The sequence below is a fragment of the Phaethon aethereus genome, assembly GCF_964289735.1.
Source record: "Phaethon aethereus genome assembly, chromosome: 10".
NCBI lineage: Eukaryota > Metazoa > Chordata > Aves > Phaethontiformes > Phaethontidae > Phaethon > Phaethon aethereus.
In genome coordinates this window covers 14092128-14233754 of record NC_138586.1, presented here as the reverse complement: position 1 = coordinate 14233754, position 141627 = coordinate 14092128, and the positions used below count along the sequence as shown (strand labels likewise).

Genomic DNA, 141627 nt, shown 5'->3' with positions numbered 1-141627 from the left:
TTTTAAGTTTATTGGGCAGATCTGTACAAATCTCAGAATGCTTAACTTGTTCACTGGCATCAGCTGTTCTGACCAAACTTGTCTTGCTCTTCAGTGGATTAATCTGTCCTATAGCCAGAAAATTGCTTCCCTAGAGAAATTAGAATAAGTAAACTAAATCCAAACGTAACAGCCTTCCTAACCCCAAAATTGGTCAAAATAATTAGCCATATTCATACTTCTCAGTCTTGAGTTTTCTACCACTACCACATATAGCTACTATCAGTCCAGATGCACACAAGCCCTTGGCATCCAACGAGGAGTATTAAAATTCTCAGCACTGTTCACTTTTGTTCTTCTAGAGTCCAAATCAAAGTACATCCAGCATTCCCACCTGTACATCATCAACTTTGCCGCCTTCTGCTATTATCAATATAGCACTAGCACAGCAACTGGGGTACTTAACCCCACAAAGAAAGATTACAGAAGCAATCGGTAGGTTTGGAACAGATTTATCCTCTGGGAAATGTCCATGTCTTTGACGTAACTGAGCCCTAACCCTTCAAAGATACAGCATATTCCTCAGAACACACAGTGACATCATTTTGTGTGCCTTGTCGCAAAACCCCAGAGACACAAGGAGAATCAACCTCTGCCTTAGGTCCCTTGGTCATCTGTTTTGCCCCCTATAAATGCACGAAACCCTGTCTCAGACTAGCAATGACATAGCACAGCAGGACTGAAGGGCAGCAGAGAGGAACATACGGAGAATCACTCATGTCACAAACCATACTCTGCAGCAGCCTCCATAAAACACACAAAGCTTGGATCCCAGTTTCTCATACAAAATGCAGAGATCATTTTGGGGTAGCGCATTAACTTAAGATACAGTTTAAAAGTTACATCAGCATGACTGAAAGCAGCATGCATTTAAAGTCTATGATACTATTGTTTGAGAGCAATTCCTCTTCCAGGAATGACTTCAAAAGACTAAATTGAAAAATATCACAGGAAGTTATTAGTATGCTAATAGTCATTCAAAATGCAATGTGATTCTTTCCACACAAGGGAATTGGTTTGATTTCCCTCTCTAGATGCAAAAGTAATATATTGCTATAAACACAGATAAGCCTAATCTTAGAACATATGGAGTCTGCCATGTGGCTGTTTACTTAGATGGCGTGCTTTAATTTGTCTTGGCACTTTCTGGTGTTTAGGGTGTCTTTCAGGATAAGGAAGAGATGTATGGACACATTGCGGCCTAAGATAGAATATAATTAGAAAGCAAAAGCTTTACAAGATCCTTCTTTATTATATCCACAACACTGAACACATTATCTAGCACTGTACCCTATAATAGAACACTCAACGTATACTAAAAGACAAACCAAGAATTAAAATAGCATCATGAGCAGTCCTCCATATGTGTTTCCAGTGAGAAGCACCAAAGGCAAGTCAGCTACAAAGAAATCAAATGAGTGCATATTTTTCATATATAAATTCTGTCATATCTGTTTAGAAAAAAAACATCAGACAGATCCCTTAGGAGCTCCCAACAGCATCTTACTCATAAAAATAAACAAATATATGCTAAATATAGAATTTATAAAACTTTATTCACTAAATATAGGTATATATAGACTATTTTACTTGAAGACTCCCCTAAAAAATGGCTTAAGACTTAGCCATAATTGAGCCAAACCAGTCAGGATGAAGGCCTGCAGAATGCAGATCACCTCTATATGGGACCATGATAGCTGTGGAGGAGGAAAGGCAGGACAAATACCTGAAAGAAAATATCCAGGTTTGACATTAGCAGATGCGCTGCAGAAAATTTAAAAAAGGTTTTCTAAACAAACCCACTGCCTTTGCTATGCCAAGACTGAAGGGCACATCCATACACTTGTATTAAAGGCATGTATGTAACTTTTTACCCACTTTGGGAAGCTGGAGAAAGCACACCAACACTCAAGCCACCGTTGCAACTTGTGCAGCAGCAGCAGGAATTGCTGAAGTTCACGGATATGCAGCCTCAGGGGCCATTTGAGAAGCATCATCTCTCAGCTCATTTTATGACAGCTTTTCAGCTCTTCAGGCTTGCAGACTTCCACAGACAAACTCAAATCACTGTCAGTGCCCGGCACTTCTCTGCTGCACCAGTGTTGGCCTCAGCCAGCAGTTTCTGGCTCCAGTGCGAAACATGGAAGTTTATGTTTAACTGGCTTTGCCTTAAATGAGTGCTGAACGGGAGACTCAAGTAAGAGCACCTCACGGGCAGTGTGAAAACCTGTGTCCCTATTAGCTGTGTCTATCACCAGAACAGTGCAGCAGAGCACAGTTCAAGGTACAAGAAATACAAGAGACTTGAAAAAAGGAAGGAGACATTCTTGTAACAGCAGGCTCATGGACATTGTGTCAAAAATGGCACAGCAGTATTTTAATGAATGAAAAGATAGCTGCCATTAGGAAGAAAATCTGCCAAACTGATTCAGCAGAATTTCAGTTAAAATCAGTGCAGATGAAACCTATATATGATGTCTTCAAGTACTGTTTCCTGGGGTCATAATAAAAATTCAGATCAGGATTCCAGTAAGCCTGTAAATAAAAGCATGAGCTACACACAAGCATGAGGACAGAAGAAATAAAAGTACTCTGAACTTAATGCCATGGATTGTGGTATGCTCCCTTGGAGCTCCAGAAAGCTGCGTAAAAAAATAACTGTCCAGACAGCCAGCAAAGCACAGGAGAGATGTCCCTCAGAGGTATAAACCTGAAAAAAATTGTTGCATACTGAGTTTTTCCTCACATTTCTAGTTTATTAATTTAATACTTCATTACTGTTTCGGAACATTTTAGCACAATGTAGAACATAGTTACTTATCTCAAAGGTGTCCAAGAAATAATATTACTATAAGCAAAGACTACGTAGTATCATTCATCAGTTATCTTCTCAGTTACATAAATATACTCTGGGTTAAGAAGAATCCAGGACCACATCGGTCATCTGTTTTATTAATATAAATCATAGACAGACTTAGAGAAAATAAGATAACTTCCTGATTTTGCTAGACTAACAGGAATATTGTTTCGATAACTGCTACAACATGGAATTTGTATACAATTATGAAACATGAGCAATGGAAGTTGCATCTTCAGTGTAAGGAGGAATCAGATGGAATTGTAATCCAACTGCCTTCCCAAAGAGGAAGGTAATCATGGTAATGAAAATCAGCATATCAAAGTGTGTTTGCATATCAAAAGATAACTCAGCCCCAGAAAAACAATGTTTCATTTGCATTCTTACAAATTCCCAGAATTAATCAAGGCACAATACAAAATTTCTCTAACTTAATTAGCATGAACAAAAGGGAAGTGGAAGTCCCTACATACTGCTTTGAAGACTCATTAGTGCTCAACAGCATCCTGATAACGTTCAAGTGCAATTAGAGAGGGGTACCAGAGCTGAATACATTTTGAAAGAGAGCCACAGAAGCAGAGGACTGAGATACTGCCAAAAGACGCTGCAGAGAAACGCAATGTGACGTAACAGCTTAATAACAGGTATACTGTCTGCAGAACTGCTGCTTTTATTTGATGCTTTTTTTTTCCTGTAAATTTATTCCAGTTTTGTAACCAATTCACTAGAATAAAATTTACCGCTCTGATTTTTAAATTGCCAGCAAGAGAAACTCCTACATACTTTTACTTCTTTGAAATTAATCCTAATCATATGGAGATGCAAGGATATCCTGTAGCTGTCAAACTTGAGACAAGTTTAGAAAGCTGACGAGCTGAAGTGCATCTCCCATTAAGCTGAAAGTGTCAGTTCGAGAACTGGTATCACCCAGTGACAGCTCTAAGGCTTCACTATGAGTTATCTCATAGCAGAAGACAGTAGATAAATAGTCTGTGACAACAGTGAAAGCCGCATCATCAAAAATAGGACAAATGTTTAAGCAAGAAAAACATTCATCTGTAAAAAGTTTTCAAAAATCCATGATGGAGCAACTGTGAAAGGAAAAACAGCATCACTGATTCAAAACCCTTTCCTCAGGAAGATTCTCCCTTCCGTAAAAGGTGCAGGAAGTACCAGCACAGTAAGAAACCTGACTTAAAAGTACACAACAGTCAAGTTATTGGACATTTTTAGGAAAGAAGAACCTGCCCTGTTATTTATATTGGATAAAGGACTTTGGATTATTCATATTTGGGTTAGGATTATATGATGCAATTAATTTAAAACATTTGCAAATCATTGAGAATGTTGATAGGTTCAGCCTCCAATTCTTCAACAAAATATTCTATATCTATTCCATCACTTCCACCAACGAAGAAGCAGAAATATCTCTTGGATTAAACAAAAAAATTGTTAGAGCCTTACCAGTAGGAGTCCTTACTTTATTACCTTTGTTTTCACTCCTGGTTTTGCAATCATTGGGAATGAGTATTTCAACAACTTGCTGAGCATCCTATCCAACATAATCACAAAGATTTGCACTATACACCTATTTTTATTTAAATAGGTAGCAACTGATCTTAGTTTTTACTATTTAAATCCATGTTATAATTTAGTAGAGCTGTCTTCTCCCTGTCCTAATTTTGCTGTCACTGACCTCAACTGTTTCTTTTGCATTTCTCTTTCAACATTTTTTTTTTGCCTTATGAATTTGCAACATAGTTATGTTGGTCAGGGTACACCAACTGCGTATTTGTTTAGTTCTTAAAAAGTAAGCTTGTTTGGGATGACTATAGCAATGCGCTGATTATATTTTTTAATACTGAAGATACAACACAATATCTGAAAATTAGGATGCTGGCAGAGATATTGAATTTAGTCTTCTCTGGCAAAGGATGTTTTCTATTCTCCCTATAAAATCCAATTGGAATTTAAAACTATCTGTGGCACAATCCAACTTCAAAACAAACTGCAGTAAACTAAGGTTCATTTAATTTTATTTTTTATTAAACCTCCTTCAAAAAAAAAAAAAAAAGACATATCAATTCCTGATGTAACATTTTGACAAAGCTGACACTCCTACAGAAACTAAACTGACTCTTAAAAGTTAGTCAAGTGGGATAATTCTATCAGCACTTGCATTCCATAAATATTTCCTTGTTAAGCAGTTTCCTAGTCAGCCGGGGTAGTTTTACATCTTAAAGAAATTAAAGAGGGAAGGGACTAGACCTCATCTCCCATCAAAGTACAGATAACTTTAATTATCACTAAAGCTAATTCTATTATAACTTGCCTGCTATATTTTTACTTAACACAATGACCTAGGTGCATAAGCCCCATTAAAGAGAAATATTTCAGAAACAAAGCATCCTATTACAGAGATCCTAATATTGAAACCCAGACACATTTGGGGCAAAAATGGGTATTTAACACCCCAGTAACACTGCACAATAACTTTAGAAGAAAGTTAAGCAATTGTCACATCCAGCTGAAACTGAAAGCTGGGGAATTAGGTAGGCAGGAAATGAATATTCAGGATGGACTTTGTACTAATGCTACCAGGTTCTTTTGAAAAAGAGTCACAAGCACATTATTTCCAAAAATCTGGCACTTCACAGAAAAAAAAAACAAACAAAAACAAAAACACCAAAACAACAACACTTAGTACCATGCCAAAATATTAACTTAAAAGAGAGACTGCACCTACTAAACCAAACCCTCCCTTCTGCAGTGTGTTAGTGACCAGGAATTCCCAGACTGGACAAAAGCTGCTTTCCTTTTGAGCATTGAGGGACAACATCAGAAGTAAGCATAACTAATCCTCAGCCGATTAAAAATAAATTAAATACAAATTAGTATTCTTCTAATTCACTCATAAGATTTAGGAATTCACAAACCAAGCCTTTCGAGGAGTCTGGAGAGAGAGAAACGTGGCCTCATTTGAGGACTATTTGTATGTAGATTTAGGCAGGTCCATACGGGCATGTTATTGGGGAGGGAAGGGTTCAAGCACTGTGTTAAAAATAAACCAAAAAGCACAGAAAGTTTAGTCAGCCCTGAGGATATATGTGATTAGAAAGGCAAACCCTGCATCAACAGAAATGCAAGATGCTCTTTTCCTCAAGGGGTTTCTCCAACGACCACAGATATTTCTCATCTGTACTGGGTTTACGTAGCAAGGCTTTGGTAGCAGGGGGGTGCAGAGGTCTCTGTGAGTAGAGACCAGGGGCTGCCCTCATTTGGGGCACAGTTCCAGCTGGCTTCAAGACGGACCCACTGCTGGCAAAAGCTGAGCTCACCAGCAAAGCTGGTGGCACCTTTGTGATGATGTATTTAGAAAGGGTAAAAAACGCCATGCAGCAGCTCTGAGAGAAAGGAGTGAGGGGGAAAAAATGTGAGAGAGAGCTCCGCAGACAGCAAGGTCGGTGAAAAAGGAGGGGAGGAGGTGTTCCAGGCACCAGAGCAAATATTCCCCTGCAGCCCATGGAGGACCACATTGGAGCAGATATCCACCTACCGCCACACTGTGCTGGAGCAGGTAGATGAGCCCTGAAGGAATCTGCAGCCATGGAGAGCCCACACTGCAGCAGGCTCCTGGCAGGACCTGGGGCCCATGCGTGACCCACGCTGGAGCAGTCTGTTCCTGAAGGACGGCACTCTACGGCAGGGACCCAGGCTGGAGCAGTTCTTAAAGAATTGCGGCCTGTGGGAAAGGACCCACATTGGAGAAGTTTGTGGACTGTATCCCATGGGAGGGATCCCACGCTGGAGCAGGGAAACAGCATGTGGAGAAAGAAGCAGCAGAGATGAAGCGTTATGAACTGACTACAACCCTCTTTCCCATCCCACTGCGCCACTTGGTTTGGGAGGAAGTAGAAGAGTCAGGAATGAAGGAGTGAAGTTGAGCCTGGGAGGATGTGGGGAGTCGGGGGAAGGTGTTTTTCATTTTGTATTTGTTTCTCATTATCCTACTCTATTTTTAAGTGGCAATAGCTTAAATTAATTTTTCTCAAGTCAAGTTCATTTTGCCTGTGGGGGTGATTGGCGAGTGTCCTCCCTGTCCTTACCTCAACCCACGAGCTGCTTCATCTTATTCCCCCCCACCCTGCCGAGGAAAGTGAGTGAGTGAGCAGCTGGGTGGGTGTCAGCCAAGGTTAATCCACCACACGATCAAAACCCAGGTCTCATGGTATGTTTATAGCAGGATGGCAGTTCTGACGATGAAGCATAGGGCTGAGCCAGTCTCAAACTGAGGCCTCTGTTATTCTCCAATTTATTGCACAGTTACCATTGCCTGCATCTTGCAGCTCTCCCACATTCTTGAAGGCAAGGACTCATTTACCATGGCAAAGGAAACAAGTAACATTTGTGTAAAGGATACATCACATCCTCAGTTACGTACTTACACAATTATTCTTAGTGTGCATGGCTGCAGCTAAGGTATACTATAAAAGGAGAACGTTAGGTATGATGCCCTGTAGGAGTAGGACTGAGAATAATATATATACAAGGTATCTATGAAGCAAATATTTTTTTAAGCAGATTAGTTGTCATGGGTTTTAAACAGTATTATAAGCTGCAGGAACTTCACCAAACGCCCAAATACTTATTTTCCTGCAATTTGGTTTTATGAACTCAAAGAATAACAACTAAATACAAACGCAAATTTAACTTGGCCTTGGCAGAAAAACCTTCAGAGCAGTCTCAATGCTGCACTGTAATTGCCACACAGGGGTACTAGAGATACCTATTATATCCTGAGAAATTACTCCCAGAATGATTACTCCCAGTAATCATTCACACTGCAGCAGTGCCAAGGAACTTCACCGAGCATACCTTTGTGCTTCGTTTGACTCAGGAGTGCACTTTTGAACTGAACCTCACACATATCCCCACACAGTGTGCTCTGATGCACTGTGGCATCTCAGAGCATGTGAACCGACTCTCTTTCAGCTGAACATAGCCTAGAAATTCACTGCAGCTGCAGCACAAGCCCAGGCTCGAGCTAATTGGAAGTTAAAAAAAAAACCCAACCTGAAATGCATATAGCATGGACTTCAAGGCCTGAGCAGCAATTGTTTCACACTGCATATCCATTCCCACCAGCCTGCAAATGCAGACTAGCCGCTATGCCCAGTGCTCCCACAGGACTCTCGCGCCCGTTCCATACCACGCCAACTAGCTACATACCCGGGATTCCACAGGAGTCATCCCCACAGCTCACACAGACCTTTCCAAGCCGGTGCCAGGCATGTTTCTGATGGCCTGCACTGCCATGATTTTGCACGCTGCCTGGTAGCACCGCACAGCCCACCCAGGGAAACCCACAGCTGCCACTGCACAGCCGTGGTGGAATCCCGCCGTGCTCACGGAGCTGTGTGTATTCATGGATACAGCAAGCCCTGCAGATGGTGAATGCCCAGCACCTTGCTACAGTTAAGTGCAAGAGCCTAAAAGAGTCAAATGAGTTAGCCATTTCACAGAGGAAAAGCTGCTCTGCGGTGGAATGACTGGCAAGCAGCTGGAGCAGAGGGCATTCCTGAGCAGCCAGCGTGAAGGAGGAAATAGCAACAGAAATTTGAGCTTGCCAAGGCAGAATCAGCCTGGGAACAGAGCAAAAGGTTCACTAGAAAACTTATATTTAGTTCAGTAATTATTCAAAGTACCCTGTATTGAGCCACAGGGCTATGGGATGACCAGTGTATCACAGAGAAGACAGTGTTTTGTAGCATATTAAATATCATACAAATGGTGCCAGTATTCAGTCATAACTTGATGAAGCCACTATCTGGCTTTTCAGCAATAACGGCTCCAAGTTATTTAGCTAGATTTGCTAACAAAAACACAGTCAAGACAAACCCTATGAAATAATTTAGTCTCCTTCTTTATCAAGTTTATCCTTACTGATTGCAACAAATCCTAATTACTTCAGCTAAGCCATTTTAATGGAAAGCACAATCCTAGCCTGCTGGGTGAGTAAAATAAATCATGCATCTGTGTGTAAGAAATTTTTTTTTTTAGGACAGCTGAGCAGTTTTGTTGTGGATATTCCATATTTTTCTGCAGTGCCTTAGTAGTCGTTTATTTGCCTTAAAAGGACACCCAAAAATAGAAGATGGGTCCGAAAGCCATGAACACTCCAACGTAAAAAGAGAGAAACTGGCAACTCAATTTTTCTGTTGACAGAGGATGTTAAAAAGGAAAAAAAAAAAACATAAAAACCCATTAAGTATGGTGGAACAGGAAAGCTAACAGTGCCAAATAAAAGTTATGAGATTAAACATATGTAACCAACACAGGAAATAAAAGCAAACCAATAACATATCAATAGCCAATATGGTTAGACAAAATGAAACTGGTGCAGTTTGGTGGGAAATAAAGCATTTTAAAATACAGTTAAAACAAAAGGAATCTCAAGTCAGACACAGCTTATTGCTAAATGCAGTTGATAAAACCCTAAACAGGGATATAGACTAAGGAAGTACGGCAGATACTTGTGAACTGTTTATTTTTTAAACAGATATGTGTATCCTGCCTATCACGCACGCAATACAAAGATTACTGTCTGTAACAGAAGGAAGAACCCACATAGACTATGCATTTTCAAATCAGCGCATCCGAAAGGTTTGCATCTATAAATCTGTAATGCACCACTTAGATGAACAGAGAAGCCTTCTAAACTCCTTTGTTTAATAAATCCTATAAACTGATGAATTTCACAAGTCTTGAAGGACTCCCTGGGTAGTTTCAAGATGTAAAAATGGCAAGATGGACACCCAGGGAGTTACAGTCTTGATAACACGATATTACTCCCACAGAACAGTTACTGTGAGTCTCAAAAAAGAACTAGAAGCTAAAATGCAATTAATGACAATCAGTATAGTTTCATAGTCTTTCTATGCCTAAGTCTTCTCAAACTAATCTGTTACAGCTGACAAGATTACTCATCTGGTAGATCAAGGTAACTATTTTGACATACTATATTTTAATTTCTTCAAGCTGTTAGATTTAATTCCATATAATGCAAGTTTTTCAGTTTGTTTTTTGTTGTGTTTTTTTTTCCCAAAGATACCAAGTAGTACTAAAAGGATACATAAAATAGATTAAAAATTGACTTAGTATCAGTATCTTTAATTGAGTTGCTAATGGGGAAACTTCAGTTAATGTGAATATCACTGGTGATTGTTCGAGAGATCAGTGCTCAATCAAGTGCAGTTCAATATTGTTACAAGTGATATAAAATCCTTGCTGATGCAGTTTGCAGTTAACACAAAGTTCAGTAGGGTAATAAATGAAGACAGGTCACTGACACAGGACTATCCGAATTTCCTACTGAATAGTCACAATCCAACCAAATCTGTTTTAACACAGCTGAGCACCAGGTAATGGTGGTAGGATGACAGCACACAGACACAGTAACTGGTTCAGCCTGATCTCAGAGTATGCCTGGAGCACCCTTCATAAAATGGAAAAACAACCATTAGAAGCTGGGTAATGACAGTGATTATGTATACAACACTAGTAAAATGTTGCTAGAAAACCACATCCATTGAAAAAATGAGTTACACAAAAGGACAGAGGAACACAGGAATATGTTCAAAGGACAGATATAAAAGTTACACGGAAAAGCAAATTTCATGGTGATGGGGAAAAAAGCTTAAGGAGGTGTAAAAAGGATATGTGATTACCCTATGATAACTTCACAATGAAGTAAATATAATGGTGAGGAATTTTTCCTTCTGATGCAAATAATAATAAAATCCAATGGCTTAAAGCTTAAGCTTGCAAAACTCAGCCTTGAATTTAAGATTTAATTTGCTAATGTAGAAGGTGAACAGTGGCATAGACAAATGGGAAATGCAGTGGAGGAAACTGTATCAGTTCAGATCTATGAGGCGGTCGGTTCATTTGAATTCATCTTCACAGATGCATGTAAATGAAGCAAACTGGTGTTTGAGTTGGGGACTCCTGAATACAGACTGTGAATGTAAGGGAAGATACCAAATGCCAGGAGACAGAGGATAAAGACTAGACAAGTCTCTGCATTACAGTTTTATAAACTCCTGCTCATTTTGTAAAATCTTGCCCCTACTGATATTTGCAGTAGCATTGTTAGGACTCACTATTAAAGACATGTAACAAAGAGATTTGGTGAGTTTTATGTTGCTCTAGAAAGGATAATCACAACTGAGAGAAACAAGCACGTTAACATCTGATCCCTCAAAAAAAAAAAAAGAAAATCTTTGAGCAATTAACTTACCATACACAGGAATTGCTGCAGAAATGCTGCCACCCAGCTGTAGAAAAAGCATAGGAAGAGCCTCAGCTCCCAACACAACTTGGCTAAGTGGAAGTGCCATTCCCAGCTCGCTGGAGCACTTTCCCTTTCCCTGGCCCATTTTGGTTTCCAGATTTGGGCTATTCTTTGCTACGATCTCCATCTTATCTCCTTGTGCTTCAGTGGATACTAAAAGAAGTACTGTAAAGCCAAATTTGGAGGCAAAGATAACACAGAACTGTGAGCAGATAGCCAAGTCTTATAACATAGGACAAGGTCTGTATCCCAACTGAAGGAGTGACCAAAACCAGGCTTTCCTGCCGTGTTCTATCATCAGACAGTACCAGGTTACATCTCAGGTTAGCAGGAAGACCTCCACATCCACTCTGGCCCTACTGAGGCCAGTTCTCCACGGCAGTGAGGAGTGGTGGTAGTTATCTTGTAAGCATGTTAATTCATCCCTAAATCCTCTCCTAGTGAATGTGCTTGTAGTTGTTGTAACATCTGTGTGATCTTTCAGACAACTCAGATGAACCGCAGTGGAGTGGCACCCAGGTCTGTCACCTGCACAAAAACAAAGGAGCATGAAGATGACATGACATACATTTCTTCATCAAGCTCATTTCCTAATTTTCCTCCAGGGTGACAAAGTACAGTAGATGATGTATCACTCAGCTACACACCAAATTCTGCTTAAGGAATCTAGGTTTAAGATTTGCCACTAGGTTAAAATAGTTAAATGCATTTCTTTTGGAGGTTTTTTAAAACAAGTTGAAAAAAAATTTTTGAAGTTTTTAATTAGATAAGGTTACCATTACATTTTTCAATGTTGAGTTTTCTCTCATATCACCATTAACTGGAACTTTCTAAGTTAGATGGCAGTTTTCTTCTCTTTACGATGCATTTAGCAGACTTTTTCACTAACTAAAGTTCACTGACTTTTCAATTATTTGAGCCTTTGCTAAGAATAGCAGTAAAGATCCATAAAAGTTGGGTTAAAATCAATTCCACCCAAAAGGTGATCTTATGTATTTACTTACAATATACAAACTATGTAATCTTACAGACTCTGTGAAAACTTCCAAGCACACTTATAATGTACATCTGATATATTTCATGATTATTTATTATATGCAGTAAAACATCATCTTCATCCAGCCACTATATTAAAAAATAATTAAGAGCCAATGTAATTTGGATGGTGGCAATGTACCTCATTTGAGAGAGATTAAAATGTCCTTTGTAATGGGGAAAAAAAAAAAAAGAAAGTTCAGACCCAAGCTTCAAATCTCTATTCATATTTAGCACACAGCAAAAACAATTTCATTAGCATTACTTAAAAAACTCTATTGAGGAGGCAATTTCCAGTTATTAATTTCCAAATAATAACTCAGAGGTGACTGTGAATAGTGATTGGAGAGTCAGATGTCTTAATTCCATGTTGTTCCTAGATAATTGAGAGAACAAAGTCTTTATCTAACACATTTAAATACTAAATCTGAATTATTGTAATCAAACCTGGCATTTAAGACTAGGAAGGATTTTTTTTGTTCCATTGACTGATTTAAAATAAAGATCAGAAGTCAACAATGAACAGTGAACCCAGAATTTTAAGTTACTTCACACTGCTGAGTAAATCCATAAGATGCAATTATCAGATCTTCCACAAATTCAGTGCTGAAAGTAGACAGACAATAACAAATAGCTTGTGAGCCAAGGAAAACCGGTATAATGCTAATGCAAATATATGGAAAAGCTAGAGTAATAATTTCAAGATTAATAATAACTTTTCACTTTCCATATGCAGTGCATACATAATTTTTAAAAATAAGAGATACAATAACAACATAGATTTTCAATATAAAAAATTGCAAAATAAAAAAAAAACTGGAAAGGCACAGTGGAAATGTATTTGATCTTTAAGAACAAAGGCTGATTTTTTTGCTAATTGTTCGGTTAAAATCCCAGAACTGCAAAAGGCGCCAGAGCCGTTATCACCAAAAAAATCATCGTCACATCTTGATAATACGTGTGCACACATGCAAACACCTGGCATTATGTCCTGTCCTATTTTCAGTAGAGGACAATAGACACACACAAGGGAAAAGGCTACAGACAAATGCTGATGGGAGAACAACTGCATCCATCAAGTTAGCAGAGCTCAAAATCCTACAAAGCTCAGCACTGGGACCAGATCATCTCTGCACCGCAACTCCAAAGGCAAAGGCAAAGTACAGAAGTATTAAAATCTCATGCTACTGGATCTGAACAGTGGGCCCACCTACAGGTACAATGATGATTTGGGAGAAATGATAGGGGCGCTAGTCCAGCCGCAGTAACGTTCTAAATTTTAGGAGAAATAACGAAATGGAAGAAATTAAGATGATGGAAGAGGGATTAAAGGCAACCTTTGTACAGATCCCCCAAAAGACCTCTTCTGGAACAGCGCACACCGATCTGTTCAGTCTAGCAAAAGCTTGCCATGTAAACCCACTCTAAATTTATTAGGAGATAAGCACAAAGGAAAGGAAATGTAGTGGCTAAGCAGTGTTCTGCTAATGAACAGCACAGCAGACAACTATGCAAATACAAACTAACCAGATTTACCCTAGAAGTTGCAGAGTTCCCCAGACACCTGCAGCAGAGGTGCCAGAGGACCAAAATGCTTCACGACAGCAACACACACATTCTACAAAGCAGCTTGGCAGCACAGGTGCTAACCGCTGCAGGAGCTTTAACGAACAAGTGTTTGCTCCTCTTTGGGCTCCTCAGTAGACTGCGGGCACCGAGTGGAAAGTGCTGCAGCTTCATGACATCCAGCCTGCTCCAAGAATCTGTGCTCCCACAGAGGCAATTACAATTACAACCACAGGACCAGGAACATGTGGTAGTTCCTTCCTCACCATCCACAAAGGCCTTCAAAAATTCTTCACTAGCACAGAAAAACGTGCGATTACTAATAAAAAAGTAGAGTTGTATAAACCAGCAGCTTAATATCTTACTACTTTATTCTAAAAGAAAGCAAGAAGAATAATAAGCAATTCCAGGATTCATTAACACAGTAATTCAAAAGGGTCAGGTTTCAGCTACAGTTCCCTCCCTGCCATGCCCATCTCAGGAAATTCTTATTTTGCATGCTCACTGCAATTGTATATTGTATATAATGAAGCTATGCTCCCTTCTGCTAGAAGTCTTCTAAATCCAATGTTCATTAACCGGTAAACAATTAAATAAGTTTCATAGCTTCCTACCAAGTGGAAATGATTAGCAATAGGATAATAGGCTGGAACATAAAAGGCTACAAATCTAAGTGGAGATGATTACCCACTGTAACACAGGATTATTATTAGAGCTGTGAGTGCACCTACTCAATTGCTGGCTTTCGCAGGAGAGTTTAGGCACATGGCTGTATCCAGGCAGACGGGTTCACAGATGCACAGAATGGCTGAGGCACCTCTGGATCCTCTGCACAGAGCAGGGTCAACCAGAGCAGATGGCTAATGACTTTGTCCAGGCGGGTTTTGAATATCTCCAAGGTTGAAGACTCCACAGCCTCTTTGGGCAACCAGCTCCAGTGTTCAGTTACCCTCACAGGAAAATAAAAAATTTTAAAAAAAAATCTTACGCTTAAACATAATTTCCAGTGTTTTAATTTGTGTTTATTGCCTCTTGTCCTTTCACTGGGCACCACTGAGAAGAGTCTGCCTCCATCATCTTTACTTCCCCCCCATCAGGCATTCATTATGCACATGGGTAAGATCCCTCTGAGCCTTCCCTTTTCCAGGATGAATAGTCCCAGCTCTCTCAGCCTGTCCCTGTATGTCCGATGTTTCAATCCCTTCATCATCTTCATGGACCTTCACTGGACTCGGTCCAGTACATCCATGTCTCTCTCGTACTGGGGAGCCCAGGCCTGGACACAATGCTCCAGATGTGGCCTCACCAGGGCTGAGTAAAGGGGAAGTGTCGCCTCCCTTGGTCTGCTGGCAATGTTCTTCCCAGTGTGGCCCAGGAGGCTGTTGGCCTTCTTGCCCGCGAAGTCACATTGCTTCCTCATGGTCAACTTGGCGACCACCAGGAACTGTGAGTCTTTTATCTGCAAAGCTGCTTTTCAGCTGGTACTGGGGTTATTCCTGCCCAGGTGCAGGACTTTGCATTTCCCTTTGTTGAATTTCATGAGATCCCTGTCAGCCCATTTCTCCAGCCTGTCCCGGTCCCTCTGAATGGCAGTGGAACCATCTGGTATACCAGCCACTTCACTCAATTTTGTATTCTTTGCAAACTTGCTGAGGGTGCACTCTGTCATATTACCCAGGTCACTAACGAAGATACTCTACTGGTCCCATTATTGACCCCTGGGGCACATCACTAGTAACTGGCCTCCAGCTGGACTTTCTGCTGCTCATCACAACTCTTTCAGACCAGCAGTTTGGCCTGTGTTGCAAACCACTTTGTTTACCTTTTGAAAGGCACTAAGTTTTCAGCAAGGCAGATGACAAATAAGCTTCACCTTGTACGCTAGCCTCACAAATGCTGGCTCAATGCAGCACTAGTAACTACAGTTCTGTTGACATTTCAGTTGCTTCCTGGCAGTTAAGAAGCAACCCATAAGCATCAGACACAGCTTTAAGCTGTTCTTGCATAAGAAGCTGCGTTCTTTTGCAAGATTTCTGTTTCTATTTCCCCAAAACACCAGGTATTAATGACTCGTGACAGCTTCTGTCCCATGAATATTACCCTGACACACCAGTTCAGTGCAGAATCAGTGGGATGCTAACAACAGGTAATGCCACTCATGCACGGCATGTAAGAGATGGATTCAGCCTCCCAGAACCTGTGCAAGTCCTCTGCACTCAACAGTGCTCCAAGGAACAGTGAGAAATCCCACAGCAGCTTCATACAAATATGCAGGAAAGAGCGCATTTGGAGGCAATGCAGTCTCTGTGGGCACATCTGTGGAATTTCACCATTTCATCTATTACAGTACTTTCCCTGACTGAAAACCACAAGATTTCTCTTCTGGGGAAGACTTTCTCCTACTAGGCAAAACTGATTAGGACTTATCTGCCCTAGTTAGGAGCTCAGAATTATGCAGTCTCTTTTGGGAGACCTAAATTGTATTAACACAGCATCAGGTTTTCTTACGACAAGCATTGCCTTGATAGCAAAGTGGAATGAAGCAGAGTTAAAAAACATACAGACAGAAAACAAGCATTTCAGTTAAAGGAAAAAAAAAAAAAGCAACAGCAAAACCCAGGAAAGTTTGCCTATTTTTATGCTATTCTTACAATTCGGGAGGTAAGCCACAGCTCCATCACATTTCACACTCGTCGCTTTGGGCAGTCAGCAGCTTAGGTATTCAGTTAAGGAACTGTTGGGAGCACCACCAAATGATCCCCACACAGAAGCACTAAGAGCAGAACACGCATCAGGGCACACCCCAGCCGAGCTGTCACACAGTTCATTATCCGTAGGCAAAATTCTCAGGGGCGCACTAGGAATTTTGCATGATTTTCAGTGAGCTCTCACAAGCCACATCACAGACTACACATTTTAAGCAACATTTCCATAAAAGATGAGCTTTTCCCCAGTTCCAGGACTACATGTTTGAACCATAAAATCCCATAACAGAAATATCTTTAATAATCTAAGTACTAAATATATGAATTCTAACCATGGAGTGCTGTTCAGCCACTTTGTCCACACGAAACCCAAGTTCTTAACCAAGTAGCCCAATATGCACCTATAACCTTAAATTTCTACGTATGTGAACCAGAAAGATGTAGCCATAGAAGAGAAGGTATTGCAAAAAAGCACAACTATTTTTTTTTGCAATTGCAAATGCAAAATTGCAAATTGCAATTGCAGTGCAAAATTGCCAGAACATTTCAGAGAATAACCAAAGTTTGTTGCTTTTTCTAACCAAAGCTGTGTTGCAATCTGGTCCATTTTCTGAACTTGTTTTCATCACAACTGAACCTATTTAGCCAAAGGAAATAAAGGTCAAATGACATATGGTCCCACATGGCACAATCCAGATGAGCTAGAAGTCAAGTTCTTGTTCACAATTCTGTTTACAAATGACATATTTTTCACTTTATTTGTTGATCCTGTTTCCTTTGACACATGCAATGGTTTTTACTACTACCAGCTACGTTGAAATAGAGTTTCAGCTGTGTTCCCATGAAGCTAGAGGACTAAATAGAGATCTCCAATATATGCACACTTAGAGTTAAGAACTGCTGGTTTTAGGACCCCTGTAGTACTGTATCTTAATCTATTTAAGCAATAACAACCCTCCAGTACACTGATCAAAAAGCACCACATTATGCAGCTACTGGAGCTGTTTTACTAAATCAAAAGATATCTAGTAAGAGTTGGAAAAAGAGCCATCCACTGCCCAGGGGCAGTATCATTACTAGGAGCCATGACAGAGTGCCGTATCACAGCAAGATCTTCTACAGCACTTACCTGGCAGCTCAAAGCATTAGGATCTATTCAACCAAATGAATCCAGCGCTTCGTACAATGGCTTAAAGCTTCTAACACAGCCTACCTCATACAAACCCCATGAAAATGTTCTTTCCACTTACATTTGAGCAGCTAGCTCCCCTATTATACTTAGCATATCACGGCTTTCAGGCTAATAATCACAGTTCTCTTGTTGACAGGTTTTTCAGATTTTCATTTACGTGAGTGGCAACAAACTAAAAGAATCCATCAGTTTCTACCTACTGTTCTCTTCACAAATTCCGCAATTGTAGAGCATAATTTTGATTCCTTGCTATTTCACTAATTGTTTCTACCATATATGTACAAAGTTATTTTGCACAACAGCTGGACAATTATAATGTTAGACTCCCACTGCTGATTACTAATTATTTTCTGCTATTCTCAGTGAGAAAGCTAAAGTTGTTAGAATGCACAAAAATACACTGTAGCTTTCAAACTGTGATTTCTTTAGCACAAAATTCAACATGAACACACCTCTATTAGAAAAACGTTAACCACATTTGAAAACAAAAACTGGATGAAGAAAAAATGAAAGCTCACGTCCTTGGCATTGTACACAAATCCTGGCAAAGCATTTTGAAGTGTTCTCAACACAAGTCGTGTACCTGCCAAGAAAGGAGTATGTAAGCCCAAATAGTTTCAGGAGTGAAACAACATTCCTATTACATGAAGAATCTTTACTGAATCTGCCGTAGTATGAGAAGCAAAAGCCACAAACAGTAAATATATCTCTTTTTATTCAATGGAATAGAAGAGTCCTCACTACTGGGCAGCTTGCCAGATCCTGGGAGCTTGGAGGCCTTTGGAAGTACCTGCAAAAAACTGCTGTGAGAAAAAAAAGCAACAATCCTTCAGGAAGAAGCACACTGTTGTATGGGATAAGCACAGATATCACGCATGAAGAAATTATTTTATGTGGATGAATCTGAAACTTTAGGTTAGCAAAATTTTATTTATCAATGTATTATTGTTATTCCCTCTGTGTTTGTTTGAACAAACATGATGGTGGTCTGACTGTGAAATGAGGGAGGTATATGAATGTATGTATATTCAATTTATATCTTTTTTTAAACAGCAGCAGCAGCTTCTAGTCTTGAAGACAAGACTGATCATTGTAATCAGAAAACCTGCATGTTTGCAGACAGCAAAAACATTTCACTAGTAAAGTAGGATCTGCAGTCTTTAAATATTTAAATGCAGTTTTAATGCAATTAACGGCTAAGATGCAACTGAGCTATAAAACCCAGAAATTTCATGTCACACATGCCCTTGAAGGACAGGTACAACTTCATGTTATCTCTAATTCTGTAGAATTAAGTCACTGAATCAAAAATAAGCCTGTAAACAGATTTAAAACATGATAAAGTCCTTCAATAACAAATAATTAATTCAGCTCCTAAAGTCAGCAGGACCAAAAGTAGCTGAAAGATGAACATTCTCTAAGAAGATGCAGTACATTCAGCATAGCCATGTTTTTAGTATCCACTCTGTGCAGAAGTCACTGCTCGGACCATGGGAATGCTTTTTAGCTTTTTTAATTGATTATATCTCTTCCCACTGTAAAACTCTCACTTTTGAATTGGGAACCCAAGCTAACCAAAGTCTTCGTATTTGTCTTTTTGTCATAGAGTAACTGGGAAGTGCATTAAGCAGTGGCACCCCCAAGCCAACTCTGAATAATCATGGTCCTGTGCTGCACACCACAGCAATCTTCCAACAATCCTGCCTTCCTGTCAGTGGTGCACATGTCAGTACAGCTACAGTCTTTAAACTGAACTCAAGCACAGCAAGACACTTTAGGATGAAGCTGCTTCTCCACTTAAGACCGTGGGATCAGGCCAAATGGTTTTTGTCATTAGCAAGAACCTGGATCCTATAGAAGGTTTGCTAGGTTGTAGATCAATACTTTCCTTTCACTTTAAAATTACTCCCTGCTTGATGTCTTCAGTCACCTCCACCCCAGCTTGATTTTTGTTACGTAAGGAAATTCAGAGATCTGGGCTAGGAGTGAGAATCTTTGTCTTCTGAGCAATGAGTGAGTTAGTGGCAAACACAGCCAAAAGGTGATTGCTGTGGAGTCAACCAGGAAATCCACAGTGAAGGACACTCTCCATCAGTGCTTACTTGTCTAAAAGCCACACATAAATAAGTGGGTACAGAGCACCCAAAACCACTTTTAAGGAAGTGTAGTTTCCTCATCCTGGCTGACAAACAGATAAAATTTTCAAAATTTCAGCTTTCCGTGCAGGAAGCCATGTCCTCGGACAGAACAACTATGTGGTCAGAAGCTACTGGAGCTTTCATACTTAACACACTGCTCTGAGAAAACATTACTAGCCATAGCGAATCCAGAATAAGCCATTTCCAACCCAGAGCTGTCGGCACTTGGGCCATTTGCCTCTGTGCGTGTTAAACCAATTTCTAACCCCAATATACATGAAGCTTGTGAATACTTCTTCCCTCAGACTCCTGGCCTTCCTTTGCTGCATACACTAGGGTCAATGCTTTTCTTGTGATCATTTCAAGATCTGACCATGAAATTTTGGAGGCAACCTTTCACTCATAGGCCATCTTCAACATCACAGCCTCTGAACAATCAATGACAGAATGGTTGACCCAAGGCTGCAGTAAGAACGCTCAGCCAAGTCACCATGTTCCCCTTCGTCCTCACAGCCCACATGGTGCTGGCGTCAGACGCTCAGAGAGCATGTGTGAGCCTGGGGAGCAGGAGAATCTCTATCTCTTCTGCCAAAACTTCAGAAAGGGCCATCACACAACAAGCCTTATTGGCTCCAAAGCAACTCTTCAGCTGGTTCCAGCTGCGCTTAATGAGGGAGGAATAATGCAGCTCCAAATAGTGTTATTATGCATCGGTATTTCAAAAAATACTGGGATGAGAAAGATATTAGCATCTCTCACAGTTGCTGTGGCCAGATGTGGTTAACAATAATCTTTTACTGCCTCTTTTGCTTTTAATATTAACTGAAGCATTTGCAAGGCACTTAAATCTTCACATTTTTCTCCCAGCCCCCAGCCAAAGAGCTTACTTTAGCTCTGATCCAAAGATCAAGAAGTAAGAGAAAGCATTTTAGCTTACAGATCCCCAACAGACACTGGCTGTCACAGTAAAGAGCTGCAGAATTTCCCAGACCTTGAGAATCAGACCCCACTATTGCAGGCACTGTAACATACCCTCCTTTTCACAAACTATCCAAATACCATATCAAAAGCAGTTAAAATTTGTGTCCCCATCGACTTTAGTAGAAGTCTTTTCCAGACCTTCTTGGGCTAATCTATTTTTAGGCTGATTATTAGGGGAAGAAGATTTAATTACACCTTATTTATTTGTACCCACCTGTGGAAACACTATCTTTTAATTTGACTTTTTTCTTTCTCGGATACTTAACTCCTTGATGTACTAGAGAAAGCAACTACATTCCTTACCTTTCTTTTTGCTAAGTTGTACAGGCCAAGCTTTTCCAGTCACTTATGAAACAGGTAATCCATTCACTTGGTCATCTTCCTCTGTGCTCGTTAAAAGTTTAGAGTTTATCATCCTTATGTACAGTGTAGTGAAAATACCTCACTTGATCGACTGCAGCTGCTTACTTGCAGAGATGGCCACTTCATGCTAAGAAACTTTGTTCTTGAGAAATGCACCCAAACTCACTAACCTGTTCAGCACATCACTTGGGGAATTTCCATGGGCATAAGGGGCCATTAAGCAGCCTATGCTTTCTGCTTTTGAAATGTCTCCCTCAGGCACATATCACACTAAATAAAAATGGAGTTACACACATGGCTGGTGCAAAGCACACGCTCAAGTGCTTTGAGGAATAAGTGCTTTAATCCATATGTCCCTAATTTTACAACAGGTTTGAAGTAAGCAAAAGATCTGCCCATGAAGCCCTCGCTGTCAGGTCACAGCCAACATGATTGCTGCTATTAAGCACTGAGTAAGCATGTTCACAACCATGTTTTAATTACAAATGAAAATTGACACCAGCTCTGTCCTTGACTATAGCCTAATATGTTTGGTGAATGTTTAACTAGTAAGTTTGCTAGCTGCAATGTTGCTCCACTGTATTTGGTGTTACAGTGAGTCACAAAATGCTATATTCATACCTAACTATATGAAATCATGGGGGAATCAATTTCTGATTGAAATGTCAATGTTCATGTTCATGTAGTCATGCAGTCTGAAGACAGACTACAAAGGGGTTTTAACAGAGAGGTATGCAAGTATCCAGGTAGAGTGCAGGTTGCACTTACTGTGCTATGAGTTTCTTCACTGACATCAGTAAGGGCAAGGTTTTCACTTTTACAGGGAACTTGTCCACATTCCTGGACAACAAAAACTATTTGCATGAACTGTAGGAAAATATAATACTGAGAATTCACTATGAGAAATGAAAAAAAAAATCATACTTCAAAATGATAGGAAAGCAGCAACATTGATCCGATGGACACAGATAAGAAAGGTCTCTTAAATCTTCTCAATCATATAATATCAGGTGGCTTCTGTCTGAAGTTTTGGGTATCCTACCGTTTATATAAGAGACCTGAAAAGCCTTCCACACAAATTCCTCTCTTCTCTGTATTCTCAGTATGAAATTCTAGGCCCAAAGTAGTAAAATTTTCCCTCATAGGGACAAAATACGTACCCAAGCCTTTGTTCAGCCCTTAGTTCAATCACATATGCAGGACAACTAAGGAATTAAACAACCTATAAAGCAATTAAATGTAACTGAAAGGAAAAACCACTCATGCACACATCAGTCAACACAAACTTCGTTGCTTGGAATTATGATAAGTAGCAGGATTATTAAAAAACCCACACTGTTATTCACTAGAGTGAGTTTGAACATCTATCTGGACCTCCTCTCTAAGTTCTGTAATAGATACTTTCTGCAGATTATAGGATTTGCATTTTATATTCAGTCATAAATCAGATTCTCGTTTGGTGATATGGGAGGTTTTGTTTGTGACCTAGCCATGTTACCCAGTTCACTACACATTGTGATTTCATGTTTTTAAAAATGCAAGTTCTAAAATACACTTTGAGAGGTGTTAGTCACAAAGCTTTTCTAAGTAGAAGATGTATGACCAAACCAAAGCAGAGCTGCAGATTCACCGCACGTTTCAGGATCAGAAAGAGCCAACGTGAATAAACACTTCTAAGAGGAACTACATTTAGCTTCACCTGAACAATTAACCTCAAAGTGGCACAGAAAGTCAAGAGGGAAGAATCCAGGAGACGGGAAGAGGAAGAAAATTTAGAATGAACCTAAAAAATTGGGACACACACACGTTTTGAAAAGAAAGGAAAAAAGGAAGATGAAAAGAGGCACTAACCAGCCCTAGCAAGAGTACCACAACAAAGAAGAAACGGCAAAGTGATATCAAGATATTTCCTATCTGTGCAAAGCCAGCTCTCCTCTACCATTCTCACAAATAGGGATGTATGTTGATTACTGGCACCTTAACATCCTTCAAGTTGCAACCTTAGTGCAAACATAAGCTGAGCTGGGACACGCACTAGCATATGGCCCACTGGATCATAGCATTTTCCCTAGAGATTGATGTGGGTCATTTGTGTTTTTTTTTTTTAATTTCCTGATTGGGCTCTGCATTTATTTTCCTCTTGCTAGTGCAATTTACAAGCTTTGCGTGAAAAATCCTAAAAGAATTAATCTTTCAGGTGATATGCAGTACAAAAAGTTTCATAGAGAGAATTGGGTCCCCAAAGAGAAAAAGTGTTCTAAGCTGTAATTGGCAAAACTGCCAATTAAACAAGATAGATATAGTATCTGTTGTGAGAGATGTCTTCTGCTGAAACATACATTAGCTTTAGCTACAGAAAGAGAACATTTGTTCGTCTCCACTGACTCTACCTGGAACAACGCCCAAACTGTAAGTTTTCCCTTAACTTCCCACTGAAGCCACAGATTAGCTAGCTGCTTTCCTCCCTGGCCTTAGCCATTTTTTGCAGACCCCAGTTAATGTGGGTTAGAAATTGCACACTTTTGAACACAAACTAATCAACAGAAAGCTGTCATCACATGTAGATAAAGACACACCTGGACTGACTTAACTTTCTCACTTTCCCCCCACATGGTACTGTGCTGGTTTTGGCTGGGATGGAGTTATTTTTCTTCAGAGTAGCTAGTATGGGGCTATGTTTTGGATTTGTGCTGGAAACAGTGTTGGTAACACAGGGATGTTTTCGTTATTGCTGAGCAGGGCTTACACAGAGTCAAGGCCTTTTCTACTTCTCACACCACCCCACCAGCGAGTGGGCTGGGGTGCACAACAGGTTGGGAGGGGACACAGCCAGGACAGCTGACCCCAACTGACCTAAGGGATATTCCATACCATATGATGCAATGCTCAGCATATAAAGCTGGGGGAAGGAAAAGAAATAGGGAGGACATTCAGAGAGATGGCATTTGTCTTCCCAAGTAACCATTATGTATGCTGGAGCCCAGCTTTCCTGAGGATGGCTGAACACCTGCCTGCCAATGGGAAGTGGTGAATGAATTCCTCGTTTTGCTTGTGCACACAGCTTTTGCTTTACCTATTAAACTGTCTTTATCTCAACCCATGAGTTTTCTCACTTTTACCCTTCTGATTCTCTCCCTATCCCACCAGGAGGGAGTGAGCAAGCAGCAACTAAGCCATTAGTTGCCAGCTGGGGTTAAACCACAACATGTGCATGACAGCAGGGTGCCTGAACAGGCTCCTGGAGAGGGCACTGCATCTTTCACACTGAGTCTTTCACTGTGTCTACCAGGATAACCCAACACAGTATTACTACTCTCCAACTTGAGTAATATTAGGTTCCTTAGGAGTCTATTCTGTTCCTCACCCCATTCTGGGTTCCCCAGGTGTGTAGAGGGGCTTAGGGACCCTCACATGAGCTGAGAGAGAATCTGCCCTGCTCTGTAATATAGCAGTGCAGAGGGGCGAGGGACCAGACAGGGGTCCAACTCCTAGCCCACTCCAGCAGCCGAGAGGACAAAGAGCAGTAAGGAAATGTCACAAGGATGGCTACAGACAGATTGCTGTTGGGCAATGGAGACTACCCCCAGGGTGACCTAAGGGCACTTATGCCTTAAAAGACAGCAGAGGATTTTTGTTGTTCATTGGGATTTAGTTATTTCTTCCTTTTGGGTTTGGAAGAAGGATTTTTCTAACCTGGTTATAGAACTTGCTGCCTTAGGTTGGCAGGAGAGAAAGACATTGTGCACCAAATAGAGTAACTGAAAGATCTCAGTCCCAAGAATTCTGATCCTTTTTCAGTACCAAGGCTTTGCTCAAAGTTCATAGTTTCCCATAATTCTGTTCAACTTCCTCAACCCTCTGCAAAAACTGTGAGAATTACCTATTTTATAAGAAAAGTCTGTAAACAAGTATCTGCTCCATTTCTCTAGGAAGGGAACTAAGCAGGCATATACAGCAAGAAGCCACCGCTTCTCAGAGAGAAGATCCTCTGAGACAAAAAGTCTCTGCTGAGTTCACATCCAGATGGAGCTGCAAGCCAGAGGCAGGATATTGCTTAATAGTTGATTGCTGGTATTTTACCTTGTAAGCAGCAGAGCTTGTTCAGCAGTGCCCGCAAGGATTCAAGGGACAGCAGCTCTAGCCTACAGTCATGACTATCTGTAGGGCATGATGTGGCATACCAGATCTCAGGTGTCCTGCTACAGCCCACGCACCTGAAACATTGCTTACAGGTTAGAGCAAAGCAGCTGGAAGAAGCATAGTGTAGACTAATTGCTTGCAGAGGTTGCTAGACAGGCCACAGCTGCCCTTGCTTTGACTTCCTCTTACAACAACCAACTCCAGCCTTTTCATTAAATAGAATTTATACAAGTGAAAAAGCTAGAATAAACAAGTATAAGAATGGCCATATCCCCTGCACTCTTCAGGAAGTGCCATTTCTCTGCTGTATCAGCCACTCTCTCAGCCACTCCCTCAAGAATCCACCCACTGGCAGCATGAGAACATGATATGCTACACACTATGCTATGACCAGCTTCTAGACGCTGACTTCAGAAGCTTCATCTTGTGCACGTGACAATGAGGTGGAGGAAGTTTTCATTAACAAGAATTTATTTAGAGGAAAAAAAGATTAATAGGACAGAATTTGTTTATCCTGAGGGGTATCTTGAACCTCTGGAAGACGCCTCCTAGTAACAGCAAACTCTGAAGAGCAACATTCCAAATACAAATAAAATGCACACTTGAAATCCCTCCTTATCCAATCTAATGGCATGTAGTAGCATCTCTTTCAGGGTATGCACATTCTTTACCAGCTGTTAAGACTTCTTGATGCAGAGCTCTGATCAATCATGGTAGTCCACCACTAGGTTCTCAGGTTCACTACTTGAAGTTATATATCAACCTAGGACTAAAATAAAAACCTATGCAATCTTCCAAAATTCCCTGACAACAAACTGTTAATTTTACATACTACTCACCATGCGAAGATGGAGTCTGAAATAAAAACAACAGCTGGCCTGATGCTCAAAACCGTCATACAGCTCAGTACCACGGGGGACCACCCAGTCAGTGATAAAATGTTTTATTATAGCAGCTAGACCTGAGAAATGTAAAAGCAGTTCTGTAAATTTAATCACTGGTTGTTGGAAGAGCTGAAGAAAACCTCTCCATTTGTTATCATATGCTTCAAGAGGAAAAAAGTCTGTCTTGTAAATTACAGTGTTACAAGCACTGTGTAACTAGTTCTGTAAATTCAACACCTTTCATCAAATTTCCATTATCATTTCATGACTTGGAGCCACTCACCATCCCAGGTGGGAGCAGTCCAGTACCTAACGCAATGACTCTTCTAGCAAAAGTAGTATATTTTTTTTACCTACTTCAGGATTTTTTCATTAGCACAGTATGGTGCAGTACAAACATACAATAAAGTACAAAGAAGGACAAATAAGTAAATGCTCCCAAATCTCCTGCTAATCCTAATAAAAATATCAGAGTAACACATAGTTATGCTTTTTTCATTCAATAGTCCAATAGCACAGTGTAAGAATGCAATTTATTCAACAATTTACTCAAGAGACTCCTGTGACAATATATTCAGAAACTGCTGAAACAGTCTCACCAGTGGTGTTTGAAGATTGTCTATCTATGATATTTTACAATAGTTTACCAGAACAGAGGTTAAAATCCCTGGCTATGTCTTTCCCTGCCTTACAAACAGCAAAAAACATATCAATATTGCCCTGCATCTGGCTCCCCATTGGAAGCCAGAGAGCAGCTTGCACCACTGAAAAGCTAAGAAACACCACAATGTTTTTGCTGAACAATTTCAATATAATTCAAAACATTTTGCAGAAAATGAGGTAAACTGAACAGCAGTTTAGCAACAGTACATAATAGCAGGTGTAATGTGTAAGGTTAAGACGCAAGTCAAGTAAATGCCAAAAGAAAGGAAAATAAAACAGTGGGGAATCTCAGATGGGCCTGATGCCTCTGGCAAAACAGTAAGTACCAGCCCTGGTGCTTCATCACAACCCTGACAGCAAATCCACGGTGAGCAACAAGCAAGGCCTGCTTCTTCTCCTGTTTATCACCTTTCCTCTGCTGCCTCTTTATGAGTACCTTGCAGGTACTTTTAGCCTCTATGTTGCCATCACATTAATAGGTAGTGTATTTCACAGAATCATTAAGGTTGGAAAAGATCTTTAAGATCATCAAGTCCAACCATCAACCCACCACCACCATCCCCATTAAACCATGTCCCAAAGTGCCACTTCCACACATTTTTTTAAATCCTTCCAGTGATGGTGACTCCACCACCTCCCTGAGCAGCCTGTTCCAAAGCTTGACCACTCTCTCCGTAAAGAAATTTTTCCTAATATCCAATCTAAACCTCCCCTGTCACAACTTGAGGCTATTTCCTCTCATCCTATCACTAGTTACTTGGGAGAAGAGACCCACACCCACCTCACCACAACCCCCTTTCAGGTAGTTGTAGAGAGCAATAAGGTCTCCCCTCAGCCTCCTCTTCTCCAGACTAAACAAACCCAGTTCCCTCAGCTGCTCCTCATAAGACTTGTTCTCCAGACCCCTCACCAGCTTCGTTGCCCTTCTTTGGGCACGCTCAAGCACCTCAACATCCTTCTTGTAGTGAGGGGCCCAAAATGGAACACTGTATTCAAAGTGCAGCCTCACCAGTGACGAGTATAGGGCTACAGTCACTTCCCTACTCCTGCTGGCCACACTATTTTTGATACAAGCCAGGATGCTGTTGGCCGCCTTGGCCACCTGGGCACACTGCTGGCTCATATTCAGCCGGCTGTCAACCAGCACCCCCAGGTCCTTTTTCCCTGGGCAGCTCTCCAGCCACTCCTCCTCAAGCCTGTAGTGTTGCATGGTGTTGTTGTGGCTGAAGTGCAGAATCTGGCACTTGGCCTTGTTAAACCTCATATAATTGACCTCAGCCCATCAATCCAGCCTGCCCAGATCCCTCTGCAGAGCCCTCCTACCCCCCAGCAGATCAACACTCGCACCCAACTTGGTGTCATCTGCAAACTTACTGAAGAAGCACTCGATCCCCTCATCCAGGTCATCAATAAAGATACTGAACAAGACCGGCCCCAGAACTGAGCCCTGAGGAACACCGCTTGTGACCGGCCGCCAGCTGGATTTAACGCCATTCACCACAACTCTCTGAGCTCGGCCATCCAGCCAGTTCTTTACCCAACAAAGAGTACATCTGTCTAAGCCACAAGCTGCCAGTTTCTCTAGCAGAACACTGTGGAAGACGCTGTCAAAGGCTTTCCTAAAGTCCAGGTAGACAACATGAACAGCCTTTCCCTCATCCACTAGGCGGGTCACCTGGTCATAGAAGGTTGGTTAAGCAGGACCTGCCTTTCATGAACCCATGCTGGCTGGGCCTGATCCCTTGGTTGTCCTGCACAGGCCCTGTGAGCACCCTCAAGATGAACTGCTCCATAATCTTCCCCAGTACCGAGGTCAGGCTGACAGGCCTGTAGTTCCCAGGATCCTCCTTCCAGCCCTTCTTGTAGATGGGCGTCACATTGGCAAGCCTCCAGTCTTCTGGGACCTCCCCTGTTAGCCAGGACTGCTGATAAATGGTGGAGAGTGGCTTGGCAAGCTCCTCCACCAGCTCCCTCAGTACTCTTGGGTGGATCCCATCAGGCCCCATAGACTTGTGGGTATCCAGGTGGCTTAGCAGGTCCTTAACTGTTTCCTGCTGGATTATGAGGAGTTTATTGTGCTGTCCATCCCTGTCTTCCAGCTCAGGGGGCTGAATACCCTGCAGATACCTGGTCTGGCTATTAAAGACTGAGGCAAAGAAGGCATTAAGTACCTCAGCCTTATCCTCATCCTTGGTGACAATGTTCTCCCCCATATCCAGTAAGAGATTCTCCTTGCCTCTCTTTTTGTTGTTAATATATTTGTAAAAGCATTTTTTGTTATCCTTTATGACCATGGCCAGATTGAGTTCTAGCTGGGCTTTTGCCTTTCTAATTTTCTCTCTGCATGACCTAATCAGATCCTTGTACTCTTCTTGAGTTGCCTTCCCCTTCTTCCAAGGGTGATAAACTCTCCTCTTTTCCCTAAGTCCCAGCAAAATCTCCCTGTTCAGCCAGGCTGGTCATCTTCCCCACCAGCTCTTCTTATGGCACATGGGGACCACCTGCTCCTACTCCTTTAAGATTTCCTTCTTGAAAACTGTCTAGCCTTCCTGGACCCTTTTGCCCTTCAGGACAGCCTCCCAAGGGACTCTCTCAACCAGTGACCTAAACAAGCTGAAGTCTGCCCTCCAGAAGTCCATGGTAGCAGTTTTGCTGACCCCCCACTCCTTACTTCACTCAGAATCGAGAATTCTATCATGTCATGGTTGCTAAGCCCAAGACAGCCTCCAAACATCACATCTCCCACCAGTCCTTCTCTGTGTGTATGTACACCACTATGTTCTGACCCCAGCATGGTCCTTAGAAGCACGTCCCTAGGAACAGGGTAGCAGCTGGGTTCTTTCCGTTTGGGTGAGTAAAGGTCCTTAAGATCATCCATATCATCCACTAGAGTGGAGACAGCTGCCAGCACTATGTAGTTGCTTTCATACTAAAAGAGCACCTTTCAATACATGTGTATCGCATACACCAAATAGCATTGCTTTCTGCATTGCTATGACAGTGTTGACGGTAAGAATATGTCTCATCTCCTTAAGTTCCCTGTATAACCTTATTCCCTGAGTGTACATAGTGGGCAAATCACCTATACAGTTTTCCTGCAACATTCCTGAAGTATGTGGTCCACCTGTCATTAAAAGAATGATGTAAGTAAGTGGATTATTAATGACATAAACTACTTTGAAACTAGCTGAGCCCTGAACCCAGTGCAACAGTTGCTATATTACACTGGGGTCAGGTGAGGGAAACTTTTCCATGCATATGGAAGAGTTCTGATGCAAGAGCCCAGCCAAGCATGATCATTCTAGGGCTTTGGCTGTCACAGCACATGCAGAAGAGGAGGATGCACACTGTTGAGCCGCCCTAGTACTTTCAGAGATACTGTAATACTAGCTAACTAGATTAGATTGGCACTGGTGCAACATCCAGCTGGTATCCTCATTCTGGCTCACTCTAGGTTTCCACACACCATTCTGGTGGGAGAAAAGAATGACAGCCCGACAGGAACAGTATCAAGAAGCACCACTTTGTTTCAGAGTGATCAGAAGGAAGTAGCACAGTACTGTGCTAAAAGCACAGCCTAGTGACTAGACTAAGATACCACAATAAACCAGTGGTCTCATTGCTTTCAATGCCTTTCAGCAACTAAGAAATTCACACTGTTCTTAAGTGCTTTTTTAAAATCCCATTAGAGAGACTTGATCTTTAGATATTTAAACAGATTTGAAGACCAGATGCTTGGTCATTTGCTGGCACATAAATCCCAGATAATGCCTGCATCCCCAATGGTTACTTTGAGCTGTGAAGTGAATCACCACCATCTGCTCACTGCAGCAGGAGAATTGGCTGCACCTGCTAGTAGTATCCTTCCCAAAAGCCACCGCCTGGCACTGCAGTTCCCATATAGACATACTATCCACAGTAGCTTCTACTCCCAAGCAGGTCTCTGCTGTCCAGGATCCTCTAGTTTGCCTGCATGCTTCTTTAATTACATGTTGCTAGGGCTTATCTCACCTGAGGTCTTTATGCATAGATACTTGCTTATCACAGGAAAAAGGTAGCTATCGACTTTCAGTGAAGAGCATACACTGAATTGGTGTTAAGACACCAGATGATGGAATAGAAAAATTGCTTGATGAGGTCTCCAACACAGCCCTACCACAAAATTCTATTTCCAGTTTGGGGGTCCTTCCATTTAAATTATTCACATTTAAGGGTCACTTACAGCTGAGAATATTTTCAGGAATTATGACATTTAGCATCATCCCTGATGATGATGCTCCATAAGTCAGAAGAGGTTGCATCTCACAAAGCTGCTAAGAAGTGCTCAGAGTATACGGGTGTATCAAGACCCACCAGAGGCTGACTGAAGAATCCATCTGAGCCTACAGCAAGTGCTCTCCCCACTCAGAGTCCGGCTCAGAGCTCCTACTCCTGCCTCCCTGGCCCTGGGGTGTCAGGCAAACCATCTCATCCTTACACTTTTTCCCCAGGAGCCTGCTCTTTCCTGCATGAAGGCCACTCCAGCTTTTTGGAGAACAGTTTAAGTCTCACCCAACTTCTGCTTCTCCAGCAGCATTGGCTGGGACAGACCTGTATCTCTGTACAGGGCTGCTTTCCACTAGGCCCAACCTGCCAACTCCAATGGTGCAAAACTTCCATAGGCAGGGATGGGGCAGGAAGGTGTAGGAAGATTTTAACTTGCATGAGGAGACTACCAAACACCTCTGCAATTACTCATACTTATTTCTTTCAAAAAAGCCACACCAATACACAATTGAATTCACCAGCCTATCACACACACTGTGTGAAAAAACACTAATTTGATATAGGATTATTTAATATAAAATAACCTATTACTTCACAGATTAATAACTGAGCTGAGCCAGTATCCTCCTTAGTATGTATAATCTAAATGGTTTCATCCTGTTCATTTCCAGGCAAGTGCAGTTAAGTGATAATGTAAGCTATAATGTAAGCAATAATGCATGTGGCTCCTTGAAGTACAGAATCTTTGAATAAAAAAAAAAATTCACTTCATTAAGAACAAATGTTTTCTCAAAGTCAGAAGAATCAATACAATCTGCCTTTTGATGTTGCACAGATGCCTAGGGAATAAGTATTTCATCAGTCTTAGTTCTTTAATTTCTTTAATTTAAGGCCCTGGCAGCTTTCCAAAATTACTTATACTTCTTTCTAGTTAGGCATGTCTGAAATTTTCTATCCATGTTTGTTTTGAGGGCTTCTATTCAAGTAGAGCAGACTGGAGTTACAGCTTCCTTCAAATAAGGGCTTCAGTTATTATTCTTATTGCTTAATGAGGAACTGAAAAATTAGATAACCAAGGACAAAAGTTTTGTCAAGACTTGAGATGTTGGCACCTCCCTCTGGCAGTGATAGATTAGCCTAGAATCTATTATTTGTTTATGAATATTCTATTACTTTAAAAGAATGCATTATAAGTATTTCTGCTTGTTGTTGACTTTCACTGCAAGAAAAGTAATTTATTTTACTAGGATCTGTGTAAGTTTGTCTCGTGCCATCTGGCAACCTCATTTGCACGTACCACATTGTATACAGAAGTACCACTAAGTATCTGTTTAAGTTTCCTCAACATGATGCTTTATTTCTATTATCAGAAATTGCTTTCATTCTGATCATGAGCAGTAAATCCATGTATTTCCCAGCTAAACATTGTTTCATATTCCATTTAGTCTCAGGTGAGTTTCTTCCAATATGCTCAAACAGATTGAAATTTAGTATGTGGATGTCATTGCTTTTTAGGGCGCTGGCCTTCAAGCACACACACTACTTTATACACACAGAGGTGAAAACCAACTGCCTAACAGAACTGAGGTGCCTGGTGCACAAGCAGGATCCATACTACACACTTCAAGAAGCAGCAAGTGAAGATTAATGCATTCACTGCCAACACAGGCTGGCAAAAACACTCCCTTGACTTCAACACCACCAGGAATGGCCTACGCTCTTGTACAAAAAAGCACCTCTGTTCTCGACAATCCCATTTGCACTCCTCAGAGGATGCCCTTCAAGGTCTGTAAGAGGGATAGCAAGGCCGTCCTCCAAAGGGAACAGAAAGGGACAACTCTGGTACTTCATTAACAAAAGACACTGGGGTAGGACATTAACAAAGGGCCAGAAAGACCCACCTGGGTTACCAGGCCCCTGCCATTTAGGCAGCTACTTCAAATGCTTCATCCTCTGTGACTGAATACAACTATGATCTTGAAATGGAAGGGAAAAAAAAAAAAAAAAAAAAAAAAAATCGCCTGATGTAGCATTTGCAGTCAGGTTGTCACCTGCCACTTCTGCTTAAGTCACAACAGTTTTAGAGCAAGACCCTATGGTAGGAATATTCAAGTTTTCACTTTTTTTCTATTGTCTTTCCCACATACATATATAGACACAATATGCTCACAGAAGTCTTGCTCTTCCTGCAAGAAAAATGGATTGCTGAGTATAAATGGTTTCATGTGAATGAAAGGCTATGACCTCAGCTTATTGATTAAATGTACTAATATTACAGCCAGTCAGCAATATAAATCAACATTACCAATCTTTCATTGGCAGTGATGCTATAACAGATTAAACAAAAGCGCAACATGTGTTTTGAAATAACTCTGGTTATACCTTATTACTTCACAATGCATATCTCCCATCTGCTTATCTCAAAAGCATAGGTATAAGAATACTGAAATATAAGATATACTCATTCCTATGAACAACATCCATCCAGAGATTTTTTTGTTTTTTTAACAGGAAGTGTAACACAACTACCTAGGCCTCACACAAAGGAAAAAAACTTCATAAACAAGTCATTACAATATTTCACAGAATTAAAGGTCATGTTAACTTTAACCAGATCTGTTAACTAAGTGACTAATATCCTGGGAGGCTCATTCAGAATTTAAAGTAATACATAACACCAACATAATGCACACAAAGCAGTTAAATGTACATTATTACTTAAACCCCCTCAAACAGCTAAAAGTATGTGTAGTAGCCAAGAGTCTTGATCTGAGAAGTTAAAGCATTCCTTGACAAACACTCCCAACACTAAAACACAACTTTTTGCTCGATTCAGCAGGCTCCTTTGTATATTTGCAATTAGCTCTTCCAGTTCAGAAATGGAAGAAGGAACTCCAAAAGCACAATGGAGAGGGAAGGAGAGATGGGGTTTTTTTATTATTATTTATCAGTCCTTGCATTCTCAGAGGTATTCTAGAGTAGGCAAAGAGACAGGAACAGATCTACTCCTTCAACTGGGGGCAACTGTATTCAAGACTATCCCAGCATATCTTCTTTTCTAAGCATCAAGAGGTACTTGGCTGGCAATAATCAACACAGAGCTGAATTTCCAACAGTTTGCCTCAGCTGGAATCCTAATCCATTATTTCAAATCTGGGTAAATTAAGTGAACTTTCAAAGCACTTTATGTAAGGCATACCATAAAGAGTACATATTAAAAATACATAGCATTGCCCATAAGTCACAGTACTTAACTATTTATGATCTTTAACTCCTTGAACATGCCAAACTACAGAACGTTATGGATGACCAAAGCTCCATGGCCTGACTCAAAGGTCAAGTATGAACTGTAATCTCTGGTCTCCGGAATTAAGAGGGCCCTTCCATATCTTCACCTTTTACTTGGTGTCTCCTACCCTTAAAGGAGTCAAGGCAGAAACAGCCTCTTTGATCATTTTATACATGTCCCTTCAATTAGTGTAATTTACTGACTACAGTAATTGCTGAACACTGACATTTGCATGTACTTGAAATCCTGTAACTGATCAGCTAAATAGATTCATGTTGAGTGTTACCTTTACTCCAGGAACATTGGAAATGCAAAGTAATTCCATAGTGTATGTACTTACCTCCTAGCATCCAAGAACCACCATATTCTCTATAGCCACATCAAGAACTGCTTTTCCTGTGAGATACAGCCATGTGGCCTAGATCATGCACAGCATTAACGCACTGGCTCTGGCAGAGGTGTTTCAATCAAATGTTTACCAGATTGCCTCAAATGAAAACACTAATATACAGAGAAAAATTTTTTTTCCAAATATTTAAGTTTGTAAGAAGCTAAACACACCACACACTTTTACAAGAATTTCAGTTCTGAAGCTCCTCCTCTGTCTTCAATCAACTATCTCCATCATTTGAATTAATCCACTCAATCACAAATGACACAAGGCATTGAATCATTCACAGGTCTTAATTTCAATTTTCTTTAACATTGCATAAGCAAATATGTATAGAATATTTTTCTATGTCCACTGTTCCAATGTTACCCTTAATACTGAAGTCCTAGTTTCATGTTAGTCACTTTACCAGTTATGTCAACATCAGCTAATTTGAACTTCACATCAGGGATTAGAACAAAAGAAGGGAAGAGAAGGAAAGAATAAGAAGTCACATCAGTACGCAGAGCCTGAATGGCCAAACTGATACTACTGCTGTGTTTGAGTTAATGCATGACTACCTTCCCCAGCCATGGGACAGAAACTTCTCTCTCTGCTCAGGTAGCTACATTTATCAGTGCCAGATGTGCCTCTGTACCACTGGATTCAGACTGTTCAACAGATTGTCCATTTCTGAAGGATTTTATTACAACACTGAAAGTCAGGAAAGTCCACTAAATATGAGGTTAACCTAAAAACTTGCTGCATCTCTGCCTGCCTAAACGGGCCACGTCACTTAATTGTTCCACAACCTTTGTCATCAGGAAAGAGAAAGTAAAGAATGGACAGAGTCCTATTTAGCATATGGCTATTAACTGTTTAGATTAACATGCACTGTATTTTATTTAGCTCAAACAGAAAACAATTTATCCAACTGCATGGCCATCCACCATTTCTAGCCACAAAGCTTTCACACTGTAATGCCTGCTGAGTACAAGCCAACTGGCAACACTAAAACAAAGTGGGATTTCACCTTGTTGATAGTAGGTTCTGGGAGAATTTGAATGTTGGACTCTTTCCTGCTCTAAATATAGACACTTTCAAATCAAGGCAATAACTAGTTTGTTCTCTAGATGAAACATACTTTAGCATTAGAGAGACACTATAGTTTTTTTCCACACAGTTTGGAAAAACATGTTGGACTCTTTTACTGTAAATATTACCTTTTTTTAATTAGGCATGTGATACTATTCCCCACTAAATGTTTCAGGCTTCCACCATGATGTGGGAAGGTAAACAATACATCAACAAGATATATAGTATTCATCAACATAGTACAATCAAAGCTATTTAGAGAATTCTGGCACATTGTTGCTTCTTGGGCATAAAAGCTACATTAATAGATAATTTTAGTCAGCATCATAGACCTCTTCATAGGGATAGCAAGTGTCATCTATAGTAAGAACAACCCTATGAAAGAAGTCTGTCAAGACTACTCCTTCCATAAAATGATGCACAGAAATTTTCAGCTGTAGCAAGATAGTAGAATATTTTAATGCAAAACGTCTTGCAGCTTAGACTTCAAAAGTGCAGGGCTGGATTCACACACTGCAGGCACTTCTGCTGAGAATGACGTATTTTTAGTTTGATGGAGTCTATGAGATGAAAAGCAACACTTTTTTAGCTTTGTTCCTTATCCAGTCAAAACCACTTTCCAAGTGGCCTGGCCATGTTTGAAGGTGAGTACTTAGGCCATGTAAAATCCATTTCCCACAGAGGTCCCTGAGAAACTAAACTAGATGTCCCCTGACAGATGTAGAGCAGAGCAAGGAAAAGAACCCAAGAATGCTGGCTTGCAGTCCTCTATTTTGTACCTTAGGAGCAGGAGCAAAACCTAGTGGCATCATCTCTGTGCATGAGCAGCTTTGTAGGGTGAGGAAATCCTCAGGTTATTTAAAGTCTGTGCACATTCACTTTCACTACCATCTCCTGCATTAGTTAATATCAGCCTAAAAGAGTAGGGTATCAACAGTTTTTGGACACTCTACAGATGCTCTCAGCTGGGAGCTACTCAGTCTAACTCAATTTCATACTCAACATGCACTCCCAAAGCACAAGAGAGGTACAAGGAAACCTGCAGTGAAAATCAATGCATCATGCCAGATGGGATGGGACTGACATTTTTTGCTTGATTCAAGCAAATGTTCCAAATAATCTTAAAATGAAGAATGTGATATGCAAAAAACATCACATTTCTGCACAGTTCATTGTTCTGCAGCCCCTCAAGATAAACTCTCTCCCAGGTAAATCAAATATTTTCTGCAGAAAGGGCTTTATTTCAAACAGTTTCCTTCTTCCCTAATATGTGTGTGTGTACACTCACAGAGAGGATGAGATATCTGGCATTCTTAATGGAATGGGTTTTTTTAAATTTTTTTTTTAATTACCACTTAAATTTATTAGAGAAACAAGAAAGATGCAGCTGGCACAATTTTTATGCAGTAAACCTTAGTACAGCCTAGCAGTTGTTAGAGCACTTACAGTTATTTATTTCTAATAATAGCAACAGGCCTGGTCTCTTCTTCAGAACTCTTCACTTACACCTTTGGCAATTTCAGTGACAGCAAAGTTAAGAGAGGCAAGTTACACAGATTGGCATTAAAACCAAAATTGATTCATTGGTCTAGAACATATGAAAATCTTCACTTGGAAACATTACAAATCGGAACAGATAACTTAGAGAAAATCTTTATATAGTTTTCTAAGTACACAGGAGCCTTGCTATGTCCCACCAGGAGTTTAGACACAATGCTTTCAGCTGGAATAGACCTGAGTATCAGCTATCTGTCAAAGCAAATAACTAAATAAAACAAGCATGGGATTAGGACAACCAAGATCAGTTACTCAAATCAGCCTATTGACAAACATCCCCCAGTCATCCAAGAATGGATTACCCACTGGATCATGGACATTGAGGTTCCTTTCTTACAGCAGCTCAGACAAGTCCAATGCTCTTATCCCTGCTTCTTTAGTATAGCCTTCATTGGTTTCGTCACTGCCTTTTCTGTTTACAAGTTAGCATCATAAATTGTGGTGCTCTTACTTATAAAGTGACTTCTAGCCTCACTGCATGTGTGGATCAGTGGACAGCCTTTACACACTTCCTGATCTGCTGACCTTGCTTGTTTAACCTGCTGGATCTGCTGCTGTGTACAGCTAGCCATAATCTAACCAAAGAACCCAAATGCCTTCTTCCAAGAATTCTACAGTTCTCATTTCACATTGTCATGCATAGCTAATATCTACATCATTTATCCCTCCTAAGTGCAGAGTCCTAAGATTTTTTTTTTCCCCCTTTGGACAGCATTTATGCCAGTTAAATCAAGGTTAAGACTTACATCCTCCATAATGATACTCCAAGGCTCCATAATCAGATAAAAAGTAGCTTTCCCCACCACCAGCCAGGACATGACAGTACTGCTTCCCAAAGAAGTGACACCTGCAGTCTGAGCAATGAGATGTTCATCACTTCCACTCACTCCTCTGACCTTCTTGTTCCAGTGAATTGACTGTTCCTGTGCCAGGCAGTGCTCTTTTGAAGAGCCTCTTCTGTCCCTCATTTTTTATCATTAAATACTTTGACTTGTGCTTTTGCAGCAAAATCCATTCTCTCAAAAATGCTGTTGATTTTTGGTCGAATTTCTTACCTGCTACTGTTCTTGCAAAGTCTGTGTTTCTCAATATTTAGAGTAGGACTGATGTGATAACATGCTTGTCATTAGGAAAAAAGGCTTCATTAACAGCATTTAGCAGTCCAGTTGTGGATGTCATTAGAATAGAGTTATTGAATAACTCAAAGAAATACACTCCTGATAGAAATAAGTAGTATTTCTAGTCTCAAGAAAAAATTTCTCAATAAAAAAACCTCAAGAAAGCATTTCTAGTCAGGATATTTGCAATATTTAATTTGGCACCTGAAAAAGTAGTTTATATGTTGCAGTGACTACCAAAACAGTGCAAATTAGCACAAGTATTTGCACTGCAAAAGAGCACAACAGGAATAAGTCAAAGCTTGCAATTAGCACTGTTTAAGTAATTCTTAGGCTAATCTCTCTAAGACTCCCCGAAAGTGTATTCAGCTGTCCAGTTCAAAAATAGCAATTCATGGTAACAAAAGTGAACAAAGACGATAAGGAGAACTTAGCAAGCACCCCTGTAACACCATAAAGCATGGGAGGGACAGTTTGGACTACACTGTAGTGAGAACCACACAGTAGCCTCTGCTACACAGACTGGATGATCGTTGCATCTAATTCTGGGTTTCCAAAAGTCCCCAAGAATACTATAATTACCCTAAAAGCTTTCTGCAAGCTTTTCACTATTTTTTTCAAACCACTGATTACCAACAGCATTCAGGACCAGAATGCGACTGCCACACACACTCAGTCTGGACACAAGGCCCTACAAATATGCATCTACATTTTACAGTTTTTTGCCTAACGTTCAGACAACTAGAACTCTCAGCTTAAGCTTCAGTCACTGCAGCATCCTCATTTTGGGCTTGTTCCATTCATATTTACCCCAAATGCATTCTCCTATACTCTCCTCACCATTTCTTTTGTTTTGTAAACAAACATGTTTTGTTTCTTCTCATGCTAGCCTTCACATGTGGGAACTGCCTCAAATACATGCAGTACTTGCTCAGCTTCTGCGTAATTCTGCACAACCTAGAAACAAAGCTTGGCAGTGACAAAACAGCTAGAGTGCCAAGACAAGTGCCCTTCATGCTGAGCTATGCATATTCTTAGTTCCTTATAACCATCTGTCTGTATCTGACAAGGCAAGCAAGTGCAAGTACCTGAGGCAACACACACCTTCATCCTATAGCTTGTACAATACCTAATGCAGTAAGGTACAATCTGTGATGGTAGCTCCAAGTATGACAGCTGCAAACTTAGAGAGTGGCATTTTTCAGCTCAATATCCATTTCAACCATTGAACGTACTCTCAGGACTTGCACTTAAGACTTTTTTCCAGGTGTCCTTCTTTTCTTCTCAGTGCTGGAGATAAGGACTTTAGGCAACAAATCCTCCCACATCAGCTTCACCCTGCAGTGATCAAGGAGGCAGAGCACACTCTTCATGAACTTCACAAATTCTAAACCCACTGTACACATTTAAGTCATGGACCAGCCCAGTTCTGCCAAACAAGAACAGAACCTCTTCTGAGCACTCACCTTCTTAAAACAAAGGTAAGTTCTGCAAATAGATGTTAGATCTCTGTGTAAGTATCTTATCTAGTGAGCACTTCACAGGGATGCCTAGAATATTAGCGCATGTCTGCTGCAACACATGGGACAAGAATTACAAGTCTGTTTTCATTTCCTAATGCAAATTACATTCTGTTCTGGACACAGGATCAAAAACTTCCTTTAACAGCAAAACCCAAGAATAACTTAGCAAAAGGTATAAAAGTGAATTAAGGTTTTATCATAAGCTACATTGTGGGGGAAGCAATTGGCATGTCCATTAACAGCGCAAGCTAGTTAACTGCATGAGCTTTACATTTGAGTGAAATATAAGCAAGCTGGGGAAAAAGGACCAGACAAAGTAACAACCATCATTCAAGAGGTACAAGTGTAGAACAATGAGTAGTTGTTTGGAAGTCACCCAGAAGTTCTTCAAATCCATGCCTGCATGCAGGCTGATCCATGGTAATACATCAATTAATGCTAACAGAAGAAAGCAAAACCAATTAGACAAATGACCACCTAATAAACAGACAACTAGCCAATGCACAACTAAAAGTTAGTCATACTTCAGAAAGCTCAAATAACACCTTGGAGAGATATGCAAATGTTAAATTAATTGCTTCTAATATTCCAATCTGTTGAAGTAGTTAAGGAAAAAAAAAATTGCTTTTTTTTTGTTCATTATAAGTAGGCATTAATGTCATACTCCTGCCTATATATCCTACGCACCTGAATCCACTGGGTCCCAAAGATATACACATGTTGTTTTAAGTACCATTATCTCCAAAGTTGCCATTTATCTGGTCTTTGTAACATTTGAATCTGTGATGAAGAACAACCTAAAAGTATGACTTTTTTTTATGCTAGCATTATTGCCAATCATCAGTTAAAACTTAGCAAGGACAAGCTGGTGGGCTTCCAGATAAGCTGAAAGCTAATAAGCTTAAAAGAAAGGATCACATACATGCCTACTTGAAAAATCATTTCCCAAGAGCTAAGAATGCACTTCCAACAGAGATAGCCCATATGTACACAAATTCAAGATACTACACTACAAGTCATTTAAGCTGTTAATACACTCCCACAGTACATTTCCTTTGCTCAGTTGGAAAGGGTATTTAGCCGTTTTAAAGGTTCAAACAGGCACAGCCACTTCAAGCTGACAGCAGACAAACACTGATTCTGGACAGCGTTCACCTGCACAAGCTACTAGACCTAGCCCTGATTTGCCAGAACTAGTAATTTGCAGCAGGTCCCTCAGGTAGAAGCCAAAGCACCTTTGTGGAAAGGGCTTTGGCAGCCAAAGTTTTTTGCATTTTGAAGTTCTGCCTTACAGCTGAGCCTCTTCACCACCACAGGAAATTCAGTTTTCCATTGTCAGAAATCTAAAAACAAAAAACAAATAACTTTTTGCCATACTGTCTAGCAGCAACTCTTCATCAGAGCAGCTGAGCCATGATGTCAAGCCTCTCCATGTTGTCAACTACTCAATCCAAAAAAGCAGCAAGGGTCTCTTGCAGCCTAGCTTCCAGAGAAGGTGATCTCACAGAAGAGAAGACAAAAAGCTTATACTTGCACTTTCCTAACTTCAATGCAAAAAGAGACTTTTTCCCCAACCAACATGTTATGGCAAGAAAATGTTATCTTCACAACTGCACAAACACCTTCTGCAGTCTGAGAGGCAGACACTTTTTTTTTCCCCAATCATAAACATTTTGACCATAAACACTAAACACAAGAAACCACAGGCAGCTAGACATCAAGCCCCAGAGATACTGATTACATAGTAGTTCTGAGAAAATACAAAGATAGAAGTACAAATACAGACCACTAGCTAGAAATCCCCCACAACCCGTTGCACTAGTTAAAGGGTTGGAAGAAAATTCACATAGAAGTTACCAAAACATAGCCCTTACAGATACTCACAGTAGGTATCTGTAACAGTCAAGTAAGAAAACAGACAATAGACAGTACTAAAGCCTCTTTTCTTTAACTACTATATTGTCTTAGCTATACTAAACAATTCCATAGAGCCTTTACCCAAAGATATTTGTGACTAAAAAGTCCTTAAGTAGGTACAAGAAAATAAACCATAAATGAACATGGGTAGGAAATTATACTTACAGGGAACAAAATAGTTATACTATTCTCAAGCCAAAGTGTTTGTTGCTTCTTTTTTTTTTTTCCTAATAAAAACTACCCCTCTATTAATAATTCTACATGCTGGCTTATACTAGCTTTACTACAGCACAACTATCCCCCAGCCACCTAAAAACACACAGACCCCACCCAGCAGATTACTCACCACTCTCTAGCAAGGGCTCTTTATATAAACCTACCCTCAGCACAGTGCTCTGGAAGCTGGTCCCATAAGTTTGGTAATGGTAAACAGCTACTGCTTACATGCACTAGAGAGTTTGAAACAAGAAGTTGCTTCTGTCTGGTAAGTGTGCTAGTTTTGAGTTTTTCTTGGTGTTTTTTTAGTATTTAAATTAATAGCTTATAGCAATTGTAAAATATGGGATGCAGATAAGTTACATGTGTGGGAAGGTTGCTTTTATAGAAGTGTCTAATATAAATGAATTGTCTCCCTTAAGACAATACGCAAAAGCTCCAATAGTTCTGTGAAGCTGTCTGATAAAAACAGCTTCTAGGTGTTAGGAGGAAAAACGTAGTAGCTCTGCAAGTACAATGTGAGTATTATTGGCTGCAGCACATCATGACTCTCAGAAGTGTTATTTGTCCTCAAATAGCCTATCTGAGAATAAGGAAGCGACAGTAAAATAGACATGCAAGAGAGCTTTGTTCTCTCTGCATAGATTTACAGTGTAGAGAGGATAGAATCCCGTGACTGATAAGGCTAGTAGGGGATCAGAAGTGGTATTCCTTGAGCAAGGACTGACTTAAACCACTATCTCTGTTGATACTTGAATAAAAAGCAAGCACTTCAAAGTCAGGTGCTTGGGAGTTTGGGCTGTAGCTTAATAGGTGCTTGTTATAGTTTGAGAGTTGAGCTTTTCTTTAAGTACTTAAGCTTGTTTTTGACACTAACATTGATCCAGACTCTTATCCTCTCTAGACTGTTGTTAGCTCCTCAGTAATGCTGTAACAAAGTATGTGGCTTAACAGTGACATCAGTGAGCCTCAAGATCTTCATGGAAGGCTTCTGAAACCATGAGAAAAGAAAGGCAGCTTAAGCAACAAATAGATTTTGTGTTCTATAGCATGCCTTAACATAGTGATCTTGCAGCTGCTTTTATACCCTGAAAGGGGGAAAAAGTGTTGTTCTACAGTAACTATAACTCTGAACAGAAATTAGAGATGTCAGGAGCAAATACTCCATAGCAAAGGCTTATCCCAGTGCAAAAACAATGGTATGTCTTAAAAGTTAGTAAACAACAAAAAAAAGGCTAAATACAAAAGTTTCTGCAGTAGAACAATGGAAGTAAGTGGCAGATAAGATGTTTTATGCTTATTGACAAGGGAAGTGTTGTATTTTTTGCTGGAAAAACACAAATATTGGTCAGAAAATAACATAAAACACTGACACTGCTCAAGTGTGTTTTTCAATGCAGAGCAGTGGAACCAGATCTGCGGAGTATCAGTTTTGCCCCATTCAGTAACCTATGCCTACAATTTAACTTCCAGTAAAGCTAATTATCCCTTTAAAGGAAACTGACTAACTAGAAAAACAGTTCTGCTATAATTAAATTAGTCAGCTTCCTTTGTAGATGACACAAAAAACAAAAATATGTAGTTTAAGATGCAAAATTGCATGCGAGTATACTCTGTGAGCTTCCCTTCTATCATATCTTAAATGTAATACTTAAGATTTGGCTTCAGTTTGTTATTGTGTGCCTTCAATCAAGTATGCAATGATAAGGCAATTAGGAAATGGCAAATGATAAACATCTTCAAATTCTAAACTTGTTCAAGTTCCAAAAAGAATAACGTACATCTGAACAGAAACAATTAATTCAGTCCTTGAAATCATCAATGAAGTACAGCATGTAAATCTTACAGGACATGTCTTTGGCAGAAATATCAGAATCTGGTAACTAAATTTTTTTTAAATGAAAGCAAAACTTGCCTGTTTGAATTCCTCTGTTTTTCAGGGAGCCCAAGAAAAGTCTTGTTTGCCTTATTGTTGACTTTAGATATGCCATGACACTATGTCTAAAAAATAATTTCCTAACTGTATGTATACAGTATCATTCTTACTGAACAGATTACCTTCTGCTTTTCTGCTATGCTCTTGTAAAAGTCTGTGTTCTCCATACATTAATAAATGTATGTCCACAAACCCTTGAGGGGTGTTAGACTCCTAGGAGAATAGTGGGGCTAAACACTGCACTGGTACAGTGCCCAATCTGAGACCTGCTGTAGCTGTGCAGCTTGAACTCTTAACACTTGTTAGCATCTGATCCTCAGAGGTCCTATCATTCATCTCAATTACAACAATGAATTATTAGCACTCCTGAAAATCAGCCCCATGCTGTTTTCAAGTACTTAGGAAATGAAAACTATAAGGACCACCCATGAAAAGTTTGGGTCAAGTGGTTTGCCTCATATCATACAAACTCAGTGGTAAGAGTTGAAATACAGTTCTCCACATAGGTTTTCCTCTTGATGACCAATACTCACACAACCTGCATTCCTGATCCCCTTCACTAGCTTACTTCTGGGGGAAAAAAAAAATCTCTGATCCAAAGTTTGTTCACCACAGACTTTAATCCTTATAAGCTCCTGGCCTTTAGGAAAAAGTAAACCTAACAACTGAGACTAGTGACATGATCCATATACCTTCCCTTAAGTAGGCATTTTACCTTCTGAGCAGTTCTTTCTAACAACTTAATTTCTTAATGTGCCTATGCAAGATAGCTTCAAAATGTAGCAAGTTCTATATTACTGCAGATTATCAGCAAGTAGGGATTTTTAGATTCACTTTGCCTTGGCCTATCAGTTTATGTAGGTCAGCTACTAGCTGGGGTGGATGCACACTCTGTGCCACTGGCTTTTAAAGCGTTGACATCAGAAGAATGGTGATACACTGAATTTTCATTGTCCATTACAAGATGAGAGAGCATGAAATAATGGTTACAGAAACCTCTGTTGCCTTACCCTTTTATCCCAGGTCTTGAGTCCTATGGGAGATTACACGAAGGGAAAACATTCCCTAAAACAGTCAAAAGCCGTATTTCTTGTAGATTACATGCAGTAGAGTAAAAAACAGAAGTAACTGAAACAATGGCTTACATATTTTTCTGAAAAGACTGGTTTGTGACTGGTCCAGTTGACAAACAAGAACCTAACATAAAGCCATTAAATAACTTCCATATGTTGAAAATACCTTCTCTGCTCCCCAAGTTAAAAGTCTAGGGAGGTAACTTCAGCTGAACTATAATATACCAATATACCAATGTAAGTCTCCCATCCCTACTCACTTAGACCATTCCATTTGCATTTATTTTATAATCTTACTAGAATTTAAAAGAACACTTACAGATGTTCACAAGTGAAGGCAGGGCCTTCACTTACAGCAATGTAACCCTACTTACAGCAACGCAACATCTGATGTTGTGCATGAGCTGATTCAACTGTGCTGACAGGGACATAATTTTCTGTCTTCAGACTTCATGGTGAGACAGCTGTAGAGCTAAGCTAGCTTGACTATGCATTCTGGCTGTTAGCTTTAACTGTCTGGGAGATCAGACAAGCATCTGAGCTGGCAGAGCAGTGTATGCCTAGGATGCCCGTTTATGGCAGTCTGATGGACTTGGCCATGAAGTGTCTCTAAGTTCTGCTCCTTCCTTTTGGTGAAACCCTGACCTGCGTTCCTGTGCTGTAGCAGGCTCAGGCAGCCAGGACCCATTCCTCCAGCGAGGCTCACTTTGAACGGAGGTGGCACAAGGTAGATCTCCCTCACCACAAAGCACCAGCCGCTCGATTTGGTGAGCTGCTGACTCCTATTGTGTGAACATCAGCTACAGAAGACCTAAAATGCGGACAAGAAGCAAAATAGATGTCACTGTATGTCACCTCCCTTGGCCTTTTACAACATCAAAACGATCTGAGCCCACTTCATCTGAGGTGGCAGGAAGGTCCTGGCAAGGGCGGTGCTCCGGGGGCCCGCAGCTGTGCGAGCCCCCGAGGCCCACCTCTGTGGAAGGGGGAGCCCGCGGAGCCTCCGGGGCGAGCCGCCCTGAGAGCCCTCCCACGGGAGCGGCTGAGCGACGGCGGGGCCGGCGCGAAGCCAAACGGGCCGCGGGACGGGCCCTGCCGGGGCGCTGCGGCGGCGGCAGCGCGGGCCGCGCGCGCCCACTGGCGGTTGCGCGCCACTGACCGGGAAGGGCCCGGGCGACGTGCCAGTACTCAAAATGGCTTCCGCACCTTACAGACACCAATACGACGCCGCTGCCCTTGCTCAATATGGCTGCCTCCTACCCTCATACAGCGGGGGTAAAAAATGGCCGCGGCTTCCCACAGAGCTGGAGCCGGGGGCTCACACGGCAATAAGCCAGCCCTGCCGCCGCTCCCCTTGTCTGTAGCTGCCCGTGTTCGGCCGCCGCCGGGCAGGACCGTACCACTCGGCCGTGAGCCGGCAGCGACCGCGCCAGCGCGGCGGGAGGGGCTGCGGGACCATAGAGTGGGAGCGGCGCTCCGGGGCGGCAGAGGTACTGCGCCGGCGGCAGCGCCCTCTGGTGGGAAGGGGCTGCAGGCGGCGGGGTCTGCGCGCCCGTCTGCCGCGGGGCTCCGCTGGCGAGGGCCCGGTGCGGCCCCCGGAGGCCTCGCCACCTCTGTAGCACCGGTGTCACAGTTTGGCCTTAAGGAGAGACGGGGGCCAGTACCCGGGGGATTCCTGAGGGAGTCGCTGGTCCCGCTGCGTGGGCTTGGGAGTACCTCTCCCACCAGCATGGTCCTTCACCCCTCCCCAGTGCTTGCGGCTTCATCTTTTTATAATCTGCAATCCTACCCCCAACACGAAATATTTTTAATCCCGTAAAACAAGCTCTCTGCATCCCAGGGGCTCTCCCAGGGCACAGTCTCGCTGGGAAGACCCCTGCCCACGGGTTTGCTCAGCCCGTGGCACCACAACTGGCTGTGCTGGCACTGGCAGAGCATGCAGGTGAACCTTGCTGCTAGCTGCTCACAGCTGACAAAATTTGAGCTGCAGGGCTGCTTGCTTGTCCCAGAGGCGTTCCTGGCCATTGCAATGCTTTCAGCTTACAACCCCTCCTGCTGTGTTCCAGACCCTCTGCTGATAAGGCCTCGCAGATGTACTTAATCAGCACATTTTATGGAGCTGTTCAGTGACTTGTGCCAAAGCTGTTAATAATGGTGTGGAACAGGATCAGCTGTGGTGGTGAGTGCTGAGGCTTCTGCCTAGCCTGGCAGTGCTAGAGGGATGCAGGATGCGGTCACCTCCCTGTAAATCAGCTTTCTTGGCTCCTTTGCAAGTGGCAGGAGATCACAGAGGTCCCCTGAGATCTCAGACAATGATGGAGCAAGTGACTGATATGGAAAGGTCCAAGCGCCCATCCTGCACCCTGGCTCACCAGGGGCTGTGCCTCTGCAAGAGACCTGGAGCGGAGGGTGGGGAGGATGCAGCTGTGCTATGCCATGAGGAGGGAGCCAGGGACAGGGAGGGCATTGCTCCATGCATCTGCAGGTGGCATCAGGCCCCTGTCTTGGAGCCTCCTTTCATCTGCTGCTTCAGCAAAGTTTGGATGTGTTGGCTCTGAAGAATTTCTCTTGGCTCAAGACAAGAAACCACTTTTACCCCTGTTCTTCTACCTTCAAAGCATGCCCAGCCGGCGTCAGCTGCACCAGCTGTGGTCACTCAGGATGCCTCTGTCACAGGCTTCGTCTGCAAGGAAGGGAAAAGTCTCCCTTTGACAGAGGGGCTCCCACAGCCCCTTGCTTGAAGGCCCGGTGATGCACGAAGCTCTGCCTCCATCTGCCTTCCCTGCTCCCAGAGCTCTCCCCGGAGCCTTAATCTGTCTGGAGCGTGGGCTGCCTGCAAACTCCTCTGTGCTGCGGCGCGTGACGCCCCCCTGGGCCCCTTCTCCGCTTTCCTGGCGGCCACGAAGCAGAGGCTGCGCCAGGGTCGGTGGGGCACAAAGCCGGTGGCGGGGGCCCGCCCTGACCCCCAGCCCTGCCTGCTGCGCCTGCTGCGGGCAGCCCGCCTCTGCCGGCCTGTGCAGACCTGCAGGCGGCATCGGGCCACAAACACACCCAGGAGGGTGTGAGCAGCCGGCAGAGGAGCAGAGCAGGGCTCTGCCGCGCAGGGACGGCCAGCTGAGAGCCCAGCACCCACCTGGCCTGCCAGTGTCCCAGCTGCGGGAACCCGACGTCCGCAGGGAGCAGGTATTTCGCCCGCTTGGCTCGCTGCCCCGGGGTGGCAGCCCACGCCATGGGGACGCCGTCCTGCACAGCCACGGGAGCTGCGGGAGAGCTGGCAGAGCGGCAAGGGGGCTGATCATCCTGGCCCTGTGTGCAGCTGAGGGGGGGAAAAGTAAAGGGGCTGCTGGTGCTCTTCCCATGCTCCGGAGGGAGGGAATGGAGATATGTGGGGCGTGAAGCTGGGAGTGGGGGGTCTGGGCCAGGTTGTGCTGCTCGTGCTGTTTTGGGGTCCCCCTTTTCCCCATGCTGACCCAGGAGCACTGCCCTCCCTCCTGTGAGGTCTGGAGGCGGCGCGGCTGGGCATCAGCTCCTGCTGACCTACCCAGTGGGACACAGCCTGGGCTGGCTCAGCTCTGCAAGGGCACCGGGATCTTGCCCTACCCCTGGGGCACAAAGGTCCCTGCGGAACTGCAAGCACATGCTGCCGTGCCGGTGACCATAGCAGTGGGTTTGTCACCCCTTCAAGCCCCCTGTACCCCCCACACTAGGGCCAGGGGTGTGCTGTGGGCAGTGTTTAGTGGGAGCCAAAGGAGGGCTCCTTCCAGCTCTGAGGGACACCCAGCTCCTACTGTGCAGCTTTCCCCTTGAAGCTGGAGTAGGGTCTGCTGTGTGCCCAGCCCAGTTCTGGGACCTGTGCCCCGTGCAGGGGTGTTGCACAGTAACTACTGGTGCTGCAGTCCCACTCTGAGCTGGGGAACAGGCTAGTGTTTTCCCTCCGAACCCTCCAGATAGCACCACTGGCATAGATTTGTGGCCAGTCCTGTGCCACTGCTCTGCCAAGCTCCAGTCCTGGCAGTAACAGCCTCTTGGAGCAGCTGAGTGCTGAAGTTCGGCCGGTGCCCACAGCCACTCCTACTGTACTTTGTACTCTGCGTGGGAGCCAGCCGGCAGGGTGGCAGGGTTTCCCTGAGCAGCTGCTGGCCCTGGTGCTCTCCCTGTGTGAGCAGCAAGGGGGGAGACAGGGTGAGTCCTAGGGGGTGCTGGCTGAGCCTGGTGGAAGTGGTGCCTCTGCTTCTGGTGACAGCAGGGGTATGAGTCTGCAGCCAGAGCCCATGGGCATCAGAGAAGGGAAACTGTCTGGTCCCATGGCTTCCTGCACATGTGTTAGGGCTGGCTCCTTTGGTGTGATCACTGAGCAGATCACAGATGCTGCTCTGGTCCCCAGAAGATGGAGGGGGCAGCAAATGTCGGCACCTCTGCTGCTCAGCATCCCTGGTACCTTGGCTGGCTGGACCTGCTGATGGTGGTCCCCAGACCTCCTCCAGCCTGCAGAAGCTGGCTGGGCAGGTTAGGGGTTCTGCTCTCAGGTTGGTACTTGGGTGTGCGTGCTGCAGTAGCCACTGTTCTCGGTAGGTCCTGGGGTAGACTGTGCACCCCAGCCCTGGAAGACTAACATACTGCTGGTATTTGGGAGCAAAGTGCCATGCTGGGGTACTGCTGTGTCACAGGGGGAGACCAGGCTGACCTTGGCCATAGCCAGGACATGGTAGAGCCACTCTGATGGGGCTGGCTGGGGCTGAGAGGGCCTGGGATATCTTTGCTCCCCCTCTCTAGGGCCCAGGTTGGGATGGGACACAGCCCTGCTAGGCACACCCTTGCCCACAACACTGGAGAGAATGTGGCTGGGAGGATGTGGTTGGCTGGCTCACGTGCCTGGCTCGATGGTCGCGGTGAAACGAGAGTCTGGCTTAATCTGTGGGTTGACGGTGTTGCCTGTCCTGTTGGAGTGGTTGGGATAAGGAGGGGGAGCAGCTCAACAGCAGGACAAGCAGTAATAAACATGGGGTTTCTTGGGGTGGATAAAGGGAGGGCTTGTTTGGGGCTCCCTGCTTCCTCCGAGCATCATGAATCTAGGGACCACAGCAAAGCGTCCTGGCCCTCTCCCCTTCCCAGCGTGTCGGGAACCCAGTGGTAGCCCTGCACCCAGCCTAGGTGTCCGCAACTGTAGCAGTGGGTTTCCCCCCATAACTGCTGCTCTCCCCTCTCTCCTCCCATAGCGCTTGGACCAGCAGTCACCCGACGCCTGCTCAGCTTCAGCTCCTCCAGCCTCCCTGGGGACCCCTTAGTGTGCGAGCTGAGCTGGAGGGCTGCCAGGACGGTGCTGCCCCAGCAAAGACCTGGGCTTAGGGAGGAGGACGGGGACTTCCCAGGCTGTCACACATGCCCCCAGCTGCGCAGCAGGAGGCTGCGTGGTCCTTGCAGCTGGGCTGCTCCCAGGGAGCCTGGGTGCAAGGTTTTGTCAAGCTGGCCAGTGAGGCTGCTGGCCCCTGGAGCCTGCATGGTGCCCCTGGCTCCCAGACAGAGCACGGAACCCTGGCCTGGGGAGGAGACCCTGCTCCCTGCTGGCTCCACGCTTGCTCTGGCTCATTGAGCAAAGTGTCCCAGGGCAGCCTGCTGAACAGGTTGGGCTGCACCCTGTGCTTCTGCTTTCCCTGGCACCATGCCTTGCCTGGGGACACAGCCAGCAGTCCCGCTATGTCCCAGGGCTCTGGGGCGGCCGCTTGCCAGAGTACCTGGACCCGGATTCTGCAGTGCCTTATTCCAACAGGATGGGGGGCGATGCATGTTGAGAGGCCTGTGCTAACACACTGTGTGCATCTCCCTCAGGACGCCTGGCCTTCAGCCTGGGACAGCCCAGCGCTATGGCAGACCCGCCTGGCTGCTGCCGCCCCTGTGCCACCTGCCTGCTCTGCCTCTACAGCTGCCAGTGGATCACCGTGAAGAAGGAGAAGAGGAAGGGCCTGAGAACCACCAAGGTGATACCATGGGTGATGCTGAGCTGGGGCTGACCAGCCCCTGCATGGGAGGCTCAGAGTGGTGGCTGGGGTGGGGAAGGGCTCTGGCTGGGGCACTCAGCCTGGATATTGGGCTGCTGGCCCCTTGCCACCAGTCCTGCTCCCCAGGGCTGAGCCCCAAGAGAGCTGGGGTGCTACCTGGCACCCTCTCTGTCCAGGGACTGCCCTAGCCTGGAGCAGTGAGAAGGTGAGAGGGTGAGCTGTCTGTGCCCGCTGGGTGAGAAGAAGGGTGGAGCAGCGCGCTGGCAGCAGCGAGGCTGAGCCGCGGCCGTCCCCCACCCGGCTGAGCGTGCGTCTGTGGCAGAGCTCGCACGTGCCTGGAGCAGAATGCTGTGCTCCCCGAGGGCTGAGCGTGGCGGGCAAGTCCTGGGGCGCTGGGTGCCTGGCAAGGCACGTGGGAGGCGCAGTTCCTGGGCTGGGTGTGGCCCCCACTGATGGGGTGCTGGGAGGGAGTGTCCCCAGCGATTTGTAACCTCGGAGGGGTGAGGCCCTGGGATTCTCTGAGGTCTCCAACTCCCATGGGAGTGGTTGTGCTGCTGCTTGTCCTATCTTGACTGGATTGTGTGAGTTAGTTCGGGCTGCCAGGTATCCCACTCAGCACTTGTGGCACCCCTCACCTCCCCATGTGTGTGGCGCTGGGGGCTGGAGACTCAGAAGCTGGACCTGGCTTTGGCTGAGCAGGCAGGAACAGTCTGCAGGATCACCACTTCAGCGGCAGCTCTGACAGCACCCCTCTCTGCCCAGCCCACAGATCACCCAGCTAGAAGGGAGCAGGACCTGGCTCCTTTACCCTTCCTGTGCCCAAAGTCGCAGCCTGCTCCCAGGGGCTGCTGCATGGGAAAGGAGGCAGACCTGCCACAGGTGCTGACCTCCCCAGTTTGGCATAGGCAGCTTTTTAGCTTGTTTTAGGAGATGCTGGTCCATCTCCCTGTAGCATGGGTCCAGCCAAAAGAGCTCTCCTGGGGAGCTCAGTGCCTGGACCCATGAGGCCGGTGCCTGCTGTGACCCTCTGTGCACCCTGCTGCAGGCTGGGTGCTTCCCAGGGGTCTTGGGAACCTGGCCAGAGGCTAGGTGCCCTGCAGGTGTGTGCATAGCTGTCATCTCTGGCTTTCAGTGCGACTGCAGCTGGTTCCTTTTCCTCTTCTGTGTCTTCCTCTTCACACTGGTGTGGCTCTACTTTGCCATCATCATCCTCAATGATTTCCACAACTTCAATGAGTGAGTAGGATCCCACGTCCAGCCTTGCTCTGTATGTCCCCCCTGCTCCTCTGACCATCCCCTTTGCTGACAGGTTCATCTTCAAGCAGAGGAAGTTGTGGTTAGACTGGTCCCTGGTCCTGCTCATAGCTACGGCTGTGCTGATCACCTACTCTGCTGTGCTGCTGGTGAGCCCCGCTGATCCTGCCTGGGCTATTTGGGGTACAGAGCTGTGCTGAGCTCAGGCTGGCTGCCGTACCCTGTGCAGAGCCAACTGGAGCCCACAGCATCTGTCCTGCTGGAGCTGTGGCAGCCTGAGCACGGCCAGAGACCCTGCTTGTGTCGGGGGGGGCAGAGCTCCTGTGGCTGAGTCCTGAGGGCTGAGGTGTGGGGTACAGCCCAGCTCTGACATCTCCTTGTTCTTCTCACAGGTCCTTGCTTTGTGCTTGCAGCTCTGCGGCCAGCCCTTGAAGCTACACTGGCTGCACAAGGTGAGAGACTGGGGGCGCAGGGAGATGGTGCCTGCCCTGGCTGCCCTTGCACCTTGGGAAGCTGCGACCAGCCTACTGGGGTTACATATGGCTGCTGTGACCCCACTGAGTGGCTGTGTTTCCCCACTGAGCTGGGCTGCAGCTGTTAGTCCCCCAGCCACACAGCTCTGGGATGGGAATATTCCCCTTGCTCAAAGCACGGGGTTCAGAGCTCAGCTGCAAATCCAAATGGGGGAATTGGGGTCTCAAGACTTGCCGGGGCTCAGGGGGAAGGGGTAGGGAGGACTCTGCCTGCCCTGCCAGGGCAAAGCCCAGCTGCCCTGCAGGATACTGTGTGCTCCCCTAACTGCCCTATGCCCTGCCCCACAGACCCTGCTGATCTTAACTGCCCTGGTGGTGGCTGCAGCCTTTACAGGGCTGGGAGTGAAGTGGGCGGAGGAGTGGAGAAGTGCACGTATCTCCCTTCAGGTGAGTCACCTCGATACCAGAGACTCCCCCACTGTACCCAGTACCTGGCCTGTGGGCGTGAGCTGAAGGGTGGTGACTGGAGCCCCCAGCATGGCTGTGTGCCATGAGGGTTAACTCCCTGCCCTTCTGCTCTCTGGCTGGGAAAGGTGTTCCTCTTGCTCTTGCAGTCCTGCCTGGAGCAGCTGCAGTCAGGGTGATGAATGGTGGCTGGACCAGAGTGGGCAGTCTGTTCAGTCCCCCAAGAGCCTTGTCCTTCCCTCCCTGGCACTGTGGCTCTTCCAGATGTGCTGGCTGCAGTGGCAGATCCCTGGCATTGGAGCATATGGATTTTGGGGACAGGGGCTGGGCTGATGCCAGCTGACACCCTGCCTTTGCCTCCCCAGGCAACAGGTCCCTTCCTGCACATTGGAATCGTGGGGGGAATGACGCTCCTTGCCTGGCCCCTGGCCAGCTTCATCTACCGCACATGCAACACAGGTAATCCCCCTCCAGGGTCTCCACCTCTGCCCTCAGCTGGTGCCCTGCTTCCTACTACCCAACCAAGCGGTGCTGGTGGCAGAGCAGTGCACTGAGAGCATCGATGAGGTGGGAACAGGTCCCCAGGATTCTGGTAGTAACACCTGCTCTTGGTTGCTGCTTCTTATGCCCAGCCCTTGGTGCAGCTTCAGCCCTCACTGCTTTGCAGCTGAAGGAGGGCTATGGATGGCAGACTGAGTCCTGAAGAAGTGCTGGGTTGGGGTGCAAGGACATGTAGTGGGCCAAAAATAAATCTGCAGTGTTCCTGCACAATGCCTGACCTAGGGCAACCATAAGTTAATGCCAGGTGAAGCAACCTTGGCTTATTCCTAATGGCCTGCAAAATACTTCCTTTGTACCTCACCCCTCTACCTTCTCTGGCTCTGCCTGCAGGTGTCAAGGTATTTCTGCTGCTTGTGTACTGCATGGTGATGATTGCGCTGTATCTGGCTCCCCTGGGAATCACCTCCCCTTGCATCATGGAGGAGAACCAGCTGCCCCCGAAGCCAGCCCTGGTTGGCCACCGAGGAGCCCCCATGGTGAGCGACCAGCACCAGTAGCGTCCTGGCACAGCAATCAGGGTAGATGGGGCAGGCTGTTCCACCAGCGAGAGCCAGGCTGTGCCTGGCCATGGGGCACTGGCATCAGACCCTTGCTGCTGCAGGCCTGGATGAGCTCTGGCCAGCCCGGTAGAGAGACATCCCCACACCAGCCAGGGCAGCACAGGGCTGGAGGATGGGTGAGCACAGGGTGAGGAGGGTGAGCGTAGCAGCCACAGGGCAGAGCTCTTTACTGAGCTTTGCTGGACCAGGAGCAGGCAAATCTCAGCAGAAAGCCTAGCTGTGTTAGTGCAGGCTGGGAAGCAGGGACTAGGCAGGCTCTGGCTGTCTGCACCCAGCCCTTTTCCATCCCCCCCCAGCAGGGTCACCCCAGTCTCACTGTGGTTGCCCTAGAGCCCAGCCACACTGCTGGGTGCAGCCACGCAGGGTGAGTGCCTGCCTCCTGCCCGTGCCCTCTGCACTAACACCGTTCCTTTTCCAGCTGGCCCCTGAAAACACCCTCATGTCGCTGCACAAGGCGGTGGACTGTGATGTGCAAGTCTTTGAGACAGACATCATGGTGAGGTAAAGGGGCAGCAGGGACTCGGAGGGAGGAAGGGGCCTGTGTATCTTGGGATGTCACCTCCCACATGGAGCATTCTGGAACACACCCGGAGGACTGATGTAGCCTGCATTTGGAGGCAGCCCTATTCAAAGGGCTCTGCCATTCCCACCCTCCCAGTATGGGACAGGCTCCAGCTTGGTGTCCCAACGATCTGGGAGAGGTACTTGGTTTCTGTCCTCCCCGTGCAGGTTGCCTTCCAGGGCATTAGGAGGGAGGCACTGTCAGGGAGGGGCACTGCTTGGAAAACAGACCCCAGCTCTAGTTCATCTCATGCAGTCCTGCTATGGGGACAGCTGTTGCAGTGAGCAAGGAACTAATTGGTTCCAGGCTTGGTCTCTAGGTGCTCTGTGCTTTCCAGACACTCACTTTTTGTGTAGAAGCATAAGGGTGGGAGCTACGTGGTTGGGAGTGGCAGAAATGCCAGGGCAGGGATAGGAGACAAACAGCTTGCAAAACAGACCTTCCTTCTCGGCTCCTTTGTCAGTGCTGATGGGGTCCCGTTCCTCATGCATGACGAGGGACTCACCAGGACCACAAACGTGCAGGCTGTGTTCCCTGAGAGGGCTGCCCTGAACAGCACCGCCTTCAACTGGACAGACCTCCAGCAGCTGGATGCTGGCAGCTGGTTCCTGGAGGTGAGGATGACACTGGGCTGGCTGGTCAGGGATGGGTGCATTTGTGGGTGAAGCATGAGCCCTGCCCTGGGGAAGGTTCCCTCTGAAGCGCTGGTCCTGGCAGACGCCTGGACAGGGTGCCAAAGCACTTTCACACCTGCGTGAATCCCTTGGGTGCGGTTACTCCCTGAGCTGGGGTTTGTTCTGACTCCTCAGCTGAGTCATGGAGGAGGCTGGTTTGAGGGGAGATGTCTCATGCGTTTGCTCTGAGCTGCACAGCCTGCCTGGACTTGGAGGCAGCTGTGGCAAGGCTCTTCCCAAAAGGTGACTAACTGCTGAGCTGCTCTGAATGCCCACAGGTGTTTGGGCTGCTTGAACTGTGCTGTTAGTGGGGAGAAGGGTCAAGGTGCCCCATGAATGTGCAAGGGAAGGATCCCTCTGTCTGTCTGCACTGGAGAGCATGTGGAGAGGCCAGTGTAGCAAACTGAGAGGCAGAGACAGGCACCAGTTTGGAAGGTGGAAGCTTACAGCGGGTCTGCCTGTGATGACTAACTCTCTCTTACCCTTGCAGCGGAGGCCGTTTCCCACTGTGCAGAGTCTTTCTGCTGGCGATCGCTACCAAGTGACTAAACAGAGGATCCCATCCCTGGAACAGGCACTAGAGGCAGTCAAGCAGAGCAATATCTCCATCATGTTTGACCTCCGGCCTGAGAACCATAGTGACTACCAGAGCTTTGTCAATGCCACCCTGGAAGTGATCTTACAGTCAGGCATCCCACTACCGCAGGTGAGCTGGCCACTGCCCCACCACTGCCGGCCCTGGCTGTCACACCCCTGCCATGGTGGGAGGTGCCCCGCCAACCCCACTGAGCGTCCCTGCCACCCAATATACCACAACCCCATATGAGATCCCTGCTGGGGAACCCTGTTCCAGGTGTGGGGTTCTCTAGCTGGGAGAAGTTGCCAATAATTAGCGGTTAATGCCTGCAGCTTCAGACCCTTCCAAATACTGTGGTTCCCCAGCACTGACCACCCTGGTGTGTAAACAGTGACTCAGTCTAGGGAGGGGACCGACAGTGCTAGCGAAAGCAGGAAAACAATGCTCCCACACTGTGCCACACCTCTCCCTGCAGGTCTTGGGCTCCTGCTGCAATCTCATGTGTTGCACTTCATCCAACCTGTGCAGCACAAGGCATGTGCTGCCCTGAGGGGATGAATTAGCACCCAAATCGCTTTCCCTTCATGGCTTTTTGGGAATGCAGAGCAGGAGGGGACACAGCAAAGACTTGTACTGTAGTGCTGATACAAGGTGCATTCTTGCTGCAGAGTTGGGGCCAAAAGGATGCACTGCATGATCCATTCAAGGACCGAGAAAGGATGTAACTGCTGCACTTGCTTAGGCCGGAATGGCTTTCTCCCCTCAGTGGGGTCTGTTGTGCTTACTTCTTCACTTGGGAAAGCTCTTAGGAGACTGTCCTGGCTGAGATCCTTATGGAGAAGCTGAGCATGGGGAGGGGAGCAGGAAGCAGCTGGTTAGGCAGGCCACGTGTGCCTGGACCTGCAAGGAAATATTGGAAGAGAGCAAGCTCCCTGGAGCACCCCTCCTCTGCATGTTCTCTCTGGCTCTTGCCTAGGTCCTCTGGCTGCCGGATGGGTTCAGGGAACAGGTCAAACAGCAAGCCCCAGGAGTTCAGCAAGTTTATGGCCGGAAGAGACTCCAGAAGGAGAAGGAGCTGCTGCTGCATGTCAATCTGCCCTACCAAGACATGAGCTCAGAGGAGATCAGGTGAGAGCCCTGTGCCCAGGAGCCTGGGAGCTGTGGGGCCAGGGCATTGTCCCAGCTCTGCCCCAGGGGCCAGCAGAGGTGAGGGCCAGTTGAGGTTGAGTGCTGGGAAGGACAGGGTGTGTGCTACCACCTTGCAGACAAGCATGCTGTATCAGGCAGGGCTGGTGCAGGGGATTGGAGCTGCCTTGCCAGAAAATCTACCCCAGGTCTGGCTCTCCAGACAGCTACTCCATGTGGCTGCAAATGCTGGATCACATCCCAGATAGTGTACAACCAGAGAGGACTGCCTGAGTGTGCCGGCACCTTGCTGTCTGCTGCTCTGACCACAGCTGTCCCTGTGCAGGCAGTACCGCCAGGACAACATCTCTGTCAACTTGTACGTGGTGAACCAGCCCTGGCTTTTCTCCGTGCTGTGGTGCTCTGGGGTGAGCTCTGTCACCACCAATGCTTGCCAGGTGCTGAAGGAGATGAAACACCCCATCTGGCTGCTTGTAAGTGATCCCTCCATCCTTTATCCTCCTGCCCCACAGCCCTGTGACCCAGGCACTTGTGGGTGCCTTTCTGCTGCAACCCTGGGCAGCCAGCTGCCTGGAGGATGGCTTTTGCCCAGTCCTGTGCTGGCATGGGAACATGTGACCCTGCAAAAGGGACTGCTGGCACAGCAGGCTGGGCTGTGCCATGAGCACACCATGCCTGGCTGGTGTTCATGGCTTGTCTTGTTGCCTTGCAGCCCAGTAGCACGTACCTCATGGTCTGGATTGTTGTAGACTGCGTTTCCTTCCTTGCCATCCTCTGGGCCTTCCTCTTGCTGAAGTATGTTTGATCTCTCCCCCACCCAGGGCAGGTCCATTGGGGGAGGCTGTAAGTGTGCCCTGGGAGGCAGGTACATGCCCAAACCTGATCATATCTGCTGCCACCCCTCTCTGAACTCAGAGGCTGGGGGGTCCTCTCCTGTCTGGCTAAATGAGACAGCACTGTGTGTAGGCAGCTTTTACCACCAGGCTGCAGCTACAAATCTGGCTTGACCCATCCTCAAGCTGCTGGATGCCTTAGTTCACACTTACTAGCGCTCTCTGCACCCCAAGGCTCGATGGGCTGCGGCTGGGGGACCTTGGCCCTGCTCCTTTACCAGCGCTGCAGGCATTGACAGCAGATTCCTGTGGGGCCCCACAGTCTCCAGCTAGGAACTCCGGGGAGGGAAGGGGGAGGCCAGACTGACATGCTAATGTTGATCGTATTCCATCTCCTAGGAAATGCTCCCAGAGAAGGCGGCCAGCGGGTGAGTGCAAACAGATGTGAGCTCCCCTCCCTCGGAGCCAGGCTGTGCCTGCAGGACTCTCCCTGGCAGGCAGGCAGCTTCCTCCAGCTGAACGTGACAGAGCAGTTTGGGATGGCTGGGGGAGGGAAGGGAATCCCAGCCCAGGGAGTTCCTGTCTTGCCCTTAGCAAACAGCCCTGTGGGACAGTGCTGGGGAATCCCGCATTCCCCAAATCTCCTCAAACCTGCTTTTCAGGCTGCTCTGCCTGGCACTGCGGGATGGTGGCTGCCTGCAATGACTGTTTTCTCTCTCTGTTTCCCCAGAGTCCGAGACGGATGTGCTGCTCACAAAGATCAACAGCTTGATGCAAGAGTGACCTCTCCGGCCTGCATCAGCCATGGGGAGGCAGCCAGAGTCCTGCACAGCTCCAGTGGGGAGCACTCCTCAGGCCAGCTTCAAGGCTCCTTTCCTTTGCAGGCTCCTTCCTGAGCTTCCAGTCCCCGGTAGCCTTCCTGACTCCTTGTGTGGTGCACAACTGCTCTCAGCTGAAAAGACCTGTAACTGGGTTTCCAGGCCCCACTGGCATCGAGGAACTGGAGCCTTTGCAGGGGTTTCCTGGGTCTGGCTTGGGCCTGGGGGCTGGTACTTATCCAGCGCTGCTGGGGCTAAGACCTCTGCCCTGGGGTTTGGAGACTAGTGGGGATTTGAGTCGCCGTTTGGTGCAGGGTAAGGGCAGCCTCTGCCTGTGATCCGCAGCTCTGCAGCCAGTGATGGGAAACCTCGTTTGAAGCGCTGCTGCCCTGGAGGCTGCCCTGCCCCACGGCTTGAGGAATGGGAAAGGGGGCGGGAGGGGTGGGGTGTCACAAGATGGAGGGGGAGCTGAGCTCTTCCCCAGCCCCAGGCTGGACACAAGTCCCGCCCCTGCTGCTGCTGGCTTCATGCTTGCCGGCCAGGGTGCTGGCACCCCGAGCAGCCCTCGGTGCTTGTTGCTCTGGGGGGAAGGGAGCAGGGGCTGGTGGGGAGGGGGGCTGGGTCTGGCGGGGCCCGCGGTCATGCTCCCCCTGCTGCAAGGCTGCGGAGGGGTGCGAGGGCGGGAAGCGGTGGGGCTGGGCGTCGGTCACTTTGCAGCAGGGCCTTGAACTTGGGGATCGGGTCAGTTCTACTTGTTCCTATTTATGTCAATAAATCAGCGGAGCGGTAGACAAACCCCGAAGGGGTGAGTTGGGAATAAGTGCCTCCTCCCCCGTTCCCGCTCACCTCTACCCGTAGGCGCACCATCCGCGGTGCGTCCCTGCCATCTAGTGACAGCGCGGGGAAGGGGGCCGGGGGCCGAGCGGCGCCCCCGGGCCGGGCCCTCCGCAGCGGGGAGGGCGGGCCGGCCGCGGCGGGGTGCGCAGGCCGAGCCGCCCGCTGGCCCGGCGGGCTCCGAGCAGCCGCGCCCCGGGACAGGGCGGCGGGTGCGCCCGGCTGCGGGCGCGCTCTCGCTGCCGAGGCGCTCCCGGGGCGGGGCGGGCGGGGGGCGGCTCCGCCGCCGGTTCCCGCGGGGCGGGGCGGGGCGGGCGGTGGCTCGGCCGCTGGCGGGCTGGCACCGGCGGGAGCGGTCGCCGGACACGGCGGAGCGATGATCCGCCGGGAAGGTAAGGAGCACCCTGCCCTGCCCTGCCCTGCCTTGCCTGCAGCGCCGGCTACCGCGGCCCGCCGCGCTCAACAAGTGTGTGCCCCGCCGGTACCGGCACCGGGATTGCACCCGGTGCCCGGCAGCACCCGCCTTCCTCCCTCCCTCCCCGCCATGGGCCGGGCGGCCCGGCCTGCTGCACCCCTGGGGCTGAGACCTGAGGACTGGGTGCCCCGGCTTCACACCCTCCCCAGGCTGTGGGACACGTCCTCGTGACATGATGGCTCAGAGCGGGTGGCCGTGGGATGCTGTGCCTGCAGCACCCTCGGCTGCGGTGGGGAGGGCAGGTGTGGGGGTGTGGGTCCTGCAGGGAAGGATCTCCTGTAAGTGGGACTTGAAGTTTGAGGCATGTTGAGTTGGGCCCCAGACACCACATGCTCTTTCTTGGGTGCTCCAAGGGTGCTTTGGTCTCTCCCCTGTGCTGGGGGCATGGCACTTCCCCACGTTTGGTAGTCCAGAGCCAGCCCTCCCCTGGTCCAGCTGGCTGTCACCCAATGCTGGCAGCCAGCAGTGCAGGGGTCAGGGCAGGGTGTGTGCCACTCTTTCTGTGCAGCCTGGACTGGGGTGGGATGTTCACACCAGGTTCACAGTGTTTTGTGTCCTGGTATGGTGGCCCCGGTTCTCCACCTGCTTCTTTAGCTTCTGCTGGTAAGGTCAGGAATGACCAGGCAAAGATGACTCAACCCCGCTTGCAGGATGTTGGGCACTGTCTGAAGCCGCTGCCTGCTCTTCGAGAAAAGAAAGCCCTTAGTGATAACACAGGGCTGGGATGCCCATAAAGTCCAATAAATCTGGAGCCTGGGGAAATCCCTGCTTTTCCTGGAAGCAGCGTGGAGCCCAGCTCTCAGCAGGAGCTATTCACACTTCCCCAGGCTCCCTTCTCTGTTCTGCTCCACACGATGAGTCAGTGTCGGTGACTCTGTTCTGCTCCACACAGGCAGGACCCCCTTCCCCTTTCAGCCAGGGAGGAGCTGAGAGGGGAGCTGGCTGGGCAAGCTGGGACAGCAGGTGGCACGGACCCTAGCAGACACAGGCCCCCTTGTTCAATGACCTGAATTCCCTGCCAAGAGCTCTGGGATGAGCAGGGTCATCTTTTCTGCATGAGTTCCTGGGTTAAAAGATGAGTCCCCAACAGCAGCGGGACGGCTCCCCCACCTCCTCACACAGACGCTCTTTGTCTGTGGGCTGCCTGGGTGACAAAGGGAAATATTCACTGACAAGGCTGGGATGGGCTCAAGGTCCGTGGGAGCTCCCCATCCGCCTGAGAGATGGGTCACAGCTGAGGCTAGAGCTGGATGGGCAGCTCCAGGCACCTGCCCAGAGGAGCATGGAGGTGTTCTGGCACAGAGACATCACAGCTCCACTATTTTAGGTCCAAGGCTGTCTCACAGCTATGGTGACCCCAGTCTTTAACTAAAGTATTGCTTTGTGGCAGCCTCCAGCTCCCTTCCTGGCCAGCATCCCTCCTTCCATGACCCCAAGGCATCATGTTCCTTTCCCGCTGTGTCTCCTGCTGACCTAAAGCTGCATGCTGTGTGGAGCAATTCTTGTGCTTCACCCTGTAGAAACCCATGTTTTGCCACTCATGTAGCTGAGCTGTTTGCAAATCTTGTGCTATGTGTCTGGGTCTACGCTCAGCTTTGCTGCAGCCATCTGGCCCCGTGTGGGAGAATGCAACTCCTGCGGTGGTACTCGTAGCCCTGTGCAAGCGGGACATGTCCAGCTCCTGAATGGCTTCTCTGCTTGGAAGGTGGCAGGGATGCGCAGACTGCCCAGTGCCACGGGGTTTGGAAGTGCGTCAGCCTGGGTTTAGCCCCTGATTTTCAGGGTTGAGGAGGACCGGCAGGCAGAACCACCTCCCCTCCAGTCCCTGCCTGGCTCTCCACCTTGGCCCCTTTGCACCTCGCAGCAAGGTTAACTCTTCCGGGTATATGTAAGGAAGGCTGCCTTTGTGGCTGTCTGACTCTTAAAAACCCAGAGGTGGAAGGCAACTTGAGGCATTATCCAGGTGAGCCCTTTGCACTGCTCCAAGGCTGCACTAGAGCCTTCTCTGACAATGTCTGTCCATCCTTTGGTGTTAACACCTTATTACTCCTGTGTCATCTCTGCAGACACTGAACGGGCAGTGGAAATTCTGACCAGATACCAAAGCACGCTGCAGTCCCCAGAGGAGCAGGAGCTAAAAACCTCCATTGGAAAAGTCTCGCACATCTTCCAAAGTGAACTCTTCCAGGCTCTGCTGGGTAAGTCACTGCCTTCGGGTCCCTGGGGGTTTGCCGTCAGTGGGCTCTCCGGGGGGCCTGATCCTGCACAGGTGCCTGGCCTGACTAGGCTGGGTGTATCCTGTGCAAACACAAGGCTACCTGTGACACCAGGGAGCTGGGCTGTCTTTCCCATCCAGGGCTTGGGCAGGAGACACTGTGGGTCGGGGCTGCAGTTGCTGGGCGTTTGCAACGTGAACAGGATTCCTCAGTCAAGTGATTGTGGACAAGGGGTAAAGCATCAGGTTCTTCATCAGGCCGTGCCAGATCTATCCCGCACCCACTAAAGGATGCTGCAATGCCGTGAGCACCCTCTGCGCAGTGCAGGCGTGGTGTGTCCGCAGCCACCGCCGGGTTTCCAGCTCTGCTCCCCTACCAAGCACACCCTGCCCCGGGGCCTCGCTCCTCCCTGCGCCGCTCAGCCCCATCATAACCTGCTACTTTCCGTTCCTGTTGCCAACCCAAAGGGAAACTAAATTTTTCTGTCTTGGAGAGAGAATCCACAGGTACCTAGCTCCTTTTGGGGTATCCTGGCCTTTCTTGCGCTCAGACCCGCAAACGCTTGTGAGTAACACACCGTGCAAGCAGCTGCATTTCACACAAGAAACAGGCTTGACAGTGAGGCTTGTCTTGAGGCTGAGCACCAGAAAATGCCATTTTGAGCACAGCGCAAAGCTCTCCGTGTAGATTTAGACAAACACAGCTAGAGCCCCACCAGGCTACGCAGCTTCTCCATGCAAGACACACAGCTATCTCACTGAGTGAGTTCATTTGAAAATACACTTTCTTCGCAAAGTACTTTTTTAGAAAAACAAAATTGGATGGCTTTGGACTCTGAAGTTGCTCAGCTCCATTCCCTGCCAGAGCAGACCAGATCCTGGCTGTGCAGGTTCACGTAGGGCACTAATTTTGGAGGTAATCCCAGAGAACCATTTGCAGATGCTGCACTGTGCTGAGAGGGGCAGGAGCTCCCCGCTCAGCTCCTCTCCTTCAGCCCCGCTCACGGTGGGCCTCGGGGAAGCGCGCACAGCTCTGACGGTTTCTGTTCCTGGGTCGCCTGGGAGGGAAGCTAAGTTTCCCTGGGGGAAGGAGGGGAAAGCACCCCAGAAGCTCTGCACCCCACAGGAGGACCTGGGCCCCAGGGTGCAGAGCTCCACACACGGTCTGTGCCTCATTCTTGGTGGGTTCTGACCCAAGCCTGTCTCAGCCCTGGCACTCCCCCTTGCCATCGCCCTCCTCTCTTGGTAGCTCTCGCCTTTTCTTGGCACCTCTGCAGCCAGAGACCCACTTCCGTGCCCGCAGAGCCCCGAGTTGCCAGCCGCTCCTCTGTGCTTCAGGTTATCCATTGAAAATGAGATACAACCATGGAATGACCGGTGTGTCCTGGGCTGTTTTATTCTCTTCTTTTCTTGTTCTTGCTCTTGGAGCATCACTTGGAGGCTTTTAGCCCCAGCGTGTCCTTGCACAGGGCTTGTGCTGGGATGTCTGTGCCATCGGCAGCCGAGACGTGCGGCGAGGGAGGGCTCCCCAGGGCAGTGGGCTCCCATGCCCAAGGCACCAGCGTGCATCTCCTTTCTTGCCTCTTCATTTATACAACCCACTCTCAAAACAGTCCCCAGCCCACGGTTAGCCCCACGCTGGAGGCAGTGGTCCCCAGCAGGGCTGCGATCACCTTGGCAAACCTGACACGAGCCCAACCCCCCTGGCTGCTTTAGCGTGCTCCGCCAGCCCTCCCCAGGGCTGTGTGAAGGCAGCGAAGCAGCTTTCCCAAAGCCCAGGGCTGTTTGTATTAGTGCAGAAGTGTTGTGGAGAGAACATAGCTGGAGAGAGCGCGTTTGCACGCCGGCTCGCGGACGACGCTGCACAGGCTTCCCAGCTCCCTGCTCTAAGCCGTCCGTCTTGGTGTCCTGTCAACACTGGCAGGAGGGAGTGTCGCTTGTTTGCTGGTGACCTTTTCAATGGGTTTAAGGATATGAATTCCCGTGCCAGAGCGAGCTTTCTCTAGATGTGTTTACCTAACTAGGAATTTGCATTAATTACTTCCGCGCCCCCGGAGCGTGGGTTTGTGAATTCCTCTGTCCCTGTGTGGACACGTGTGATGCTCTGTCCGGCTGCGTGCTCACTGCGCCCACACACATCTGGCATCCACCGGCGGCGCTCGGTGTCCGTGGTCCGGACCTGCTGGAGCACGGTGACAGCCCTGGGAAGGTGGTGGAGCATGTCTGTTTGATTTGCTTTTCACCCCCCTTTTCCCAGTGGGCTGCTGTGTCTCTGTCTGAAGTTTGCTCGGAGTCACAGAGCTGGTTCGGAGTTTATCCAAGGGAGGAGGACTTGCAGGAGAGCCGCGGGTACACCTCCAAGCACAGAGGCTCCTGTCTCACCGCCCCAGGCCGTGCCAGATGCTTCTGGCTCTGGAAAGGTCTCAGCCTGCAGAGGTCTTGCAGCTTTTCAGCAACATGGGCCTGCTTTTTCTCAACCTCTGGGGAACATGAATGCATGAGCATCACACAACCTTGTCCTCAGACCGCATACTCCTACAGGTGAAGTGCTCCTAAGACATGTGTTGGTTGGCTTGAGTTTGAACACCAAAATATATTTATGCCATAGTAGAGCTACCGGAAGTTGTAAACATCATGGAGTTTTCCAAGTTTGTCCACATGAAAAATGCCAGGGATATGGCTTTCCCTGTGCTTTTTTTTTTGAATAAGCTGGTTTGTGGACTCCAGAAGCCCCAGTTTGCCCAGCTCCAGGGGAGGATCGGCTGGGGTGTTCAGATAAAACCTGTGTGATGTCCACGGCTGGATGTATCTGTCGCCGTGAACGTGCCTAGTATTGCTCTGCACATGCTCCATTTTCTGCCAGACTCCTCTGAGCTCAGCACAGCCCCTTAAATCCCTGTGACCACTGTGCCAGACTCAACTCCGTCTCCCAGGAGCTGCCCCGGGGCACGCTGACTCTTCCAGGACGGCTCCTGTCCCGCTGGGTGCCGCACCGGCTGGCTCCGCGCAGCACAGCGATGCGGGAGCTGCACCGCACTGGAATGTGCCAACCCCTGCTCCGCACAAAAGAAATTCCTTGGCAGTGCAGAGGGAAAACAGGCCGTGCTGGCTCCCTCCTCCTGGCCCCTCTCTTCCTGCGTCTGAGGCCGTGGAGCCAAGCGCGTGACTTGCAGCGAAACAGCCTGGCGAAAGGGCGCTCGAGGAGCCTGGGCTTGGGGCCGCTGTGGCTAGTCTGGGGCGATCGTGGCCCTGCTTTCCCTCTGCTCCCTGGAGCCCCTCAGGGAGATGCTTGGCCTCATCTCGTGCCGCCGGGGAGGACGGGGCTCGCACACAGAAGCAGCTCCCTGACCTTTCCTTCCCGCAGCCGGGGCTGAAAGGGGCCGTTGTGCCCTTTGCAGCGGGTGAAGCTGGGGGCACAGGCAGGGTTTGTGTGCGCTCGGCCACTCTGGCTGCCAGCAGCCCGATGGGCAGCGCTCCTCCCGAAAGCCTTCTGGGGCTCAGCCCCTCTCCTGTGCCTGAGCGGTGGCTGGCACAGACCCCTCTGAGGTCCTGTCAGCTGCTCGGGCCCCCAACCCTCCCCTGCGGCTCCTTTTACCCCAAAAAAGCTTCCTCCCAGAGAGCCCTGCTGCTGCAGAGGCAGCAGGAGAGGCAGGCTGCTGCCGACCTGCGGGGCTTCCCTGGGTGCAAAACTCCAGCCGGGAGCTCAGCTCGCCAGCAGCACTGCTGGGGATGGCAGTCACGATTTCACCAGGTGGCTGCAGGAGCCAGGGTGGAAGACTAGAAGAGCCTGGAGAATTCCCAACCCTGAGGACTCTTCCCCTTGCAAAATAGCCCATAGCCAAGGACAGAAACTCGTAGCTTGCTTGGAAGCTCTGCTGTGGCGGCCATAGGTGTGAATCCTCCCTACGGCAGCGCCGCCGTGGCCAGGAGGCTGGTGCGAGGCTGGAGTTTCTGCTTGGGATAAATCTGTGGTGGCACAGCTGATGACAGCGCACACGTTAGGGAAGAAATGTTGTTTTCTGGAAATGCACGTGCCGGCTGGCACAAAGGCACTGCATTAGTTCTTAGATGCTGGTGCTATAGAAATATTTAATGACATTTATTCAACATATTGACCCCAGGAGGAAATGGTTAGACAAATTCTAATCTCTGTAAATCTTGAGTTACTCTTCCTTATTAGATCCAGAGCAGATTTACACTGTCATCAAACAGAAATCGGGCTGTAAGACAGAACATGCAGCACCATCTTTTGCTACCACAACATCCTGTTACTGAGGCTTTTCAGGCAGCACTTTAAGTGTGCAGGTGAGGCAGACTTGTGTGCAACTTGTGATGCCCATAAGGAATGAAGGAAACCAGCATATATTTAAATTATCATTAATGCCACATGCACGTGTCCTAAAATGTACTGCTGTCACGACCGCACCCTTTGCTGCCTGAACCCTGTCCCCTGAACCTGAAACTCCTCCAATCACTGGTGCCAGCAACGATTCCCTCTCCTGGCAAGCGTCTAAAATGGGCTGAGAGCTTCAGAGGGGGAGAGCGGCTGCTTCTGAGGACAAGCTTCCCACTCCGCAGGCGCCTTGCCCCTTGGCTGCCCAAGGCTGTGTTCCTGCAGCAGATGGGTGACAAACGGGGCCGCCAGCAGCGGTGCACCCCCATGACGGGGCTGTTCAAATCCTGTTTTCATTTTTGCGAAGTTTTGTGCGTTCCAAGCGTAATCCACGCAGCCAGGAGCCCCTGCTATCCCGTTACGCAATGGCTATTTTTATAACCAGAGAGAGAGATGTTTTTTCACGAAAACAAAGTCCCGTTTGTCCGGCTGTGTGATGACTGCTTGCCACGACCTCATGTCTGATTTGGGAGGGCTTCAGGGGCTGCCAGCAGCATGCTCAGCACCTGGGGGGCTGCGGAGGCAATGCCCCGGATGCGGTGGGTGGATCTGGGGACTCCCACTCCTCCTGTCATTGGCGGCTGCCCCATTTCTCCCAGGGCACAGGACAGAGCCTGGCAAGGATGCAGCATGAAGCAGCAGCTCCAAAAGCAGCATCGACGCTGGGCAGTGGCATGGTGCTCCCTGGACTCGGGCGGCCGCACGGCCTGGCTGGGCTCCCCGTGGGCATAGAGCCGCTCTGCTGGCAGCTGAGATTTATAGGAGCTTTCTCCCTGCAGCTGGGTGGTCGCCAGGCAGCCCCTAGGAGCTGGACGATGGGGGTCAGTGCTGTTCCCCGTCCCATCTGCAACACGGATGTGCTGCTGCGGTGCATGGTCGTGTGGTTAAACACAGGGAGAGGATGGGGACTTGCATTGGGGGGTGCAGTCCTGCTTTGTGAAAGCCTCCCTGGGAAATAGCTTTGGGCAGCGCTCAGCATGTCCCTGCTTACAGTGCCCAGCACTCACCGGATTTCCTTTGAAAATCCTTATAAAGTGCACATTTAATACCCCGCGGTGCCTCGGTGTGGCATAGTTTCAGGTGAGAAATCACACCTGAAGGGCTGGCACAGCTGCTTCATCCCTGAGCTCCCAGGGAGCCCCGGGAGAATGTCCATGGCCTCCTCAAACAGAGACCCACCACTTGCCCTTGGGGTCGCTTGCAGAAGAGGGGCTCCTCAGCCTCCTCCGCAGGTACAGAAAATGAACTCAGGTTCCTGCTGTGGCTTTCCCCGCTCCGAGTGCTTATTTATGTTGCCGTGACTTTTTGGCCCTGCCAGCTCTGCCAGGCTTCCTGTTTCCCAGGTGCTTGAAGGGATTTATTACTTTTTTATGCTTTTTGCAAGGCGTTTACCGAACTCTTTTGGCTGACCTTTTGGAGCTTTACCTTTAACCTGGCAGCATTTCTGGTTTTCTCATTTGGACACAGCTTCAGCTGTTGAGATGAATGTCTTCTCGCTTTTAATAGCCTCCCTTCCCCTGTAGTCCAGCCTTGCTTTCCTCCCTTTTGCCTTCACAGTATCCTCCAGCCAGGCACTGTGCATTTGCTCTGATTGTCCCAGTGGGGTCTCTCTAAATAGGCTCAGTGCCTCCCACAAATGTTTTACCCTCTTTGTTACCCCCTTCGGTTTCTTCCTAAAAAAGCTTCTCGCTTTCTGAAATTAACCACTTTGCAGTGAGTGTATTGGCTTCCGTTGCTTCTACGGAGATGGTGGATCTGGAGGTCTGTGTCTGACCTGGCTCTGGACGTGAGCTGGGGGCTGGCAGCTCCCTGAGTGCATGGCAGTGGGGGCTTCCTCAGGGAGGATCAAAGCCCACTGCAGCTCTGCTGCTCCCTGCAGTCCTCCACGTGTGACTGGGAGAGGGTAAAACGATCCTGGCAGGAGCAGGAGGGGGTTTGGGCTCCCACAGCCCCTCTGGAGCTACACCCAGGCAGCAGCTGCCGTCAGGTCCCACTGTCACCCCCTGATTGTCTCTGGGACACCCCATTCGCATGCCTCCCTCCAGAGCTACCATGACTTACAGCAGCAGACTCGGGTCCCTGGAGCCCAGAGCGAGGATACCTGGCATCTGCTCATGGCAGTGCGCAGGTAGTGTCGTGCATTGGGAACTAGGAAGAGGGAACTTATCAGGGAAGGAGCTGGAGATAACACAGCTGCAGCCATCAGCTTTAGAGCTTGTACACTGTGAGCCTGCTGTCCCAGTGCCCTGTGCCCTCTCTGCCTGTCCCTGTGGGCCCGGGGCGCTGGGGAGCAGCACTGGGGAGGGAGAAGCCCGGCAGCGTCAGGGCGGGCGGGCAGCGGCTGTCTGGCACAGGAGGCTTCTCGGAGCAGAAGGGACACGGGAGCAGGCGCGGGGCTGAGGGAGAGCGGGATGAGGTGGGTTTGTGATCGGTGTTGCTGAGTGCAGTTTGCTCTTAGTCCCGGCGAAGTGCATGGTCATTGCTTCGTGGAAATGCCCGTGCCTTCCACAGCCTTGGGGCACTGCCTTGCGGGGGGCATGGTGGGCAGCACGGCAAGGGTGGGGAGTCAGCAGAGCCCTGTCCCAGCCCACCACCCAGGGGCCAGCCTCTCACAGAGGGCTGCACGCCACACAGGACGCTGGTGTCGGGCTGTCTCCCCGGTCCTGTGGATGTTTCTCCTGCTGTTTTGCAGATATCCATGAGTTCTACGATTTCACGCTGCGCTCCGCACCTCTGCAGCCTCCCAGTCCGGACGCGTGTCGCGGCACAGCCAGGCAGCAGTACGGGGCCAGCGAGCCCAGCTCCACGGTCACACCCGGGGAGCCCCAGATCCCCCCTGAGGTAAGAGCCGCTCCTGCACCATGCTGTGGGGCCAGATCCTGCACGCTCCTGCACCCAGGGGAGGCAGGGGGCACGGGAGGCTGCTGGCCACTGCAGCCCGGCCAGCTCCCACCCGGGATGTTTCCACACCTCCTCTGTCATAGCTTGTGTCATGAACGAGGCAACTTCTCTGGTTCACGAGTGTTAATTGAATTACATCTAATGCGAATAGCTTCAGCTCCAGCTCTGGTTCCTGTTCTGCTGTTGCAGCTGGATTAGTTGCTGCCGTCTGACGCTGGTCTCCCACGGAGGTGTTTCGGCTCTCTGAGCTAGCCACCTCGCAGGCTGCTTTTGATAAGTGAAGTAGGCTGAGTCTGTTAAGTTTCCCTTTTCAAGATTTTTTTCCCAGCTCTCAGATAACTTCTGTTTCTCTTATTTGCATCTTCTTTAATTTTCAACAGCCTTTTAAAAGATACAGCACCAGGTGGGGAGGCAGTTATTGAGCAGTAGGGTCTCAGTTATCTCAAAGGCACCACGTAAATAAAATTGCCTCATGCCTTTGCAGGCCCTCTTCCCGTCTGCCTCTCACTGCCTCGTGCCCTGCCAAGGGATGCTGCAGGATCCCCCTCAACTGGGGATACAGGAACGTTTGTGCAGAAATGCAAAAATTTGGGGATTCCTTCTTTCAGTGAAGTAATCCTATCAGATAAGCACCATGTTTCTGCCTCACGGACTGAACTGGCTTCCCACCATATACCTGTGGGGACAGCACAGGGACGATGGAGCTGAACGATGTCTCTTAAGGAGGAACACTTTAAAGGAGTTTGATGATCAAGAACAGCGGGGACAAAACTGCCCACAGCCAGTGCAGGAGACATCTGTGTCCCTCTGACTCAGGAACCATTTTAGTCCCATTTTTTCTTGACCTTTTCTTGACTTTTCTTGACTTTTTCTTCACATTGACAGTCCCTCTAGTTAAAGGCAAACCTGCAGATTTAGTCTGTGTTCATGAATTGATTTTTAGAGATCTTATACCAATGGGCACTGGGATCCTGCTTTGGTTTTTGGGGTTTCCTGTAGCCTTGATCCCCCCACCAGTGATCAGCTTTCACAAGAGCTGCCGGTCTCTGCAGCCAGGCCAGTCTGTGGGGCCTTGAGGAGATGTGACAGCCAACAAGGACATTTAAAAATCAATGTGGAAACAAGTGGGGAAGCAGCAGCCGTCAGCCTGGCACTGCTGGCGTGAGGGGAGCTCCTGCTCCCCCCGCAGCACCCTGCATGCAGGGGGGACGAGCAAAGCAGCTGGTCTTGGGGCTTCCCTGCACCGAACACAGCCCAAGCCCATCGACGCCATCAAATCCCTCCTCCTTTCTCCAAAAAATGGGTTTGAGGCATCTCGTGTTGCTGAAACATGAAATGCAACCAGGAGCTGCCCCGGCCCGGCGGCAGGACAGCCCTGCTGCAAGCCTCCGCTGTTGCTTGCAGTGACCCCACTGCCCACGGGACCGGTGCCGGGGCAGGCAGTCACGGGCAGTGCGGTGCTCACCAAAGGCAGTCTGAGCCCCCTGCATGGGGGAAAGCTCGTTTTGGCCCTTTCAGAAGCAGCAGGGGGGCCTGGAGGCAGCTGGCCTGCCCTACCTGTATGTACCCCCTGTCTCGTTCCAGGATCCATCCCGGGACGGTGAGCGAAGGCTTCCCTCAGGGGCTGGGGACAGCGTGCCGGGGACGCCGCCGCGGCTGGTGAGGGTGACGGCACGGAGGACAGAGGCACCGGCCAGCGTCTGCAGCCTGGTGCTCGGCTCCCGCAGCGCCCTGCCCCAGGTGAGCCTCCGTGCGCCGAACGCCGCAGCCCACCCCGCCAGCCCGGCCGGCGGCTGGCACCGAGGGGACAGCACCAGGGCTGTGTGCCCACAGCGCTGCGGGGACGGTGCTGGGGAGGCACGTTCCTCCCCTGGGGCTGGCAGTGTTTCCTCGTGGCTATTCTGGTGATGCTCAGGCTGGGAAATCTAGCGGTCACCTGTGCCAGGGGCTGGACAACACCAAAATCATCCCCTTGCGTTAGCATTTACCGTGGCCCGGTGTCAGCCCTCAGGGCTCGGAGGGCGGGTGGATATGGCACAGAAATAAAGAGGCTGCATGGAGCTGGAAAACCTCCCAGCCCTGTCCCTCTCGCCCCCAGTGCTGGCACACTCCCACGTTGCAGATTTCTGTATTTTTTTGTCTGAGCTTCTAAATGGCAGGTCCATTCCTCAGCTTACCGGGAGCTTTTCTCTGCTGTCTTATTTACTTGGAAACACTATTTATTTGGATGTGCATCATAAATCTCGGCTTCCTCCTGGTGCGAGTGCATCGTTTGTGCTACACATTTGAGGGGAGTTCTAGGGACAAGCGAAGGGCAAAATGCACTTTTGGGAGGGATGAAGTGGCTGGGATGATGGAGCTCACCACAGACTTAAAATGATACGAAAATGTTGTTTTCCTTGGCATAATTTGAAATAATGCTTGTTTGCTAAGTCAAAGTTTTCTTCCGAAATATTTTACATACGAAAATTGCACTGCTTCTTTTCTCTCCTTTTTAAATGTTTCCCTCTTATTCTGAACTGCAATAAAATGGGTAACACCCCATTTTTTTCCCTTACTGTTTAATTTCTCCTTTTCTTCTTGCTACTCTCTATGTTTTCAAACATTCACCAAATCTCTACCGGTTTCGGAAGGGCGGGACGGTGGTTTTCTGAATACGACAGGAGGAAGAGCTTGGCTATATGCCTCCGTTTGCCAGTGGGAGTGAACCACAACTGCAGATGGGGGAGTCATGGGGCAAAACCCACGAGGGATGAGAGCCTGATCAGCTGGGAACAGTCAGATTTTAGGGGATTTTATTCCTAACTGTCCCAGGCTGTGGAGTGCAGCGGGTCTTGCATCCAGCCCCAAACGTCTGGCTGAGTTGCAATGTCTCCTTTAGCAGCAGCCTCCTAGCTTTGATTTTAAGACTTCACGCGATGGGGAATCTGCTGTGTCCCTAACCTGGCTGGCCTGATGGTTATTTATCCTTCCCATTAAAAATCTGCGCTTTGCTGTTAGCCTGGATTTCTCTCTCTTTAGCTCCTAGCCCCAGGAAATTTTGCTGCCTTTGTTTGCTAGGATAAAGGACCGTGGCAATCAGAAACGTTCCCAACGTGTAAGGTATTTATAGATGCATCTAAGTTCCCTCTTAATTTTCCCTTAGATAAACTAAACAGATTGGCTTCTTCACTCACTCAGTGTGAGGCAGGTTGTTCCAGCCCTGAAATAATTCTTGTCATTCTTTTCTGAAGCTTTTTTTATTTTCAGCCTCCTCCTTGCTTAGCCTGTGTCGGTGTGGGTCAGGAGCTGGTCCTCGGTGCCAGGCACTGGTGCTTTCGGGGCCACCCATCCTGCTGCCGGCCTGGAGCAGGGGGTCCCTGTCCCAGGAGGGAGGGGGTGGTGGGGACGCGGGTGGCCAGGACAGGGCTCTGGGAGGGCTGTGCTCTGGCAGAGCTCTCTCATCTGCAGCCTCTTTCATCCCAGAGGATGGCCGCTTCACAGCCTGGCCGCAGGCAGAGCGGGGACCTGGAGGGGAAAAACTGTCGGGATGGTCGTGTTCAGTGCTGGGCTTAGCCATGCCCGTAGTCCTGCCTGAAGCTCCGCTTTCTGTGGAGACCCAGCAGCTTTCCTGGAAACTGGGACCAAGCGGTGCTGGAGAGCTGCAGGCTCGGGCGCCGCTTCTCTGCGGCAGCCCCTGTGCTGGGATACGGGGCCTTTGACACAGCGATGAGCCTGTTCCCCAAGATGTTGTCTTCATCACTGAACACAGGCCGTGACCCGGCGGAGCAGCAGCCTTTCCAGCAGCCCCCCGTGCCAGCGGTCTGGACCTTGACACGGGATCGGCCGTGCCCGGGGGCAGGCTGTGCCAATGGAGGGCGGCACGGGCCCTGCTTCGCATCCCTCCCTCCTGCAGGAAGGCCTCACTCAGCGCCTGCCCGGCGGCAGCTCTTGTGTGGGTTCTCAACAGCCCCCGCGTGCGGGACAGCGTCGGGGCTGGGTACCACCCGCACACGCAGCTCCTGCCCGCCTCCACGGGGACGTCTCGCTCCTCAGCCTTCGGTGCGTGCTTTTTGCCACAGGCGTTTCCAAAGTGGGTTTCAGGAGAACTCTTGAGATGGCAAACAGCACTCGGAAGAGCCAGGGAAGCTTTTATAACAGGAGATATTTAATGCTAGGGCAGGAGGGCACCAGCTGCAGGGCAGAGCAGCTGCCGCCCGGTGCTATCAGCCCAGGAACAAGAGCTCTAGCAGACACCCTGCCAGTGATAAAAGGCAAGATGATGAACTGGCTTGTCCTGCCTGAAGTAAGTGCAATTCTCTTATCGCATCCATCTATGTAAGTTTTCTGTTGTCCTGGCTTTGTCCTCTCCTCCGCTGGCAGCCCTCCCTGGCAGTGGTAGCGGAGCAAGAGCCACCATAACCTGCTTTAGCCAGGAAGGCGCATGAGAAATAAATTGCGTCTCTGCACAAATGCTTCCAGGAACAGGAAATTTTCTGTCTGCTGGTGAGGATATGCGTGCACTCCAAGTAGCCCTGCAGTGTGCAAATGGCTGCTGCGAAGGAAGTGGGACTGGTAAATACAGCAGCAACATGTGCTTCCTGACGGCGAGGCTTAGTGGGCTGAAACTATCCCTCCATGGGAAAGTGGATGTTCAGCCCTCTACGGGGCAGGAGCAAAGGGACTCAGGCAGCTGAAATGCCCTGTTGAGGCACTCAGAGGCACAATCCTGCCCGAGCTGTGGGGTTTGTGGGGTTTCATTTGCTGAATCCTCCCCTTCAACCTTTTCCCGAGCCCGATGGTTGCCTTAGCAGGGCAAAGGCTTGCATCTGCAGTGGGAAGACCAAGGAGGATGCTCCTGTGGCCGGTGCCGCTGGCCTGCGCTCACAGGCTGGCAGGAAGGCTGCTTCTCTCAGTAAACGCCGTTCTCATCCTCTGTGCGGGGAGCAGAGAGCAGCCAGCTGTAAAGATAAATGAAAGAGGAACAATGCCGCTGATGAGCAGAAATCTGCGCCTGCGAGGAAGCGCTGCTCTTCTCCTGCCACCCTCTCCTGCCTCGCAGCACGGCTCTGCAGCCACTCTGACTTCATCCCGGTCGTCGCGCCAGTGCGGTGCCACCCCTCCCACGGCCGCCTGCCCGTGCATCCCTCCTTCCTGCCTGCCAACGGTTTCGTTGCGTCGCTGCCCGACGCCAACACCACGGCTCCGTCCTTGCTCAGGCCCACAGCTGACGCTGAGCAACAGCAGGTCTTAACGTGATGGAGAGAGTGAGCGAGACTGCTTCAGAGGACAGACAGTCTGTGCGTGCTCCGAAATCGCCGGTGAATAGGAAACCTCGCTGGCCGTGCATGCTGCTGCTCTCGCACGCTGTGGGTGCGTAGGGTGCCGCTGGGCGAGCCTGCGGCGTGCCGGGTGCAGGCTGTGCTTTAGCCCTGCTAGGCTAAGGCCACAAATGTCCCTTCCCTCCCTGCAGCCCAAGGAGGACACGGCCCAGCTCCGCAGAAATGCCCTGGCAGGGTGTTAGGAGCCCTCCCTGCTGCACCTGCCGCTGAAGAAGATGCATCCTATAACCCACAGCTCAAGTGCCAGAAAGGCTCATGGAGCTCCCCAGGGATTTGGCAGAGAAAGGCAGGCTGTGCTGCCGGTGTGGCGACCGGCTGTCTGCTTCCCCCGTCCTTCTCTCGAGTGCTTTTTCCTCTTTCACAATTTGCCTTTGGCCAAAGAGCAGCACGTTCCCATGCCCTGTGCCTTCGCCTGGCGGGAGCGGCTCTGGGCACCCGCAGCAGGTCAGGACGAGACCTGCGTGTGGCAGATGCTGCAGCTGCAGAAACGCCCGCTGCGAGCTCCCCACTCCCCCCTGCCCTGGCTGCAGCCCCACCACTCTTCATTTTCTCTGCAGTGTGTGTAAGAGGGGAAGCACCAAGTAGCCGTTCGCTGTTACAAGGCAGGGAAATGAAGCAGGTCCCTGATGCAGGCGAATGTCAGACAATGAATGCAGCCCTCCTAAGAAACCCCCCATGAGGGTGCTTGGTTGCATGTGCCCTGCTGTGGCCACCACCCCGTGTCCTCTCTGTGGGCTGGCTGGGCAGGCAGCCGAAGCCATCGCTGCAGGCCAGACTGGCCGCTGCTTTATCTCAGTTCGAGCACGGCAGCATCAGCCCTGCAACCCCAAAATCCTGGGAAGTGGGTAATGCTCAAGCAATGGGAGCAGAGGAGCAACCAGCTCCCGGACGGATGCCCCCTCCCCATTGCATCCCTATGCACCTTTGAGAGCATGTTTAATTTAGGAGAAGCAGAGAAGAAAAGCAGCAACCCACAGCCCAGAGACCCCGGCTGCTGCCCCAGCATCACCTGAGCCACTTTGTGCCTGGAGGTCGCTTCAGGGCTCTGCATTCAGGTGCTCTCCAGCAGCTTTGTGTTTCGATATCGCAGACACAGGATCGAAAGCCAAAGCACTGAAGCCAAAAGGGTGTCTGTCTGCAGTAACACGCTCAGACTGGACCACACATCAGCCCTGCACAGAAGGGCAGCTGGCTGCCTGTGTCCCAAGGATGCTGCTGCGCAAAGGGGGGTCAGCACGGGCTGTGACAGCAAGAGCTGTCACTTCAGTGGACGTTTTGGGGTTGAATGGCCTCAGCTTTACTAGAGGCTCTTGCTATTCCTGCTGCAGAGATGAACAAGGAGATGCTTAGAGCTCAGTTCTCCCAGCTCAATATAATAAGCTTCAGCAAAGGATGAAGTCAGTAGAGCCACCAGGCTGTCAAACCAAAGGCTCGTGCGTGGCCACCTGTTCCTACTCTATTTGGGAACTTTCTGTCTAAAACCAGTGGCAAAAGGAAGATCCTCAGCAGACCCCAAGGCTTTTCTGGCTGCACAGCGTAGGAAGGCCCTGCCAGACACAGGGCTGTTGGTCCATCCATTCATCCAAGTCATTGTCATTGTTTGGAAGTTACTTCATGATGGTGCAAGTGCATGCAGCACTCTCTGTGCAGTGGCGGAGAGGGGACCGTGAGGTGAGGCTTTGGGGAGTGTCCCACAGCCAGCCACGCTCCAGAATCATCCAGATGAGCCTGGAGTCCATCCATCCTCCCTCCAGATTCATGCCTCAGCTTCATTTATCTCCGTCTAGTGCACATGTCTGCCCATCCCCAGGGGTCCACAGCTGCTGGGGTGACTTGCACACTGAGATTCATGCTGGTGGGTTTTTCATGCGTAGCTCTGAAAGCAGGAACTGAGACCATTCACAGGCTTCTCAGCGGGATGGGGACTGAACAGGGGCCAGCCCCATCAGTGCCTTGGCCAGGAGCTCCATGAGCTGCTGTGCTGTCCCCTCTGGGTCTCTGTCTGCTTTGGTCATCAAGTTTCCAAAATGAGCTGGTGCAGCCTCAGTGCAGGGTCCCCACAGCAGCACCCAGGTCCCTCCTTTCCTGCTTTGCCTTGTTGGGTGACTGACCACGTTCCTGCTGCAACCGGAGTGAAGCGCTGGAGTCCGTGTCTCCTGTGACACAAACCAGCCAGGACTCTCAAAGTGCGGAGCCTCCATGCCCACAGCGCAGGATGTGCTGCTCCACCTCCACCCATCCTCACTCTGCTCCCCCTCCCAGCCACCCCAGCATCTCGGGAGGCTGAGGACAAATCTCTTGGGTGTGTTTCTGCAAAACAAATGGGCTCTCCTCACCATTTTTTAAAGGAACAAACCAAGCTTGAAGGCAGAGCCTGGCAGGCCAGCTGCTTTCTATCTGAAGGGCTGGAGCTGGGGGAACATCGCTGCATCTTAACAGCATCGGGCTGGACAGAAATCAGGATTCTGGTGGCAGAGGCAATACCAGCACTGTTGTAAATAGAGCAGCCACGATAACTGCTCTTGAAGGTTTTTAGTCTTTAGGATTTGGAGGATCAGTATCAAGTTATGCTGAGAGATCCATTATCCTTGGCATTGGTAGGAGCTAGAGGAAGGAAGACAGTGGATGAGTGTGGGTTTGGGAACCGTCCCTCTTGTGAACCCAAGTGTGAGCCCTTTGAAAGGTGCCCTCTGCCGTGTGCTGCCTCCTCTTGCTTTGCTCTGCCTGCTCTGGGGGATTAGGCCACGTGTGGCTGCAGCAGTGCAAGCGTTTCAAGCCAACCTTGTGCCCTGCTGCGGGAAGCGAGGGCTTGCTCCTGGGCAGCACCCACCAGAGCACTGCAGCCTGCAGGTACAAAGCACCTTGCAGGAGCCTTGCTGGCATTGCACCTAAAAATTATTCCAAGTACTGAGACTCGGGCAAAGGCCTCCTGCAGTCTGTGGCCTAGATAGCTCTCGGGGCTGGCACTGCTCAGGCACACCAGCGTCTGTGCCCAAAGCACTGGCATGGAGAGCATCGTGCCTGGCCGGCGTCGCTTCCCCAGCCTCACAACCAGCTTCCTACCTGCATGTGTCCAGGAAACGTGGCAATGTCCTGCCAGGCTGTCCCCCCCTTTTTAAGGGGTATTTTTAGACCAGATCATTTCGCAGCCCAGGCTACAGCAGGCTGCGGGAGGAGCTGTGGCAGAGCAAGTGAAGGGGCACTGCATTGCAGTGCAAGGGGCAGACCAGGCTGGTCCTGGAGCTGGATTCATTGCTGAAGCCAGAGGGGAGCTCTGCCTGCTGCTTCGTGAGCGTGTTGCGGTCCCATTGCTGCCCTGATCATTCCCTCTCCCTTTGCATGTGCTGCGCGGCTACCTCCTCTCTGTGCAGTGGTAGATTTTGCACAGCTGAATCTCATGGGTGTTTTTGCAGGAAGGTTTTATAAGCTTTGGGGCTCTGCTGCTGTGGCATCACTCCTGTGTTACTGCTCTGGTTTAGAACAAGAGCCTGGTGATGAAACTGCTCTCCCAGCTGCCTGCTCTCACCGCACCGTGGCTCAGTGGCAGAGCTCATGGCCTGGCTTCCTCTGGGGCGAAGCAACACAGCTCTGCACTCTGACCCCGGTGGATGCCCAGTCCCTGGGACCAGACCAGCCGTTGTCCAAACCAAGCCCTGAAGCCAGGGTGAGGGAAGCAGCACATCATCCCTCAAGGTCATCGGACACCCTGGGGCTTGTGTTGCTGGTGTGTCACTCCTGAGGAACACGTGTACGGGTGTGCCTGGGGAACACCTCCTCACCCCACGGCTGGGACCCGGTTTGAAGGTCACCTCGGAGCTTCCGAAACGGTCCTGTTTCTCCTGGCGTGCAGGAGGCAGAGGGGACGGACGGGTGGAGACAGTGCGCCTTTAAGAGAAGCCCGTGAGCCGGCTGCGGCCCTGCGGCACGCGCGCTGATTGGCCGAGCGGCCGGCAGGCGGGCCGGGGGCGGGGACAGCCATTCACAAATTCCCGAGCAGCACTTTCTCCCTTAAAGCGGACAGGCCAGTGCCAGCAGGGCGCCCGCCTTCTGCCCATCGCGGGTGCCCGGGGATCCCAGGGCATTAATTTTTCTCGACGAAGTTGGGCAGGTTCCCACGCCGGAAAGCGTGTCCTGCGGCAGCACAGCCGGGACGAGGTGCCAGTATCCCCGTGAGCCACTGGCTGGGGGCAGCAGGAGCTGCTGAATGAGCTTTGCGCCGTCTGGAAGGGGCAGACTGCAGCAGGGTTAGTCAGGTGAAAGAGAGAAAGTGTGGACCCACAGAGCTCCCCTTCTCATCCCCCACGCAGGATGGAAATAATCAAGGAAAGGGCATCCCTAGGCCCTGGGTGTGGGGGATGGTCCCTCCGGGCAGGACTGTGCTGCCCAGGGCAGCGCCCAGACCTGAGCAGGGCAGCGCTGAGCCCTTACAGCACTCTCAGAGCCACATGTTGACCCACTCCAAGGACGGGACTGGTTCCTGCAGGGTGGCTCCTGGTGGGGACCCTGCAAGAGCTGACTTGTGGGGCTTTGTGGCCCCAAGGACAAATCAGCTTAGGCACGGCCAGCTGAGAGACCTCTGACAGCCTTGTACAGCACAAGCGGGTTTGGGTTCGGCTGCCGCTAAGCCCGAGTGTGTAAGCACACCCAGGGACAGCTTGGGACTAGTGAAAGATGGGTCACATTAGGCACAACCGGCTGGAGATCAAATAACCAATTCTCTTAAAGACATGAGACTTCAAAATACCTACTCTGACTCTGGCGTGGTGAAGTTGTGCCCTGCTCACATTTTCAAACCTTCCCTCTGCTCCATCAGGCTGGAAATGCGCTTTATTCCAAAGGAAATGAGGCACACACAAGGACTGGGCGCACACAGACCACGGCAGTGCTGTAAACTGCCATGCCTGTGCAGCAGCAAGGCTCTCTGCTTGTGCCCAGGGAAGTGCCATGGGAAGGCAGCCCACAGCCAGCCCATGCTTCAGGTGCTCCAGCGCAAGGCAGGAGCCTCTCTGCCGGGTGATGGGGAGCGCGGCTGTGGGCGTTGTGAGGCTGTCAGGAAATCCATAAAGCCTACTGTAGTTGATTGCTATTAAATAGAGCCTCCAGGCTCTCCTTTACAGGGAGGGAGCCTGGGCTCTGCTGCAGGGATCTGCCGCAGGTCTCCATCACTCCTCTCCCCCGCCAGCGCAGCCATGGAAGACATTTAGGTGGCCGTAATTGCAATTGCAGAAAGCAGCCGGTGGTGTTTATTGAAGACCCTCACGCTGTTGCTGCCACAAGTGAGGATACAGGAACTGTATAGTGGCACTGGGCAATGTATCAGGGACCATTAATAAAATGAAAATGGTTCTGCCCTGGAGGAGAATAATTTCTTTGGCAACTGCCCTGAGAGCACTGCAAGCTATCAGTCTCTTGGTATGCTTGGTTATTATTATCCCAGCTGCACATTTCCCGGCGTGAATCGCTGCTGGTGGCAGGGAGGAACAGCCTCAGCATGAGGTGTTGGTTATCCTGCCCCTTCCCACTCACCCGTGGCTGCGCAAACCCTCCAATGCTCACGGGAACTGCCAGCCCGGTTTGCCCGCTAGCTGTGCCGCTGGCTCTGCAGAGTGCCTGTTCAAGTTTCATTTGACAAGCCCCAGACACAGCAAATGGCAAATCCCTGCTGGATGGGGGTCTGTGGTAGTGCTAAGGGACCAACTGATGGACTGAGCCGAGTTTGGTTGGTACCTCCATTTGCTGCTCATCTCCCCGTGCCCTGCTCCCTGCTGTGCATTTATCTCCCAGTGCTCTTTGCCTCCCGTTCTCAGCTGGGCAGCTGCAGACTCCACTGCCTCCCCTGCGCTTTGGACATTGGCTAGCTTTTTGCAGATGATTGCGGTTGAGAAAGGTACCTCCCCCATGCAAAATTGTCCCTCACCTCCTCCCCCAGCATTACCAAGATGACACCTTCCCCATCTGCACCCGGGCTCATGGCTTTGGTTCCCCTGGCAGAACCCAGCTCCCACCTGGGCTAAAGGCAAGGAGCAGCGTGGCAGTGCTCGTGCGACCATCGTCTCTGCAAGGAGCTGGCTGCCTTCAGCCTGCCCCGCCTTCTGCTCCTAGAAAGGCTGTGGGTGCAACAAATCCCCAGCTCCCGGTCCCTCACACTTGCCTTCCTCTTCCCGCAGGACTTCATGTGAGAGGGAGGAAGCGACAACAGGGGCTGAAATGCCGGCAACGCCAGATAAAACCTAGCTCCGTGCCGCCTTTGTGCCTTGTAAATAGCACCATCTCCGGGGATTTCTTGACACTTTGCTGAAATTAGCACCTGTAAAAAGAGCAGCTGCCAAAGCTGAATTTAAATAAGACGGGCAGGCTTCTGGTAGGAAGAGGGTAGAGGATGAGAGAGCTCTTGGTTTCCTTGAATCTCTTCCTTCTATAAATGCACCTGCCTGGAAATCAGCTCCCAGCTCCTTTAGCCCTGCTGAGTGCCCACATCACTGGGGCAAGAAGCCTGCAGCTGCCTGAAGGCACTGGGCACTGTGCCTGCCCTGCCAGACCCAGGTCTGGGCACCCCAGTGCAGGTGCCCGCACCATTTGGGCTCCGGCAGTGCCACTCCCAGTAGCCAAAATGCCACTACTCACTGAAGCAAGCTGGAGTGGCACAGGGTGCGAATGCCCCCGGCCAGCCAGCCCTGGCCTCCTCTTGAGCTCGAGAGCACATCCCAAGCCCTGCGCAGCGTTAGGGAGCATTGCAAGCAGGCGGCATAAACCGGGTTTGTTTTTTTTTCTTTTAATTTGGGCTAGCAGGCAGCACATGCAGTTCACTACAAATGGGTAGGAATTACACAACACTCGTGGCAGCTAAAATGGGACATGCGGGCTTTCAGGAGTGGAGCTGCAAGGTAGGGAAGGGCTCTGTGAGAGCTGCGGCGGCTGAGGCTCAAGGCCACTCCATTTGCAGGTGGTGGTGAGGCACTAACGGGTAAGAGAGCTCGGGGCAGCAGAAGGTTTTAGATGGTGGAGCTGTCCCTGAGTTTGTGAGCTGGCGAGAGGAGGCAGCAATGATGGCACTCCAGGGCTGGTGGTGAGCGTGTTTCCCACGTGGGGATGCCCATTACATGCATGGCTGCCCCATCTGCAGGGCTGCCAGAGACCAAGCAGGGAGAGGACCAGAGACCTTCCTTGTGGAGGAGGCACTCCAGTCTGCCATGGTGGGGGGGCAGAATCAAATGCTTCTCTTAACTCTTCACTCAGCTCCTTATTAAAGCGTTTTTCCCTAATGGGTCTTGTCCTTTGCTTTTGCACTTCCCCCCTAAGTGAATGCCCATGTCCCTGCCTGCCCTTGCCGCAGGACTGCGTGAACGGAGACGTGTCTGGAGCAGGGCAGGTGCGAGCAGTTGGTGTTATAAACCCAAATTGTGCCCTTCCCCAGTGCTCGACTCTCACCTAGTCAGCCTCTTCCAGACATGGGTCTCCTGCCTGACCTTGGCCCAAAGATGGCTTTGGTGGAGGCTCACGGTACTGGAGGGGGCCTCACTGGGTGGCCAGGGGGACTCTGCGCACCGCATGGTCCGTGCAGCCCAACCGTGCCATCCTAGGGTGGGAGGGAGGTTTGCTGCTGGGCTGGAGCAGTAATTAGTTCTGGTTGTGTTACAGGTTCTGGGGACATCTCATTGATGAAGTGACTCAGATCTCAGAGGTGCCACAGGGTGGGAGATGGTGGGTAACCCAGATGGACTTCATGTCCTTTTGCTCTCATGTGGGAGACACCAGCCACCTGCCTGTTTCTACAAGGCTTATTGCTCTGCTTTGGTGCAGCAATCCCCTGCTTCAGCTTCATTCCTGCCCCAGTTCTTCCCCTCGTTCCCACCTCTGTCCTCACGGATGACACTCCCCAGCTGTTGAGGAGCTACAGCATCTCCCCGGAGCGCAGGGCTCATCAGCCCAGCATCCCCCTGCAGGGCCAGCACCCGGTGCTCTGGGAGATGGCAGAAGGAGCAGTAGAAGATGTGGAGATGATCTTAATTTCTTAAAGCCTGAAGTGTACAGTTCTCTGTTAATGCCAACACTGCATGCTTTCCTCCCATGCACACATGCAGTTTTTCATTGATTGAAATAACTCTGAAGCAGCGTGCTTTGCATGCAGGCATCCAGTCCTTCCTTGCCTTAGCGAGCTCCTGGGGTCTGCATGTCCTGTGGCACTGAGCTCTGCAGGGTAGGAGCACCTTCTTACGTGCAGCCGTTGGCTTCATCTTGCTGCATCCCTGGATCTTTGGGTCAGTGCCACAGTGCACCCGGGTCCCATAACTTCAGGGAGAGCCACTGAGAGCAGCAGGGCGAGGCTTACCCGCAGAGCTGTTTCCGAGGGCTCGGCAGCAGTGCTGTGCTCGGACGCTGGAGGCCAGCACGGTGGGGACAGGCTCTCGAGGTTTGCTTGTCTGGGAACACTATGACTGTCCTAAGCTTGCAGCTGGTGAAATTTCAGTGTAATGTGTCTGAGCCACAACGCTGCTCCATGGCATTAAGCATGGAGCAGCGCATGATCGTAGCATCCATCCTGTGACAGAGGTAACCTGAGCAGCCCAGAGGCAATGAAGCGCAGGCGGTGCTGGAGAGGACAGGCTCTGCACTGCGTGGTGGGGACCGTGGGGCTTGGGGACAATGCGAGTCCCAATTACGGGGTGTCTTCTGCCCTCTCTGCCGAGCAGCAGCTATTTCACTTCACCATTTGGGAGCAAACACTATGGGAGCACCTCTGTCTGTGGTGGTCAAGTGCAGAAGTAATTTTCTGTTGCAGCTTAAAGAGCTAAAGAAACAAGGAGCGGGCAGGGCATTTGCCTGACCGGCCATCACGTGCTTCCTCTTCCCGCAGCCCCGCTTGTGAGCAGGGCCATATTGTGCCGGCTGCATGAGGCCAGCAGGAGCCTGCAGACCTCGCAGCCTGAACGGGGATGTTGAACCACCATATCTTGTGGCTCGACTTCTGGCCTCCTCCCACTTCTGTCTGATTCCTTTACCTGTATCCTGCGGGAGGCCTGTTACGCACCTTTCATTGCTTTTCTACATATTTACGTACCATTTCATCAAACAATTCTTTGTCCACCATCATGTTTATTACAACCCTTAAGCATTAGGAGGCCAGGTTCAGGTTCTAACTGGTCGGATGTGGGTTTTTGTACTGGTTTTTCTTTCTGCCCTTCAATGCGTCTGGGCGACTCTCTTCCGAAATTCTTCCAGCCTGGCACTGCTGTGCAAGAGGTGAGGGACCGCCTGAGCGGCACGGGGAAGCAGCGCCCGCGTCCCGCTGCGCCAGCGGGCGCTTCTGCTCTGCCTTTGCCGTACCCTGAGGGCAGTAGGCGGAGGCCCAGCAGAAGCCCTTGGGGTTTCCTCACCCCAAGCCGTTTCCACGCCCGGGGCCGCTGCCCGGGAGCTGCCCCGGCCGCTGGCGGCAAACGCGGCCGCTCCGCGCGGCGAGCGGCGCCCCCGCCCGCGTGCCCATCGCCGGGGCGGGGCGGGGCGCGGAGGCTCCGCCGGCGCGGATTGGCCGCCGGGGAGGAGGGGGGAGACGGGGGGATGCTTCGCGCCGCCGCAGGTGCCGCGCGCCGCGCTCCCGAGCCGCGCTGGGCCGAGCGAACCGAGCCAAGCCGAACTGAACCGAAGCGAACCGAACCGGGCCGAACCGAGCCGAGCCGCCCCATGCAGCGGAGCGGGGCGGAGCCGCTGCCCCGCGCCCCGCGGCGGGAGCGGCCCCGGGACTGAGCGGCGTTGCGGACGATGCCGTGGCGCGCCCCCGCGGACATCGCCGCGTTGTAACCCCCTCCTTCCTCCTCCCGCTCCCGCCCGCGGGGCCGGGGGCGCCGGGCGGGCGAGGAGGCGGCAGGCGCGCCTTGCGCGGGGCGGGGGCCGCTGCCACCACCCGAGCATCCCTCCCTCCGCGCCGCCTCCCTCCCTCCCTCCCTCTCTCCCTCCCTGCCGGCTCTATGGTGTGAGGGCAGCGATGCACAAGCACCACCACTGCTGCAAGTGCCCTGAGTGCTACGAGGTGACGCGGATGGCGGCCCTGCGGCGCATGGAGCCCCCCTCCTACGGCGAGTGGCAGCACGAGCAGTACGGCTACGGCGGGTACGGCTCGCAGACCCTGCCCGCCCCTGGGGGGGCCGCGCCCGCCGCCCGCGGCAAGGCCAAGCTGGGGCCCCCCGCCCGCGACCCCGCCGCGCTGAAGCCGCCGCCGCCGCCGGGGAAGAGCGCGCCCAAGGTGAACGGGAGCGGCCCGGGCTGGTGGCCCGAGTGCACGTGTTCGAGCCGCGACTGGTACGAGCAGGTACGGGCCAGCCGCGGGCAGCGGCGCCCCGGTGCGGGACGGGGCGGGCGGCCGATGGGGGTTAGCCGGGGAGGGTGGCGGGGCCGTGGCAGGGTGCAGCCTCACCCCTGGGGCGTCGCGGGTGGCTGGGGTGGCCGCCGGCGTTGTTGCGGTTGGCCGTCAGCGTCGCTCAGGTTGGCATCACCATTGCTCAGGCTGGCCACTGGGGCCCTGCCCAGCGTCGGGGCTCTGTGCCGGAGCAGCCGCCCCGGGCCCGAGCTGCTCCAGCCGGGTCTCACTCAGCGCAAGGCGGGCGTCGGGCGTGATGTTTTACGGACACCCCACCCGAGGTCCTCGCCGCTTACGATGCCGCTGCCTGAGGCCCCAGCAGTGCCGAGGGCATCCCGTCATAGTGTGTTTAGCAGGCGTGGGGCGCGCTGCCCGCTGGGCAGCCTCGTGGGCTCACAGTGCCGCTTGCCAGCGCTCCCAAACTGGCACCCGCTCTCCATTGAGTTGTGGTTTCCTCGCTCTGCTGCTACGTCCCTGCTCCCCAAGATTATTATGTAACCCTGCTCTGGTCGCTGGCATGCTGTGTGCTTTCTGCCCCGTTTCACTGCCTCCATTTCTTCCCACACACATTCGTTTTATTAGTGTTCTCCTCCTGGACCCATTCTCAGGCTGTGTCTCTTTCTCCCCTAAATGGAGAGACCAGTCTTGTTTTGAACCCACAAGCCAGCTTAGAAAATGGTTGGAGCTGTTTGCAAAGCATTAAAATGGAGGCTAGACCCTGCCTGAAAAACAATTTACCCTGCTTTAGAGAAAGGCATTTCAATTTGCTGCTTCTGTCTCTTTCATTCATTATCTTCAAACCTCACATGATTTCTTATTGATCCTTCTAATTATTATTTCAAGACGCTCTAGCAGGCAGACACACGGGAATCAATGGGAATTCTCTCCTCCTTTCCTCTCAGAAAACACAACCCTCTTCTTCTCTTCCCCTGTTTTTTCTTTATTACTGTCTCAGTCTGTAGCTCTGGTTGAAATAATTAGATTAAAAGCTGACACGCTCAGATGATGTTTACAGAAAGCACCCAAAAACCCAGCCACCTTTCTATCAGCTTGGTCCTGCTTTCCGTCTCTTTCTCTACCACTCTTTGCATCAAAATCAGCCTTGTCTCTGTCTCGCCTGCTGATTCCTGACAAGCATTCTTCCATCTTTCCATCAGTACCTCTTTCCTTCCCTCCATCCAGAGCAGCAAGCTCGGGGAGCTGGGTAGGAGCAGGGAATTGAAGCATGTCTGCTCCCTCCTTTCCGCTCCTGCTTGCATGAAAGGTCCGGCTCAGGGTTCCTGGTAAGATGATTGCAAGCAGGCTGGGAAGAAAGTGATGCCAGCTGCATTGCTGCCGTGGCAGGCTGGGCAGGGGAGCCTTTCATGTTTTTGCAACGGTGGAAGAGAAATCATTGTCTCTTTGTGGTGCTGCCATAGAGCCCCAGGGCTTGGGCTGCTCTGAAAGTCCACGTTGGGAATCTCGGCTTCACCTTAGCCTTTCTGAAGATGGAAAAAAAAAAATCGAAAGTTCCTTGTGGCTTTGCAAGTGACAGAGGATGCCAGCGTGCGAGGCTACGTGAGCATGGCAGGGTCTGCATGTAGAATATGACGTGTGTGGTATGTGCGCTGCCTGTATCAGAGCAGGCAGGATTGCTCCCTGGTGTATAGCAAATACCTCAGCAATGCTTCCCTTCTGATCCGAGAGGACAGAGGAGCCATCAGGAAACCGTGTTCTTCCCAGTCCAGTTGTGGGCAGAGGGACAAAAGGTGGTAAAATGGAAACCACTGGGCATGGTTTGTGCCCAGGCAGATGGGTTTGGCTCTGGGAGACCGGGAGACATTGGGCGCTGGGTAGATTTGGCCAGGTGCTGTGGATGTGAAGCTGGTCTTCGCAGGAGCTGAGGAGGCAGCCTCCATACCCTCGAGAGCCTCAGCTAGAGGCATGACTGCCATTTTGCAGGGCTATGCCTTTAAATGAGCTCCCTGTCCCTGGAAGCACTTCCAGCAGAAGAGGTGGGAAGGGGTGTGCAGGCCAGAAGTCTTCCCCAGGAAAGCAGGGATCTATTTACTTCCTGGGGAGCTTCACCACCTCTCCTTTAAGCCTTTTTCCTCCCCTTGCTTCTTCACGGGAGCAGAGGAGAGTGCATACCTCCCGTGCGTGCTGGCGCGGCCGCATGCACAGATGCTCTGACATCGGAAACGTGCTCACAGTTGCATATGGTGGTGTATGTTCTCTGACATCATGTGTACTCACAGACCCTGCGTGCAGCTCCACGGCATGTGAGACGTGCCCACATGTGCTGCCCAATACATGGCACAGTCCCAACGCCAACCCACACCTCCTCCTACCTCTGGTGCCCTGTTGGTTCTCTCCTCCTGCCTCTCCCCTTCTCTAGGACACAAATTAGCTTGTTCAGGCAATGCCAGTAACTGAGAACCCCTAATCCTGACCACAGGGAGGGAGGAAATCTCTGAGCTCTGGGTTTCTCATTTCTTTTTGCTTTGCTTTTCTTCTCCCCTCTGAGATCTCTTCCATTTCTTCTCCCTTATCTATCCATGTGCCCTGTTCATTAGTCCCCACTCCCTGTGCTCGCTGTCATTCCTGTCCTCCATTGTTCCCACCACCATCCCTTCGGCTGGCCCTGCACCCTCCTCGTCCCCCCTCACTTGCTGGTGGGGACTAGAGTCCTCCCCTGCCGGACTGTGGCCAGAGGAGGACTCCTGGCTTTGGGGCTGGAATGGCAGGGCCATCCAGGGAAGCATCCCTGCTGCGCAGTACTAGAGGAGCAGAGCGCTCAAACCCCTCCTCTCCTGTGCACAGTGATGCCCAGGGGCTCTCAGGAGAGGAGCGCTGAGCTGCCCGGCCATGCCCGAGCCCCTCTCTGGTGCTGCTCCCAGTGCTGAGGGACTGGCAGCAGCCGGCACCTCTGCCTCCCGCAGAGAAGGTCCGGCCCTGTGGCTCAGTTCACCCCAAGGTCCCTGGTGCCAGGCACGGTGGCCAGAGTGGGGCCCCCCCATGAGGCTCCCAAGGGTCTCACCAGCATTTTCATGTACATTTGGGGTGGCTGGGGCAGGGGCACCTCCTCTCATGGCTGGGGAAGGGGCCTGGGGCAGTGCAGCTCCCTGGGATGTGGTTGGGAAGTGCCCCCCGCCCCCAGGACTGCCCCAGGTTTGCTGGCCCTGCTTGGCCCAAAATGCAGCGCTCTGTTTTGTCCCCGTCCCGCGGCCCCTTTCTCCCTCTTGGAGGTCAGGGGGTGCAGCAGGAGTTAGAGCAGCATCGCAATGAGTCCCTGACCGCAGGTAAGAGCCCGGAGCGTGCCGGGCTTGCATGGCCACCCCGGCAGAGGCATTTCATGGCCAGGCAGGTGGAGGAGGGGGGCAGGTCCTCCCTGCCTCTCTTCATCCGCGAGCGTTTCACCAAAGGCGGTGTTTTTTCCACGCACAAACATTGCTTGTTACAGCTCCTCCCGTGCACCGGGGAATTACCTGGAGTAGTGAGCACGGGGCGGCACATCGGGGTGGAAGTACCGGCCTCCACCGAGCCTTCAGGTGCTGCTGGGTTTGGGGCTCCTAGCCCTTGGGGCATGGGTGGCGGGGGGAGGAAAGAGTCTTGGGGAGGCTGTGGGGGTCGGGGCTGGGTTTCTGAGCGATGGGCAGGCATGGCTGGAAGGAAGGAGCGAGAGCGCTGAGGGGACAGGCAGGAAGCCAAACGCGGGTTGCTTTGTGGGAAATGGCTGAAGCCCCAGATGTTCCCTGGGGAGCTGTGAGGGAGGGTGAGAGGAGCGGGGTGCCGGGGACACGGAGGCAGTGGAGGTGGCGAGGTTGGCAGGGTGATGTTGCTATGGCTACTCCTGCGCTATTCATAGAAGAAATTAGCTAAATCTTTGCACTGGAAGGTGGAGGAGGAGGGAGAGGAGGAAGGCGTTCTCCGTGTTTGGAGGGAAGGAGAGAAGCCAAAACGGGAAGGGAGTGAAGTTTTCCTCCTTTGCTCTGTGCCTGCGCCGTGAGGGGCATTTGAGGGAAGCACTGCTGCCTGACCTGCCTGGTGCTGGCAGGGCGCGGGAGGATGTGGGCAGAGGGGAGGCACCCGTGGGAAAGCCGCCCCGTGGGAAAGCCCCCCGCAGAGCCCTGCGTGGCAGGACAAGCTCTGCATCATGCCAGGGGCACAGGAGATATCCTTTTAATTAAAGACAGCTAATCTGTGAAAGGTATTTTTGGCAGTCTAAATGTAGATACAACTGTAGTGAAACTTGCCCCTCGCGTCTGGCTCCGTCACTGAATGCGGTGCTTGTCTGTTCCTGACCCCGTCCGTCTGCTCAGCCCCTGCTCTGCTGTTGCTGGTGGTCCCCGTGCCCTCCCTCCACCTCCAGCATCTCTTCCAGCATGTCCTCCTGCCAGCCGGAGTCCCAGGAGGGTCTTCCCTCTCCACCACTTCTCATCGCACTCCACTCCCTCAGCGTGAGAGTTTGATTCCCATCCCACAGACCTGTTTGTCACCTCCTCACTCACGATGTGTAAATCTGCGTGTTGGTTCCTAATATATCTCCTGCCATCTGATTTCACCTCTCAGCTTGTTTCTTGGGCATCTCCGTCTGGTGATCCTGCCGTCGTCACCCAGTTGAGTTGCTATAACCAGGCGCTGAGCTGCTCTCCTTCCCCCAAACCCAGCCTCGCGCCCACCCTTGGCCCTTTGCCCCACGGACCTGGGAGGCAGATATTTCTGATGGTCCTGACCTTCCTTTCCTGCTGCCCAGCTGGAACCAAGGCCCAGTGAATGCTTTATAAAGTCATTCCCCCTCCCTGTGCATCTCCTGGGGAAACTTATGCCTTAACACCCAGACACCAGCTGAGCCAGTTCCCCTTGCCCGCCACAGAGCATCCTGTGTCCTGCTGTCACCCATCCCCTGGCCTGGGCTGAGGAGGGTCAGATGTCGTCAGTGCTCCTTCCCAAAACATATCGAGTTCATTTAGGAGTCGATAGCTGAGGACATTTATCTACTTGGTTTCTTTATTCACCTGTAAGACTTTTCCCCCTTCCCTTGAGCACATGAATCCCTCAGGCAGGGGCTGTGCGCTTGTGCTTGCTGACCCTTCTGACACATCCCATTAATGCAGTAGGGATAATATTGGAATTAGAGAGGGAAGTTGAAGGACTGAGCTTAGCTCCTCTCTGGCTGGATTACCAACTGCTGCTTGCCAGCCAGCCTGGATGCGCAGGCCGCAGCCCCAGAGTTGCACCCCGCTGCTGGTTTTGGGGTGTCGAGCTGCCAGAGGAACCCCGGGAGCAGCACAGGGAGAGGCGCTGGGGCTGGTGTCCAAACTGGCCATAGTAGGGATTCAGACACTCCCTGTAAAGGCAGCATCTGAAGCCACATAGGTGGGAGAGACCCCGTCAGTGCAACATGTGGAAGAAGAGGAAAGTACCTGCCAAAAATGGGAGGACGTGGCCATGCCACATTGCCAGAGGAGGAGGAGACTGCATAGGTGAGGCAGCGAGCACCAAGCACGGGCAGGTTTCAGCAGGGACGTAGCCAACGTGGAGGGGGTGGCTCCTCGTGAAGAACCTGGGGGGTGGCAGGAAGACCTTCAGCCTCCGCCATGGCGGTACCTGCCCTCGCCCCCACTGGAGGGATGCTTCCCATGCCCCCATGGCTGCGCTTGCCACCTGGCTCTTCCCCCATGGTTTTGGGTGTTGCATGATTGAGACCTGCCCGAGCCCGGTCCTGACCGGTGCCGTGGATTTGGTGGTGATGTGCCGGCCATCCTCAGGGTGTGCTCAAGGGAGGAGGGTCCCATGGGGGGTTGCATGAGAGGGGAACCCAGGGGACAGCCGTGCCAGAGGTCCTATCTGGGTACCCTGGGTGCGGAGGTGGGTGGGAGGTGGAAGCAAAGCAGAAGCCATCACCATCCCTGGGGAGCTGCCTCGTTTGGGTAAGCTCCTTGGCATGTCGTATGCCGTGATGAGAGGAGGGGAGCTTCCACTCCTTCCTTAGCTGCGGATGCTCATTTAGAGAGAGGAAGTCATTAAGACTAATCAGGTCATAATCAGCCACGGCCGTGACTATGTGCCGCGTGCCTGCGGCACGCAGCCCCATGCAGGACACTCTCTGAGGGGACTGACCTGGGACCTGGGAGAGAGCAGGTCCAGCACTGGTCTGCGCTGGGGCACGAGGAGCTTGGTGTGGTTGGGCTGCGGGGGCTCTGCCTGCCACCCCGAACCCCGCGTGCTGGCGGGAGGGACGGTGCGTCTCTGGCTCAGCATCGCAGCTGTGATTCGGGAATGGGCATAACCCTCGCTGTAAGGTCGTGCCAGCACTGCGGGTGCAATGGCCTGTGCTAATGCTCGCAGCTGGTTTTAACACATGCAAAGATGGGATGATGCAGGGATTCCTCAAGGGCCCTCCTTGCAAATCTAACAATATGCTATGAACATATATCAGGGACTGGGAGATGAAAAGTTTTAATACAGCATTTAAAGAATTTGAAATGAAATTCACGGTTTAGTCTGCAGAAGCTCACTTGGATGGGGCTCACTGAAGGACTGCTCAGAGGTGTAGTTATTTCTTGGGACATGTGATGCGTCAGAGCACCCTGGACCAGGCCCTAAATATCTTCTTGTCACCTTCATATTAACCGGGTTTTAGTTGAGGTTCTGTTGATGGATCTTGGTTTGCTTTTCTTCCACAGAAACATGTTTCTTAATGCTTTGTAACTAGGTGTGCACTGGACCTTACTGAAGAGAAGAAAACAGGGTATTTGAATCCCAGGGACCAAAGAAATCTTTATTTTAACACCGTCCCTTATTCACTATTTTTTTTTCCCTGTACATATGTATTTGTCTGAGAGGGGCAAAAAAGCATGTGAGTCTTTCAGATGATAATAACTCTTCCTGTGAAAAAAGGAACTGAGTCAACTTTATTTGGTACTGCCAGGTCAGAGGGAAGCTGCCGGAGCCCAGCACCTCTGCAAATTGGGTCACTTATTTTAGTGGGCCGAGCCTGGAACAGGATGTCTAACTTTCAAGTATGAACACCCTGGCCTTAATGGTTTCTAAATGGAAAATTAGACTCCACAGAGCTTCTGTTTGGGGAAGCTTTCTTCCTTCCCCGCTGAGTGAAGGCTTTTTCCAGTTCCTATTTAAGCTTTCTCTCTAAAAAAAAGAGGCACCAAAACAAAGATTAAACCCTCAGTAGCTGCTTGTGTTCGCATTACACTTTGGGCGCTTTAGCAGCTTTGCCAAAGATCCTTGTGACCAGGGAGCTTTCAAGTCCTGCGTTCCCCATTTCCGGATGGCCATGGTGCTTTCAGCCGGTGCCGAGGCGCAGCCGTGGGGCAGGGGCTCTGCCACCACGGCCCCAGAGCCTGCTCACGCTGCCGAAACGGCCCAGCTCTGATGTCTCCCAGAGGCAGCCTGGAGAGTAGAGCTGCTTTCGCCCGTGGGCCACCGGGCTGGCTGGGAGCCGAGCACAGGGGCACAGGCAGCAGCTGGTGCCCGGCTAGCCAGGACCAACACAGGGGTCTGGGCACCCGCAAGCTCCATAGCTGGCCCCAACATAATTTCCCAAGTCGTTTAGGCCGAGTTTCGAGCTGTGCAGGAGGGCCTGGGGTCAGGCCCAGCCTGTCGCTCCCCTGTGTGCAGGCACACTGCTGGGTGGTGTCAAACAGTGTCAGCCAACAGGTCGCTCTTGCAGTGGGTGAGAAAAAATGCAGAGAGAGTTATTTTTCCCAGCCCAGTTAAAGGGAAGGGAGAGTCATCTCTGGCTGTGAAATTCTTCAGCATCCAGAGGTTTCCAGCCTCCATTTTCTTTTGCTCCCTTTCCCCATCCCAGCCCGTGGGAGCCCTGAGGGATACAGCTCTCCCTCGGGGCTCTGCAGACCTCCGATGACGCTCCCAAACACCCTCGGCTCTGGCCACCGTGTAAAGAGTCTGTTAAGGCAAAAAGAGGTGAGCAGAGAGAGCTGTGAGAAGGGACCAGCCTCTGGCAGCAGTGTGGTACCTCTCCCCAGAGAGGGGAAGGGATAAATCGTGGATTTGGTATTGAGATGTAGGAAAAGCCCTACGTCTCTGGGCCAGCTTGGAGCAGGGCTTTGGTCTGGGAAGGGATGTGCCGTGCGTCGTTTCTTCACAGGAGGTCTGTGAGGTGGCTTCCCTGGCCATGGCCAGGTGAAAGCCGAGGGAACGTGTAGGTGTGCAGGCATCGGAGGGGCTTGGAGCAGCCTGGAGGGACAGTGCCAGCACCTCTGTGGTCCACACACACATGCCCTCTGGCAGGGGCAGAGCCGGGGCTTGTCCCCTCCCTCGCCTCGGGCGCAGGGAGCCCAGGAGGGGGTTTCTGTCCTGCCTCGACCTCAGCAGTGCCCGCAGGTTGCTGTGGAGAAGCTCTGTCATCTCAGGTGCTTTGGGAGGTGATGGTTTTGGCAGCTACGTGTTGGACTCTGGATCGGTGCAGGAGGCTTTCCTGGAGTTGGGAAAACCAACGTCTGTGCGAAGGGCAGGGAAGTCTGGCGCGAAGCAGATGAGCACGTCGGTGCTTATCAGGGTGAGTGGCGGTGAGCGCGGGCTCGCCGCGTGTGCTGTGCCGGCAGGACCGGGGCTCGCTCCTGCGAAATTAATTCATTAGCTCGGTGCGAACCTGCTCCTTCCAGCAGCGGGAGCCTGTTGGTGCCTGGGCATCCCGCAGCCGACCCCGCTGCCATGGCAGCGTCGCACCACTCCTTGGCATCCCCGAGCCGCTACCTGCATGTTCACCGCTAGCACCCGGCACTGTGGGGTCCTGCCACAGAGCAGCTGCTTTCGTAGCTGTAAATGCACAGCTTTCTCCTCGGTTTAACACCCTTTAAAAAAAAAAAGCAAAGCAGATGGAGCCGGGCTACAAGCAGCCCCCTGTGTCCACCCTGTTTAGATGCTTCTGTTGGGCATCTTCCTGCTTGGTCTCTGCCCCTGAGAGCTTCTAAAAGGATGTAAAGACTGAATTTCACTTATCTCCAGAGCCATTTCCTTTTGAGTATTACTATTATACCTCAGATGGTATGAAGCAAATGATATTAAAAGGCAGATTGACTTTTTACTCTGATCCAATCTGGGAAAGTTGCAGAAATAAAGGAGTTAAATTAGTACTTTGCTTCTCATGCAGTAGCCCAGCGTCACAAATAAGTCACCCTGTCCTGTGCATCCCTCAGTGCATGACACATGGGGCATACCAGCCTCTTGGGGAGACCAGCTCTGTGCATTGGTCTTGGTATTTGTCAGCTCTGGAGGCTCCTGTCTGAGTCCTGTTGTTGGTTAAGATGGAAATGGGTTTATATGTGGGCACAATCCAGTTGCCGTTGGCCTGGGATGTCTGCAGCACATTTATTTTGTCTGGAGGAGGTATGCAATTCCTGACCTCTGTGGGCTGGCCCCCATGCCGGCTCCGTGGAGGATGTGAAGCTGTTGCAAAGCTTTGGGATTTCAGCTCTGGAGAATATCTTGAACTTTCAGCTCGGAGTCTCTCCACTCGGCTTCCATGTGCCAGCCCTGAGAGCAGTCCCTGGGGAAATGCCACAGGGAAAGGCTCGGCCCTCGGAAGCAAGCTAAAGAACCTCCTCCATTAGCATTTAATTGCAGCTTTCCTTTGGGTTGGAAGTTTTGGAAAATCATCATGTTTTGCAATTCCTACCTTTGCCCCTGCAGATGACAGCAACAGGAGGTGAAGGGTGATACCTATAGACGTTTGGGGCTTGGCTGCCCCCAGGTTAGTGCCCCTGGGCTGCTGAGGCCAGTCACCCGTCAGAAATACAGCCCAAACAGTAGCAGTCCCTCTCAGATGACAGCCCAGAAGTGGTATCTCAAGGTGTTTCTGAAAGGCTGCATCCTGTGCCTGAGGTGTGTCTGAGCGCTGACGGCTGTCTTGCTGCTCCCAGCACAAGCTGCAGTGGGATCGCTCCAGCCCAGGGGGGCTGCGGGCTGTCGGGGAGGAGATGTCCCTCCCTGCCCTGCATGCAGACCCACATGGGGTGGCTTTAGCCACGGAGGCAGCTGCCCCGAGATGGGCTCTGAGCCTCCCGGAGACTCTGCAGGGAGCCAGCCCCTTGCTGGGCGCTGCACGGGGCGGGCTGCTGCTCCCTCCGTTAGCACCTGGGCCGTGGCTGCCACCGGGGCCGTTGCGTAGTGCTCAAGCGCTGGTGCCGCAGCACAGGTGGATGCGAGGCTCTGCTTCTCTCAGCTCCCGTGAGACCAAGGAGCTCTTGAATCTTGACCTTCAAACCTCATCCCCCTTCACTGCTATTCCCTTTGACTCCTGTTGCTGCCCAGATTTTCCCAACAGCTGTCTTCTGCCTTGCTGGCTTTGTGCCTAGATCAATCTCTCTGCATCTGTGCAGTGACCCTCCTCGCTCCCCAGGGTCCTCCTTGAGTCCCACCTTCCCCGCAGCCTCCAGCCCCTGAGCCCAGGGATCTGTGCAGCCCCCTGCACTTCTGCCTAATGGAGGGAGTTTGGGGCACCTCCAGCTCCGCTGGGCTGTGATGGTCCTGCTGCCATCGGGTGAGCACCGTAGGGCTTGGACCTCTTCTCTTTCCATTTGTAAACCCCTCAAGCACAAACAGGGCTTGGTAAATAATAATAGTGTGATGAAGCAGTTTAGATGGAAGAGATCTGACAGCCCCCATTGAATGTGACCTGAATGCACAGCCTTGTTCCCTCTCTTCCCTGCATGTAGCAACCCTCTGCTCCTTAGGGCATAAATTACTTACCATTGCCTATAGAATTGAGGGCATGGTTCATTCACCAGCACATTCCTGCTGCCCAGCAAAAAAATGATGACGTTCGCTCTCCTACACTGGCTAGCAGAGGGCTCGGTACATGTGCCTGCCTGTCAGAGGGAGGCAGAGGCTTTTCATTTTCAGGCCCTCTGCTTACTTCTGAGTCTTAGGTCTTGTCTGATACTGCAGTAGAACAGGCAAGGTGCTGCAATATTTGCAAGTGGAAGTCAGACCAAACACCTTTCTTGTAGTAGCTGGAATAGTTGGCCACAGGAGACAAGCAGGGGTTTCCTGGTCTGAATTCTTGCTGACCATGTGTAACTTTGTTTTAAGCAGTCACTCACATTCAGCATCTCCTGTGTCCCATCTGGAGCCTGAGTGGGAAATTGTGCTCCTAGCAGTATTTTGAGATGTAAAAATCACTAGTGTGGAATGGCTGCGAAGGATGCTCAGTGCACAGTGAGCAAGCTAGACAAAATATGTCCTTAGGGCTCACCACTGTGTGAGCAAGGCAATGTGATGTGTGATTTGTGGGCTATTAGTAATTCAACAAAGAGACTGCAGTGGGGCTCAGTGGAGGACTCGGGCTGGACCTGCAAAAGCCTCTATAACATTATCATACAGAGCACTTCTCCCCGGGAGAGAACCAAAGCGTCATTTGTGGCGTGGAATTCAAGTCATAAATCATGGGGCACGTGACGGGCTACATTCACTTACGCTGCCTCTTCTGCATCCTTCCTGGAAACTCATCTAATAAGAGCTGGCCTCTGGCACATCAAGGTTCAAACGTCCATCGTTTCTTAATTGCTGGCAGTAAAAGTGCTTCTTTTTTGCCTTGAAATGTGGAATCCCTTCCTAGAATTGCACTGGGGACTAATAAAAGCCAGTGCCAGGTTCAATGTATGCTATCTCACAAATTATCTGGATTAAATACAAGGACTGTGTACTGCCAGAGAGGGGATATTCCCAGCTTAACATTGCTTCTGGGCCATGGAGATCCCAAGACATTGGACCTGAAAATTGCGATTCTCTTATGTGTGTGGGAGGGGTTTGGCAGGAGTGCGTGGAAGTGGTCATATTTGCCTGAGCTAGAGGATTAATTGCCATAAAAACTATGGTTTTGTAACCAATAGTTACAGCTGCAGGAAAGATCAGAAAGCATCTGAATAAATCAAATTAACTACCTCCTTCTCCATCCATATGAGAGCAAAACCTTTCAGGGCAAGATTTAAACCACAATCTGATTGACCCCTAACCCTTGCACCTATGAAATAAGGAGAGTGAAAAGTCCAGAAATACGATCAACTAAAACAGGAGATGGCGGGGACTGCTTGCTGGGTTATCTGAGGAGGTTGGTCTCTGGCGGGGGCTTATAAACCCAGAGGAGGGCGATGAGGGGCTAGCCTGCTCCTGTGAAAATATCACAGACTCACAGAGGCTATTGGGCTGTGCAATCCAACGACACATGTTACTAGACAGAAAGTGGTTCCTGTTAATTGCTGCACTAGCCCACACCTTGACTTGCTTGTGCCTGACCCTGGCTGATGTTTCTGATGCCCTAAGGCAGAGTGTTGACCTCCCCTTGTAGCTCACGTCTCTTAGTGTTTCTGCATCTCGCTCTGGCTGTTGTTCTCCACATGAGCCTTGGAATGGTGATGTGAATCCCGACTCACTCCCGACCTTCCAGATTTCGCACCACTTTCCTGTGGCGTCCCGGCAGGGAACACCGGCCTTGTAATTAACCTTACGTTTCTCACTTGTTGCCGCTTCTCGCTCCCGCTCGGAGGCAGGCGCCGTCCCCAGCTCCTACGCCCCAGCAGCCGACCCGGCAGGGGTTGCTCCCGCGGGAAGGGGCTCCCGCGGGCGCCGCGGGGCGCCGCGCCTTCAGGAGGTTGCGGCGCTGGACAGCTCCGGCGCGGCGGGACCCCTCCCGCCCCCGCCCCGTCGGCCACCGGCGCTGCCGCCGCCCCCGAGCCCTCTCCCGGCAGCGGCCCGTCGGGCCCGTCCCTGCCTCCTCGCGCCTGTGCGTCCCTCCTCCGACGGGCAGCGAGCTCATGGGCAGAGGGCAGCCCAGGAGAACGGGAACCCGGAGAGAGGTTCATGGGGAGCCCTGCAAGAGAGGGGGGACGCAGGTGGGGATGACCCGAGGCTGCCGAGCGGAGGGTTCACCCCAGGGGTGAGGAAGATGGGGGACCAAGCGCTGCCTGCTCTCTCAGGGTATGGTGGCCCTGCACTTAGGAGGGGCAGCAACAGCTGCTGGAAGGTGCGTGAAGGCCTCAGGGCTGGTCTGCTGTCAATTTATCCCTCCCTTAGAAGGAATTCCTTCCCTCCTCCTATTTCCTAATCCCTCAGTAATGTGTATTTCAGGTAAATTTTGGTGCTGGTGGGATTCTAGCCTGAGGCTGGGAGAGTTTCCAGTCTTCCCTGTCTCCTTCCCAGCAGCCGAAGCCATGGGGTGTTGGGGACACACCAGCCCTGAGGAGGGGACCAGTGCCCAGAGCCGTGCTGTGGCCCTGCTCCTGTTGCAGGGCTGTTGGGCACCTGGAGGAGGGACAAGAGCCAAGCCCTTCCTGAATTGCTCTCTTCTGTCTGTGGTGGCACAGCCAGGGGAGAGGCAGTGCACCGCAAAGGGCTGGGTTCATCGCTCAGCTCAGTGACATCCCGCTTTTGTCTCCCCACAGGCCAACCCTGCTCCCATTATCGTGAACACAGACTCGCTGGAACAAGGGCTCTCTGTAAGTCTCCTGGTTTTGTTTCCCTTCCTTTGAACAAGCGGTGCATTTTCCCTGCTTGGCAGTGCAGGAAAGGCTCCTCCAGCCCAAGAAGTCCCCAGCAAGGTGGCAGAGGAGCCTGGTGCCTGCGCCACATCCCCACAAACCTCGCCAGGGCTGGGTGACGCTGAGCAGAGCCCAGCAGCAAGCAATGCTGGGGACTCCAGCACAGGGAGGGTACAAGGCAGGAGGCACTCAGAGGGGCACGCTGTGGGGTAAGCAGGCATCAGAGGAGCAGGGGGAGGTGGGCTGGCTGCGTTGAGGGTTACCCACACAGCTATTTCTTCAGCCTCCCATGCAGGGTGATTGCGAGGCTCTGCTGGGGCATCCCTTACCCTCCTGCACTGCCTCAGCCCCTTACAGCAGCCCTGGCCCCTTAGGAGGGAGGCAGGGCTCTCTGGGCGCTGGCTGTTCCTCAGGGCAGCAGGACCCGTCAGATGCTGCTCCTCTCCCAGCAAAGGCTGTCAGCAGCTGAGCAGTGCTTGGTGACTATGAGTGTTTGCAGCCACAGTGCATTTGGCACTCTTGGCATAGTATAAAGATAATCCTCCTCGGTTTGTTGCAGAGAGTGTTTGCGCGCTGCTGCATCCCCTCCCAGAGCATTGGTGAATTATTCCTGCTGGGGGGACGGAGGGAACAGGGTGGCCAGCATAGATTTCTGCAGCACTGGCTCCGTGCTCATAGGGTGCTCCCCTTTTTTTCCTCAAAGGGAGCTCAGTTGACAGCTTGCCAGGGATGGGTGCTTTGTGCCTGGTTTTCTTCTGATGCAGCAAATTTCAGCTGCCTTCCACATTAATGAAGTGGCACTGGGACTCAGAGCTGGGGTTGATTTGTCTTTGGAGTTGCAGTGGAGGGCTGCAGGTGTCTTCTGGTGGTTGAACCTTCCTTGTAAAGAACTGCAGATCTCAGCCCACAGCCTGTGGTGGGGTCAGTGTGCATCAGAGCTGTGCTGGGCTGGTTGGACAGGGCTACGAAACGGAAGGGAAGCCCAGCTGAGACCTCTGCAACCCTGGCTGTATGGTTTAATTAAGCCTTTGGTTTTTATGAACCAAAACCAGCTGGCACTGGGGAGGAAGGCGATGATGCCCCTCTCAGTGTGGTGGTCCTGGGTCCAGCAGCTTTGTATGAATGTGGAAGAGAGTTGCTGTCCCCAAAGGTTTCCTTCTCCAAACGCATGGCACGGCAGGGTGTTTGTGGGGTTGGTGGCTTCTCACAGCATGCTGGGCTGCAGGGCAGTGCCGCGTTGCAGCCTGCTCTCTGCACTTACCTGGCTGGTGCCATTCTATAGGGAACTGGAAAAAGGGCGATGTCTCCTGGAAGGGAAGGACACACCAAAAGTTTGGACTGCGGCGAGCGAGAGGTGTGTGGTGGGCAGGGCAGGGAGGTATTCCTGGATGAAAAGTCTGCTTTCTCGTCTGTTTTGTACCCTCCCTCCCTTGATGGAATATTGCCTGCTCACCATTGCATCCACCAGTGCCACATCCTTCGCCAGGCTCCAGCCGTGCCTGTCCCTCCTCCCTGCCTGTGTGCCCAAGGCCAGTGAGAGCTGAGCCCCAGGGCCAAGGACAGGCTCTGTCACCCCCAGGCAGGCTCCCAAGCCCTGCAGAAGCCAGCAGCAGGGACCTTGCCCATGGAGCCAGCAGCCGCCTCCTCCCACCACAGTGCACTCCACCTTCCTGCCCTCCTGGCTGTCTCCCCCCACTCCACCTCATTAACTCCGTATCCTTCCCACTCCCTCTCCCTCCACCTCATTAACTCCATATCCCTATTCGCCCCTTCTCCCTGTTCCTTGGCTACAGCTCCTTCTTGCCATGCTGGATAGGAGCTCCCTTCCTGCAGCCCCAGGGGTGCGTTTGGCCAGGTTTCAGGGCCGCTCTGCACCCCTGGCAGGCACGAGCATCACCCTGGTGATGGCAGTCACCTACCCCATCCATCCAACCCCAGCAGCACACGCCAGGGGGGTCAAAAGGAAGGGGTGGGTTGTGGCTGTTGTCTGCTGGGTGGAGCGGGGACCACCAGCCCTGTGCCCAGGCATGTGCTGCCTGCGGGGTGCCCAGGGCAGGGGAGACACCTCACTTTGATTCCTCTCAGCCTCCAGCCTGGAAACCTCTTGCTTCTACTTTATGTCATACCAGCACAGAAACGAGCCCTGCTCCATCCTTTCCTTCTCCGGGGTGCTGGGCTCCTCAGGCTCCAGGGAAAGCACACCCCAAAACCTCCCGTTTGGCAGTTTCCGTGGTGAGCAAAGGAGTGACAGTAGGGGCTTGCTGCAGAAGAGCACACCAAAATGGCAAATCTGGAAGTGTGTTTTTTTACAAACCCAAAAGCTGAAGCCTGTTGGTACAGTATGTATTTGGAAGGGTTAAAGTCACATCTCCCAGTCTTTAATTACTTAACTATTCAATGCTTTCCTTAATGATAAACAGATGGATGTAGTCTAGTTCCTTCCTGTTCTAGCTCCATTGATTGCATTGGACTAGCTACTGGGCTGAATTTGGCCCCGGCTGTTTATCAAGAAGGCTGCTCCACATTTCAATCTCTCTGTCCACCCACCTCCATCCCCAAGAGCATGTGGCACCAGCAGCACCGTAAGGTACGAGCTGCAGCACCAGGTCCCACTCACTGCCAGGGCTCAGCTCTGCTGCCTGCGGCTTGTGCGGAGCCCAGCACCCCCAGGGTGTAAAAACGCAAGTAAATCCTTATAAAATTCGTGTTGTATTAAAAGCATCCCTTGAAGGGTAAGGATGAGTGCTGGGGGGGATCACCCATGCCAGCTCCAGGTCGTTGCTCACAGTTTCACCCCTTGGTGTATTTTACCGAGCAGGTCCGTAGCAGGGAGACGGAGCACTGGAAGCCCAGTTCCCATAGCGGACGGGGTCTCTGCGTTTCAGAGCTGCCTCTCTGAAGCTGAAACAACTTCTTGCTGTGCAGGATGCACGGCAACTGCTTGCCAGCCTGTCCTGAAGTGATCAGGGAAGGTCACTCCAAAGCCCTTGAGCACTTGAAGGTTTCATAGCCTGGGTCCTCGGAGCCCCCGCTTTGGTGCCCCACTGCCCAGCAGTGAGGTGCCACCACCTCCCCGATCTCTAAAAGCCAGGTCTGAGGAAGGCAAGTGCTTCCCAGGCATGATCCTGGCCAGCGAGCACTGCAGGAGCCCCAGGCTCTGCCACCGGTGAGCATGGAGGCAACCTGCTGTGCAGCCCGGACTCGGCCACGGTCACTGCGGGGGGCAGCCGAGATAGCCACCACTGTCCTGTGCCTTTCATCAGGGCAAAACTTGCTTGTAAGCCAGAAAAAAACCAGAAAAAATCAAACCTAGACTGCCACCTTAGTCTTCAAAATTTGGTCTCCTTTTTTATTAAAAAAAAAAAACACAAAGCCCCAAATCCTGACTCTCTAGCAAATTGCAAAGCACGTTCCACGTGCGCTGGTGCGGTGTTGGCCGGCGGAGCCTGCAGACAGCTTGCAGTAGCTCTGGAAGGTGTGTGCTCTTCTGTTTATCGAATGAGTGTTAACTCTGCAGCCTTCTGTTGATGATTTAAATGTCATCATCACTAACTATTTCCCTGCTGCTCAAAACACAAAAGGCAAGTGAAGGCCAGCGAAAGGGGCCTCTTCCTGAGCCCTCAGGTGGGCTTATGGTGTGGGAAAGGCTTGGAAAAAAATACCCTTACTCTTTTCCATGAGGAATCAGACAGTGCTTAGGATCGGGATATGCTGGGAACAGCTAATTAGCCCCCGACAGCCCCGTCAGCTCTGCAGACATTACATGGGGCTACGGAGCAGGGAGGGGTGTGCTCTCCCTGCCCAGGGGCAATGGAGCTGGGCATCTCCCCACCCGGGCATCTCCATATCACTGAGACTCCCAAATGGGAGCTGGGGAGGAGCACAGGGCATCGGCGAAGGAGAAGGGGAACAGCCTGTGGCAAAGCCAGGTCGCGGCAGCTCTGGTGGGTGCCGCAGGGAGGTTTTGCCGTCAGTAAGTGACTAGTATTCAATTTTCTGATGCTTTGTTGGCTCGTTCCCTTGGTTACGTGGTATATATTAAGTTCTCCATTTGGCTTCCTTATGCAATTAACTGGCGTTCTGTTGCACGGATTTTGGAAACACAATCAGACCTAAACCTTCATGGTCAGGCCTGGCTGACCCTGCTGTGCCTGGCCGGCACAGGCAGCTGCCAGCACGCGCCATGCCAGGCGAGCACCAACGCCGCTCGCTTTCAGGGAGCGATGGAAAACACTGCTCAGCATTGGCAGCCCTGAGATTTGGGGAGTGGGGATACCCCAAACTCACCTGCCTGGCAGTGGGGTGCCTGACAGCGTTGTATGCCGCGGTGTCTCTGCGCCCTGGGCACTTGCCGGCAGCGGCCGCTCGCTTGGCGGGGCTCGCGCGCTGCTGGCTCTCTCTGTGGCTCACAGATTGTCAAAGTTTTCTGCACATCCCCATCCTGTAGGTATGTATGTGCTGTTCCTCAGCGGCCGTGGGTGTGCATATGGCTGGCTGTGTGGCAACTGTGTTGAATGCCAAAGCAGAGAGGACAATGTGTGTAGTAGCGAAGGGTGCCAGGAATCCGAGTTGCTGGAAAGCTGGGGAGAGGTGACGCCGCGCCCCACGCGCCGGGCTACCAACTGCGGAGATGAGATGAGCCCGGAGGCTGCAGCGAGGGAGGCTGTGAGGGCGTCGCGGGCCAGCAAGCCGGCTCTACTCAGGATTAGTCAGTACAGTAGGATGAGGGAAAGGCAACCCATGGGCAGAGGGGGAGCCTGTGGCGAGGGAAGCCATGCCCCCCTGCCCACAGGAGCACAGCCTAGAGTGGTGCTGTGGCAGGAGGTAGCACTGGCCACGCGTCTCTCTCCGTCCCTCCAAGGTTGTTGCGGGTCCTGCTGTGGGTTAATCCCACCACTCCCGATGCTTTTCTGCAGAGGGGTCCTGTTCAAGAGCTGACCAAAGCCTTTCCCAATGTGCTGGGAGGGTCAGAGCATCCTAATGTTGGAGCATCTGGATGTCCCAACCCTGAGCCATGCCCTAAAATCTTCTCCTGGTGCTGAGAGGCACCAAGCACGGAGCATATCCAAGGAGGGACAACCTCTCAGCCCGGGTTCCCTGGAGCCCCCATCCCATCTCTCTGCTCCGGACTCTGCCCAGCCTCATCCCTCTTGAAGCGCGGTACCCACAGCAGGGTGTGGGCTTGCTTTGGCCTCGCCAGGGCTGAACCAGGCAGGGGATGAGGGTGTGTGTGTCGCAGGTGGCTTAGCCCCATCCCAGATCCTGGCATGCAGAACTGCTCTTCCACCTGGGCACCTGATAATTCCCACCCAGAAAAACTCCCGTTTCCTCTTCCTACCTACAAATAAGGCCTTCACAGCTGCCCTGCTGAGTTTCCTTCCGTGGTCTCAGATGATGGCTTCAGCATAAATGATGTTTGCTGTCCACTCCGTCTAACGACCCAGCACTGTGGGGTTTTGGAGGATGGCCAGGCTGTGCCTCCGCAGAGGCAGGTAGCAGGGGAGCTGGGCAAGCAGGACACAACTGGCTTGCTGGCGCTGGGTAAGGAGACCTGTGTCCAAACAAAGCCACAGCAGCTCCAGTTTGGGATACGGAGCATGTACAGAAAGCGGCTCCATACGATTGACAAGCCATCAATTAATGGTGGAGGTAAAATCCACATGAGGAACCCTGCACGTTGTCCAGGGGCTGCAGGCAGAGGCAGGGCTGCGTGGTGGGGGAGGCTGAGCCTGCTGAGCCCCCGCGTCCCGTCCCTCGTTTCCCATTGTGACTCAAATTGTGAGATTGAGTCCAGTCGCCCTCAAAACTATTGCTGTTGAGTGTAACAGCTCTGGGTGTTGCAATAGCCAATTGCTTTGCAAATCTTGCTAAATTTTAGACCTTGGCGGCAGCAGTTTATGGCCTGATCCTGATGACCTGGAGTGAAACTGCCACCTCATGCATTGTTGCTTCCAGGAAAATGGAAGTTTTTGACCTGTACTTTTACCATTTCTTATTTTAGAGCCTACAGTTGCATCCCTTTTGTTTCAAGGCATTTCCCAGAGCCCTGCTTTGACACTCTGTGTATGGGAGATTTTTAAGCGTGGGGATCAGTATGGTGTACAGCATTGAGACAGGCCACACCATTGTTTTATATAAGGGCATCACAGTGTTTTCCCCTCTTACTGTGCCCCACACTTGCACCTTGTGTCCTTTGCACCCAAGTAATTGAGTAGAATAAATTATTCTGAATTCCTCTTTAACACAGTCGTGCTACTAAAATATTTAAAAGATATAATCTGCTAAAGGTTTTTATTATGTTATTATGTACAGACTTTTTTTTTCCTTTAAATGGACCGACCTCCTTTCTTTCCTTCCTGCAGCAGTGAATTCCCGAGGTTAATTACATGCTGCGTAACAAAGGCGTTATTTCTTTTTGTGCCTTTGGTTCTGTTCCTTTTCACAGCTGAAGAAATGAGCCAGGAGAATAAAGGCTTTGCGCTGAAGTGCATTAAAGTCAGTGGGCTTTGGCTTACGCCCAGAAAGAAAAGCAGCACACGGTTTAATTCCAGGGCAGGCTCACACGATTGCATTTAAGGTTTTTTCAGCAGTGATGGTGCAGCTTTTAGGGTTGGATTCTCAATGTTCAGCTATCAGACGGGAAAAGCAAATCCCCCCGGGACCAGCACAGAGCTGTAACGCGCCGTCTCCCTCTCCCCAGGTGAACGGCAGCGATGGGATGTTCAAATACGAGGAGATCGTCTTGGAAAGGGTAAGTGCTCTGTGCTCACCCGCCGGCAGCCTTTGCTGCCTCTTCCCACTTGTGCTCCCACCGGCCCCGCGCCCGCTGACAGGGAAGGTCAGTCTCCGCTCCCCGCTCTCTCCGGAGGCTTCTGGGGGTGTCGCCTTCGCCTTCCCCGCACGGCCCCCGCGGCGTGGGGAGAGGTGGGCTTGCTGCTCCCCCCGCCGCAGACCCCTCCCTCGTTCACACCCTCACCCCCGCAAAGCCGCCAGTGCAGAGCTGGGCTGGCAGGCTCTTTGTCACCGCCTTTCCCGGAAAATGGAGGTGCAGGGAGCTCTGCTCGGGCAGGCGCGCAGGCAGGCGCACCCCACGGCCGGGCACGGCGGACCGGCCTCCCCATCGCTCCGAGGCACGCAGCCCGGGGGTGCCAAGCAGCGAGGATGGGTTTTCTAGTAAAGTGGGCCACAACGAGGGGAAGTAGAAAAGGCTCAAGCCTTTTCTTGTCTGTTGGCAACGCAGGGCTGATGGCATGCACCACACCGGCCACGGCTAAAATTAGCTCCCACCGCGGATGGGGCGTATCCAGGGGCGAGCCGGCCCCACGCAGGGCAGGGAGGACTTTCCCGGGTGCTCAGGAAGCAGGAGGGATGGAGAGGGAGCGGGAGAAGCTGTCCCAAGGTTGGCTCTGAGAGGCGGGCACAGCCCTGCCGAGCGGGGATGGCCGAGGCGGGAGGCTGCCCGTGGCACTCCATGGCACACTTGCCTCCTTCTCACTGCCGCACCGGGTGGCTCGGCCTCGCCGCATGGCTGGTATCGCAAGGGAAGACGCGTCGCTCGTTATTCTGTTCCTCTCTGCCTTTAGTCATCCCCCTCCTCCCCTTGGCTCTGCATCACGAAGGTGGGTGGACGGAAGGTTATGTGGGGCTGCCGCCTCACCCACCGCTTCCCCAGCGTGCCTGACGAAACCAGCCCAGGGGATGCTTCCTTTTTGGGCTGAGCACTTCTTGCTCTGGGCCAAATTTAGAGGCAAAAGCTTTGTTTTCAGGGATTCTTTGGAGCATCCTCTGTCCTCAGCCCACAGCGGGAGCAGGGGGAGAGCTGGCAGGGTCGCACGAGAGGCAGCACTCGTTGCTCCCCCATTTCATAGCCCCAGGCAAAGATTCCCTCTCCGGCAGCAACAAACCATGAGGGTATTCCAGTGCTTAGCAGCCAGGGCCGGCATGGACCATACCCAGGTCCTTCACCAGGTCCCCAGCGGGACCCAGCAGCCCCTTCTCACTGCAGGAGGAGCACCCTGCTGCCTGCAGGTGAGGCTGTCCCCTTGCTGTGGTGTTTGGCTCCCAGAGATGACCTCAGTGTCCCCCAAAAGAGCTGGTATGTCACTGCTGTTAATCCTTGTCCTTGTTGTAAAGACAAGGGCAAATGCAGCAGCATTTTCGGGGCAATAACTGAGGAAACACTGTCCGCAGAGGGATGTGGCTTTGGGTTTACCCACCATACACTTGTCCACAGCAGGAGTTGCCCCTGTGTCTACATCAACCCCAATGCCAGCTAAGAAATCCCTTGAACTCCATTTCAAGGTTTATAAAAATAAAAATAAACACCTCCCAGGTCATTTCCTGGTTTTGTAGCTAGCACGGGAGTGTACCCTTCCATAGACAGGCACAACAAATGTCTGGACACCATTTTGCACAGTCTCACCTGCCTTGCTGGGGCCAGGCTGGATCTCCAGTGACAGTAAGCAGCATTTTTTGATCTGGGCACGGGGTAACCAGAATCCAACTTAGAGGAAGGAAAGCATCCTCAGACATTTCACTGCTGAGTGCCTCCTTGTCACGTGCTGGCCAAATCCCAGCCGGCAGGAGAGCATCCAGGAGCGTTGCGTAGTGAGAGCTACGCACTGGTGGCTCCCGGAGATGCCACGTGCTGTGTCATGAGTGGCATAAAGTCAGAGCGGAGACCTCTGCGTCACTGCAAGAGCTGATGCTGAGCCCAGATTGCTGGGGAGAAGTGTGAGCCCCAGCTGGCTGCTGGTGCTAGATGATCCTGGGGAGCCTGAGCTCCGGTTTGGCCCTCCTGGCCACAAGTCCCCCAGAAGGGCAGAGCTCCCCATGGCCTAACGCTGAGCACTGGGGCCGTGGGCAGCGGGGAGAGTGCTTGGCCCGAGCCCGTTTGTGTACGAGAGAGGCAGGCACGATAGGATGTGACTAAGTGTCAGCTCTTCCACATGAGAAAACAAGGCAAGGAGCCATCTGATTTTCAAGGCAGAGCAGAAGAAGCAGGAATTGTCCAGTTGCATCAAGCACAGAGCTGGAAGCAGCGCCTGTGAGTGTGTCACTAACGGGGATCCTGTAAGCGGGAGAGGCGGTGCAGGGCCACAGACACTTGTCCTGGGATGCTGCCCGGATGGGGCTGGAGGCACGGCATGGCCCCTGCATTCCCTCTTGGCAGACTTCAGCCGGATGAAGCTCAGGTGATGCTCCAAGCATGCCTGGGAGGAAGAAGAGGCAGAACTGGAGACACCGCTCCATTCCGACAGCCCCCTCCACCCAATCCCGCAAATTTTGGCATCAGCACTGCTGGTCCCCGGGCTGGCTCTGTGCTGGGGCTGTATCCGAGGGGGCAGGGGGCAGGGGTGGGATGCTGGTGACTGGCACGAGCCCCACTGCTCTGTGCGGGCTGCAGCATCAGTGTGTCCTCCTGGGGAGCAGCCAGCGAGGGGAGGTTTTCTCCTCCAAGGACCACCCCCTCTTCCCCCAGCTCGCTGCCTGCCTCAGAGTCTCTCGGCGGAGACGCGGCAGCGAGGGAGGTCTTCGGCGGCTCCCACTCTCCCACTCCATCTGTTCGGTGCTCTGCGCTGCTGCACCGAGCACCTCGGCTGATGAGCGCCGGCTTCCCCTCCAGCCGTGCATCCCTCTGCCCCTGGAGCCGGGCACCCTGGGGCGCGACAGATGCTGTAAGGGCTCCCACGCCCCAGGCAGCCGTGGCTGGGGGGGAACCGCTTTGGGAGGGTTGGCAGCAAGCGGTTGCCTGTGGGGAAAAGACACGGTGTTTGATTTCCCACAGGGTAACTCCGGCCTCGGCTTCAGCATAGCAGGAGGAATCGACAACCCCCATGTTCCAGATGACCCGGGTATCTTCATCACCAAAATCATCCCTGGGGGAGCAGCAGCCATGGATGGCCGTCTGGGGTGAGTGTACAGGGCCAGGGGAGCAGCCCCATCAGGATGTCACCCAGGATCTCCCCAGGGAGTCTGTAGGCAGCTCCTGTCCTCCTCCCCTGCCATGGTCCCTTGCCCCCTGCCCCAGTCCCTTCCTCAGAGCCAGGTCCCCTCAGTGCAGGGATGCCCACAGTCCCCTGGCACCAGCCTCCCATCTGCAGCCACCCCTGCTCCCCTCCCTGTGCCAGGCTCTGGCTCCCATCCTTTCCCCTGCAGCCTGGGGCAGGATCCAGCCTTTCCCCTCCTCTCCCATTTCCACAAGGGTCGCTCTGTGGGGACCAGCCCCATTGCCTCCCCCTTCAGGAGGGACCCCGCTCTCACCCTGGCAGGGCAGAATCTGGCCAGCTTGAGCAGCTCTCCTTCGCACAAGGGTCTGCGTGCCCAGAGGAGAGTGGCAGAGGTGTCCAGAGGAGGGTGGCACGGGCTGGCAGTTCCCCAGGGGAGCTCAGGGCCACCCTGTGCCCACAGGGTGAACGACTGCGTCCTGCGGGTGAACGACGTGGACGTCTCCGAGGTGGTGCACAGCAAAGCCGTGGAGGCCCTGAAGGAAGCGGGCCCCGTGGTGCGGCTCGTGGTGCGCCGCCGGCAGCCCCCACCAGAGACCATCATGGAGGTCAACCTGATGAAAGGCCCCAAAGGTGAACCCCCCACTCTGCTCGCAGGACCAGGGTGCCCCACTGCCCCATGGGATGGTGTGGGATGACCCCTCTGTGTGGGATGCCACGGGGTGCAGGGCAACCTCGGGGGATGTGGACTGCGAGGTGGCACTGCCACAGTGCAGGGCTGCAGGGTGTCCCAGCAGTGTGGGATGCTATGGGGCGTGGGATGTGGGACAGCCCCACGGTGCAGTGTGTGGTGGCTGGGCTATCCCTGTGCAGCAGCCGGGTGGCCCCTCGCCTGTTGAGTTTGAGGCAGGGTGGAAAGCCCAGTGAGGCAGAGGGGCCATGGTGCCAGCCCGGGGCTCCATCCATCCGTCTGTCCCTCAGCCCTCACTTGCCCTCTCACTCCCCCTCAGGCCTGGGGTTCAGCATCGCAGGGGGCATCGGGAACCAGCATATCCCTGGGGACAACAGCATCTACATCACCAAGATCATCGAAGGAGGCGCTGCCCAGAAGGACGGGCGCCTGCAGATTGGGGACCGGCTGCTCGCGGTAAGGCCCATGCCCGCAGGTGGCAGGCAAAGCCGGGCAGTCTCCGCCATGCTGTGGCGCCCATCCTGAACCCCAGCCCCACCTCCTGCCGGCAGCCCCGCACCCCTTCCCTGGGGTCCCTGTTGGGATGGTGCTGCGGGAGGGGCAGGTGCAGTGTCGGCTGCAGGCAGGAGGGCCAGACTGATGGAGATGGGACTTTGTCTCCGGAGCTATTGTGGCACCTCCCCTGCGGGAAACTGCCCTGCTCCCGCAGGGCTACATCGGCCCCTGCCCTCCTGCCTGCCCTCCTGCCTGCGGCCATGTCACCCAGCCCCTTCCCTCCGGCAGGTGAATAACACGAACCTGCAGGACGTGCGGCACGAGGAGGCGGTGGCTGCCCTGAAGAACACCTCCGACATGGTGTACCTGAAAGTGGCCAAGCCCGGCAACATCCACCTCAACGACATGTACGCGCCTCCCGACTACGCCAGCAGTACGTATGCCGCTGGCCGCTGGCACAAGCAGCCCGGGCACCGCAGGACTGGGGGGCACGGAGCGTGCTGGGGCAGCAGGCAACGCCGGGCTGGTCTCCACGTCCGCGTTGCAGATGGATTTCTGCTCCTGATGCCCTTCTCCTCCCCTGCAGCCTTCTCAACCTTGGCTGACAACCACATAAGCCATAACTCCAGTCTGGGCTACCTGGGCAGCGTTGAGAGCAAGCCTGCCTACCCCGTCCCTCCCCAGGTGACTCCGTCCCGGTACTCACCTATCCCTCGACACATGATTGGGGACGAGGACTTCACCAGGTGAGTACCAGGCATGAGCATCCCTAATCCCTGCTCCTTTTTCTTCCCTCTCTTTCCCTCCCTGGCTGCTTGACCTCATCCCCGCTGCCAGTGCAAAGCCTCAGCCGAAAGCCTGTTTGTGGGTGCATAGTGCAAAGCTTGGGGCCCCTGCAGTGAGCTCCATGCTCACCCTGCCTGAGACCAGCACCGGCTGGTCACTCCCTGGCTCGCTGCATCCTCCCCTTCCCTGTTCCCCCTCCTGCTCCTCCCTGAGCCTTACATGTCTGCATTTCAGCTTCATTCTCTTACTTGTTTTACAATACCTGGAATACAAGGTGTTCCCTGCCCTTATGGTGCCATCCGGTGCCGGCAGTGCCACAGGCTCCCAGGCTGCGAGCCGGCAGTCCCCCAGCGGAGCTGTGCAGGGGGTGAGGGGCTGGGGGGGGCACAGCTCTGGGTACAAGTAGGGCTCCTCCTCCCATGCTCCCTGAGCCCAGCATCCCAAACCATCTGCACCCCGGTGCTGTTTCACCGACTGCCATCCCCGGGCTCAACAGCCTCCTGCACAGCCCTGGCACGGCCCGCTTTTCCCCAGTAGCATCATTTATGCTGCCATGAGCAGGTTTGTTTCCTGAACCCAGGAAATAAAGAGGAGCACAAAGGAAACATTGCTCTGAGCCTAAACACGGTGTAAAACTTCTCCAAAGCCCCATGCTAAGGACAGGAGAGTGAGACCTGGCTGATCCTACTCTGCTTGCCTGGGCTCACAGCTTTCCCTCTGCTTGCAACAGCCTTGGGGCCAACGCTGAGCCTGCTCTGAGTTTGGTATCCCCAGGACCAGGGCTGTAGGGCTCAGGCTGTATTCTTAGGACACTCAGGTTAGGCTTAGGGCTGGCTCTATGGTTAGGAGTGAGGTCGCAGGCTGGTTTCAGGGTTGCATTTGCAGTGGAAGATGCTGTAGCCTCGGCTGGGGTTGCCCTGTTCTGTGGGGCACTGGCGGATGCTGGAGTGGAAGACCCCGACTTGCCATCCGGTGTCAGGTCCGCTGTCCTCCTGGAGAGCAGCTGTTCACCTTCATCACGGAGGTTTCTCACTTCTTGGTGCTTGGCCATGTCCGGGTGCCTCTGTGCATCATGACCTGCGCAAGCACTGGCCTCCTCCCGCTCCCCATCTCTCCCACCTAGTCTCAGCACCAACTCAGCCCATTCCCAGCGCTGCGTCCTCACTGGGTGTGGCAACTCCTGTGCTGTCAAGGCACTGGGGGATGATGCCACACGCAGGAGCAGTGCTTTCTGCCATTACACTGCACCGCAGAAGGGACTGAGTGCCAGCGCTCAGAAAACGCACCATCTGTCTCTCACCAGGGACCCGGGTCCCACCAAGGTATCGCTTCCTCCACGTGCCAACATCCTTATTTGCAGGCCAGAGAGTGGAGTGAGTGGCCCAGCCCAGGCTGGACACGGCCTGGTGGCAATGGCATGGCCATGGCTCGGCAGCAGCTCAGCTGTGGCTTGGCAGCGGCCCTGGTGCAGCACGTGCAGTGGCCGCTAGAGGATGGTGCTGCCTTGTGGAGGGCCCCACTGCAGACAGGCTGGCACGTCCCAGCCACTGTCACCAGCCACAGTCCCCTGCTCCCTGCCAGATTCGCAGCCTGGTGGGCTCAGCACCTCCCTCATCCATCCCAGGGCAGTGCTGAAAACCTCATGTGCATCACTGACAGCCCCGGGAGAGCTTCGTCACTGCGGGTCTGTTGGATTGTGCATCACCAAGATTGTGCATGGGGACCAGTGTGGTCCAAATGCATCTTACTGGTGTAGGGAAAGGCAGCGACTCCCCTGGAAAAGCAGCTGTCTCCCAGGAGGCTCCTGCCAGCCATTCCCCGGGAGAAGCAGAGGACCTGGCCTGGATCCAGTATCAAGCCTCTTCCCCTCCCATGGACACAAGTGCTGCTGCAGATGTGGATGTGGCGCCGGTGACCCTGCAGCACCAAGGACTGGGGACCAGGGCATTTGCATTCCAGTGAGCTCCACCACGGCAACCCAGAGCCAGCACAGCCCCACAGGATCCCCACAGTCACTCTGTGCCAAGGTCTCACTATTAAGGCTGCAATGTCCAGCATGGGATCTGCCTGCAGGATCCATGTTCCTGCCTCCCAGGATGAGGATGGAAGCAGAGAGTGCATGTCGTGACTGAGACCTGAGGTGTACCTGTCTGGGGCTCCATTTCCTCTCCTCTGTTCCTGTAGTGTCTCTCTACCTTCTACCAAACTATCTGGTCCTTGTGGGTGCTGGGGGTGCTTCCCACCAGGCTGAGTTGGGGTGCTGGTTCCTGCACTCTGCTTGGGCAGCAGAAAAACCCAAGGGGCAGGGCAAGTTCATCAGCTGGCTGGAGGCAGGGTTTGCAGACCCAGAAATCTGACCTGTTTCTTTCCCTGGGAGCGCTCTAGCCCATGGCATAGCTTTGCTGCAGAAGGACTGATGGATGCAGCACCCCCAGCCCTCTCACAGCCACTCTTGAGCCAAATGCTGGTGGCATCCTGAGCCTGTTTTGACTACAATGGCATCTCCATGGTGTTTCCCTGGTCTCCTTCTGGTCCTGGTGCATACCAGCCCCACTCTATGGTCCAGCTGAGTCCTGAGCCCTGCTTAGCTCAGAGCTCGAACGCATCTAAAAGCCATAAGTATAAAGTAGGTATTTTCTGGAGGTCACAAGGTAGATTCAGCCTCTGCCCCATCAGAAATGTATAGCTGGAGTTGCAGCTGTGCCGTACCTCTGTGTTCAAAGGCAAGGGGATGCAGCAATGCATGGTGTGTGTGGACCTCCAGGCACAGGGATCTGCACTGCAAATTTGCCCTCACTTGGGTGCTCCCCGCATCCGGGGCCATGTTGTCTGTGCCTGCAGGGTCAGGAAGGAGTTAAGTCTGTAGGGTCTAGCAGAGCAAAGGCTGCCTCTTTTCAGCACTTCCATAAAAAACCCTGTGTGTGGGTCGGGGAAGCTGCCGGCCGGCCCACAGCTGGCGAGAGGCAGAGACAGGCAGCACAGGGCAGCCGTGGCGCGGAGCATTCAGAACATTCCTGCGCCTCCCGGCCGGCGCCACCAGCAGAGCCTGCCACGCCGCAATGTTCACCGTCAATGTCTCGTCGTCCATGTCCTACAAGGGACAGGCGACCCTGTCCCCTTCCAGGCAGCGGCAAGGCCACAGGAGCAAGTGTGACCAGAGGTAGGGGACCAGGTTGCTGCTGTGCCTGGTGGGAGGTGCGGGCACGGGGAGAGGAGCGGCTGGGAGAGCCAGGAGGGTTGGGCTGTGCTGAACCTGGGGTCTAGGCAGGCAGGAGCCCACCAAGACCTTCTTGCAAGGCGTCCCGCGCTTCTGCCTGTCCGTCTCCTGCTCCTATTGCTCCTTATAAGGTGGTTGCCTGGAGCTAAGTGGCATTCAGCCCATCAGGACTCCCCCACAAGGAAGGATGGTGGGAGACTTTTCCTGGGGTTCTGGCATGTTGTCCCTGGAGGTAAATCCTGCCACCTGAATCTGTGAAAACACCAAACCTTCTCTCATCCACCCAGGTGACAGCAGTGATGCTCCAGCTTGGCCTGGGGGGGCTCAGAAAGATATTTTCTTGCAAGAGTGGCCTGGGAGCACGCTGCAGGGCTTCATGCAGTCTGCTTAGGCAAATTGTATTCCCCTGGGTCCTCACTCCACTCATGCCGCCTGAACCCTGCTCCTTCCCCGGCTGTCACCAGCAGCTGGGGGCGCCGGCTGGGCCAGCCCCCCCCAGTGCCCCAGGGTCCCCTTAGCACAAGTCTGCTGGCATTTTAGGGTCCACACCCTTGGCCAGTGCCATGCCTGGGGCTCCAGCATCTCTCCTAGCATGTTGCAGAGATCTCCCTCTGCTCCCCAGCAGGTGTGGGGTTGATCAGGCTGCTGAGCTCACTGGCAGGTCCTCAGTCCTTACAGTACCTGCCAGGGCACCCAGGATCCAGCCGGTGGCTGCAGCGGATGTGCTGGTGGCCCCCTGTGTCATGCTGGCTGACAATCACCAGCCTGTGCTAATTGTCTGGTGCAACTCATTCCTTCTTATTTTAACCCAGCGCTTGAGCTGTGAGCTGATGTTGTTCCCATCAGACTTGGGGGTTTTTTCCCCAAACAAAAATTTTGCGATGCTGGGCAGCCTTTCTGCCTTTGCCTGCCTATTGTTTTAGCTGCGAAAGAATTAAGTCATCATTGAAAAATTTAGGACTTCTGTTGAGCTGTGCAGGGCCTGTGGCATGGGGTTGCGTGGGGTTGCAGACACACTTGCTGTGCTGCATGGGTGCAGAGGGGCTTGATCCTGCTTTCCTGGCACAGCAGCACCATCCTCAATGCCCAGGCTTGCAGCATCTGATGCCACCTCGCAGTCCGATGTTTCCATGCATGATTTCACGGTGGATGCTCTGTCACCATCCGTGCTCTGCCTCATGTCACTCATGCAACTGCCTGCACCTCTCCTGGTTTATCATCAGCCTCCTCAGTGCTGAGGGCTGTGTCATGCCAGGTCACACTTGGGGTAACTCCAGCTCCACCTGTGTGCCGGGAAGCCCGGGCATGGCTGACCCTGTCACCAGCTTCGCTGCTCCTCACTCTGATGTGTCCCTGTCCCGTGTGTGTGTACTTCCAGGGAGCCCCGGAAAATCATCCTGCACAAAGGCTCCACCGGCCTGGGCTTCAACATCGTCGGGGGGGAAGATGGCGAGGGGATCTTCGTGTCCTTCATCCTGGCCGGAGGCCCTGCTGACCTCAGTGGAGAGCTGCGGAGGGGAGACCGCATCCTCTCGGTGAGTCGGCAGGACCCTCCACGGCCGCCCACATCCCCCTGTTTGGGTGCCCGCAGGACACCCGTCCCCTGCCACCCGGGACACGGCTCGGCAGGGTCCACTCCCGGTGCCGGTGTGGACGTGGCCCCTGGGTGCATGGAATTGGAGCAGCAGCCTGCCCGGGACCTGTCCCGCGGTGGAGCGGGGGCTGGCCGGGTCCCTGCCCGCCTGTCGGCAGAGGGCACCCACGGTGCCCGGGGCGGCCGGGGGCGGGTACCGGGCATGCCAAGCACTGGGGGTGCCGGTACCAGGCATGGCACTGGGGACACAAGGGCTGCGTGGCGAGGCACAGAGAGCGTGGATACCGCGGGTACCGGGGCGGGGGCGGCGGTGCCGAGGGCCGGGGCGCAGGGCAGACCCGGTCGTGCGAGCCCCGGTCGGTCCGGTCCAGCGCAGCCGCTCTGTCCCGGCAGGTGAACGGCGTGAACCTCCGCAACGCCACCCACGAGCAGGCGGCAGCGGCGCTGAAGCGGGCGGGGCAGACGGTGACCATCATAGCGCAGTACCGGCCCGAAGGTACCGCCGGGAACCGCCACCGGGGGGCGGGGACGGGAGCGCGGGCGGGGCGTCGCATGCAGATTAGGGGGCGGGGCCTGACTGGCGCGCGGATCGGGCGGGCCGGGAGGTCGGGGCGAGGGGCGGCCGGCGAGGCGGTGATTGGCGCGGGGCGGGGTCCGGGGGGAGGTTCGGGCGCCGATTGGTCGGCGCGGCGGGGAGGGGGGCGGGGCGGCGGCGTCCCGCCGGCGGTGCCTGCGCGGCTTTGTGTGCGGGCCGGGCGGCGCCGGGGCTGCTGCCGCCCCCCCTCCGCCCCCACCGGCTGCAGGTGAGCGACGCTCCGCCGGCCCCGCCCGCGCCGGGCCGCTCCGGGCCTGGCCGGCCGGGGGCCTCGCCGGGAGGGGGGGTCGTCTCCGGTGGGAGGGGGTCCGTTTGCCGTAGGGCGTCGCCTCGAGGCCCCGCTCCGCAGGGTCCCGTGGGCCTTGTTGGGGGGTCCGGGACCGAGGGGGTGCTTCGGCGGGGCTCACGGCCGCCCCTCGTCCTGGGGGGCGGCTCATTTTCCCCCCTTCCACCTGGCCCAGCGCAGTGGGCTCCGGGGACCCCGCTGCCACCACCGGGCCGGCGGAGCTGGAGCCGGGGCCTCGGTGCTGGGTGGGCGCTCATCCCCGGCTCGGAGCATCCCGCCAGCCGCGCTGCCCCGCCACTGCCTTTCCTTAGCGCGGGCCTTCGGTTCCCTCGGCAAAGGTGTCGGGGGCTGGTGGTCCCGCCTGGGGTGGCTGGACCCTGCGTGCGGCAGCCACCGCTGCGGGAAGGAGCCGGCAGCTGCCTACCGAGACCCTTCCGCGCTGGCGGGGCTGAAGCGACACTTCTGGACTGGAAGGGCGAGAGCCCGGCGGGGCGTCCCGCCGGCGCCCAGGGGCCGAGAGCGGCTCCGGGGCTGCTGCCGCGCCGCTACCGTGTCCCGAGCGGCACCGTGGCGGTGCCGGGGTGCAGCGGTTCAGGGCCCCCGGTGAAGGCGTCTCTCCCCAGCCCCGCTGGTTTTCTCCCCCAGCAGCTCTGGCCCCCTCTGTCGAGGCCGCCGTGCCTCCTCTCGTCCTTCACCTTGTGCCTCCTCGGTGGCACCGCGGGGCTCTGCCCTGCGGGCCCCTGTCCCCGCTGTTCCTCCTCCTCCATCCCACGGCAGAGGCCACTGGGGCACGGAGCCGTTAGAGCCGCTCGGGGGTGTGCTGTGGGTGTGGGGTTTGTTTGTTTTGGCTTTTTTTTTTTCTTTCTTTCCAGGAAGCACTTAATGTTCTTGTCTTTCTGGCTCCCTTTGCCACTTGAGATTTGGCAAAAACGCCAACTAAGAGCAGTTCCTAAATGTCAAACAGGACAAAATGTTTTGAAACCCCTTTAGACTGAGGCTGAAATGTCAGTGCTTTGTAGCTGGTGGCTTTCCGGGTCCACGATGGCCGCCGGCATGTGCGGGTAGCAGCACCTGGTGCGCGGGCTGCAGCCGTCCCGGGAGGCAGCACTGCTGCTGGGAAACACAGACTGTTAGATCCTGAGGGTTGACCTCAGCACTGCGGAGGCTTGAAGGCCTGGGGTCCAAGGAGAAAGGTCACCCTCCAGGGGATGTGTGCTCCCAAACATTTGCCTTTTCTATGTGCATCATGGCTGTGGAAAAAGCAGGAGAGCTAGATCGCAGGATGCCCAAAGGAGGAGATGCTGGTGGAAGAGGGCTTTGAGAAGTTCCTCCCTGCTGGCAGAGGCGGAGGATGGCACCTGTCTTGTATGTGAGTGCGGGCAGGGCTTGCCCATGGGGTGCTGGGTGAGTGCACATGTGCTCTGCATCTGACCTCGCTGGGACTCCAAGGGAGCAGAGAGGCCGCTTGCGCAGGTCTCGGGGGACGAGGTGCTCTCCCTATGGGGTCCTGCCAGGCACTAGGAGTGGAAAGAAGCAAAGAACAAAACCAGGGAAGGATAGAAAGAGGAGCTGCTGTCCTGCCTTTCTTTTGAACACCTGCGCCTGGCGCAGTGCCTGTAAGCACTGCTGCATGCCATCGAGGAGAAGGAGGAGGCTGCTCCCCGTGATGGTGCCTCTGAGCTGTTTATGAGGTCCCTTTCCTTCGAGCACTTCTCCCCCTGACCTTTGCCCGCTGCTGTCGCCAGCGCTTGGGTTTGGCAATTCCCCCTCCTCACGCCCCACACAGAAAAGCCTTGATATTCCTCACCTGAAAATACAAAAACTTGTGTGATGGCATTTCTCTGAGCTGGCCACTCAAAGGGAAGTGCCAGGGTCTCGCAGTGACCTTTTAAAAGCTTTCCCATGGCCACTCTCCTGGGCCTGCGGCACGTGTGCCCTGTGCAGGGAGGTGTCTGTACTTTAACCCTGCAGCTTTCCAGCTGATGTGCAGGTGTGGCACTGGTGTGCAGGGTCAGGGCAATAAAATGCCTGTCTGGAGAACAATGGAGCTGGAGGTAGATTTTGCAGGTGGTTGGGCTGGAGCCTATGGCCAAGCATCCCCGGGCTCTGCTGATGGCCCTGCAGAGCTGGCCCGGCCCTGGGCGGGTGGGTTTGCATGCCAGAGAGAGCAGGGCATGAGCACGAAGCTTTATGTGTGCTCGGGGGTTGCTTTCCAATGCAACTCCCCCTCTACCAGCGCCTTCTACCCTCGCACCATCTCCTGGTGCCCAGAAATCGTCTGCAGACTCACCATCTTGCTGGCTCCGCTGGGTATGTTTGCAGCCGTATTACACAAGCATGTGCTGCTGCTGGGGGTCCTGAGTGCAGGCAGGCGATCCCTGCCTGATCTTAATGCTCTGTGTCCTGCCTGCACTTAGGTATGTGGGGCCGTATCCTGCTCCTGGCACTGAGCTCACTCCACGGTGCAGGATCAGGCCCAGCTCTAGGGCACTCGCACCCTGGGGAGGGAAGAGCGGCCGGAGGGTGGAGCGGTGTTTTTATCAAGTTGCTGAGTGGGAATAGTGAACGTCGTGCCCCTCCTGGCGCGTGGCGCCAGGTCACCTGTTGCATATTTTTCATTCTTGATAAGCATGTCCTGAACATGTCCAGCACTTGGGTCCTGTGGGAATGCCGGGGAGGTGGGGATCAGCCGTGGCTCACCTCACTGCCACGGGTAAGCTTCCCAGGCGAGTTTTGGCTGCTCAGGAGATCTCCTTCCAGGATGCGGAGACAAGGTGGCTGTGAGCCAGGGAGCAAAGGCAGGAGCGCGGCTTGCTGGGGGGTTTCTGCTGGTAATTGTCTCGAAGGCTGCTCCAGCATCCAGATAAGGTGGGGCTGGTGGCAGCTGGGAGTATCCCGTGCTTGCTCCTGGGGTAGCCTTGCCTCCCCTGCACTGGGAGGGAGGTGGCAGGTTTTCTTTTGGGGCTGGCTGCTCCTCTGCCCTGCTCTCTGGAGGATAAAGCTAGAGCAGCCCCTGTGTCCTTCTGCAGTTTGCTGCATCCAGCATGGCTTGTGCTTTATCATGCCCGTGGGCTTCTCCAGACCCTCCAAGCAGCGTGGCTGCTTCAGCAAAATTTGGAAAGTGCCTTTCCATGGAGTGACTTGGCTGAGGCAAGGGCGTTGGAGACCTCTGCCCTTGGGTTGCCTGGAGGGGATGCGGTTGCTGGCAGGCTGGTGGCACCCAAAGGTTGCCCTCCTGACACCCCTGCCCTGATGCCAGCGATGGCTAAATCTACTTTTGCCCTTTGCTGCCTGCCCGATCCTGGGCAGTGCATCCTCCACGCCAGCTTCTCGTGAAGAAGGGTGTTGTGGGAGGGATGCGAGCCCACGTGGCAGGGAGCAGGGGTCCTCCAATGCGGGGTGTCCAGAGCCTGTGCCTCTGGCAAAGTTTGGGATGACTCAGCTGGGGACAGGGGTTGTAGTGCTCAGCAGCTCCCTGGGGGAAATAGCCCTTCCGTACCAAAGAGGGTTTACGGAGCAGCTGTACTTGCTTCTGGTGTGATGGATGCTCCTCTTGGATCTAAGAGCTCATGAACCATCCTGGGGCCAAACAAGCTGCACCGCAGATGCTGTGGTCCACCCCGGTGTGTGGCGAGAGGTGCAGAGCAGGACAAAGCTCACCTCCCTCTGCCGGGAGCTCCGTAAAACCCCGGTGCAGGTCGGTGAGTGCAGAAGTGCTGCTTCGGTGTCAAAATTCAGTTTTCTTATAAAATAAGCTTTGCCCATGCCTGGCTGCTTCTGTGTTTCCCTCTGCTAGCAGGAAGGCAGGCGGGGGCAGTGGGTGCCCTCAGCATGGGGCAGCAAGGGGCAGCGGGGATCTAGTGACCTCCACACTAAGATGCTGACCCTGCCTGGCATGCAGCACCTCTCGATACGCTCGGGCTTTGTGTGGAGTTTCTGTGTGCCGCTCAAGGTTTTTTGTGTCTCTTTTTTTTCAGCCTTTAAGTAAAAATGTATCTTTGGCAGCTGGATGTGGGAGGGGGATGCCCAGGTGGGTCCAGCTGCAGAGTGAGGGGCTGGAGAGTCAGGAAATGTCAAGCTGCAGCTGCATAACCCCATAACCCCAGCCCCGCACGCGTCTGCGCCGAGTCACCTCTCCCCCGCCACGGTGAGGGGCTGATGCTCAAACACAGCCTGCAGTGCATTTCTTAGCAGCATGGTGTTCCCGCTGCCCCTGTGCGATGCAGCTCTGCAGCCCAGGCAGCAGCCCGCACAATCCCCGCGCTGCTGGGGCCCCGCTCTGCAAGCGAGCACTTGCCTGGGCTGCTGAGCTGCTGTGCTTTGGTTCACAAAAAAAAAAAAAAACAAACCACATCTAAACCACTGGTTGTGGAGAAAGCTTTCTAGGCAAGTCTGACAGCAGAGATGAGGCTGGTCCCTTCTCGCCGGGACGTGGGGATGTAACTGCAGGGTGTGCCTGCGGGACAAAATCAAGGGTACTGGGTGAGAATTGACAGGGTGGGCTGTGGTGGTGCCAGCAGCTTCCCTGGTGCCACGATGCCCTAGTTGCTCACCGCCCGGCAAACCTTCCCCGGTTGGCTCTGGGTAATGCAGGGCTCGTGCTTCCACCCTCTGCTTGCTGGCCCGACCTTTACACCCAGCTGAAGGTTGGGCTGGCGCGGCGGCAGGCATCGAGGTGGTGGCTGCTCCTGTCCAGCCAGCAGCGGCTTCTGGCAGGTCCCCCAGCTCTTCCTGCACGTCTTTGCAGCTGGGATGTAGGAGCAAAAGGTGAATTCCTCCTCCACACTCCCCTTCCATGGGCAGGGGCCATGCTTTGCCTCGCCTGTGCCGGCTGGGGAGAGGGGCCCCACTGCTGGAAGAGCGGTAGGTGGGGACCCCCTGATGGCTACAGTCATGCCTTGCTGCTTCAGCCAGTGGGTGACGGTCCCCTGGAGGGGCTCTCTGCACATTCTGAAGTGTTCTGTAGGTCAGCAGCTTGCCGAGCCCTGCCCACCGTTCCCTTGCTGAGCTGCAGCTCAATAGTAGCAGAGGTCTCAGCAGCCCTTGCCTGAGCTGCCTGTGAGGGGTTTGGGAGCAACCGGTGCCCTGCCTGGACTCCCACAGGGTGCTGCAGTCTCTTTGGCTTCGTCCTCCTTCATGTGCAGGGACGGACGGGTCCACGGGCCAGATGCACCACGGACAGGCCGTCATTGCCTCTCTCTGCGCCTACCTGTTGCGCCCTGCTCGGTGCTGGGGTGGGTGGCTCGAGGGTAGCTCCTGCCTGCACTGACCACCTCTCTCCCCGCAGAGTACAGCCGCTTCGAGTCAAAGATCCACGATCTGAGGGAGCAGATGATGAACAGCAGCATGAGCTCTGGCTCCGGCTCGCTCCGGACAAGCGAGAAGAGATCTCTCTATGTCCGGTAAGGGTCTGCCGCTCCTGCCTGCCCCGTGCTCCAGGCAGCCAGAGGTGGGTGGGGTGGATGTATTCCCACAGCGCAGGGTGGGACAGTTCAGCCTGGGCCGTGCGTCACCTCTGTGGACGGGTGTTTTGGAGGCCGGGGAAGAAAGTGTGATAGCTGCATCATGAAGCCCAGAGGGTGCCACAGGGAGAGTGGTGCTTTTGCACTGGTTTGCTGGGGCTGGGTGCTCTGCACTTGAGTGCCTCTTCCAAGGGCTGCTTCGCTTGGAAAGCGCTGGTGTCTCTCCAGAGCCCTGGGCAGCTGCTGGCCAGGTTGACTCACTGGTGACTACTGGGAAACAGGGAAATGCTGGGCATCCAGCACTGCTTCTGCTGTGGGCAGCTCGGGGCAGCGTTCAGGGTGCTCTCCTTGAACCAATCCTTGCTAACAGGCTTCTCCCTGTCTTCTCCCACCATTCCTGCAGCAGGATCTGTCTAGAGGAGAGATGAGCTCTTAGGCAGATTATTGCTCTGAGCCCTCGATGCACTTCTGGTCCAGAGCCAGGCAGGGGTTAAGCAGCCATGCAGCTCTAACTGCTGCAAGTCCTGCGCTGCCAGAGCAGCCCCTGCTTGGTCCCTGCCTCCCACCATCTCCTGCCTGCCACAGTGCGATTGAGGTGACAGCTAATGAGTAATTTTAACTTGGTAATTAAATAATCCTGTAAATCCTCTCCCTGCACAGCTTGTTGCAGGTGGGTGCTGGCAGGAGCAGGGGATGCTTCTCCTTCCCCGTGGGAAGGATGACAAGGGCCAAGGCTGCATCAGCCTCAGCCTGCATCTCCCACTGCATGGCTGCTCCATGCAGAGGGGCTTCAGGCTGCTGCTGGACCCAGTGCAAGACCAGTCTGGCAGGAGGAGAGAGCTGCCTCTCTGGGCTCCTGCAATTCATGCTTTTCTGTGAGGCTCTGCAGGCATCTTGCTTGATTTAACATCTCGGGGCTCCATGCTGGGGATGTGCAATGAGCTGGGTGCTGTGTTGAATAAACATCTTCTTGCTAATCCTGGCCTCGCTCCCCTGCTGTCCCATGAACACCCTCGTGGGTGGAGCAGGATTTAGGTTTGGTCCAGCCAGTGAGTCTCCTGTTCCCTGCCTGGATAGGTATTGGATGTATCAGGGCATGCCTGTGAGCCAGAGAGGTCCCCGCTGCCTCTGGGCTGCTTGTAGCATCTCGCATCTCTCGGTGCATCCCTCCACGTAGCTTTGGTGGCCTCTGCAGCGCTGTGTCACCTCGTATGCACCCAGGTGGCTTCAGACAGGAGCTGGGCAGCTCCTTGCTGAGCGAGTGATCCCAGGAGAGAGCTTTGCCTCAGCACGGCGTTTCCCGACCCTCTCTGGCTCTGGCAGCCAAATGTGCTTGCGAGAGCCACCGGGCACCTGGGCTGCCGCAGCCCTTCTGGGCGGGGTAGTTTCGAGCACAGTTTACCTGAAACCAGCTGAGCTGCAGACAGGACATCAATTACAGAACTTGCTACCCAACTGCTTGAGTCAGCCCCGTGAGGCTGCGTTGCGCCGTGCGTGCAGGGCCAGAGCTGGGCACCCGAGTGCCTGCTGGAGCCGATTTGGGGGTGCCGGCCCTCGCCACGTGTTTTGGAGCCACAGCTGCGTAAGATGGGCCGGGGGCAAGGCAGGTTCCCGCGCTGCCTGCTGCCCGCCTGTGCTGCCACGGGGCAAAGTCCACCGGCGCTGGGGCTGTGCCGGGCAGGCATTGTGCCCGGGCACCGGAAGGAGGCCGTGCCGAGGCCCTGGCTCTGCTCCCCTGCCCTCTGGCCAAACCATCTGCTCTCCTGGTTGCTTGTGCCATGTGCCGTGAGCTGGCCCAGGGGTGGAGCGGAGCGACCGCGCTGCTGGCTGGCTCCGGCAGCCTGCGCGGCCCGGGAGCACCCAGCCACGGTGGGTCCTGGGTGCTGACGAGGGAGCGTCGCCTCTTGGGGAAGCAAATGCCTTGTGCCTCTGCTTCGCAGGTGTCTGGCCCTCACACAAATCTTGCTGTGCCTGCCCTGGGATGCCGGTGGCTCCCGCAGGAGGAGGCAGGGAGCCGTGGGGCCAGCGCTGCTCTGCGGGGTGGGGTGTGGGCAGGGCACCCCGCAGCCTGCCTTGATTCGGGAACCGGCCTGACCAGTTCCCCAGGCCTTGGCTCCTGCTTTGCTCCTTGCAGGGGCCTGCCGGCCACGCGCAGCCTTATCTTTTGGCCAGGAGCTGCCTGCAAGGGTTGCTTGCCTCCGGCCAAAGGGCCCTGTGGTGCCTTTTTTTCGCCAGCTCCAGCGTGCTGCGGGCCGTGCTTGGGTGCCGAGGGACTAAGCAGGAGAGCTGCCCCAGCCCTGAGCCAGCTGGGAACGGGGGAGCGACCTGGTGGCTGGATGTATGTGGACGCGTAGGGCTGCCTTGATCCAGTCCCAAGAGACCCAGAAGGTTTCATCGCCCAGCACTCCGCTGGCCGCACCGGAGCAGGGATCTGGCTGAAGAAGTGCCTTCCCAGCTCTACTGTTCCATGGGGACCTGCCACATGGTCCCTCAGCCCTCCCATTTGCACCATGTACTTTCAGACCCTGCGGTGGAAGGGGGTGTCCCTCCTGGCTGAGGAGGGCTGGTTAGTGCCAGGATTAAACCAGCAGCCCGCTGGTGTTTGCAGTGCCCAGGCTCATGTTAGGCTGGGGGTGCACGGGGCCAATGTCCCAGGAGCGAACACGCCAGGTTGTGCTGCCTGCAGTGGTGCTTTTAGTGACTGTTCCTGTGGTTTGGTTTGTTGCAAAGTGGATGTACCAAAGCAGACACAGTTTGAGATCTGACATTAGTAGAATTGAGTTGCACGTTAAACCACCCAGAGCAGCTTGTGGGTACAGGCTGCAGTGCTGTGTGTGATCAAGTGCATGCAGGAAGGGTATTAGTGCTCCTCTAGTTTTTTTAAAAAAAAAAAAAAAATCTTTTCTGTAGCTTCTTAGTTTAATATTGAAGATAATTTTAAATGAAATAAACGGTTCTCAGGGTAAGTATTTAGGAGTCTGAAGAGGATCAGTTGTGGAAGCATATATATGTACCCTCAGATGCATTCCTAATTCACAGGCTCTGGACTAACGCACCCCTGTACATGAATACAGTTCATGCTCAAAGCACCCTGCGGTCTCCGCTTGTGCGGCTGCCCACCAGCAGTGGGGTCTGATGTTCCCCATCCCGCTCCTTGGCACTGCAGCTGCTGGGAGGGATGGTGGGGAGCAGCCCTGCACCCCGGTTCCCCACTGTCCTTCTGCACCCTGCTGCTTTCTCGAGGCCATGTAAGTTCACCTGCTCACTAACCACAGCCGCCTTCGATGTGTCTGTGGTTTGTGTGCCTCTCGCAGCTAAGGGCAAGAGCGAGTCGCTTTGGTCCAGCACTGTTGTTGCTGTGTTGCATGCTCTGGGGCTTGTGCTGAGCCCTCCAGTAGGAGGGTTATGCTGGTGGCTGCGCAGCGCCGCTCGCCGTGGCAGGAGGCTTCCCCAAAATTTGTGTTTAAATCCTTTAAGGTATGAAGGTGACAGTGCCCCAGGAGGTCGGCAGTGCTGCTGCCCTCACTGCCTGGCCGTGCTCAGGGAAGGCATTGCTCCTCTCTCTGCTCCTCTGCAGAGCCCTGTTTGACTACGACCGGACCCGGGACAGTTGCTTGCCCAGCCAGGGCCTCAGCTTCTCCTACGGGGACATCCTGCACGTCATCAATGCCTCCGATGACGAGTGGTGGCAAGCCAGGCTTGTCACGCCCCATGGCGAGAGTGAGCAGATTGGAGTCATCCCCAGCAAGAAAAGGTGAGTGTCTGTCAGCCAGAGCTGTCACGCGTGGTGCCTCCTGGAGCTCCTCAGCCTCTGCAAGCCCTGCAGCCCTCGGGGGTCTGCTCAGGGTGCGATCTCCTTGTGAGCCTAGCCCACCCGCCCTTCTGTGGCTGTGCAGCATGAAGGGCACCCCAGTCACAAGCTGGGCTGCATGCAGATCTCCCTGGGGAGATTTTCCCCAAAGCTGGGTGAGATTCCAGGTGAGGAGGGCAGCGCTCAGCCCTCTCTGTGGTCCCCGTGGGGATGGAGAGCCGGTGGTAGCCAGTCTGGGGCTCCAAGTGAGAGCAGAGTCACAGCAGTGACTGCAGGCTGCTCCTTGCGTCCTCTGACAACCTGCCCAACTCTGCGAGCCAGGTCCTATGAGATGAGAAGTCACAGGGAGCAGAGGAGCTAGCTGCCCCTGCCTTCGGATCTGCAGAGCCAGCCCCATCTCTCCCTTCCCAGGAAGGCTGGCTTGTCCCCTCTCCTGCTCCTGCAGATGCTGGCCTTGGCCAGACCCCGGGCAGGCAGCTCCACCTCCGTCCCTCTCTGAGAAGGAGCTGCCCTTTGCCAACGGGGCCACCACCTGAGGGTGCACAGAGCCACCTAGGGAGCCAAGCAGGCAGCACGGAGCATGCATGCATGGGGCTAGCAGCTCTTTCTCCCCTTTAACTTCCCATCAGGGTGGAAAAGAAGGAGAGAGCACGGTTGAAAACAGTGAAGTTCCACGCCAGGACTGGCATGATTGAATCCAACAGGGTAAGTAAGTGCTGAGCTGTGGCTCAGTGGAGTGCCTGAAGCTGATAGATAGTGGGGGCAGGATGAGTCCCAGCAGCCAGAGCTCCCAGTGGGGCAGCTGGAACAATCCCAAAGCAAAGAGACTGGACCTGCCCCAGACCTGCATCTGCTCAGCAGGAATCCTTTGTGACTGTGCAGGGAGTTAGCAGAGGAGCCCAGGATGGTGCAAAAGCGCTGGGGAAGGACCCCTGGTTGGAGTGGTGGGGGAGCAGAGCCCATCTCACCACGGCCCTTGACTGGGAGCTGACTGCCAGCAGCTCATGCAGGTCAAGGTAGCTGCCCTCACCCCACACAGGAGCGCTTAGCGAGCGGACAAGGAAGGAAGAACAGCCTGGCTACCCCTGCAGAGCTGCTGATTGCCCTGCCAGCTTCCCAGCATCCCTACCACATTTTTCTCCACGCTTAATTTTTTTCCTGCATTACAGTTCTCATGTAATCTCCATGATTTCATTTGAGGGTAACTGCCCTGACACAGCTCTTCATTGTCTCTTCATTTTAATTTTTCCCACATGCGTTAAACACCATTGTTTTTTCTGTCCTCCCTCCCATCTCCATGTTCTTCAGTCGATCAAAACGAAACGTAAAAAGAGTTTCCGCCTCTCTCGAAAGTTTCCATTTTACAAGAGCAAAGAGAACCTGGCCCAGGAGAGCGGCGGACAGGAACGTAAGTAGCAGCTGGCCAGAGAGGGCAAGTGTGCGACCCTCAGGTCCCCTGCCTTGCGGGGAGAGATTTGGCACATTTACGTAGCCAGGGGTCCTGGCGTCTGCCCGTGTTTGGGTCTGTGCTCCACAGTTGTGCCAGCAGCTAGGGAGAAACCAGAGCTTGAAATCAAAGCAACGGCTGCGGGCTGGCACTCTCTTTCTCTCTCTCATATTCAATGTCTTCATCCTTTCATCCAACTTTACACTCGCCTGACCCCCTGCTCTGCCTCCCCCTGCTCTCCCTGCTCTGCTGCGGGCTCTGCTCCCTCCCTCTGCCTGCCGAGGGCTGCTCCCCTCCAGGCGAGAGGCTGGCCATCTCCGGCAGAGCTTCTCCTGTCCCCGCATAAGGGCCGTCTCCCCTAGAAGTGACTCGCAGCTACGTATTCCCGTTTGAGAGCCCTTCCCTCGGGTTAAACCCTGTGAGCAGAGGGGAGCCATGCCCTCGCTGGTGGAGGAGCTGCCCACCCACAACTGAGGCACATCACTGGTAGTTGGCTGCAGACGTTGGGAGGAGGTCCCCAACTCCCACCTGGCAGCACCCTGGGGCTCCCAGCAAAGGCAGGGCATTCAGCTTGTTGCCCTGAATTCTGATGTGGGCAGCACTGGAGCTACTTGCCGAACCCAACCCCTCCTCCTTCCGGATGCTGAACTGCATCTGCTCCTTTGGCAAGCGTCCAGACAGAGAGCTGTGGTCCTTGCACCTCGGGGAAGAGGAGGTGGGCAAGGCAGAGCAGTGTCTCTGCCCCGGTGCCAGTGCAACGAATGTGTCCCCTCCCCTCCGGTGGCTCTGCTGGGCACGATGCAGAGGCAGGAGGTTGATGCTGGGCTGCTCTGGGGGCCACCCGCATCCCTCTGCTGCCCATGCCAGGCTGGCGCCAGCTTTCAGTAGCTTAGCAGCCAGCGTGAGCCTCTGGTCTGCGGTGAAGGTTAAGTCTGTGTGTTTGGGTATCTCTTGCAGTGCCTGGACACGGCTGGGCTCCAGTCAGCTCGGTGCTGGAGCTGGGGGTTCGCTGGGGCGCTGCTCTCAGCCAGCCAGTGAAGTACGGCACGGGGATGGGGCAGGCAGTGCTCTTCGCCAGCCCATGTTGCAGACCCACAGCCAGCTCCCTCCCCATGCCCTGCCACTCTCCAGCCCAGCTTGCAGTGGGGGGTCCTTCCCCCATGTTTCTACAGCCCGTGCCAGCACCGGGCTGTGAGCAACTAACACATGCAGGTGGGGGAAAACGTGCCCCCCCTGCCACGCCTTAGAGGACTGGCTGTGCTGTGTCTGCCCCCAGAGGGGCCGGGCTGTTCTGGGGGAGCACAGAGCCGCTGTGCCCTGCCCCAGCGTACCCCACAGGGCACCACAGAGAAACGCCTCGGCCCCGCTCGTCGGCAGCTCAGGGCTGCAACTGCTCGGTGCCAGCAGATGCTGCCCTGGCTGCCTTGCCCTCCCCAGATCCAGGGTGGCCCTTGGGGCTCTTTGGCAGGAAGGATGAAGTGGGGGAAGTCCAGCCACACAAGGCGAGATGTTGGCAGCGGGCTGATGGCGTCAGCTCTGAAAACATTTAACCTCACTTGCAGTTGCAGCTCTGGGCCATTCTGCACTCCTGTCACTAATGCTGGTCTGGCTCTGTCTCCCCCATCCCTCTGACTGCCCTCTCCCGCGCTCTCTTCTCTTCCCCCTCTCCCCTTCTCGCTGTCTGTGAAATCAGGACTTCCCTGGGTTAAGTGACGATTATTATGGAGCAAAGAACCTGAGTAAGTTGAATTCCGATGCGCATCGTTCACTTTCCATCGCTGGCATGCCTGGTGGTGCCTGGGGAACGGCTGGGCTCCAGCAGGGGCAGCTGCGCTTCTCTGGGTGCGGGGAAGGAGGAGCCCCGTGGGTGCCGCTCCTCTGCCAGGGAACGCAGTGTCTGCCGGCGGAGGCTGCTGGGCTTGAGGAGGCACTGCCGCTGTACGCGGGAGGGGATGGGGGAGTTTGCTTGGGGATCTTGGCCATGCCCGAAGCATGCCCAGCTGAGCGCTGCCCACCACATCCAGGTTGGGCTGTACCTCCTCATCCTCCTCTTCCTCCTACTCCTAGCTGGACTGGCTGCTGATTTAGTGCTCAGAGACTCGGAGCCGCTGCTAGTGTGGGTGGGAGGTGGCCGTGACCACAATGGGTCCCCTCTGAGTGGGGTCGGTGCCACCTTCCTCTGAGGCACTATGTAACCAGAGCCGCAAAACAGCAATGGCGGGAGCCCCTCGGCCCTCCCAGCTGGGCATGAGTCCCTTCCTGAGCTCTGCACCCCCCTGACCGGGGCAGAGCATGCCTGGGAGCAGGCAGCAGCCAGCAAGCCTCTGTGGGGCAGTCGCAGCACTGGGGTCAGCCTGAGCAAGCAAAGCCCCAAACTCTGTCCCATCCTGTCGCTGTCTTGTCTCTGTGTCTCAGCCCCATCCCCAGAGTTAGGCTTTCCCATCCCCGTGCTGGCATGGAGCTCTGCCCTCCCCGGCCCCCGTGTGCATGCTGCACCCCCTCCCCATGCACTCTGCCCTCCCCCAGCCTGGGCAGCCCAGTGCCTGCCAGGCAGCCCCCTCCCAGCATCCCTGCCTTCCCCCAGAGCAGCCAGGCGTGTCCCCGCCTGGCCCCAGTTTCCCAGGCACAGGTGAGTGATGCCGCCCTGCCTGTGCAGCACAGGCTCATCCCAGCAGGTGCTGGGGTGCGGGTGTTTCGGGAGGCCGGTGCTGCCCTGCCTGGGGTCAGTAGTGCTGGGTGACAGCCAGGGTGGCCCTGTGCCTTCCAGCCGTGCCCCTTCTGAAGGGGGTCTCTCTGGTTGCTTTGCAGAGGGCGTGACATCAAACACCAGTGACAGCGAGAGCAGTTCCAGTAAGTGTGCGTCTCGCCTGCTCTCCCACCCCCGTGCACACGTGTGTGCATGTATATGTGTATGCAGTTTTGGCACTTCCATCTTTTCTTGTCCCGGTGGTGGTTCTGCTTGAAGGTTGGTCCTTCCTGCTGGTGACACCGAGATGCTGCAGGCAGCTCCCTCCTTGGGGCTGGGGGGAGCAGGTACTGGGGGGCAGGAGCAAGTCTGCCTGCTTCCCTGCACTCTCCTGGCTGCAGGGCTCTGCTCCAAGGCTGGGTGGTGGGTTTCCAGTCTGTGGTGGTCCCCCATCCTCAGTGCCTGCTGTGGAAGCAATGGCCAGATGGGTCTGTAGCATAGGTGGCTCCTGGAGCCCAAGCCTGTACAAGAGCATGGGGGTCCGGCTGCAGCGAATGCTCCCTTTATCCCTGCTGGGTCCTCTAAAGATCTGCAGCACATCTGCCATCCACCCTGCAGGGAGGATGATGTGTCCCAACAGGCCCTGAGCCCGCAGTGGCGGGGAGGGAAAGGGGAAGCTTGACCCAGAGCTGGGATGTGAATAATTAACGTGGATCCAGGGCCGGTAACTGCATGCCCGTCACGCTCCACATCAGCTGGCCGTGTGACAGGGGCAGCCTGGAGGTGTCCTCAGGGCTGCAGGAGGCTGGCAGGGGACGGACCCAGCTCCTCAGGGGTGCAGAGGGGCTGGAAAGCTGCTGCAAGTGCTCACCTGCCTCTCCCTGGCTCTGTTGCAGAAGGACAAGAGGACACCATCCTGTCGTACGAGCCGGTGACGCGGCAAGAAAGTAAGTCCTGGTGCAGAGCTGCCCTGTGGCCGCTCCTGCATGGGCACCAGTGTCCCCAGCACAGCCAGGGTGACTGCTGCGACTTCCTCCCCTCCTTTGCCATACCGGCACAACGCTGGGTGAACACAAATGGCATTTCTTGCCTGTTCCGTGCAGCAGGGCAGCCAGGCGGGGCTCTCCCTGGCCTTGATCGCCCCATTTTAATCAACAGAAAAGACTTGTGACCTGCTCTGCAAGACCAAGGGAGAGATCCAGAGCTAAAACTGAGCTGGGCTTTAGTCCCAGCTGAGGATGGCATTATCCCTCCCTGCCTAGGGCCAGGTCCCTGCTGCAGAGCAAGCCCCCCTCCCAGCTCTCAGCATTTAACCCTGCTTGATGCTCAGTCTGTGTAGACCCTTCTGCAGGCTGAATAGTCCCAGCCTCGGTGGTCTCTCCTTGCCAGAAGCTGGATCAGACTCTTAGGCTCTCATCGCTCCCCCAGCTTTGTGGCGTCCTCGCCTAGCTGTCCCGGTTGTCTGGCTCCTGCCCCCGAGCGAGGGAGCAGCTTTGCTGATCCGTGACCCCGGAGATGTGCAGCACCTTCCCTGGGGCTGCACAGATGGTTTGGGTCAGGTGGGAAGGAGATGTTGACCGTGTCCAAGAGGAGATAAGCTTGTGCGGAGGAGTGAGCAGGAGCACCCACTGCCAGCAGGGAGAGGGCAGGTTGATGCCCAAAGCTGCAGTAGGGTCAGCTGCCTGTGGCACAGATGGGACCTCAGGTTGTGGCTCTTGTTCGCAGTTCACTACGCGAGGCCAGTGATCATCCTGGGGCCGACGAAGGACCGAATTAACGACGACCTCATCTCCGAATTCCCACACAAGTTTGGTTCCTGCGTGCCCCGTAAGTCTCAGCTGGCGCTCGGTGCCCTTGCTGGAGGGAGCCTGCTCATTGCAGGGGCGTTGGACTAGATGACCTTAAAGGTCCCTTCCAACCCAAAGATTGCATCATTCTACAATTCTGTGGAGGGAGGGGAGAGCAGTGGCTCCGCTACTTGCAGGGTCTAGCCTGCGGCACGGGGAGGGGACTGGGAGCATGAGTGGGTTTTCTCCCTCCAAGGAGGCTTGGCGTGCATCACTCGGTGCGCTCATGATGCCTGCTGTCCTCCAGACACTACCAGGCCTCGGCGTGAGAACGAGGTGGATGGACAAGACTACCACTTCGTCGTATCCCGCGAACAGATGGAGAAAGACATCCAGGACAACAAGTTCATAGAGGCTGGACAGTTCAATGACAATCTGTATGGGACCAGCATTCAGTCAGTGCGGGCAGTGGCAGAGAGGGTGAGTGTGGGGTGGCATTCCTGGGACCGGATGCATCCAGCCTGAACCCAGACGTGTTTGGCAGTTTCCCTTCTCTCCCTGTGTTGTTAACGAAGGGCTGTAACCACCTTAAGCAAGCGTGGAACGAGCCTCTCCTCCCTCCGGCGTCCTGCCAAGCCATGTGGCTGCTTTTCCCAGCTGCATTACTCCACCTCCGTGTCGTACCTCTGTCATCCAAACTCCACTCGAAAGCCTGGCGCTGGCGGCACCAGTCTCGCGCTCAGGTGCTCGCAGGGCAAAAAGGTGCCCGGCTGCCACCCCTGAAGCAGGAGCATTTCCTCCGCAGGAGTACCAGAGCGTACCGCTGGCTTGTAAATTGTTTCACGTGTTCAGAGAAAGATTCAGTCCCTTTGTGTTGCTGCAGTCCTGCCCATAGCAGGTGGGAACATAAGGCCACTGGGAGTTGGCTTGTGTCTCAGGACTGGTGTTTCCTCTGTGGCTCCTCTCTTCTGTATAAGCAAGCTGTTTTCTGCATGGAGTAGACTGTGTGGGTAGGTCTGATCCCGATCGTCTCCTTTCCAGGGGAAACACTGCATCCTGGATGTGTCTGGCAATGCTATCAAGAGGTTGCAACAAGCACAACTTTATCCCGTTGCCATTTTCATCAAACCAAAATCCATTGAAGCTCTCATGTAAGTGCAATGCTATGTTCTGTGCCTCTTTAGGGTGAGCAGCTCTGGCATGTTGGTGGGTTGTATGTCTGCTGCCTCTGCTTTTTAGAAACCAGCGGAGGTTGCTGCTAGTGCTGAACTTGTCCCTTATTAAGAATATCTGGGCCCATTGCTGTCTCTGTGGTGTCCCCCCACATGGTGCATCCAGGCTGCATGGATTGCTCCAGGCTAAAGCCCTTCATTCACCCCAAAGAGGATTATCCATGGGAAATCTAAAAATGTTCCCAAATGTGCCTGCTGTAACCTGCTCACTGGGGCTCCGAGTCCAGGCAGGGGGGCTGCCAACAGCCTGTATTGGTGGATCACAGCTGGATGGTGGCTGAGCCAGGACAGCCCTGGGGAGCAGAGAGGAGATGTTTCATGTGTGCCTGAGGGGGACCTTCTGCTGTCCTGCTGCTCCTGGCCTTGGGGAGCGCAGGCTGGAAAGGACGTAAGAGCTGAGCTTGCCACTCTTTCAAGCAGCAGCAGCAGAGAGTATTATCTGTGAGGAGATTCAGTAGCTAGAGATGGACTTGAGATCAGAAGAGACTCTGCTGGCACCAAGGGGGCTGGGAAAACCCCTTCTCAAGCTAGAAGGGGTCAAATTGCTTATTTGGGTGTTGTATGAATATGAGGGAACCTAGGCAAGGAGGGTGGTGACAGGCTCTGGAAAAGCAGGGAGACTTCTGCAGTGGTCTTGCAAATTGGGAGGATTGTCTGGATTTGAGTCCACTCTGCTATGGTGAACGCGGTGGGGTGGTGGCAGTGGGAAGAACTGCAGGAAGTTGAGGTGAAGTGCCAAGGCAGCAAAGAGCGTGTGGGGAAGGGCCCTACAAAGCTTCCATTCCTGGTGTGCAGAAGCTTCCCAGGCATCCTGGATCCATGGGCTGTTTTTGCTTCTGTTCATTGCAAAGAAAAAGAGCTAAGCTTCTACTTTTTGTATATGGCAGGGAGATGAACCGGAGACAGACGTATGAACAGGCCAACAAGGTCTTTGACAAAGCCATGAAACTTGAGCAAGAGTTTGGAGAGTATTTTACAGGTGAGTGTCCGGAGCAGGCTTGTATCTGATTTATTTTATTTTTCCGGCTGGCAGCTGTGACCTGTCTGCCAGCACTGTCTTACTGCAGAGTCATGGGAAAATGTCCAGCTTCATCAAAGCAAAAAAGAAATGGCACTTTGCCAGCAGGGCTCTGCAAAGGGACTGCTCCAAGATCGATGCGTAAGAGTAAACCAGCTCTAGAGAAGGGGACAAGTTGTCAGGCAGGATTTTCTGAGTTTGTGAATGCTTATTGACAACTTTAATAATAATAAGAAAAGTAAAAAAAATTCCCAGGCAGGGGAAGCGCAGCATAGATTCAAGGTGCTACAAGGCCACAGAAAATAAAACTCCCTGTATGGGGGAAAGGGGAGAGTTTTCAAAAAGAGAAAAGAGTAATTTTAAAGAGGAAAGATAAAAGATTAATGACCTAAATGGTGGAGACTGTCCTGAGTTATTGCAAAACATCTCCCAAAAAAAGACTGGAAGTTTGGCTGGCTTCCTAAGTAGTCTTTGCTGACAAGCCAGTCCGGGGCTGCCTGGCGCTTTGTGCCTGCAGAGATGAGCTGCTCATGACACAGGCATCCTTGTGCATTCAGGAACTAATGTTTGTAACATGATTAATTCTGGAAAATCACAGGCAGGCGAAGAGGCAGAGAAACTGGTCTTCCATGTTTTCTCCAGTGCAGTAACTGTTTCTTCTAAAGTTGAGGAGTGATAATCCTGCTAAACCCTGTACTACCCACCTAACAGCCACTGGGAAAAACCAAGCAGAGCACTTTCCAAAAATGAATCTCAGCTGAGCAAATGTATGGGTACAAACAGGGTAAAAGCTTTCCCCAGGCCTCCTGTCCCAGGCAGCAGGTCCAGAGCTGCTGGCCGCTCTTTGAGAAAGAGCGCTAAGGAAGCCTGCGCCGCAGCTTTGCCAGACCCTTGGCATGCCATCATGCGCTTGGACAGTGAGTTTGAAGTTGACCTGGGGAAGGAATGCTCCTGGCTGAAACCTGTTGTTGAAAGAAGTGGGTAACGGGCAGAGAGATGGTCACTGTAGCAAGTTCTGTGCCAGGAACTTACACTGAGGGAACAGAGACGCTGGGGAATGGTCCTGACTGGGCTGCAGAGGCAGCCTGCATTACCACAAAGCTTTGGCCCTCCATGTGCATCCTCCTGCTCTGGCGCAGGGAGCACAGCGAAGTGCTTCACGTTGTGTCTGTACCAAGCAGCGGGACTGTCGCTGGTCTTTGGGCGAGAGTTACCGCTGCGAGCGACAGCCATAAGCTGGCCTCTTCCAGCCTGACAATGCTGCGGTTCCCACCCTGAAGCAGAGGAAGCAGCAAATACGAGGAGCCCTCAGCGGCCGACCAGGGGGGAAAGAAAAATCCAGCACCTCCAGGTATGCGCTCAGCGCACGCCAGCTAATCCGTGTGAGGCCCTCCCGTTCACCGCAGCAGAGTAGCTGCGGTGCCGGGGCCAGCTGCCCACAGCCTCGGCATGGTGGCATGACACAGTTTGCAAAGCTGATTAGCAGCCCGTTGTGGAGAACCTGGCCAGCACTTCACACGGGCGAGGAATTCTGCCAGCACGGGATCAGCTCTCACTAATCCCCTTGGACACGCTGGGTTAACCCTCTGTGTCATCGTGCGCCTGCTGCAGCTCCTGTGACGCAGCTTGTCTCGTTCATTAATTGTTCGTCATGCCACACGACCCTTCAGTGCAGAGTGAAGGCCTTCCCCGTAGCTCGTGATGGGGGAGATGCGGTGCTGCCCAATGCTCAGGGTCTTGCTTGTTGTCTCCTCTTCCAGCCATTGTACAAGGAGACTCTCTTGAAGAGATTTACAGCAAAATCAAACAGATCATTGAGGACCAGTCTGGGCACTACATCTGGGTCCCGTCCCCAGAGAAGCTCTGAAGATGTCCCCCACCTGCTTCCCTGTGAGCAGAAGATCTCCGAAGTCCCACCCCACCCAAGCCCTCTGCCCCAAGGAGGGGGGATATGAAAACTATTCCTGCTCCCTTTTTTAGATCGTCGCAAAATTGAGTTTTCTAGTCCTGTTTCTTTTGTTGGGATGAACTCATTCATCATGTGACTGTTCCCACTGTTCCTGCATGGACTTTCCCACTGCTCCATTAGAGACAGATGAGAACCCATTCAAGGTCGTTTTTTATCATATTATTATTATTATTATTAATTATTATTAACTAAACCAAGAATCAAGATGGGAGGAGGCGGCTAAGGACTAACGTAAGAAACAAGTGAGACAATGGACTCTGAGCACTTGAGCTAGTATCAGAGCTCCAGGGGCATTTTTCCAAGTGTGACTGTCTAGCAGCTCTGAACAGTGCAACAGAAAGGCAGCAGAAAGCATTTTATTTATCTGTATATGTAATTTATATATAATATATAGAGAGATATTATATATATATTATATATGTACGTGGACTAGGAAACCTGAGGGACCTCTCTTAAAAGGTATTGTATTATTGCAAAGATCTTTCAGTTTTGCTGTCCCAACCACTGCGCATAGGGAGTCCACTTGGGCAGGAAGAGCTCAAAACGGTACCAGGTGCTTCGGAAGCGTCTCCTGTTGGGGCCAGCCTCCTGCCAGCCGCCCCGGGTCTGAGGCAGAGCAGAGACTGGCACGCTGCCTGTGCAGAAGGGACCGGAGGTCCAGAGTAACGCAGCAAGGAGCAGCAGCCGATCTGAGTGAGGCTGGGAGACAGAGACTGAGCAGGAGGCTGCAGAGCAAGAGAATGGATGATACTACGTATTAAATTGCACATTGTTTTACATACCACTTTATGTGTTTGCATGAGAGGTTTCCTTTTGGTTCTATTTTTTTAAGCTGATTTTAAACCAAAACCATATTGTGTTGCTGTGTTGGCTTTTTTCTTTTTTCATTATTCCATTTTTCTCTTGTTAATAATGAACTGAATGGGTATAAAACCCAGTTTTTAAACTTATTTTTTAAGCTGGCTCTATTGTAAATACAATCTAGATCTGTGGTGCTTAGTTAGGAAATACTCTGCCGACCACATGAAACAAATGTACTCACTGTCCTGTGTTGCTGTGGAGAACCTGGGATGTTGGGCTGGCCCTGTACCTGTGGGCGCAGGTGAAATGACCCATTTAGCTTGTGGCAGCATGCTGGCTTTCCTTTCTGCATTACCCACTGGCAGGAAAAGCCCCCAGCTGTGCCTTGGATGGATGCTCACACTTTTCCAAACCAGTAACAGAATTTAAAAACTTCCTCCCGCTCCATGGCAAGTTCCTGGCTCTGCTGCACGCAGGTGCTGGTGGCCCTTCAGGGCCATCCTTTCAGCACAGCAGGGACCTCGCCCGCTGCTTTGGGAGCTGCGGCTTGGCAGGCGAACACACGGCCGCCTCACCTGCTTCTGTCTCTGGCACCTCCGCATAAATCCTCTGAAATTGGGCTCTGCTCCCTCTCTCAAGGTCACCTTAGAAAACCAAATTGGGTGCCCTGTGCTCGCAGGTCTGTGGGGACGGGGGGTGCAGAGCTGTACCCATCTGCTGCGCGCTGGGGTTTTTCCAGTGAGGCGACCGTTGGTGCTGAGGCAGTTGGCCCTAAGCTGAGAAATGTCTGTGAGGAGACTTTGGCTTCCATGCTTGAACGGGGCCCCATCATGGGAACAGAGCCGTGTGTGAAGCTGGGGGGAAACTCTCACAGCCTTTGAGAAGGAGCTGGCAGTCAGAGTACAGGTAGAAGAGTGCTCCCGCCTTACAAAGAACGGGCGCATGCCGTTTCTCGGACACGGTGCCAAGCACCAGGACAAAGGAGGGCCCATATGAGCAGGTAAGTCTCGGCCCATTCTCCCTCCCCCTGTTGCATAGGGTAAGCGAACGCGTGGGGTGCGGATCCCCTTTCCTGGAGGTAAGGGTTACCGGTGCATCAGTGGGTGCATGGCGCGCACGGACCACAGTTTTCAGTGTGAAGAACAACTGCTCTAAGGCTGTACGCGTACTGGCTGGTGAGGAGCTGTCTTTACTCATCCTGCGTCACGAGGAGCCCCGCAGGGACCGAGCAGCTCCCTGGGACAGAAAGCAGCGCTGCAGGAGACGCAGCCGCTAATACGGTGGAGGGCAGGAAGGATTCTGCTGTCAGTGGGACCAACCCTAAAGGAGCAAACTTTGGCAATGGATTCCTGCTTGGCATCTAGCCCTGTGCCCCTGCTCCAGCTGCTATAAATGTTGGTCCCTGGAGAAGTGGAGTAAGTGAAACAAAAGTCCTTAAGATGCTAGTCACACTGTTCCTGGGGTTTTTTTCTTCCTTTTTTTATGCTAATAGCCTGTCTCCCTCTTATAAAGTCACATGGAGAAAAAGATGATGTACTCCATGGCATAGCTGACAGTATCGAATCGATCATGACAACACTAGTTGGTTACCAGTGTTTCTTCCAAGGAGACATATATTTTTAATAAACAGAGAGTTGCAAAGAACTCTGTCTTTGAGACCTTCTTGTAGAGTCCTTCATCGTGTGCCAGATCTGGGTTTTGGTGCTGTTCTTAGCAACTATTGGTATGGTCTCTGCATGGTAATCTTAAGTGTTGATGGTGGTTTAAAAAAAAAAAAAAAGTTGCTTTTTTAGTATAAGGTGGTCACTGAGAACTTGCCTAAAAGAAAAAGGAAATTGAAAAGAAAAGAAAGGAAGTGGGCTTATTTACAGCCATAACCAGGCCACTGAAAAGCTCTTTCGGTTGGGTTGCTGCGATACAGGTTGACTCTGCTGTGATGACTTGACACCATAAATGTATTTTGGGTCACGGCTTGAATTGTGGGGAGTTTGCTTTACAAATGCAGATCAAATAATATGCCCTACGGAAGAAGAAAGAAGTTGTTGACTTTTTCTAGTACCTTAATTTAAGTGCAGAGAACAGGAGTGCTCACTGGAAGACAAATGTGGTTAACAGGGTATCATTATACATTCCTGCCTGCATCTGCTTTGTCATTTAGCTGAGCTAATTGAAAGGTGAGAGGGGTTTGTTTTTTAAGTCTTGAATGTCATCTTTTCCTTTCAAACTGCACACAAGAAAAATAAGGTGAGATTTCAGGGGAAGAGGGGTGTTGTACCAGGCATGGGCATACAGTTTGCAGACAGTTCACAGTTTATGAAGCTCATTGGACAAACAAAACACAGTTTAGAAACTCCTTTAACTGACCAGGTCAACAGTCTTGTGGTGGTGGTTGTTAAAACACTGGAAGATTAAAGTTTCAAACTGTTTCCTTACGTAGTGACAGATCTGGAATGACAAAGTTGTTGATGTAAAGCATCACAGGAACGTCGCCTGTTAATGGCTGCCACGGTAGCTGCCAGGCTTCTCTGTCAGGTCTGCAGACTTTGTTCCAGTAACTCTGCAGATCCACACACTGCAGCTCAGAGACTCCTCCCTAGAAAATCCATGATGATCCTGAGCTGATGTGTCATCTTGGTCTGCTCCAATAGTGAAACATTAAGGTTCCAGTGGTGAGAGGAACGTGGGGTTACGTTCTCAAATAAATCATGCTGTTCCTGTAAGGTGGAGACAACCACTGGAAGAGTAAACCATATGCTAAGAGAATGAGGCCAGCATGAAGGGAAAGAACTTGCTCTTTTGAAGCTTTTTAACAAGCTGTTCTTCTGTCTGAGGACAAACTGCTCTGCAAAGTCCTTCTGGACTACACAACAGCAGAGCACTGTCCTGTGAATGGTTCTGTCTCGCTGTGAAATGGGGAGGAGGGGATCTTTTCTCTCCCAAGATGTCCTGCTACAGCTGCCTGCAACAGGCATGAAACTAAATCTGCCCTAAGACACTTCTAGAAAATTAGACCATAAGCTGCTTGTACTTTAGAGAAACATGTCTATGCTTCTGTCTGCAGCTCTGGTTAATTACCTCTCTTGGCCCTTGTTAATCAGAGGAGCACAGGGTGTGTGAGGCTAGTGGAAGGGGGAGTTTAAAGGAATTTAGTAATAGTTTTCTCAAAAAATTTTCTTCCTGTTGGGGCCTGAGATGCAGGCACCTGGACAGCTGGCTTAGGTACAGCTTTCCTTGCTAATGATGCTTGGCAGGATAACCTTCAAGGACTGCTATTCTCTGCTTTCCTCGAGCTGTCACAGTGGGATTCATGGCACTGTAAGCCTCTGCTGTGAAGCAGGTGAAGTTATCATCACGTTAGTTTCCTTGAAGAATCCTTAGCTGCCCCCTGACCTTTAGTGTTCATTTATAGCCCTTGCCTCCTTGTTGTTTGACTTTAGGTTTTTTTAACCCTAAGGAAGAACGTTAATTCTTTTGGATCAGTCAGCGCAGCATTGGCTAATGGTGCAAGCACACAGGAGCACTGCGGCACGAGCAATACTTTGTTGGGGCCACGCTTGGCTCACCACAGGGGTGATGGTTGTATTTCCTCCCTTAGTTCCAGTGCACTACTTGACAAAATATTCTGTCCAATCCTCTGATGAACTTCAGCCCACTTCCACTTACCTTGATTTCTGGTTACTGTGATCACTTCAGTTGTAACTGCTAGCAGCCAGGCCAACCCCTCTTCCTTCCTGCCTCTCCAGAATGCTCAATGCAGCCATGGCATTAACAACAGCAAAGCTTTTCTCAAACTGTGTGGTGGGAGGCTAGCTTGAGATGCACCACAAGTGGAAACCTGCTGGAGAGCCAGTGCTCTTACTGCAGGTGCCTCTGGGTGAGAGGTGGCAGAAGGGGCTCCAGGGCTCGGCAGCTATGGCTCTATCTTCTCTGCCCTGCCCTGCTCCCAGACTCTTCTCAGCAAGGACTTACTTTTCCTGGGCAGGTTCCCTGCAGCCACATTCCTAGGGGCTCGGTGGTGAAAATACCCTCTCCCTGGACCCATTCTCCAAGTCACATATTGCATTTCCCTTGTACCTCTATACTGTTGCTGCTCCCTAAACAGTTACGAAATTATCAGATTAGGAAAAAAGACAGGGCATAAAATACAGGCTGGGGAAAGGGAAATTTGTGAACTACTGCCCTAGAGGATACATTTGTGTTCTCAGAGGCAAGGAGGAACTCTGCAGCTACAGAGCAAGTGTCTAGTACACCCTGTAGCTTGCACAATGATGTGTAAATCAGAAACTACTGCTGCAATGCCACCCTCTGGAGCAGTCTGTTAACATCTCGGGATGAGCACCCAGACTCTAAGCTGAAACAGTGATCAATAAAAAGAGAAGACTGGGGGAGGAATGAGCAGCACTGATTTTTTTTTTTTCTGGGTCCACTGTTGTTGGCTTAAAAAGATTTATATCCCACAGTCATCCTAGCTGGGCTACTGAACTATAAAGCAACATTTAGCCTAGTAAAATAAACACTGGACCAGTCTGCATCTACACTAACAAATTCAGTGCATAAACACCTGCAAAGCAGAGTGATTGCACACAAACTGCCTATTGGGTCACTGGAAATCCAGCTCA

The 141627-nt window shown here is 52.3% G+C and overlaps 2 protein-coding genes across 8 annotated transcripts; both read left to right on the top strand.

Annotated features, from left to right (window-relative positions):
- Positions 1-51137: 51137 nt before the first annotated feature.
- On the top strand, positions 51138-59160 carry GDPD2 (glycerophosphodiester phosphodiesterase domain containing 2; the record flags this gene model as incomplete). Its single annotated transcript, XM_082004349.1, has 15 exons — positions 51138-51251; positions 52405-52508; positions 52582-52675; positions 52919-52978; positions 53348-53446; positions 53830-53923; positions 54356-54501; positions 55004-55086; positions 55611-55761; positions 56312-56527; positions 57375-57526; positions 57870-58017; positions 58257-58339; positions 58777-58805; positions 59108-59160. The coding sequence occupies 15 exons, from the start codon at positions 51138-51140 to the stop codon at positions 59158-59160; spliced, it is 1626 nt and encodes a 541-aa protein (XP_081860475.1).
- Positions 59161-71380: 12220 nt separating this feature from the next.
- Positions 71381-136139, top strand: DLG3 (discs large MAGUK scaffold protein 3; the record flags this gene model as incomplete). 7 transcript variants are annotated; one of them, XM_082003984.1, is made up of 21 exons in its annotated part: positions 71381-71753; positions 99089-99142; positions 105885-105935; positions 108972-109096; positions 109595-109764; positions 110142-110278; positions 110606-110750; positions 110904-111063; positions 115699-115855; positions 116308-116410; positions 122083-122197; positions 125835-126011; positions 126698-126773; positions 127377-127476; positions 130324-130365; positions 131098-131148; positions 131927-132028; positions 132296-132468; positions 133030-133139; positions 134108-134199; positions 135999-136139. In XM_082003984.1, the coding sequence occupies 21 exons, from the start codon at positions 71502-71504 to the stop codon at positions 136103-136105; spliced, it is 2499 nt and encodes an 832-aa protein (XP_081860110.1). In that variant the 3' UTR covers positions 136106-136139. The 7 variants fall into 7 exon arrangements, with proteins under 7 accessions (XP_081860110.1, XP_081860109.1, XP_081860111.1 ...); XM_082003983.1 differs by lacking the exon at positions 71381-71753 and adding an exon at positions 85314-85637; XM_082003985.1 differs by lacking the exons at positions 71381-71753; positions 99089-99142; positions 127377-127476; positions 130324-130365 and adding exons at positions 85314-85637; positions 129209-129254.
- Between the last annotated feature and the right edge of the window lie 5488 nt (positions 136140-141627).